The sequence below is a fragment of the Phocoena sinus genome, chromosome X (assembly GCF_008692025.1).
Source record: "Phocoena sinus isolate mPhoSin1 chromosome X, mPhoSin1.pri, whole genome shotgun sequence".
NCBI classification, from domain to species: Eukaryota; Metazoa; Chordata; class Mammalia; order Artiodactyla; family Phocoenidae; genus Phocoena; species Phocoena sinus.
In genome coordinates this window covers 88,149,502-88,293,680 of record NC_045784.1, presented here as the reverse complement: position 1 = coordinate 88,293,680, position 144,179 = coordinate 88,149,502, and the positions used below count along the sequence as shown (strand labels likewise).

The 144,179-nt window shown below is 41.1% G+C and overlaps 4 protein-coding genes, 1 long non-coding RNA gene and 1 pseudogene across 18 annotated transcripts; 2 read left to right on the top strand and 4 right to left on the bottom strand.

The window, feature by feature from the left end:
* The first annotated feature begins 8,271 nt into the window (after positions 1–8,271).
* MORF4L2 (mortality factor 4 like 2) lies at positions 8,272–20,981 on the top strand. Of its 3 annotated transcripts, none has more exons than XM_032620068.1 (4): positions 8,272–8,432; positions 11,178–11,266; positions 17,923–18,026; positions 19,428–20,981. In XM_032620068.1, exon 4 carries the CDS (start codon positions 19,452–19,454, stop codon positions 20,316–20,318), a length of 867 nt encoding a protein of 288 aa, XP_032475959.1. In that variant the 5' UTR covers positions 8,272–8,432; positions 11,178–11,266; positions 17,923–18,026; positions 19,428–19,451; the 3' UTR covers positions 20,319–20,981. The 3 variants fall into 3 exon arrangements, with proteins under 3 accessions (XP_032475959.1, XP_032475960.1, XP_032475961.1); XM_032620069.1 differs by having other exon boundaries at positions 8,347–8,432; positions 19,446–20,981; XM_032620070.1 differs by lacking the exon at positions 8,272–8,432 and adding an exon at positions 9,486–9,758.
* A 20,529-nt stretch (positions 20,982–41,510) lies between these two features.
* LOC116747599 lies at positions 41,511–42,804 on the bottom strand (annotated as a pseudogene).
* Positions 42,805–57,703: 14,899 nt separating this feature from the next.
* On the bottom strand, positions 57,704–63,616 carry TCEAL1 (transcription elongation factor A like 1). Of its 8 annotated transcripts, none has more exons than XM_032620031.1 (3): positions 63,598–63,616; positions 59,121–59,194; positions 57,704–58,745 (listed from the first exon to the last, which is right to left on the bottom strand). In XM_032620031.1, the coding sequence occupies exons 2-3, from the start codon at positions 59,157–59,159 to the stop codon at positions 58,254–58,256; spliced, it is 531 nt and encodes a 176-aa protein (XP_032475922.1). In that variant the 5' UTR covers positions 59,160–59,194; positions 63,598–63,616; the 3' UTR covers positions 57,704–58,253. The 8 variants fall into 8 exon arrangements, with proteins under 8 accessions (XP_032475922.1, XP_032475920.1, XP_032475925.1 ...); XM_032620029.1 differs by lacking the exon at positions 63,598–63,616 and adding an exon at positions 59,851–59,869; XM_032620034.1 differs by lacking the exon at positions 63,598–63,616 and adding an exon at positions 59,851–59,869 and having other exon boundaries at positions 59,127–59,194.
* Positions 59,100–93,366, top strand: LOC116747617. 3 transcript variants are annotated; one of them, XR_004348085.1, is made up of 4 exons: positions 59,100–59,217; positions 88,299–88,362; positions 89,413–89,648; positions 90,664–93,366. It is a non-coding gene; the product is annotated as an uncharacterized LOC116747617 (long non-coding RNA). The 3 variants fall into 3 exon arrangements; XR_004348084.1 differs by having other exon boundaries at positions 88,299–88,458; XR_004348086.1 differs by lacking the exon at positions 59,100–59,217 and adding an exon at positions 88,179–88,221 and having other exon boundaries at positions 88,299–88,458.
* LOC116747615 (transcription elongation factor A protein-like 3) lies at positions 89,679–100,493 on the bottom strand. The gene is given in 4 exon segments (XM_032620025.1): positions 89,679–89,708; positions 89,710–90,258; positions 90,626–90,695; positions 99,981–100,493. Coding segments are annotated over 2 exon segments (552 nt in total). The 5' UTR covers positions 90,232–90,258; positions 90,626–90,695; positions 99,981–100,493.
* Positions 100,494–100,637: 144 nt separating this feature from the next.
* LOC116747614 (transcription elongation factor A protein-like 4) lies at positions 100,638–102,760 on the bottom strand. 3 transcript variants are annotated; one of them, XM_032620022.1, is made up of 3 exons: positions 102,620–102,760; positions 101,964–102,036; positions 100,638–101,601 (listed from the first exon to the last, which is right to left on the bottom strand). In XM_032620022.1, the coding sequence occupies exon 3, from the start codon at positions 101,573–101,575 to the stop codon at positions 100,931–100,933; it is 645 nt and encodes a 214-aa protein (XP_032475913.1). In that variant the 5' UTR covers positions 101,576–101,601; positions 101,964–102,036; positions 102,620–102,760; the 3' UTR covers positions 100,638–100,930. The 3 variants fall into 3 exon arrangements, with proteins under 3 accessions (XP_032475913.1, XP_032475914.1, XP_032475915.1); XM_032620023.1 differs by having other exon boundaries at positions 100,646–101,596; XM_032620024.1 differs by lacking the exon at positions 101,964–102,036 and having other exon boundaries at positions 100,646–101,601; positions 102,620–102,734.
* Between the last annotated feature and the right edge of the window lie 41,419 nt (positions 102,761–144,179).

Genomic DNA, 144,179 nt, shown 5'->3' with positions numbered 1-144,179 from the left:
TTCAAATTTCAGGTGTATGAACCCTATTCACATAAGGCCACCTAACAGAGTACAGTAATGAGTCATGGAAATTAATCTCATTCATGTCTATCTGCTACTTATATATTCCTCTCTCTCTGATATCCTTGTGGATTCATTTTCAGGGTAAAGGATTCAAGGGAGAGAGAAAGGGTAAAAACTAATGAATATATCTTCAAAACTTCACTGGCACTATGGTTGATGTTATCCCTCAACCAAGAGATAACCAGTTAGGACTGTATCTACAAAACAGTATCCATTGCTTCCCTTTACTCTCCCTTGGGGTGGGGTCAGGGGCAGGAGTGCACTGCCTCTCTGACATCCCCATTTGTTATGTTCCTAACCACCTGGGAACCAATCCTAAGATGAAAAGGAAACATTCCCTGGCACTAACCTCTACCCAAGGGTGAAGGTGGGTGCTTTATGATGATCTTTGGAAGGTTTCTTGCAGCCACATTTTTGTTTCAGCTCACTTCAGGGGGAAGGCCAGGTCCTCAATTTTTATTGGGAAATCTAATTGCTTTTCCTGTGATTCCTTGAGCTCCTTCACTCTGTTTCACTCAAGGGGTGTACACTGGAGGTCCATTTGCCTTACTAGGTACAACCTCATAAGGTTAAAGAATGGCTACTGCCTGACTGCCCTTCCAGACATTCTTCACCCTGCTACTTAGCCTCCTCCTGGAAGGGTGAAAACCTAGTGTGGATTGGCATCCATTCTTTGTGTCTCACTGAGTCCCCAGTTTCCCAGAGGACCAACGCCTGAGATTCAGCTCCTTTGCAGGCTCTTAGTGCCCTAAAAAATCTCCCAAATTGAGCCCAGGTAAGGCAAAGTTCTTCAGTCAGCAATTTGAAGGTAGCGACTGAATGATCAGTATGAGAGGTTCACTCAACTGTGAACCCCATTAAGGTAGGAATAAGGCCTTCTTCATCTGTAGCTAAGAGCACAGTGTTTGAGACAACCGAGATGGGCAATAAATGCCAGCCCAATGAACAACCGCACCTGTGAAAGTAAGTGCATTTGGCCCTACTGCTAAATCTCTCCAGTTGGAAGGACCAATGAGTAAGTTTTCTTGTGTTTTTGGAGGAGGGAGTGGTGTAGGGGAGCAGGTAAGGAGGGAGTATGAGTCCACACGATAATTGGGAGGATAGGGTTCAGGGTAAGCTGAGGTTGGAGTTCTCTGGGTATTGTTAGTTTGAACTGGCTTTTTATTTGTTTTGTTTTCTTCAAAAGTCAGTGTTGGACTTCCCTGGTGGTCCAGTGTTAAGACTCCATGCTCCCAACGCAGGGGGCACAGGTTCAATCCCTGGTTGGGGAACTAAAACCCCGCATGCTGCATGGCGCGGCCTTAAAAAAAAAAAAGTCAGTGTTGTCCAATGATTTCTTCATCCCATAATCAAAAGCAGAGAAAGTTTTTTAAACTCTGCCCATAGATGTGAGAACAATCTCTTCAGCTGGCTTTCATCTATGAATATTGCCTCATCTCCCTCGGATTCATTCATAAATTTTTGTGGAGCACCCACCACAATATGCCAGGCACTGTACTAACTACGAAGGCAACACAGTGAAGAAGACACATAGCCCCTGCCCTCAGAGGGCTTATATTCTGGTGGAGGAGACAAACTGTAGTAAGTTAGTGGAGAATAGTAAAAGGGAAAAAGTATTATGAAAATATATAAGAGGGAGAATTGACCTGATTATGGTAGAAGCTGGGGGAAGAGGTGTCATGGAATGCTTCCCTGAGACAGAGACATTTAAGATATGACCTGAGGGGAAAGTGAGAGGGAGGGAAGCAGGAAGGACATAAAAGGAGGGAAAAGAGAACAAAGGGAGTTTTTAAAAGGAAAAAAATGAAACAGATTTGCATTTTGCCAAGAACATTCTGAGTCACAGTGTGGGAAACAAATTGTAGGGAGACAAGAGTAGGACGTTACATGAAGATGGCGATGGAAAAAGGGGAATGTGGTGGGTCCAAGGGGAACATAAAGCAAGGGCACGTCACCTGGTCCTGGAGGTCAAAGAAGGCCTCTGTGAAGAAGTGACATTTCAGGTGAGACCTGAAGGCTGGGTTAGGCATGGTGAGGAGCTGGAAGGGGTGAGGAGTTGAAGAGAATCTCCATCACAATAATCTTCTGCTTTAGCCACAGCAGTCCTCGTTTTTGCTAATGCTTTGGTCTCAACCTGTAATGCCAAGTGCCTTTTCTTTCTAGTCAAATCATGTCTATCTTTCTAGGCCCTCTCAAATCCCACCTTTTCTGATCACATCCAAATATGTCTTCTCTTGCTTCTAAACTCCTATTCCATGTTTGTCACTTAGCGTTTAAAGATACACCATTTAGTGTTGTTATTTAACTTTACACATAACCACAAACTCTATAAGCTCCTTAAACTTATGAACTGTCTTCGATTACTTTGGCATCACCCAGGGTACCTAGGTCAGTGATGGGCACATAAGGTACTCACTGAATGAATGAATGAATGAATGAGGCACTAGAGCCCCTGCAGGCCTCCTTTAGTAATTCACTATTATCTGTGAAGCTGACAAGGAAAAGGTTTTCTTTCCCTACAAGATTTCTGCTACTTGCATCCAAAGACCTAAGATTTGAAATCAATAGCTCCTTCCCACTGGTCACTGCTTCTCACCCCCCTTCCAATCCCGCCCCCTCTCCCACCACCATCTTCTATTGTTTCTTCTGTCTTCTGGTTGTCAGCCAGGATGAGAAAATGGTCTAGCTGTCCTCAGAGACTTACACCAGCCTGGACTGCTCTGCAGTGCCATGAAGGGCCAGGACTTTTGTTTACAGCTGGGACTATGGTGAGGCAGTGAGCACAGCTGACAGCCCCACGCTGGAGCAAACATCAATCTTCTTCTGTCCTCTCAGCCAAGTTTCACAGACCAGCTCTATTGAAAACTGGCTGCACCCGCCTGGGTCTCACTGACGTCCCACCCACAACTCTGGCCTGGGAGCTGCTGGGTGAATCTTGGCTTTGTACCTTTTAGGCACTGCCCTTGCTCTCTTCTCTGGCCCCAGCCTCTAATCATGCTACCTCAACTTTAGGGCTTTGAAAGAACTTGTCCTCCTAGGTCCCCACACTCCAAACAGTGCCCCATCTCTCCAACCACAACTTCTGACTCCCACCAGTGTACCAACACCTTCGTTTGCTCAGTCGAAATAAAAACACAACAACAACAACAAAGAACCAAACCACCCAGTTTTCAAAGTGTACTTTTATTGAGCCTGTCTTCCCAATCTGAGCAGACAAGGTTCCAGGCCCTTGGACACTCGCGTGCGTATATAATCTTTGCCTTCAGACGGCTTTCCCACTTGTTTTAAAACCTGCAAATCAGATGGGGCCTGTAGCCTTCAAAGCCTAGCCTTTGAGGTCCCAAGTGAGGGCCTCTTTGCCACATATTCTGCTCCCTGGTCTCCTCCTTCCCTAGCACCTTTGCCCTCTCCAGCACTCACCTGGGGTGAGAATGAAGCCCCTTCTCTTGCCCCCAGGTTCTCTTTGCCTGTGTTTCTCTGCCTACTGGCTAACAGTTTTCACCAATTAGCTAAGGCCTGTTTCCTGGTTTTCACCCTCTCCCCACTCCCAAAGGCCTGAGGGAGATGATTCACTTCTCTCACTTGCAGTAGCTCATTATAGCAACACTTCTTCAGGGATCCGGTAGAGAGGGACTGCAGACTGGAGGAGTCTCCCCTTCTAGGAGACCTTCTCAGGATTTCCAGCACAGAGACTTTTTCAATCTAAAATACCCCCCTCCACATATTTTTACATGGTACCTTCCTACTAAATGTTATCACCCAAGCCCTTCGTTAAAAGAGAATCCCATGTGTGTTCTCCTTCCCAGGACTGATGAAGCACTTTTTCCTTTTTTTTTTTTTTTGTCTTTTTTAACTGTTTTATTATGGAAACCTTCAAAAAACACAAAAAAGTAGGAAGACGAGTATAATGAACCCCCATGTGCCCATCATTAAACTTCGACAATTTAAAGACACAGCACTTTAAGTGCTACTGGTTTGTCCTCTTTAATACGACAGCTGAAATTTTCAAAAGGCATAGCTTTTATCATTCCCAGTAAAATGGGGACTGTGAGTGCAAGTTATAAGCACGAACATAGTTATCTCTGAAAAAGGGCTCAAGGCATCCTCTCGGAGGCAATGCTCAGATTGTAGGAGTCAGTATACACTGGGGGAAATCAGTCCTCATCTCTGTTGGTTGATGTGTACTGCAGATGAGTTGACATGATGATTCCAAGTGAGGTGTGCGGTTCACAAAGCCACACATTTTGGTGAACCGCATGCTAAACTACTGACTCAGGAAGGGGAAACCAAGGGATTGTGTGCAAGTCTGGCATCCCAAGGCCACTCAAGGACTACACTGATTACATTCAGGTTCTCAGTCATTTGAAGTAACCTCTTTCTGCCACATGGATGGGTCAGTTGGAGCAGGGCAGGGGTTGATTACAGAAGAGGAGACGAGCTAGAAGAGAATAGATACCCTAAAAGGATAAAACTTTCCCATGACTAGTTCCATCGTTGGCCCTGTCTGTCATGGGCTAGCAAACTAGACTGATCCAGACTAATTTGCTGAACTGGTTTTATGAAATCCCTATAGAACAAGGCAGGTACAAATAGATAGAAAAAACATCATTATTAAAGAAATACCATTTTGCTTAGCCTTGAAATATTAGGTTTTTAAAAAACTTTTAAAGTAACCAAACATTCTTTTAAAAATCATCCAATAAACTAGTCAGAACCAAATGAAAAAATATCAAATTAACCTTAGAATGGAGCAATTTCATCTACTACCCAGAAACCATGGGAAGACACTGGTGTCCCTCTCCACCCTCCAGAAGACACTGACCACTACCTTCCAGACCTAACCACGAGGTAAGACAAGCAAGGCCAGCAGATACTGTTGGGCAGAGCAGGTTGTACCCTGCACAAGGGTACCCAACTGAGAGGGAACAAGTGGGGGCTGAAATTCATTCTTCAACTGCCCTGGTAGAGCTCCAATATCCCTGAGAATAAAAATATTTTTCTCATTGTTCCACTAGAGTGGACACTTCTCTGCAATTTGTCTGCCCCCAGGTGGCACATGTTTCTAATTAGCACAAAGTCATCATATGAGCAAATGGTGGCCTTGAAAATTAACTTAGAGATCTTAAAGCCATCAGGTGTTCTGTGAAGGCTGCGACCATAGCCTGTTTGGCCTTGGGCCTTGAAACCAAACATTGACCAAAGGTATATTTCCCTTCCAGTTGACACCGATTGTGAAGACACTGATTCAGCTGTAAAATCAAAGGGAAGAAGAGTAACTCACATTTTCTGAGGATCTAATAAGAGTCAGGAATCTGCTGAAGCTTCATCCCACTAGTAAGTGGAAGGGGCAGGAGAGTATTCACATTTGAGAGGGTTCCATGGCATAATGGGAAAAAACATGGGCTCTGAAGTCACAGATAAGTCTGAATCTTTGGTCTGTTGTTTACTAGTTGGCAACTTGAGTAAACATTTAACTTCTCTGGGCTTCACTGAGGAGTCACTAAGACAATTGATGTAAAGAGCTGAGCATAGTGCTGCCTGGCACATAGGAGGCATTCAGTTCCTATGTCTTTTTCTGCTACTACCCTGACTCCAAATTTAATTCACATTATTCACACCCGTGGCCTTAGGGCCTCATGCAGTAGAGCATAAGGACAGGTCTACCAGACAGAATATTGGAGGGAGAGTCAGGAGACGTGGGTCCCAATGCCAGATATATCCCCTGTTATATAGTATATTGGGTAAGTTACTCCCCTCTCCGGACCCCATCAATAAAACAGGAGAATATACCTAGCTCTGACGCTGAAAGGCAAGAGCAGAGGAAATTACTTTTCTTGGGCACCTGCCATGAAATATACACTAAGCTAGGCCCTTTTACATACCTTATATACACTAAATCAGCACTGTCCCATAAAACTTTCTGATGGTGGGAATGTTCTATGTTTGTTGATATCTAATTTGGTACTAACACTAGCCATAAGTAGCTACGGAGCCCTTGAAATGCGGTTAGTGCAACTGAGGAACTAAATTTTTAATTTTACTTAAATTTAACTAATTCAAATTCAAATACCTATGTGTCTAGTGGTTACTGTATTGGATACTGCAGCTCTAAGATTATGAAGCAGGAATATTTGTTCCCATTTACTATATGTTGAAACTGAGGCTCAGAAAAATTAAAGAACTTGCTGAAAGTCACATAAAATAGTAAATAACTAAATCAGATTCAAAACAAGGAGTAGAAAGTTTAGCAGGGTAGTACTGTCAGATACACCAGGAATTACCTAGGCTCTACTACTTACAAGTTACATAACCAAAGAGAAATAATTATAGTCTCTAGAACTCACTTTCATCATCTATAAAATAAGGATAATTATCACCTAATTTATAGGCTTATTGTTGAGATTAATGGGTTAGGGCTGTATAGAGTGTCGCTTTCAACAACTGTCTTTCCTCACCATCCTTTTTCCTCCCCCACACATAGAAGAGGTTTGGACATAAACTAAAAAAGATAACTGTAGGGTAGAGAGCACTTGGGAAATATAAAAGCAAGAAAGGAAACACTCATGAGCTTTCATGTGATATTTTATTATAGAATGGAGATGAGGGAAGGTATGAAATCATCAAAATACTTCCATTTATTTGGTTTGCTTCCCTGCCCTCTTCTTGATGCTCTAGTCAACGTTAGCCAAGGCAGGGAACAAGGTGTCTGTGAGCATTCTGAGGCCCAGAAAGACAAGCTACTGTGGCTGAACAACATAGTACTGTCAAAGGCTTGGGCTCAAAGGACAGGTAAAGCTCCATTCTGGTTCCCAAACTTTTGTATGCACTGAGAAAATAAAAGGCACCTCTTCACAATAGTTTTTAATCTGTGAAACGGGACAGATAACACGCAGGGTGTCTCAATAAAACATATACAGCATTTATTATTTTGCTTTACATTCTGTAGTACCCTCTAGTGGAGTGTACAAAAATAAGCATTGTATTTCTGCCCTCCAAAGCAGTGCTTTTAACTTCAGTGTGCATTGGGATCACCGTAACAGTTTGTTATAACAGATAGCCAAACCCTACCTACTCCTAGAATTTCTGATTAATTAGGTTGGAGGTGAGAATCTAAATTTCTGACAACTTCCCAAAAGGTGATAATGATGCTATTGGTGTGTCTGGGAAACACTTTGAGGACTTCTGCTCTAAATCCTGCCCTTTCCGGGTGTGTGCTTGTGTGTGTGTGTTCATGAGCACACACATGCATGCATGCACACATGTGTAAGATCTATAACTGAAAGAGGTATAACTTTTGTTGTTTGATGTTCATTTATTAGTATGCATCTAATAAGGATTTTGTGAAGAATAAAAGAATATCCATGTGAATGATATGACACAGCATCTAAAATACAGAAAGCATGAAAAAAACTGAGGATCACAGAACATTAATCCCAGGTTCTCAGAACTAGTAAGTGTGGAATGGGGTTTAAAATTACGCCTCTGGGCTTCCCTGGTGGCGCAGTGGTTGAGAGTCCGCCTGCCGATGCAGGGCACACGGGCTTGTGCCCCGGTCCTGGAGGATCCCACGTGCCGCGGAGTGGCTGGGCCAGTGAGCCATGGCCGCTGAGCCTGCGCGTCCGGAGCCTGTGCTCCGCAACAGGAGAGGCCACAATGGTGAGAGGCCCACGTACCGCAAAACAAATACAAAAACAAAAACAAAAAAATAAAATTAGGCCTCTGACTCCAAAAACATAATAGTTTAACAGGACCACTACAGAAAATAGGGTGAAAACACACATATCTAATCGTAATTTCAAAAGTAAAAAGATCACTTTTCAACACCAGGGTCCAAGTCCAATAAAGAGAAACATCTTTACTGACAAAACAGCCATCTATATTTTCCCTTTGTTGGGGGGCAGCATTTGAAGAGATCTTAACCCCACAGAAAGGGTTAGAATCTCATCAGCATTAGTGCCTGGGGTCATTTATCACTTCTGATTTCCCCCCCCCACCCGCAAAAGGCAAGTAGGAAAGGAGAGAGAGATGGGGGGAGGATTTTTTTAAGGAGGAAAGAAGGAAAGAAATGAGGTGAAACGTTTGAATCAAGGGCCATAGTCCCCTGCCTTGTAGGGCTAGTAACAGAAGTTAATTTAATTTTTCCCTAGCAATGAAAGATATATACGATCTCTATAGATTGGAGAGTTCAACAAATCAGAAAAGGGGGGGAATCCCATAATTCCAGGGACCAAACAGCCAATCCTTTGCTGGAATTTGGCGGCATCTAGTGGCAAACTCAAAAGGTATAAACCTCACCCAGAGAACTTTCTGGAAAATTAAGAGTGCGTACTTGCCTGAAGAGCACTCTGCGTGGAGATCAGGACAAAAAGGTAAGAGAACCTCAGCCCCCACAGAAATTCGGAGTCCCTAGTGGAGGGGAAGTCTGTCGTATATAGATATTCTCAGCAGAAAATTGTGCCAGGAGAATTGGAAGCAACTTGAAGAGGGGAGGGCGGACGGAGCGGGGGTTGGGGGGGGAAGGCTATTAGGGAACAGCAAAGAAGCTGCTTCTTGGAATTGCTAATATGAGAATGGGAGGGTTTGGTTCTTCACCGCTGGAGGGCTACGGTTTAGAACAGGATTTTCACGTGGAGAAAGACGTGGGAAGAAAGTGTATTTTTAGGATCTAAAATTAAATCGATTGGGGACACCGAAATATTTCTAGCTAAGACCCTTTATCTCAGTTACGGTCGCCTTGCCTTAATTACTTAATTTTCCTTTTCCTGAGAATAATTTTCAAACATACACAAAAGTAGAAAACGATCCGTTGAGCGCGCGCACCTACGCGCGCACACACGCACATGCACCCGCTTCGGGACACACACCGGCCCCAACGCTAGGGGCGCACGCCTGCGCACACCAGCTACCTCCAGCGCCACGAGGCCTGGCGTTCACGCACACGCCAAGCCCAAGGCCACGTGGGCTCGCCCGCGCGCAGACGCCCTGACACTGCGCGGCCGCAGAGCCCCCCCGCACCCCAACTCGCACACACATCAAAACCCCCACTCTACCTTATTTTTTTTTCCTCCAAGAGTTGTGCAACAGGTTCGGGGGCGTGGCCCCAGATTTGACCTAGCGCTTCCCCACTCGCGGGAACCTTAGCTCATTTCCGCCCATCCTGTTTCCGCAGGCCACGTAGACACTTCCTTTCCCAGTGGAAAAAAAAACCCATAATGCCTCCCTGCAGGAAAAAAAAAACAAAAAAAACCCCTCTGGTCTGGGGAACTCTGGGTCGTGAAAGTAGGCCACGTGAACACCCTGCCCTATAGACTTATGACCCAACTCCTGTCGCGCTTTTGGAGGGCGGGCTAAGGACCTAAGAGGGCGAACGTCATTGGCCAGAGCCCGCACTAAAGGAGGAAGGTGACTGGTTTGCTTCAAGCCTTACCCGTGAAGAAGCAGGCTGCTAGCACCCGCCTTTACTGCGGCGAAGTGTCATTGTTGACGTGGTGGGCTTCGTCCAATCATTTGGTTATAGAACATTCTAAAACTTAGATAAGACGATTGTGACTGGCTGGAGGGCATAAACCCGCCTCCAGGGTGACGTGTCTGCCTATGGATATCAGTTGCCAGAGAAACCTGGCTTTACTATGGCGGTTGGAGGGTCGGCAGTGATCACACGTCGGCTGCTGGAAAGAGCTGGATTCTCGTTTCAGGTTTCGGGGTGGGGGTGGGGAGAAAGGGTTGACGCTTTCCTCTTATCGTCGCGTATATAGACAAGATTAACTAATGGCTTTACAATCTGGCAGAGCTAGATTCAAATTCCTACTCGCCAACGCCCAGCTTGGGCCGGCTGCTGTTCTTTCTGCGTCTCGGTTTCCATGTTTGTAAAGTGGTGATAATAATAGTATCTACCTCAGAGACGTGTGCCTCCGAGGCGTGTGCTGTATATTAGTGCGTGTAATATACGAAAGCGAGGTAATATAGTACGTATAATAACTTAATACGAAGCCTGGCTCCGGAAGATAGTAGCTATTATTGTGGAGAGAAAAACCCGGGTAATAGAATGAGAAAAAACATAAAATTATGTAAAGTCGTTCATTACAGTGCTTTTCCTGCCCATCACCCCCTTCCCTAGAAGAAATTCGAGATATAAGAGAGACGTATCAATCTTTACCGATGAAATAATTTATTTGGGAATTACCTCAAAATAGCGGGGATTGGAATTTTCCATATTGAAAAGTTTAAAAAAAAAAGCGGCTTGGGGGTGGGGAGAGATGGAGAATGAGAGCGAGCTGGAGGTGAACCGCATGCGAGGAGTAGGCCTTGTTTGGATCCTGATTCGGACACACCAACTATAAAAAAATAAATGTTTAACACGCATCGGGAAATTTTGAAGACGGATTCGATATTTGATGTTTTTTAAGGAATTAATGACGATGTTTTAGACGTTGTAATGGTATTGTGGTTATGTTTTCAAATTGTCTTTAGCTTGTAGAGATAATATACGAAAATATGGATTAAATAATAAAATGTCTCGGATTGGCTTCAAAATACGTTGATATCTAGGATTTGCTTCAAAATAAGATCAGCGGTAGGGGGAAGTGGGAAGGGGTATAGATGAAACAAAATTGGCCCTAAGTTAATCGTTTAAGCTGAGTGATGGCCATATGGGATTCCTTATATTATTCTGTCTACCTTGGTAAGTGTTTGAAAATTTCCATAATAAAATACAGAAAGTCAGCTCTTCAGTGAGCTTGAAAAAAACGGAGTGGGGGGGAGCAGTGGGTGGGGTTATAGATAAAACAAGATGGCCTTCAGTTGGTAATTGTTGAAGCTGGATTATACATTCGTATAGGTTTATAATATTGTTCCCCCTACATTTTTATCCATTTGAAATTATCCTTAATAAAAAGTACTTTAAAAAAGCAAAAACAAATTATCAAAAATCAGGGTAAATGTACAATAAGGTAAATTTGAAAATGTAACCACAAGAAAGGAAAAAAAACACTTGTACATTATTTATCAGCTTTGGTGTCCTTTGTGTGTGATAAAATGCATTGATGGAAAAGAAAACGTTCATCTCATATCTTTTTATTTTATGTCCTTTCCTGTCCCCTTGTTTGACCTTCTAGGCTACCATCAGAAAAACTAAGTTTGCTGAATAGTGAGGATCAGAAGATCTGATCCTGATTGCAGAACATCCCTAATTACAGAGTCTTGGGTAAGTGCCTCCCTTCTCCTGGCCTCAGTTTGCAAACAAGATAATTCCACATAACCTTCCTAACTGTCCAGGAATATTTTGAGGATTAATAAGCGCCTGTCTAGGAAAGCACTCTACATTTATAAGAAGGGAAGGATGGAGCTAAGTCCATTTGTGCTTCCAATATAGAAAGTGCCTAAACAACAGAGGGCTGTATAATTTTACATTCCTTGATAAAAGATACTGTAATTGATCCCCTCTAGTTAGCTCCATACATCTTTTTTTTTTTTTTTACTTTGTGGCATCCCATATGCAGCATAATTTAGTGGTTAAGAGCAAATACTGACTTCCTGAATATAAATCCTAGCTCTGCCACTTATTGTGTGATCCTGGGCAAGATACTTACTCACTTTGTCTCTAAATTTCCTCATATGTAAAATAAAGATAATAACAGTTCCTACTTCATCGGATTGTTGAGGGAATTACATGTAAAATTACAGGACATTGTTTGGCACATATAAGTGTTTGATTTAATAATTATGACTCTTAGTCCTTCTGCTTCATCCTGTTTTACACACACGTACACATGTGCACACACATGTTAATAAAAGCAGTGGATACCTTTTTGGAGTTGTAAAAAATAATAATACTGTTGGTTTCTCTCCTGATTTTCCAGAAGCAGCAGTTACTACTAGAACTGAATTCTGAAATTATAACTTCTGACTTACCCTAACAATCTAGAAAGATATTGAGTATGTTGATCGTATTTATTTATAAGGGAATTTCCAGGAGCTATAATTTTAACTAGCAAATCATAACCATATTCAGTCTGCTAACAACTTTTATATCATTCCTGTTTTGTCTCAGACTCAAAAAATATCTGTTAAACATAAAGGAAGTGTTCCAAGATCCAGAATTGATGTAAATGTAACTGACATGGTATATATGCATTTAAAGGTTTATTCCAACAAACTGTTGGAGATATTGTTCACACTCACTTGTGACACATTCATACACAAAAATGTCAGCATTTGGAGTCTCTATTCCTGAATGGCCCATCACTTGCATGAGGAGATGAAGGAAGGTTTTTCAGTCTCTTGACAGTTTTATTTTCCCATGGAGTCACGATATTTTCCTTTTTACTTTTTGTTCTTCTGAAAGCTAGGTTGCAGAGAAGGGCACTTTCCTGGTGGGAAAGATGCAACAGATGGGTAGGCACAGAACCCCTTTACGGGAGGCCATTTGGAGAATGATTAAAGGTGAAAAGGAGGGAGGTGTACTGTTAGGCCAGTAGCAGCTCAGAGAAGACAAGGGTCAAGGTAACCTGAAATGGAGAAAGCCTCAAGGAGGAAAAGGACCTTGACCAGGGCCTCTGAGGATGGGCAGAACCTAGAAGGGGGGAAGGAAACCAGTTCAAATGGAATGCCTACAAAGTATATGACATACAATGATAATTAACTGAAAAGTCTAGCTGTGTGTTAGAACCATGGATAAGAATACATCAGAAAATCATTATGAATTTTAAATATGTGTATTTTAATATAAATCTTTAGTCACATAATTGGTCATGTGAATCAGTCTCCTTGTAACGTAAAAAGCTAAAATATTACAGAGTAGGCCCAGGTCTCCTTTTCTCATACCTCCAATTCTGTTACTCTCCCCAGAGTTAACCACTATTATCAGTTCTATTTCCTTCGAGATCTCTAATTATGTACCTGTTTTAAAAATGTATATGGATACATATAAAGTATTGTTTTGTGTTTTCTTTTACATAAATATGGTGTCACATTATAGGTATTGTTTTGCAACTTATTTTTATTCAACAAATTGTCTTGGATGTCTTCACGTCCATTCATAGAGTTCTGATTCCACTCAGTGGCATTCCTTTAACTAGCATTATAGTCCATGTAATGGATAAACCACGTTTTGTTTTGCCAAATCACTATTGATGGTCCTCTAGGTTGACTCCAGTGTTTTGCTGTTTCAAATTATACTGCATCAAACGTCCTTGGAACCCATGTACAAGTGTTATTCCAGGGCAATATTTATGTCTTTAAACTGTAATGATTAAACCAGTGTTGATACTGGTGTGAGAACAGACATCACTGTGACAGAACAGATGACCTAGAAACAGTGATACCTTTAAAAATTGAATAATCAAAAATCATTGGGAAGAGAGTACCTTAAAAGACCCGTAGAACTCTAGGAATTTAGAATGTTATAAATAAGCAATTCAAATCAGTGGGGAAAGGATAGGCTCTAATAATTAATACTAGGAAAAATTAGCTGTATATTTGGAAGAAACTATAAAAATACTGAGAAATAATATAGGAAATCATTTAGAATACTGATTTGGGAGCATTTTCCCCCCGGCATGACATGCCAGAGTTCACAAAGGAAAAGGTTGTTGACACATTTGTGTTTCTTATACACACAGAGACCCACTTAGAAGAAAAATGACAGTTTGGAAAAAATATTTCCAACATACCAAAAAACCTTAGTGTTTAAATTAAAGTCAATAAAAGAGGCAAAACAACCTAGTAGAAATGAGGATAAATATTTACATAAGAAAAAGATACATATGAATGTCTGAAGGTATGCTCAGTATCACACAAATGCAAATAAAAACCTCTTAACTACATACTAGATTTGACCCCCCCCAATTTTTTTCCCAAAAAGATGTTTATCCAGTGTTATTGAAGGTGTGGGTGAATGAACTTTAACGTTTTTGCTGGAAGTACAAATTAAAACATCTCTTTACAAATTAATTTGCCTCTATGTCATCAGAGTTGTAAATAAGCAGATCCTTTGCGCAGTTCCACTGCTGAGAATGTCCTGAATAATTATCTAACATGCTAATATGTCTGTAAACTGATGTCTGTACACCATTTCTATAGTAATGAAGTATTGGAAACAACCTAAATGTTCATTTACATGGGGCTGGTTAAATTACATTATGTGGAGATTATAGAACGATGCAGATATTAAAAAGAATGAGCTAGATATGTGTGGATATAGATGGCCGTGATAAAGTGAGAAAAGGTGGGGAGCAATATGTATCTCACATTTGTCAAGACAAATCAAGTAAATGCATGATACATATTCACAATATGAACAGACACATTTAGTTTTAAAGGTAGGTTTTTGTGTGAATGTGTACATAAAAAGATTTGAAGGCATACACACTCATTCTGGGATTGAGGTGGGGAGGGAAGGTGGTAAGGGGAGAATGCCCACATCTTTATATATTCTGGTATTTATAATTACATAAAGGAACTATTACTCAAATACTACAACAAAATTAATTACTCAGGCAGGAGGAATATAGATTTTCAGTTCACAATTTAAATAATTTCTGGGTGGATTAAGGAATTAAAATATAAACATCCATTAAAATATCTTAATCTTTAAGCTTAATGGAAGGAAAAACCACATATTTCATCATACAAATCTTAATCTTATCAGACACTAAACTAGGGGATATATTTGCCCAATATGACAATTGATAAACAATTGTAAATGTTAAACTCATTAAGAACCAACTCAAAATGAATGGGTAGAGGACAAGTAAAATATAACTGGCCAGGGAACACATTTTTTAAATGTCAAAACCACTAATAAGAAATACAAGCTGAGTAGATACACCCATTTTCCTTATCAGATTTACAGTGCTGGATAGCTGGTGCCGACCAGAGTTGTGAGGTTGAAAATTGGTACAACTTGTGGGGAAAGTAATTTGGCAACATAATTACCTCTTAACCTACTAAATCTGCATCTGGGAATCTTAAAGGAATAATGAGGACAAAAGATATTTTACTTACAGGATAGATTGAGGGGGAGGGTCACTTTCCAGAAAGGGGGTGGTTAAGTAAATTAAAGTATGCCCATTTGGTGGATCTCCTACAGCTCTCAAGATGTATGTATATTATAACCTTACTAACATGGGGAAATGATCCGTTGTAATAGCAAGTTTTTTTAAGTGAAAATCTGATTTAATACCAGGATGAGGTTACCTCGGAGTATTTACACAGAAATTGAAGATAGAAAACTAAGGCAAACATACGGATGTGTTTTCTCAATATCTGGCATACCCTAGAGCTCACCTGTAGGGAACAAGTGGAAAAATATTTGATGACTGTCGTCCCTAATTTGTGCTTCCATTTTCCCCATGTGTTGAATCACCTCCTCACCGATTCACTAATGTATACCATACCCACCAGGGACCTAAGTGCTACTGCAAAAAGCACAAGATACATATTACACAAGGCCTATGGCAAATGGAGGTTAATGATGTAGTTCCATAAGCAAAACTAACACATGAAACATTTAAATACTAAGCTGTGGAGTACTAACGGCTTCATATGATACTGGCGATGGGAGTGAAAGGTGGGCTAGAGTAGTTAGGAAACTTAAAGAGGAAATGGGACTTTCGTGATATTTAGATGAGGGAGATGAAGGGAGGAAGCATGACTGGAGTTAAGAGTGGGTATACAAAGCCAGTAAACAATGTTAATAAAGTCAAAAACTGGCAGATTTGAAGTTTAAAACAGCTCAAAGCAATATATAGTGCTAACGTTTTTAATGAATATGCACAGCACGTCTGCCACCAAGCCATGGAATAATGTAAGCTAGGAAGGGAGGTACAAAGTACAGTGACCTAATGAAACTCCATAAATTTGTATTACAAGTAGGAGCCAGACATCAAAAGGATGGGTCTTCCCTCCGTTTGATATTTGGCTTCCTACTCCAGGTAGTAATAGTTGCTTGATCTGTAGAATACTCAGATGAAAATAAAGGTACTGAGACAATTCTCAGAAAGGCTGCTTCCCTGGCTTTATTAAGTCTGGGCAAAAATCTTGACTCGTGGGTATTTTTCTGTACCATGTCAGGTATTTCGTTCAACTTGGGACTTTATATGGAAAATAGAATTTGTAGAGAAAGATGAAACTCACCCACTTAATGAGAGCCAGGTAGAATTCCTTGTTGTAATTTTCTCGCGCATAAATATATGTAATCAATGCCAAGGATATACAGTAGGTTCAGGGATCATTCTCAAGTTCCTCACTAAGGAATTGATGATGACCAGTGTGACTTCCAAAAGAGTTCCTATGCAGCCTGGCTCTACTTCTGTGTGTTTTACAGTCTGGCTGGCACTGGGTCATCCTGCTTTCTTTAGTTGCTATTTTAACTATATACCCTTGTTTTGTGGAAGGTCTGCCCATTATTAGTCCCCAGTTAGGTTTTCTGGATTTCACCTATATAACTTAACTAAATTCTCTGATATCCTCACATACTGCGTCCCATCTGTCCCAGTCACAAATTTTTTTTTAGAAACACTTTGTAAGCTTGGTAGCTTACAATATAATGCCATGAAACTCCAGCCACTCTCTGATCCTTCACAGGATGTGTCTATATATCCCTCTCAGCCAGAAAGTTTCTGATTCCCAGAGGGTCCGTGTCTGTATTCACAGATCTTGATGCTCTCTGAGGAGCACCTTTGCTCTGATTTCTGCTGAGAGCTTTGTGTTCTGTCAGAGGATATCATTTGCTTAGAGATAGAACCCAGGCCTCTCTGCCAATAACTGACTTCCCTGACTCACAGCTCTAGTTTTCTGGCATTTCTCACCTCATTTCCTCTTCAGGGATTCCCTGACACCAGCCCACATAATCTTAGGGGCTAGCAATTGGCAAAAGGGCTTTTTTTCTGTGGGTTAAAATTGTTACCAGAGAAACCTGGTTTAAGGCTTGCCTACCATCATATCTCGTTCTCTCCCCAAGGTTACCCTGGCTTTAATGGTGTGTTTATTCATCTAGTTACTTTCCTGTGTATTTTTTTAATAGTTATTTGCTTATTTGGCTGCACTGGGTCTTAGTTGCAGCGTGCGGGATCTTTTTAGTTGCGGCATGCAGGCTCTTAGTTGGGGCTTGTGGGATCTAGTTCACTGACCAGGGATTGAACCCGGGCCCCCTGCATTGCAAGCGCGGAGTCTTAACCACTGGACCACCAGGGAATTCCCAACTATCCTATGTATTTTTATACACATCAGTGTAAAACATAGAAATTGGACCTCACTGTTCATAAAAACTTTCTAAAATATTGTTATTTCTCCACTTGTGCTATCTCTGGGATCCTCTTATACACATTATTATGCAACTTGTCTATTTACCTAATAGTGTATAATTGAACATCTTTCCATGTCAGTACATGGATCTCTGCTTAATTCATTTGAATGTTCTTCCATGGTGCATACATAATAATTTCTATTACCATTTCCCTGTTGAAGAATATTTGTTTCCAGTTCTTTAGTATTACAAACACCACTGCAGTGAACATCCTTGTATCCATGTTCACATATGCAGGTACTCCTGCAAGGTACCGTGCTAGCTTTTCAGCCGCATCGTATTTATGAAATTCTTAACAAGAACCTGTGAAGGCTAGGGGTAATTTGCTACATTCCATAGATGAAAAAACAGGCTAAGAGAGCTTACATATCTTGCCCAGAGCCTCACAACCCATAAATGGCAGAGCCTTACTGAAGTAGAAGTATGTCTAACAGCAGAACTCATGTATTTTCTTTGATATCACAATTGTAAACCACATGTTTTTAAATTAGATTTTTTCCCCCAGTATTTCAGAAAAGTTTATCTTCATTGCTGATGTCTGCTTTCCTTTCTAGGTTGTGTCTCCCACCTCATCTCTCCAGACATCCCAGAAGATCTGTAAGATTCCATCTGGGAAAACACTAGGAGTTTTTGGAAGGGAAAGAAGGAAGAGGATTACGTAAGTCAAAGGACTTGTTTAATCTGTCATACCATAAGAATCACAGAACACTGTTTTTTCATCTTTATCTCACTAACCCTCTATGCTGCATTTTACAGTGTAGATTATCTCTTTTCCTTCTTGAAACTCTCAACTACTTTGGCTTCCAAAATAACATTCTTCTAATTCTCATATGGCTGCTCTGACCTTTTTGTTTTATTTGTTCTCTCTCTCTCTCTCTCTCTCTCTCTCTCTCTCTCTCTCTCTCTCTCTCTCTCTCTCTCCCCCCTCACCCCTTAAATACCATTGTTTCTTAGGTTTTTCCAGAATTCTGTACTTGGTTCAGTTTTTCTTCTACTACCAGCTATATGATGATTACTCTCAAATCTCCATTTCTGGTTTTGACCTCTCACCTAAGCTTTAAAGTCATTTGTTTAACTCCATACCTCACACTTACTACATCTAATACTGAACTTCTTTCCTCTCTAATCCATTTCCTCCTCCTCTAGATGCAGTCTCATTTGGTGATATTACTATGACCTAACCACCCATTCTCAAAACCCTGGCAGTCATCACTGACTTTATCCCTCACCAATTTATTATCTCCTCCAACAAGCTATTGGTGAAAGTGGTGTTCGGTAGCATTTCTTGTTTGCTCCGAAAATATTCTGTGCCTATAACTATCACTTTAGTAACCTTGTTGTTTTATAATTGTCACTTTAGATATTCGAATCCCTAGCGCCTAGCATAGTACATGTCCAGAAGCAGATAAGCAGTAATGTATGATGACTAACTGAATGGATGAATTACCCTATTTCCTATTATTTTATTGCTGATTCCAAACTAACCATTAAAAATTAGTGCTTTTATTAATTCATTAATTACTCAGGCTTAAAACTGTGGAGGCACCTTTGACTCCTCCCTCTCCTTCATTTACCAAATTCTATATTCAGTTTCTCTTGACTCTGTCATCGGCTTAGTTCAGGCCTACTGGACTTACAGAAAAACCTTTGCTGTTACTCATTTTGCCTCCAGCCACCTAAGTTAATCTTTCTTGTTTCTTTCATCTTGTCATTTTCCTGTTCAGAAGTCTTGAGTTTCAGTTCCACTGCCTTTTGTAGTTTAATTCATTCTTTTGCTAAAATTATATTCCTGTCTTTTGAGTGGCATTGAAAAGCTAATTTATGGGCAGGTCTGATGAGTGATTGGGTGGGCTGAGAGTAGTGGGTGGGTGGTAGTGAGGATCAAAGAGAGAGAAGAGGTAGTAAGTCACTTACAGTTAATTCGTTGGCCCTGAAATAGGATTTGAAATCCAAATTCCAAGAGAGTAGCGTGTGTTGTGCTTTGATAGGTTTTTAGGAAGTACGGTGTGTTAAAGGTCACCATAGAAAACAACCAAGTAAAATACTTTATATATTACAGTGGTTGGAATAAAAACAGGGTTGAATGAGTTCCAGAAAGCAGGGTTCTCAAACTCGTGGACAACAATCTGCAGACGAAGACAACTTCAAAAAACCAACTAGAAGCAACATGCAGAGAAGTAAGATGAGAGGGGCCTCCTCGGGAAAGAAGACAGCTGGTCCCCAGCAGAAGAATCTGGAAGCAGCACTCCCAGGCAGATGGGGGGGTCGCTCTGCAGAGAACCCCCCTTCAGGGTCCGTGAGGAAGACAAGAAAGAACAAACAGAAGACCCCTGGGAACGGAGATGGTGGCAGCACCAGCGAAGCACCTCAGCCACCTCGGAAGAAAAGGGCCCGGGCAGACCCCACTGTTGAAAGTGAGGAGGCATTTAAGAATAGAATGGAAGTTAAAGTGAAGATTCCAGAAGAATTAAAACCATGGCTTGTTGAGGACTGGGACTTAGTTACCAGGCAGAAGCAGCTGTTTCAACTCCCTGCTAAGAAAAATGTAGATGCCATTCTGGAAGAGTATGCTAATTGCAAGAAATCGCAGGGAAATGTTGATAATAAGGAGTATGCAGTTAATGAAGTTGTGGCAGGAATAAAAGAGTATTTCAATGTGATGTTGGGCACTCAGCTGCTCTACAAATTTGAGAGGCCCCAGTATGCCGAAATCCTCTTGGCTCACCCTGATGCACCGATGTCCCAGGTTTATGGGGCGCCACACCTACTGAGATTATTTGTAAGAATTGGAGCGATGTTGGCATACACGCCCCTTGATGAGAAGAGCCTTGCATTATTGTTGGGCTATTTGCATGATTTCCTAAAATATCTGGCAAAGAATGCTGCGTCTCTCTTTACTGCCAGTGATTATAAAGTGGCTTCTGCTGAGTACCACCGCAAAGCCCTGTGAGGGTCTACTGACCACTCACTGTTATGTCTGGTATCTGTAAACACTCTTTTTGTTCTTAGTCTTTTTCTTGTATAATTGATGTTCTTTAAAATTGTTAATGTATAACAGGGCTTATGTTTCAGTTTGTTTTCTGTTTTGTTCTAAACAGAAAATAAAAGGAGTGCAAGCTCCTTTTCTCATTTCAAAGTTGCTACCAGTGTACGCAGTAATTAGACAAAGAAGAAACATTCAGTAGAACATTTTATTGCCTAGTTGACAACATTGCTTGAATGCTGGTGGTTCTATCCCTTTGACACTACACAGTTTTCTAATATGTGTTAATGCTACGTGAAAAAAATGCCCTGATTCCTAGTGCCAAAGGTTCAACTTAATGTATATACCCGAAAACCCATGCATTTGTGCTCTTTTTTTTATGGTGCTTGAAGTAAAACAGCCCATCCTCTGCAAGTCCATCTATGTTGTTCCTTAGGCATTCTATCTTTGCTCAAATTGTTGAAGGATGGTGGTTTGTTTCATGGTTTTTGTATTTGAGTCTAATGCACGTTCTAACATGATAGAGGCAATGCATTATTGTGTAGCCACGGTTTTCTGGAGAAGTTGATATTTTAGGAATTGTATTTCAGATCTTAAATAAAATTTGTTTCTAAATTTCAAAGCAAGAAATCTGCAGTGTGCCTTTAATGTTACTGAGGCTGAGAAGTCAGCAGGCTCAGGAAAGATCTAGGTGGTATTAAAGGAGAGAGTTCTGACCCCTAGTGAAAGAATTCCTTTTATTGGGTGGGGCAGCCAGGTGTGTACCCTGCCCGGCCAGTCTCCCTCATCTCCCCTCTGTGTGGCTTCTCAGGGTGGGATTGCTTCCTAGTGCTGCTTGTAAGAGCCACTTTTGCTCCCATGCTGCTTGCCTCTGTGAGTTGGGCTGCTATAATAGGATATTTAATAGGATATTTAATGGGATGTTTAATGGGTAATGGCCCCTTATACTTATGCAGACCTTTGCTCTTTCCCACCAGGGGGAGCATGGGCAGCCACCTTCAGTATTGTATCAGAAATACTTGTAGATTTGGGGCCAAGGATGGCAGCTTTCCAAGCTCCAGCATTGATGCCATGTTCCCTATGCTTTTATAATCCCTTGGACATAAAGATTGAGAATCCTAGAGTAGGGTGTCTGGAGAAGAGCGATGGTGTTGGACGCCTATGATTATAAATCCATCTTACATGAAAATTCCCTAGTCAAACCAAGTTTTGCTTCATGACTGTTTTTTTACTTCTTTAGTGAAAAAATATTCCATGGTTACTGCAGAAATTTTGGAAAATACACTAAGAACAAATATGAGCATAAGAATCACATATAATGCCACTGGATCTGTCAGGGTCCCAGCAGGAAATAAATGAGACCCAAAATGGATGATTTGAGGAGTTTAATAGAGAATTTTTTCCCAAGTTGTCAGAGGAGTCACCCACAGACTGGGTGACTTAAACAACAAAAATTTATTTTCTCATAGTTTCGGAGGCCAGAAGTCTTAAGATCAGGGTGTTGGCAGGGTTGGTTTCTTCTGAGGGCTCTCTCCTTGACTTGTAGATGGCTGCCTCCTCCCTATGACTTCACATGGTCTTTTCCTCTGTACCTATCTGTGTCCTCCTAATCTCCTCTTATAAGACCAGTCATATTGGATTAGGGCCAACCCTAATGATCTCATTTTAACTTAGTTACCTCTATAAAGACTCTATCTCCAGATACAGTCACATTCTGAGGTACTGGGGGGAAGTGGGTAGGACTTTAACATGAATTTAGAGGTGACTCAATTCAGCCTGTAACGGTGTTACTACATCTAGACAAGGAAGAGTAGGAGAGGAGAGAACAGGGTGAGGGAGGGAGCAGGAGGAGGGAGTGTGGGAGACTGTGGAGTAGGAGCTGGGGAGGAGTGGGAGCAGGGGTGAGAGAAGGAGCAGGGTGAGGGGAGAAAATAGGAGCAGTGGGAGGGGGGAGGGGAGGGGGAATTACTAGAATGGTAGACAGCTGTGTGGAAAGGGCCATCTGATAGCAGCTGGAATCTTCAGGGTGCAATTAGCTCATAGAAACCTCAAAGACGGCAGAATCCAGGAAGAGGGGCTGGGGTGGTATACCTGACCTCACTCTTCCCTGCTTTTTATCTCCTGCTGGGTATTTCCCTTTGGCCATATTGGAAACCAAAGGGCAAAGAAGACCTATGATATATCTATATTGGTAAGCTTGGGGGACACAGCAGGGAGGAAAAGTAGATTGGTGGGGGTAGAGCAAATGAGATTTCTAGCACACACATACCTGAAATAACCATTGTTCACACTTTGCCGTATATTCTTAGAATTATTATGTCCTCTTTGGGACCTAGGGCCTTGGCCAACTAGTGAGATTCTTAACAAGGCCATTTATCCATTGAACTGGAGGCCTAGTAAACAAATGGATGTTAGCTCACATGCTTGAACATGTTAGAAATATCACATTTTAAAACATCACATTTCTAAAAATCACATTGCCTCTAAATGAACATAAATATGACCCTGAGATCCAACCGTAGCATGTTGGTGGGATAGCCACTTCAGTTATTATTGAGGATCCCCCATCTTTATTACTTATACAAACATTTTATGGTCGCATCAAAGCCTGAAGAGGTTCCCACTGACATCAGATGTCTGTCCACACTGGTTAGGAATGAGGTGCTCCTTTACTGAATTGGCCTGGTATCTTTAGATCCCTTGTCCCTGCTGCTTCCGTCAACCCTCTGGGTAGGGGGATCTTTAGTAAGACTAGGTGCCCAGCTTCTCTGAGCCCACCACAGAGTCTTCCTTGGGGCCTAATATGGAAAAACATGTCTCTGCTACTGGAAGGACCCATAAACCCTGGCCTCTTTTCTCTTGCTGCCTTCAAATGCCCTCCATTCCCATCTAGGGAAACCATGCTTGATTTTGTCAAGGCATATAGTCCTTTTCAAAATATAAAAGCTGGCTTCAAGCAGCTTTCACCTCCAGCTCTGCTATAAACCTCCCTCTCATGGATCTCTGTGGAAAATGGGAGGAGAGAAAAAATATAAGAACACAATACACAAGTTAATATCTCAATGACTAATAATCCAGTATTTTCCAGTTAGGTTCGTAGGTAGTTTCTTTTTATTTTAGCTGATTTCTTGTGTCATTTTTTTAAAGCAACACCTTAGGAATATTCAGGAGAGGCCTAAAGTGCTTTATTAGGACCTAAACAGGCTATCCTACTGATTAAAAAAAAGAAGGCAGTTATAATAAGTATATCCAAATTACTACCCAAATCTCTGTTGATTTAGCAAGTTTCTCTATTCTTAAACTACACAGGTGATGTAGTTTCATCTAGCCATCTGACTAAAGGCTTCCCTTCTGAAACTGAAGGGTGGTTTTGAGAATATATTTACCGCATCAGATTCAGCACCTAGCTAACATGGTGGTTCCATAATAAATGCTGTTATAATTGTTATTTATTATTTTCAGCACTATCATTAACAAGAAAAATAAGTCGTTTTCCATTCAGGAGGATGTATGTAGATTTAACAACGGAAGCAGGTTGTGAAATAACTCTCATGACACCCATAAAACACCTAGAAAGTAAAGAAGGTAGCCATTAAATATAAGCCTTATCTTGCCTAAGAAAATTTTATGGTACAGAATAAACTTTCAAAAATGATAATTCTCTCTCCTCTTTCACTTCCCAAAAGAAAAGGGTGAATAATATATTTCTAAGATCCATGGTTCTCAACCTGAGCTCCCCAGACTTAAGAGTTTTTAAAGATATCATTAAGAATTGAAGAGCTCTTAGGGCTTCCTTGGTGGTGCAGTGGTTGAGAGTCCGCCTGCCGATGCAGGGGACACAGGTTCGTGCCCCAGTCCAGGAAGATCCCACATGCCACGGAGCGGCTGGGCCCGTGAGCCATGGCCACTGAGCCTGCGCGTCTGGAGCCTGTGCCTCGTAACGGGAGAGGCCACAACAGTGAGAGGCCCGCGTGCCGCCAAAAAAAAAAAGAAGAGCTCTTTTCTCTTCAGGTGTTTCCTCTTCTTTCTTTTCTTCCTAATTCATTATGAAGTAACATATAGCTGAGCTTTTACTAGAATCAAAGGAGATAATATATTTTAAAATACATCATGAATTGTGAACTATAATAATAATAATGGTTAACAGTTTGCTTGCTTATAGAAATGCCAGTTTTCAGAAGCTGTATATATATATTTTGAAAGACCTTTCAAAATGTAGAAGTCTAAATAAGGAGGAACATAGAAGTTGGAGACAGTTTAGATTGTTTAAAAATACAAAGTTAGAATTCCCTGGCAGTCCAGTAGTTGGGACTCTGCAGTTTCGCTGCCAAGGGCCTGGGTTCCATCCCTAGTCGGGGAAAAAAGATCCTGCAAGTCGCGCAGCACAGCCAAAATAAATAAATAAAAATTTAAAAAGTTAGATAATCAATTTAGAAAAATCTCAGGACAAGCACTAAAAGATTAAAAATAGAGGGGCTTCCCTGGTGATGCAGTGGTTAAGAATCTGCCTGCCAGTGCAGGGGACACAGGTTCGAGCCCTGGTCTGGGGAAGATCCCACATGCCGCGGAGCAACTAAGCCCATGTGCCACGACTACTGAGCCTGCGCTCTAGAGCCCATGAGCCACAACTACGGAAGCCTGTGCACCTAGAGCCCGTGCTCTGCAACAGAAGCCACCACAATGAGAAGCTCATGCACCGCAAGGAAGAGTAGCCCCAGCTCGCTGCAGCTAGAGAAAGCCCACGCACAGTGACAAAGACCCAACGCAGCCAAAAATAAATTAATTTAAAAAAACAGAATGTGTAAATACCAAAATTCCAAAGAAAACTCCATTGGTCCAGCAGAAGGCAGGAAAGGAGAGGAAGGGAAGGATGCATAGAGCAAACATTATAGGGCTTCCCTGGTGGCGCAGTGGTTGAGAGTCCGCCTGCCGATGCAGGGCACACGGGTTCGTGCCCCGGTCCGGGAAGATCCCACATGCCACGGAGCAGCTGGGCCCATGAGCCATGGCCACTGAGCCTGCGCGTCCGGAACCTGCGCGTCCGGAACCTGCGCGTCCGGAGCCTGTGCTCCGCAATGGGAGAGGCCACAACAGTGAGAGGCCTGCGTACTGCAAAACAAAAACAAAAACAAAAAAGAACAAACATTATAAACAGAAAACACAAAGTAGGAAGGTAGAAATAAGTGTAGCTACAGTATGCCAATAATCAAAATAAAGATACACGGATTAAACTCAACAGGAATAAAACCTCAGATTGGATTTATTTTCCAGGCACAGAATCCAGTTCCATGCTTTTTCTCAGAGATACTCTTAAAATTATCCAGAAAAATTCAAAATAAAAAGATGGAAAAATATATACCAGGCAAATACTAGTCAAAAGAAAGCTAGTGTAGCAAAAGTTTTTCCCAGGCCCCATGGCTTTGTAGCTCACTCCAAAGAGCTCTACAGTCACTTTAAATCACAACTTGAGCCTCATTTCAGTGATTAGAACCCATAGTCCCAAATAATAAAGGAGCCTTTGAACTCGATTCAGAGTTAAATCTCTCCTCCCTTAGCTAGCACCAACTTCTGGTGGGGCTCCCACTTTGTGGGGAAAGGATGTGCTGGGTTTCTTCTCTTTCCCTATCCTCCCCATTCTCTAGCCCATCAGATTTCTTATGCTGGAGTCAGATCCCATTTCACTGTGCCTCCAAACTCCAGGAGCTACATATCAAGCTTCAAGGGGTCCAGTTAAAGCCTTGGGGTAAAGGGCAAAGCACCGGAACTCTTCCCCCTTGGAAGCCCACTCCAAAGAAATCCTCAGAAAAATTCTTTCTCCATATCTCCTCTCTCTTAAACCTTTTAATCCTTTTAAGTTTTAGAGCTGCTTGGTTATTTCCTTTGAAAACCTGGTTTTAGAATTTCATATCTATTATATCTTGGTTGCTTATGAGAAAACTCAAATTTAAATGCTGTCATGCAAATTTAAACCAATAAATCCCCCAGTCCTGGAAGGTCACCATCTAACGTTTAAAAATTTTTAAAAGGTAGGGTATGGGCTTTGCAGTATAACAAAACCTAGGTTAGAATATAAACTCTATAATTTACTAGATTAAGGGCCTTGGAAAATACACCTAACCTCTCGGAGTTGTTTCTTCTTCATGTAAGGGAAATACTGCTACCTACCTCACAGGACTGTTATGGGGATTAAAGAGAGAATCAACCCAAAACACCAAACACTGCATCTGGCCCTTAGTGAGCACTCATGAAAATGTTAGTTCCCTTCCCACTCTGCCTCTTCCCTTCCTTGAAAAATATGCCTGTGACACACTCTACCATAAAGAGTATTTGGTATATGTAACAACAAGAAGAGGGATCACAGTTATGGTCTTCAGTGCCATTTCTGTATTCCAGAATAAGTTGTCTGATGGATACAATATAGGAAAAGGGACAATATTATCATACCATTCTCACTTTGGGAGTTACTCACCCAATGGAGTTGAAGGTAGGAGTCACAATCATCATGCCATTTAACTGGTTCATGTGTTTTCCTAAACCTTAATTTTAGCTTCTAGGTTAAAAATCAGTAAAGCATATGTACTTAGAGCTGTAGAACCTTAAGACTGAGAGTTCCAGACCCAAGCTCATCAGTAGCTACAGGACCTGGTAAGATCCTTCCCCTCTTCTGCCTTCATCTACCAAAGATGGTAAAATAGCTGATATTATTTAATATATGTGAGATACTAAGTGGTCTGTATAAAAATCATTCATATAAATCTCACAACAATCCTAACAGGAAGTAATGTGATTATCTCAGTTTTAGAAAAGGGGCACAGAGGCCAAGGACACACAGCTAAAAATAATAGACCTGGGACTTGAACCCAGTTAGTCAGGCTCTTAACTACTATACTACCCTGCCTCTCTGAAAAACAGTACAGCTATTGAGAAATGTGAAACGTGAGCTCTCATCTGTGAAAGTACCCTGAGCCTATGTACCAGTTCAGGCCTTCCTAGAAGCAAATGCCAAGACAAGATTAGGCAACATTAGAGATTTATTGGGGGAGCACTTATGAAAAATAAAAGAGGAAGGACCTGGAAGACATGGGGAAAGCCTTCAGACTGTGATGCACATCTCACACCTGTGAAAGAAGAGAGGGAAGGAAGGCAGACTAGGCAGGAAGAGCCTCAGGCTGTGGTGCAATAAGAAAGTCTGGGGACTTCCCTGGTGGCGAAATGGTTAAGAATCTGCCCACCAATGCAGGGGACACGGGTTCGAGCCCTGATCCGGGAAGATCCCACATGCCGCAGAGCAACTAAGCCCATGTGCCGCAACTACTGAGCCTGTGCTCTAGAGCCCATGAGCCACAACTACTGAGCCCACATGCCACAACTACTGAAGCCCATGAGCCTAGAGCCCGTGCTCTACAACAAGAGAAGCCACCGCAACAAGAGAAGCTACTACAATGAGAGGCCCACATGCCACAACAAATAGGCCCCGTTTGCTGCAACTAGAGAAAGCCCGTGTGCAGCAAGAAGACCCAACGCAACCATAAATAAATAAATAAATTTATTTTTAAAAAAAAGAATGTCTGTACCAGGCCAGTAGGGAGGACGGGCAAAGATTAAGGGAATCCAAAGAGTAGAAACGGCCTGGCTCTGGCTGCCCAACTGTGCTCAGTTAGGCTATGGGAGCAATCTGGGTAAAATGTGGCCTTAGTGTGAATGTCAGGGGAGATCCAAAGGCTCTTTTGAGGAAATATCTGAGCTATGTGACTCCATGGCCACCACAGACCCGGTGACTTTTTCCTGGCAGTCGTCCACATACCTTCTGGCACCTGAGTGTTTTGCAAGAACCCTGAACCTGATCCCTCTACCCTGCCTCACCAGAGGGGCTCCCACTCCCAGGCACTGTCTCCCAAGGGCTTGGGCATCCTGCTTAGCAGACAGCTCTATCCAGGGTCCTGGACCCTCAACGCTTTCTGCTCTGGAGTTGGCCAGGCAAGTAGCTTCTTGGACACGTGATGGGGATATCAGCCTTCTGTGCAGGCAGGGAAGTGGTGAGGGGGCCAGAGAACCAGGCTCTGGATGTTGCTGACCCTCCAACATCAATGCCTCCAAAACATCTTCATACCAATCCACAGTCTGACTACCCTGACCTCAAAGTCGTGGGCTAGGCCTGCAGTGCATAGGGGTGTTTACACAGGAGGTGCCACCCCTTTTCTCTTGAGCTGTGAGACCACATGCCTTTGAAGCTCCCTTTACCTGGGGGCTCCCGTGCCTCTGGGCCTGGGCTGACGCAGACATCAGAAGCGCCGCACCAGGCACACACAGACCTAAAGTCACCACAGAACCAGCCAAACAGGCCAGGGCACATCTGAGGCCCTTCTGGGAATCTGAGCAACGTGAGTGGGAGAGGGATGGGTGAGGTCGTGTCTGAGGTCTAACCCCATTTCAAGGGGGCTACTTCACTGGACTCTGACAGAAGGGCCAGCCCCTTCTGCTTCAGCCCCAAGTTACCTGGTCAGGCCCAGCCAGGTCAGACATCTGTTTGCTCAAAGACTGTTCAGACCAATGTTTCCACTTGGGAATCCTTGGGCTTTATCTCCTCCCCTATAAAAGGTTCCCCAAAAGAGACAGGGAAAAGGAAAGAGAGGCAAAGTGCTCTGACCTGCAATGGGACAGTCGTTGTCCTCCTGGTGTGTATGTCCAGGACAGCCTGGCCATCAACCTAGAAGAAGTCTGGTGCCTGCTCAGACTGGAGAAGAGAAACCAAAGTCAGACCACCCTGGAGAGTGTGCCTTGGGGGAGCCTTTCCACATCCTGCCCCAGTGTCATGCCTCAGAGCACCCAGTGGGCTAGATTCATCCCGTCCTATAGAACTGGCAAGTGAGTTGCTGGAACCCTCATCACTCCAGCCAGAATCCAGCCCAATCAGCATCCATTAGGCTACCATAACCTTAAAGAATGGTCTGAAGATTCCCCCAAAATAACACCACTGAGAAAACAAAAAGCCAAGGGTACATTCATTCTTACTTTGCTCCATAGAAACTTAATTATACTTGTCACTTTTTCTTTACAATTTTCAATTTTTTGTTTTAGTGCTTTAAAAAGGCACTCCCCCTGGAATTTCTATGAATATTTTCTTTTAGTTTATTTTTCTCACTTTATAGTATATACTGCCTCTGCACACACAAAACTATGCTTCCTAGTCCCATAGCACCCTCAGCCCCTTGCCATTAGGTGAGGCTACGCTACTAGTTTTGGCCAGTCAGCTGTGCAGAGCAGTGACTTATGTTACTTCTAGACTACAGTGACTTTAGAAGAATAAGCGATTTCTATGACACTCTCCCTTTGCCACAGTGACCAGCGATGTTCCAGGCTGTGGAGCCTCTGTCAGCTGGGGTCCCTGACAGATAGGAAGCAGAGCCCCCTCACCCCTGACCTTCACCAACACTTGTTGGGCACTTATTGCGTGCTAAAACTAAACCTTTACTATGTTAAGCCGCTGAACTTTGAGGGTTGTTACCCCAGCATAAGCTTAGCCTAACCTGACAAACAGCGATGGCTCTCAAAGTTTAGGATGCAATAGAATCACCTGTGAAACGTTAAAATACATATTTTGTGGCAAAAATATATTGGGGAACAGACATGGATTAGTGATGATAGGAGAGAACTACTCAATTATCAGCTGATTTGACAACTCCTTTTGAATTTTATACTTTTTAATTTTTTTAACCTTATAATAATATTTGTTACCCAGGTGCTTGGAAAAACAGAAGACGCAAACAAAAAGGAAAAATTAAAAATCCAGAACTCCACACAGATATTGCTAAACTTCTAGTGTGGCATGTTAGGAATTTTCTTTTGAAAAAAGTCCATGTTTTCCCTACAAGAGAGGAATGGAAAAAAGAATGCACAGCACTCCTTTCGAGAGCTCCGTCAACTCCCCTAATCACTCACACACACACACACACACACACACACACACACGCGCACACACACGTGCGCGCGCGCGCAGCAGGGCAAGAGTATGGGGAATGCAGTCCTGAAAAGGATTCGCTTCCATGTCTGCCCGCCCCCGCCCCTGAGGGCTACAGACACCAGCCACTCTCACACCCATCTGCAGGTATCCGGGGTGCTTACCTCTCTCCATCTTTCCCTCGACCCGCCCACATCCTCCGCAATAGGATGCTTGCACCCACGCAGGGTTCCCGCCCACCTCCGCAGCATTCCCATTGCCCACCATTTACTGAATCAAAATGGATAGAAGGCGTGGATGTGGGGTGAAAACTGCAATACGGGGTCCGCTTCCCACCCCACACCCCTTTCCTTTCCAGTGGTTTGCAGGTGGCTCCCACCTGCACTTCCACTTCCAGGGAACCCTGGTGTTTTCCTCCTCCTCCTCTTTTTCTGGGCCAGAGGCCAGCCTGCTTTCAATGCAATAGGGAGCTGGTACTCAAACGTGACCGCCGCCCCCTTCCCAGATCCCTCCCCCAAGCCCACCATTTTTTTTGCCCCAAAATGGACCGGAGCAGGGGCAGGAAAGGAGCATAGGCAATGCAGTCCTGGACCCGCAATGGTGTTCGCTGTCGCCTTCGGATAGCCTCTGCTCTTTCAAACCCGCTCAGATCCCCGGCAGGTGGTAGTCACTTCCTCTGGTCTAGTGTCCAGAAGAGCGCTCGCCTGCCTCCAAGGTAAGAGGGAGATGGTGCTCAGGCGGGGGAAAGAGGACTCAGACTACACAGTGACTGAAGTTCACGTCAGCCCTTTGTCCAGCGAGGCCCATGTTAACAGTGAGTTCAGGTCCCCAATTAACTCTCCCAACAGCACTGCAGCAGGAGCCGGGTTGTTCCTCCCTGCCCCACTTGACAATCTTTTCAGCCTTGGCCAGAAACTGGAAAAGTGTATCATCTCCTTGGAATTTCTATGCGCCTTTCTCAGATTATCAGAGAGGATCAGCCCCTGGCTGTTAGTCGATCTGTGTCTCCTTCCCCCGCCCCCCTGCTCCCTAGATTCTCCACCTCCCCTCCCCCAAGACCCGAAGGTCTACCATTTCCCTTGCAGTCCTGTCCAGGCACTGAAATGGGGTTCAGGAAATAAGGATGGGAGTGAGAGATTTTTACTAGTTCTTTTTAACATTTGTCAGTTCTGTGCCTTGTAGTTATTATTATCATTACCATTATTACTATCAGCCTATGTCCTGTTTACCATTAGAAAATAGAAAAGAGCTATCTATTGTCATTTGGGAAGCAAGAGGTAGATTCAAGTGTGTGGGGGAATAAGCAAACAACCCAGCCACCTGTTTTCCCTGCTCAGTGTTAATACAAATATAGATCCTTTAGGCAGCTACATTTTTGGAAGTTTGAAATGTACAGAGCAGCTGGAGGCTCCTCTTGGGAGGGGCCCCTGTGTGTGTGTTTGGGGGGCTGGTCCATGAAGTCAGCCTCTGAGGTCACATAATTTCATAATACCAACTTGGAATTTCAGATTTTAAAAGCTGGTCACATGTCATGGTCTTCAAGATTATTATTAATTTAACCTCCACAATTGCTCTGTTTCCTAGTTCTCTACCACATCCACATCCCTGTTAACCCTTTCCAATTGCAACCAAAATTTCATACTACTTCTTACCATCTCAGGGACAAATCTAGGTTGTGAGGCCTGAAACTTAAGATTCAGGGGACCCTCTTTAAGTAAAAGGACATTAAAAATTTATGTGCAATGCAGGCAATTAGGTGCCAAAGTTAATATTTATTTATAATGAGAAATCACAAGAAATTATGAAATTTGAACAGCTGGCATATACAAAACATCCCAATTTCCATACAAACAATATTTTTATTAATTACTGCCTGGCACACCTCTATGATATTTTCCCTACAATTTTTTTTATTATAAACTCTTTGATTCTCTCTTCATATGTCTGTGTAATATTTTTCCTAGAGAAAATGTAAAGATAATTCAATCTTTCCTTTGCATGGTTAATCAATTTATTATTTTTATTATTGTTGTTGATAAAAGTTTCAGCTTTACAACTTATTATTAGTGATGGGTGAATTTTTAGTATTATCAAATTTGAGTAAACTGCTGTCTAACTCTGTCAAGTTTCTTTCTTATATGGGCTTACAGATTTAAGTTTTCTTGTGCAGATTCTTATCTTAAATAGTCTTAATAATGACACTTACAAACCAGTTTGATGTCAGTGTCCTGAAGAGGAGCAGAACTTGCCACCCCAAAATATGCCTCCTGGGCATAAAGATTATTTTAGGCTGATTATTTTTAAGAAACCCAGACCTAGTGAAACAGGAGGGAAGGGGGCAGGACACAACCTTTAAAAGAATGACATAGACACGACATAAATGGTTAGAACCAGCTAGGTCCAAGATGGCAGACGAGACTTCCACTAGACCTTGAGCCTCAGTATACGCTTATTGTAGCACATCAGCATGCTAAATGACACACCCACAGGCGCCATGACAATTCCAAGGCCAACCATAAATGTTAAAAAGTGGGCAGTGGCCCAACTCCTGGAAATCCCTACCTCTTCCCCAAAATACCTGGAATACTCCTCCCACTCATTAGCCTATGAAATTACCAACCCCTATAAAAACCAACAACCCCATACTCTGGGGCCGTTTTTGCCTCTGAGATGGCCCACACTGTCTGTGGAGTGTGTTTCTCTCTAAATAAATCCATTTCTTACTTATCACTTTGTCTCTCACTGAATTCTTTCTGCGATGAGACATCAAGAACCTGAGCTTCATTAAGTCCTGAGACCAGGTGTGTGATCTCAGTTAAAAGACCGTGGGTTCAAGTTCCAATCTGGGTTTTGGCTGGGTTCAAGTCCCAATCTGGGGTTTAGCTGGGTTCAAGTCCCAGCACATGGGTTCAAGTCCCAATCTGAGATGCACAGTTTCACTAGCAGAAACTCAGAAAACTGGTAAATTACGCTTTTGTAAGAGAGATTTACATTTATAAGGGAAATCTCCATTTGTAGGGGTGTCTCCCTCTCAGTGCCTGGAAGAGAAGGATGACTAAATCTCTAGAAACTCTTATCAATGGAGAAGGCAACGACTCAAATTTGCATAACAACCTTACTCTTGTTTACTGTGCTTTTCCTGGTCACCTCCCAGAACTGGCCACCCACCCACCCCCCAGCAACATCCTTTGTCTTTAGAAGAAGATGATATTTAAAGTGGTGTCTTGGGCTATTTTGGGGAGTTACTCAGTTTTGCTGGGTCTCTCCTCTGTATACATGTTATTTTTTTTAAATATATGTATTTATTTATTTGGCTGCACCCAGTCTTAGTTGCAGCACGCAGGATCTTCATTGCCGTGTGCAAGATCTTCGTTGCAGCATGCGGGATCTTTACTTGTGGCACGCGGGCTTTTAGTTACAGCACGCAGGATCTAGATCCCTGACCAGGGATCAAACCCAGGCCCCTTGCATTGGGAGTGCAGAGTCTTAACCACTGCACCACAAGGGAAGTCCCTATATGTGTTATTAAATGTGTTTGTTTTTCTCTTATTAATCTGTTCTTTATTACAGGAGGGTCTCAGCCAAGAACCTAGAAGGGTAGAAGGAAAATTATTTGTCCTCCCCCACAGTCCTCATTGTAGTAGTGATTTTGAGTTTTAAGGTATCTTAGTCAATGTCAGTATTTCATGCCACATCACCAAGAAATTAATATGAACCTGTGTGGATGTGATTGGTCAAAACCATACATGTGGTCGGTGTAGCAAAAGACCAGGAGTGCATTTTTTTTTTTTTTTTTTTTTTTTTTTTTTGCGTTACGCGGGCCTCTCACTGTTGCGGCCTCTCCCGTTGCGGAGGACAGGCTCCGGACGCGCAGGCCCAGCGGCCATGGCTCACGGGCCCAGCCGCTCCGCGGCATGTGGGATCCTCCCAGACCGGGGCACGAACCCGTGTCCCCTGCATCGGCAGGCGGACTCTCAACCACTGCGCCACCAGGGAAGCCCAGGAGTGCATTTTTGAGAAATCATATCATACGTACTTATAGGGCAGCAATGGGAGCCAAGACTAAAAGAAGTATCTTGGAATCAGGTAATGAAGTGGGAAATAGCATCAAATGCTGGCAAGTAGCTGGTGTTAAACCACCATGGTATTAATTTGAGCTGTAAAATTTGTTCATGGTTCCCTAAACATATGAAAGGCAATAGAGTGTAGCATTAGTTCATTAGCATTAGAATCAGACAACCCTAGTTTGAATCCTAGAGCTTCTACTCACTACCCTGTGAAATCTTACTAGTAACTACTTAATCATACATGGAAGTGACTGAGAAACACATGAACAAATGATCCAATTAAACCCAAACTAAATGTAATTCCAGGTCAGCTTCCCCTTAGCTTGATCCCAGACATGCCCACCTCCATCTCACTGTTGCAGGAAGGGGGATGCCTTCCAGGGCCCAAGAGTGCGCTCTTATCTAACACTCGGAAAAGAATTGTCCGAGGAGACACACGTGCTGACAAAGCAAGAGACTTTTATTGGGAAGGGGCGCCTAGGTGGAGAACAGGAGGGTAAGGGAACCCAGGAGGACTTCTCTGCCACATGGCTCGCAGTCTCGGGTTTTATGGTGATGGGATTAGTTTTTCCCGGTTGTCTCTGGCCAATCATTCTGACTCAGGGTCCTTCCTGGTGGCGTTTGCATCGCTCAGCCAAGATGGATCCCAGTGTGAACGATTCCGGGAGGACATATGGACTGGCGTCTCCTGTCTCCTTTTGACCTTTCCCGAATTCTTCCAGTTGGTGGTGCCTTGTTAATTCCGTGCTCCTTACCAGGACCTCCTGTTTAAGATAACTCATGCAAGTGGTTACTATTGGGCCTGGCCAGAGCAGGCAGTTTCAGTCAGTGGTTCCCCTAACAACTCCCCCCTGAGAGACTTCATACTCAAGATACTTCTTGGGAATTGGGGCAGAGGTCTCTTTCTTCTGTAACTATTTCCTGCTGAGAGTGGGCATAGTCCTGCCTAGTAGAGTAGAAGTCTCTCTTTACCTGATCTAAATCGAGGTATTCTGTGCTCAAAACCAGTATTCACCCTCATGGTAACAACAATTTAGCCTGAAACTGTTGAACCCTGTCGGAGATGAAACAGACAGGGGCCAAACAGGAGGTCTAACTGGATGGTCATCACTGGACCCAGAAAAGGAAGGCAAAATCTGCAGGATGTGTGACTTTCTTCTGATTGGTTGGTGGCAAAGTAACAGGACAGTGCTCCAGGAATCTTGCACTCAGCTTGAAGTTACCATCCTCCACCTGGGTGGGGGCCTTAGTTCCTGCAGAAGAACTCAAAGGTATTGCTATGCATACTCCTTAGGAGGAGCCAGAAGCCTACCCCAAGGCTGTACCACTACTTGACTCCCCTGTTTCTGTATCCCCTCCCTTCTCTGATTAGCAACTGTTTGAATCTGCCCTTTGGAATTCAGGGATGGTGAAGGAGGCTGAATGAAGTCTAAATCCTACAAACAAGAAACAGGAGACACAGAAAGGATTTGTACTCCAGAGCCCCACAGAGTACTGCTCAGTTTCAATTCAGGGAACTGGATGATGACGGCTCTGGCCACTTCCTGCTAAAATGGGGCATAGTCCTGCCTCAATTTGGAAAATAGACACTGAATCAGAAATATTTCTGAGTTCCGAGTTCTGGATCTGAGTCTTGTATGATTAAAATCTCACTCCCTTGGTCTGCCATTTTAGTGTAACAGACCCAATTAGAAGTAGTTGGAGGAGTGACAACTGGAATTTTTTTTTTTTTTTTTTTTTTTTTTTTGCGTTACGCGGGCCTCTCACTGTTGTGGCCTCTCACGTTGTGGAGCACAGGCTCTGGACGCGCAGGCTCAGCAGCCATGGCTCCCGGGCCCAGCCACTCCGCGGCATGTGGGATCCTCCCGGACCGGGAGCACAAACCCGCGTCCCCTGCATCGGCAGGCGGACTCTCAACCACTGCGCCACCAGGGAAGCCCAGACAACTGGAATTTTAATAGAAAAAATAAATCTCATTTCATTTCAGGAAAATAATCCTGAAGTCTAATCTGGACCAGCACTTTGGGGAGACTTGTAGCCAGGTAGCCAGTTGTCTAATTTTATCTAAGCAGGTTTTAACTTTTAATGTGGTATTAACACATAGATAACAGGTGCTACTGGTCATCATACATGTCTCTTCTGTTTGTTAATGTATGATCTAAAGCAATTTCATTGTCTAAAAATGTAATAGTTACAAGATGAGACCTTTAAAAAGTAAGGTTGCAGTTACCAGCTGCCAGCTGACATTGTTTTGAGAATGGCTGGTGGCATCCAATTCTGACACAGCTCAGAAAACTCAAGTTCTTAGCAATACAGGGACTTGTCTGAAATCACACCCATAATGTTACCTAGTTATTTCATTGGGTGTCTAAACCATAGCTACTCCATTTTGACTTTTAATATTCAAAGCAGATGTCACCGTTAATGATGTTAGTGTTTCTCTAGGTATGAGAAGATGAAAGAATTTGGGCTCATAAGATCTTCTCCTGAAAACATCTAACTAGCTAAAGGCCTGTTCTGCCAGGTTTTCTCAGAGCACAGAGTGCCTCATCCTGATCTACACCCTGAATTCCTTTCAGGGGATGTTGAAGGTCAGTGGCTGCAGTGGCCATTGATTTAACCCTTGCAGAGGCAGATGGCAATTTTCAGTTGGCAGAGCCCCTTCAGGGTCATAAATTTGACCATGGTTTGGGGGGTATTTCATGACCATTTCGTCCCACGGTGCTAGGAATACCTATTCCCAGGTCTGGCGAAGATTTCACTGATAGGCCACTCAGTGTCCTGCTATTATTGGACTTAGGCTTCATTAACAGTGCCACTAGTCTCCAGACCACCCGTCTCACTAGTCTCTTATGGTCCAGGAAAATATTCCCTCTTGTTTTCCCACATCTAGAATTACACCATTAAATCATTGATCTTATATGGAACTATATATCATCATTTTATCAGAGGCTCAGTCACACATTTGGTAATGCAAGAAACAACAATTTTGTAAAACAGGCAGTATAAAAAAACAATATAGCTAGCAGATTAGTAAGGTCATAAGCAAGAACATAAGTCAAGAACTTCCATTAGGTGCAGCCCAGTATATCCTAGGTCATCTGACTTAGTCTGTTCTGTACCAATGCTTATCTTTAAGAGAAGTTATATATTGGCATTGTCCATAAGGCACCCAGCCCAGTTTCCTAGTGTTACTAGACTGATTATCCTTAGTATGATTTAATTGTTCCCAACATATAGGAGCCTTAATTACCATAGTCTGGTGTTACATAACTACATAAATCCATCCCATAATTGTGGGAGGTCTTATTCCTTGGCTGAAATTTTGCATGTTGCTCTGATTGAGCCTGAGTAATAGATGAAAACATATTTATAGCCAGCGTCAGAGCAGGCATTGTTAATTGGCCAGGTGAGGGGATTCCACCTAGTAATATCAGTAGTGACCTGAACATGACTATAATTTTGCTTTTAAAGTAAACTTCCTCAGAGCCAACCAGTTAGAGCCTTGAAGTGGAGAAATTCACCAAGGTAACCCAGAAGTACTAGATACATGTAATTGGCCACAAACCGAACAATTGGATTGATTTTTAAAACTAGCATAGGATCGTGCTCATGATAGGAAAACATTTGATTCATATGCAAGGGTCCAAGAAGTCAAAAAAACATTATAAATGATCGTATGAGTCAGGTTGAGGATCTTGAGCAAGCTGTCTACTTCTGATGTGGTCTTCTTCTCACCCTAGCATGAGTATAGTTTCTTCTCTGTTTGAGCACTGTTTCAAGGTTATTTTGAGATAAACCGTCCTCTCTACAGGCCAGTCCAGTGCGGGGGCGGGGGGCCTTTGTGAGTGGAAATTAATCCAAGAGTCAATTCCCTTCAGTTTCACTGTGCTTGAGCTAGTTAAAGAGCACCTGATAAGGGTCCTTCTGCCCAGGGTAGAGAAAGTCCTTTAAGTTATTTGTTTTCCAGCATGCATAATCCCCTAGTTGCAGGTCATGGGGCATCTGATCTTCATCCAAAGATAGATTATTGAGATAAGCTTCAGAAACAAACTTAGCGTGTCCTTCAATTAAACTTTACCTTAATATAACGTAACAGCAAGGAACTATCTGGGAGGTGAGTCTTAGTAAATACAGACCTCCATAAACAAAACTGGAATTTAATATTCACTGAAATGTAATTTTTCTCTCTAAAATTACCCTCGTTTTTACAAAATATAGCCAAATTAAGACTAGTTTGCAAAATAACTCTGGTCCTAATCAACTTGGCCTGATGACTTATATAACTATAATTGATCATATAGGCATTTTGCTTGCTGAACTTTTTTTTTTTTTTTTTTTTTTTTTTGCAGTACGCGGGCCTCTCACTCTTGTGGCCTCTCCCGTTGTGGAGCACAGGCTCTGGACGCGCAGGCTCAGCAGCCATGGCTCACGGGCCTAGCCGTTCCGCGGCATGTGGGATCTTCCCGGACCGGGGCACGAACCCGTGTCCCCTGCATCGGCAGGCGGACTCTCAACCACTGTGCCACCAGGGAAGCCCTGAAACTTTTATAAGGAGTCTCAGACTGGATTTTTAAAAGACCTCTCAGGGCTAGGAAATTCCCACCAAGAGCTTATCACAGATTTTGCCTAATAGATCTAGGTGAATTCCTCCCTTTTCAAGGTTCCCAAAATACCTTGAGATTTCTGTACCTGTTAGTGAGGTAGCCTTCCTAATTTATCTGATAAAGCTGCTGGGAACCTAAGAGTTTTCAATCTCTGGAGGAAGCAGATAGAGAGATAATATAAATGTTTCAATTCTGCTTACAAAGGTAAAATTTACCAAATTATTGTAAGTCATAATTAGTTTAAGGGGAAGGTTTTCTTTATACCTGGAAAACACAGATTTAAACCACTAATTTTTCAGATAGAAACCATAAAAATTATAACCATATTCACCAGTTCACTCAGCCCTATGTAACTAATCCTTTTTGTTGACAGCTTTATGAAGCCATCAGGTTTCCCATTAGAATTCTTCAATTTCTTACCCAGTTCAGCATTATGGTCTGAAAGTCAGAAACTTGTATTTATCCAAAAGTCCTTTCTATAAATCTTCTTGAAGAGGAAGCATTTTTGCAAAGGCATCAGAGTGAAATCATAACTGTCTATAATGACAAAAGACTTAAGAAGGCACGTTTAAATCTGATTACAATGCAATTGACAAAGTAACTTGGTTACTGCTGTGACATGCAACACTTTCAGATAATAACTAGAGTTATGACTGATAACATTTTACCAGGACATATCAGACTTTTAGGAACTCCATATAACCTCTAGAATATCTATATTAGTAACATTTACCATACAATATAACCTAAGGTTTATTACTTATTTGATAATACTTCCCATGTAACTTAACCTACCAAATGAACCAAATTAGCTTAATATCTCTCATTAGGATGTTTCAGGGGCCCTCTGAAGCATCCCAAAGTTAGCTAGAGGTCAAAAGAACTTCATTAGAATTTGATTTAGGAAGTTTTGTCAAGAAATATCAAAAGGGTTTAGAACACTCAATCAGATAGGATCATAGGTCACTGTGAAACAACAGTTATTCACTTAGCCAAAGTAACAATAAAAGATTTCAAAGGCAAATATAGAACAGATCACTTAAAAGGTAAAGAAACTCAAAATCTGTTATCAAAGGCAGTTCAACATCTTAAGAAAACTTGTCCTCTTAACAGAGAGAAAAGCCAAATTCAAGTTTTGTACCAGCTTACCTTTAAAATTCACTTACTTGGGACTTCCCTGGTGGCACAGTGGTTAAGAATCTGCCTGCCAACGCAGAGGACACAGGTTTGAGCCCTGGTCTGGGAAGATCCCACATGCTATGCAGCAACTAAGCCCGTGCACCACAGCTACTGAGCCTGTGCTTTAGGGCCTGCGAGCCACAACTACTGAGCCCACGTGCCACAACTACTGAAGCCTATGTGTCCTAGGGCCTGTGCTCCTCAACAAGAGAAGCCACCGCAATGAGAAGCCTGCGCACTGCAACAAAGAGTAGCCCCCGCTCACCGCAACTAGAGAAAGCCCGCGTGCAGCAACGAAGACCCAACGCAGCCAAAAAAGAAAAACTGTTCATTTACTCAATCAAATTTATTTTAAACTCAGTCAGTCTTGACCATGCACAAAGCTATTCTCAGGATCCACTTTCCACAAACCTTTTCATCACTTTCTGTATCCATCACTTTATTTTTCCATTCAGAAACAGCCAGCCCTAAGTCAAACCTACTTCCTTTTCCCTTAATAAAATGCAACTCCATTCCTCATACCTTCTTTACTGAAAACATACATCCTACTTTCCTATTGTATACTGAAATGTTGTCTTCTTATTTCTATTATCTTTTTTTTAGGCACCAAAATTTTTATTAACCCACCTTCTTGCTCTCTTTTAACATTATAAACCAAATTAATCTCCTTTTGACCCAGAGTTGTGATGGGAACATCAAGTTACAATGCACTTTTATGTTTCTCTGGCCCCTCTCAACCTCTGGCTGTCACTTCTCTCGTCCTTTCTTGGCTATCCCTTGACAATATATTCCAACCCCTGTAAAACAGGGACTAAAAGTACCAACCTCATTGTTCTGAGGTTTAAGAGAATGCCAAGCACTAAGCCGGGCTCTCAGGAGCATTTAAACTCCAACAGTTCCTCCACACCCTTTGACATAGCTCCTTCTCATCTGTCATGGGCTGAGGAACCAATGAACCTGTAAACCAAGAACATGGGTGTAAAGTCCATAGGCCAAGTGAGGGCCTGGATGGTAAAGTGCATGGGCTTTGTGAACACCACTGCCAACTTCCAGCCTAAGGAAGGACTGACTGACTGAGCAGTTCCAAAACCCCTGAGCTCATGGTTCCCTGTGGGTAACTCCCATGTATCTCTATCATGATCAGGGCTTGAGGAGGGACTTCTCAATTCCCCCTGCCACACTTGGAACAGTATGAGGGATGCAGCAGAGGCCAAAGACTGACTAGCCCCAGGGAGTTGATGGGGAACATTATCAAACCAATCTCAAAGGTGGTGCCATTTGCTCTTGGGGAGGAGAGGTGGGACCCAGGCAAGGACAGCAGCTGGAAGGCAAAGGGCAGGCCTGGTTCTCAATAGCGGTAGTGATCAGGTTTGAAGGGGCCATCACAGTACATGCCCAAGTACTGGCCTGCTTCTCAGTCAGCTTGGTCAGCTTCACATTCAGCTTTCCCAGGTGGGCTTCAGCCACTGCTTCATCCAGCTTCTTGGGCAGGAAGTGGACCCCAATGGGATACTTGTCTGGGTGGGTCCACAGCTCAATCTGCACCAGCACCTGGTTGGTGAAAGAGTTGCTCATCATGAAGCTGGGGTGGCCCATGGCGCAGCCCAGGTTGACCACCCGGCCCTCAGCCAGAATGATGATGCGGCACCCATTCTTCAACAAGTAGCGGTCCACCTGGGGCTTGATGTTCACCTCCACAGTGTTCTCGTTCAGCCACTTGACGTCAATCTCCATGTCAAAGTGTCCGATGTTACACACAATGGCGTCATCTTTCATCTGTTCAAAGTGCCGGCCGAGGATGATGTCAATACAGTCTGTGGTGGTGACAAAGATGTTGCCCTCCTGACAGGCCTCATCCATGATGGTCACCTCATAGCCCTCCATGGCAGCCTGAAGCGCGTTGATGGGGTCAGTCTCCGTGATGATGACGCAGGCCCCGAAGCCCCTCAGGGCCTGGGCACAGCCCTTGCCCACGTCGCCATAGCCCACTACCACTGCCACCTTGCCCGCAATCATCATGTCTGTGGCCCGCTGGATGCCATCTATGAGGGACTCCCGTCAGCCATAGAGGTTGTCAGACTTGCTCTTGGTGACGAGTCATTGACGTTGATGGCAGGCACCTTCAGGATCCCATTGGCCATCATCTTGTACAGGTTGTGGACCCCCGTTCTGGTCTCTTCGGAGATGCCTCGGATGCCTGACAGGAGCTGTGGGTACTTGGTGTGGATGAGGTTGGTGAGGTCACCGCCATCGTCCAGAATCATGTTGAGGGGCCCGTCCTTGAAGTACAGCGTCTGCTCAGTGCACCACAGATACTCCTCGTCCGCTTCACCCTTCCAGGCGTACACTGGAATGCCAGCCTTGACAATGGCAGCTGCTGCATGGTCCTGGGTGGAGAAGATACTGCAGCTGGACCATCGCACCTCAGCACCCAGGGCAGTGAGGGTCTCAGTGAGGACAGCTGTCTCCACGGTCATGTGCAGGCAGCCGACAGTGAGGGCGCCCTTCAGTGGTTTGGAGGCCGAGTACATCTCCCTCATGCGCATCAGGCCCGGCATCTCATTCTCTGCGAGGTCCAGGGCCTTGTGTCCCCAGGCGGCCAGGCTGATGTCAGCGACTTTGTAAGGCAGCTTGTCCGACATGCCGGCGGCGGTTCCGCACGGAGTGATGGACACAGGCATAGGGTCCCGAGCCGTGGGCTGGGGACAGGCGCGGGGCTGGCAGCGCCGGGGAGGGCTATTTCTATTATCTTTAATTACATGTTTAAATTAGAATCCTCTGCTCTTAAAACCTTAATTTCTTGTGAAAACTAAGAAGTAAGCAATTATGAACTGTCTTTTACATTAGCATTCTGTAGATTGGTGAACATAAATACCAGTGATAATTTCTTTTTTTTTTTTTTTTTGGCTGTGTTGGGTCTTCATTGCTGACCAGTGATAATTTCTAAAAACATTTGCTTTCTTATAGAGAACATCTCAGGGTTGCACCAAACATATTCATTAATAGTCCTAAATACATTTAGTTTCTCTGTTTAGTAACTGATGTCTCAGTATCTTACTTTATTTGGGAAATACCCAGCTATTCAACAAACTCCCATCATTTAGCTTAATTTAACTCAACTCTAAAATTTCACATTACCAAATATCTGGAGAGATCATCCTCAAGTAGACATTCCTAAAAGTTCACCCAAAACTCTTTGCTCATTTGCATTTTCTTTCCTTAAAAGTTTCTTCACATCGAGTTACTTTCCTTGCTGACAAATTTGTAACAGATATAAAAAGATTTTATTTAGCTTATATTAAACCTAGGCACAGTAAAGGTATTACACTTAATGTTGGTGACTCTAAAGACATGTTTATATTAATTAGATCAACAAACTTAAACATTAATACCAGGTATTAATTTAATACTGAATATTTCCCTGTTCACGTGAACCTGAAATTCATTTAGCTTAATCTCTCTTGTATTTAGAATTGTTTGATTTGTAAGTGCTTACTTTTCTTTAAGCCAATTAAATAGAGCTCATTTACAAATTAACCTCAGCAATATTATCCAAAGACAAAGACACATACTGAGACATATATATATATATATATAGACAGACACAACGAGACATGTAGCTTCATTTTCTAAACTTAGTCATGAATCAGATATCACAATATAAAATTCACTAGTTTATAAATAACAGTTGGAATAAGTAAAATTTTTAAAGGCTTCTTCCCATTTGTCCCTCAGTCTCAGGAATTAGAGGTAGTCTAGAGAAGTGTTCCTGCGATCCCTGGTCTTGAAGGCACAGGGAGAGAAAATCAAGTTCTCCTAGTAGGACTTGCTCCCGCAGGGTCAGAATTCTGAAAAGACGTTTGATCAAGCTTGCTTTTACTAACTGTATATGCAAAGAGAACCAGTTTTGGAACCAGTTCTCAAGAGTTTTACCTAAACCAGCTTTCTCTGGAGTCTAAACGTGGCCACACAATGTTATCCCATTTCACAAGGCAGAATGGCCATCACAAATCATAACACAGAACACAAAGTATAAAACACAGGCCTGGCTGTACTAATCAGACACTCCCTTAAATACAAGATTGCAGTCTCTCAGAAAAGCTCCTACAGAGACACAGAACTTCAGATCCGAGTACTAACAGAGTAAGGGGAAATATCTCAGGTCTTCAAAGATTTCAATGGTAGGAAAGGAGGCCAGGAAAGGGGGAACAAAAGGGGTGGCCTTACGGACGTCTCCTGCCAACTGCAGGCACCCAGGCATTATGGGACTTTTCCCTGTGCTTCCAGGATGGGAGGACAGGAACTCAGCCCTAGCAGAAACCAGAGACCAGAACCAGAATTTGAGTTCTCTGCCCACCGTAGGTGATCAGGCTCCGACCCGCAGATCAGGCTGAGGCCCTTAAGCCAGACTCCTGCGTCCAGGACGGGGACAGAAGAAAAAAGAGTAGGATAGGAGGGGTTGAAAAGAGGAAAGAGAGAGGAAAGGGGAAAGAGGTCAATAACATCTCTTGTTCCTTATCCAGTCAGGGCACTCTGGCCAGTCATCCGCATCAGGAGGAGACCAGGAACAAAAGGGTCCCAGTTGCAGCTGCTGGGTCTGGTTCATCACCGGGCGAGCCAGTTCCCGAGTACCCCGAGTGGTGAGAATGTCAGTCGTAGTGAAGAAGAGGCCCCACCAGAGTCGCCATTTGTTGCAGGAGGGGGGACCCCTTCCAGGGCCGAGAGTGGGCTCTTGTCTAACGCTCGGAAATGAATTGCCCAAGGAGACACACGTGCTGACAAAGCAAGAGAATTTATTGGGAAGGGGCAGCTGTGTGGAGAGCAGCAGGGTAAGGGAACCCAGGAGGACTGCTGTGCCACATGTCTCGCAGTGTCGAGTTTTATGATGATGGGGTTAGTTTCCAGGTTGTCTCTGGCCAATCACTCTGACCTGGTGACCTTCCTGAATTCAGACCAGACTGAAAATTTATAAATCTATATTATAAATACTATATGGACACAATTTTATAAATCTGCTTTTAATCTCATTTACAGATGAAAAAATAGAGACAGAGAAAGATTAAATATATTGCTAAGTTCATCTAGCAAGCCAAGAAAGAGACTGGCCCTGGAACACACATCTGTGGACTTCTGGTTATTCTTACTAGATTCCTTGACTGGCTTATATGATTCAGGAAGGACTTGCTCCCCACATCTCACCTTCTAGAGGTTTTCAGAATATGTTACAGGGATCTTCCCTTAGTGAAAGCTGCTTACAGAGAAATAGGCTCCAGCAACGTTTACATGCAGCCAGGATGGGAGCCGAACAGGGAACAGGAGCCGAAGGTCCCAGAAGGCAGGCAGGGCAGCCATACAGGAAAAGGGGAAGGCAGTCAGCCCTGGCAGCTGCTGCCATGACAACAGTCTTCAGGGGTGTGGCCTTTCTCTGGGGGATCTGAGGAAGCCCAGGGTGGGTTTCTGGTTCAGGGATTCCTGCTCCCTGGTGAGGCTGTACTTCTGTGGCAGATACAGAGTCCCCCTGCCCTCTGAGCGCCTCTCCAGCGCCGCCCCCCAGACCCCATGGAGGTCTGGTTTCCCTTTGCAGGGCCCCTCTGTCTGGACTTGGAGTTGCGGAGTTCTGCCCTCTCCAGCCCAGAGGTTGCCCCTGCTGCTACTGCCTCTGCATTCTTTCCTAATGACACCCATGGCAGTACTTTGGTCTCAAGACTTGCTGCCTGGGATTGCAGCAGGCTCTGTCCAGCCTGGGCTCTCAGGCTCACCTCCCCCAACCCCACCCTGGGGGAAATAGCCAAGTGGGAAATGCAATGACAAGAGCCCCTCTTTTCTGCTTCTAGCCTCATCCTAACTGAGCCTAGACAGACAGACAGACACACACACACACACATACATACACACACACCCTGCATATGCCCAGAGAAACAAGCAAGGGACTCTGAACAAAGGTGGGGTGGCAACTCAGGCTTCTGGGAAGCACTCAGGGACAGGGAAGGCTGGTCCAGACCTGGGCTGAAGGGAGGCAGTACCTGGCTCTGGGCTGGGCAGGACTCAGGCTGTCACTGGCTGGAGGGCTCTGGAGGCTGGGAGCCTTCTACCCCTCTCCATGCCTCTCTTTGTGTCCTCCTCCTTCTCCCTAAAAGGTGGGGTCAGGGGCTGTGGTGAACGAGGTCCCTTGCAGCTCTAGGATGCTCTGACTCCACACTGCCCACCGCGGTGAGGTGAGAAGGGGCTTCTCTTAGGAACACCATTTGGCCTGAGTGGGGGCCTCTCCAGACTGGCTGCTGCTGCCTTTCCCAGAATCCAGATGAGTTCAGAGCACAGAACTCTTCCCTCCTGGGCCCCAGCATACTCAGAGCCTTACTCACTCTTGGCCTCAGGGACTCTCAAAAGGGTCCAAAACGACCCTAGTTGTTGAAGTTGGGGTGATAGAGGTTGGAATAGAGGACACAGAGTCACAATCTTGTATATATGGTCCACCGAACTGTTATTTAATGAGTGTTTGTTCTATCCTGTGTCCTATATAGGCCGACAAATAAGACACGAATGTCCCGAAGTAGATCACTGATTTATATGGGAGACAGACATCTAAACATAGTTTTAACACATGACGATAATAAAGTCTCATCACCTGGTGATTTAGGGACACCGGGAAAGAACACCTAACTCAGCATGCTCTGATGAATGTCAGGGAAGTCTTCCAGGATTAAGTGATACTTCAGTTGAATTTTAATGATTGAATAGGATTTTGCTTAACAGAGAAGGGGAGGGCAGTCTAGACAGAAGGGGCAGCAGGAGAAAGCTTGAGGCAAAGGCCTGGAGGTTTGGCCTCAAAGATCTGACTGGACCAGACCAGTCAAAGTCTAGCAAGAATTCAGATGACAGATGTCCATTACAGAGGCCAGTTTAACAGTATACCCCATGACTCCACAATTCCACTTCTAGTCACCAATCCTAGAGAAATATTTACACACATGCACAAGGAAGCAGGCACAAAAAAGGTAATTGCAGCATGTTTGTAATAGCAAAGCATTGGAAACCACCTAAATCTCTATCATCAAGGAATAAACTATGATGTATTCACACTGCAATATATGCAGCAGTTACATATGAACTAGATATAGATCTAATGTGTGCTTTTTTCAACACACCAAGCAATTAACAACTCTGACACTGAGGGAGTGTCAGATCCCATGGGTTAAGGGCTCAGTCCCATAAAACTGTGCCCTCCCGCTCTTCAGATGCCAACCTTAAGTCCAGGTTGTCACCTGTGCTTCCGACCGACCAGTTATAGATCAGAGGGTCCCATGACCCCCCTCCTCCTCGGGTTCAATGCACTTGCTAGACTGGCTCACAGAACTCAGAGAAACATTTACTTAATGTTTTCCAGTCTATTTTAAAGAAATGAGATGAATAGCCAGATGAAGAGGTACAAAGGGCGAAGTCCCGAAGGGTCCTGAATGCATGAGCTTCTGTTCCCAAGGAAGTGGGGTGTGCCACCCTCCCAGCATGTGGATGCATTCACCAGCCTGGAAGCTCATCAAATCTTGTTCCCCTTCCCAGAGGTCCTTGGGGCTGAAAGTTCCAATTTCTGGTGACTAGCCCCATCTTGAGGCTATCTAGGGGCCCCACCCCCTTAAGCATAAGCTCAAAAGTGTCTGTCTCCTTATGAATGACAAAAGACACTCCTATCATTAAGGAAATTCCAAAGCTTTGAAGACCTCTGTGCAAGGAGCTGGGGACAAAGATCAAACATATTGCTTATTATACCACAGAAGGTAATAACCTAGATAGATTTCCAAGACATGCTGGAATGAAAAAAAAGAATCTTTTGTTGAATGAAATGTAGGGTATAATGCCATTTGTGTAATGTCATTCAAATTCTATGAATATGTGTGTTTATATGTGTGTGAATTGTTCCTTCTCGTGTGAATTATTTCTCCATATACTTTGCTCATTTTCTATTGGTGAGTGGAGATTTATATTTTTCAAAGATATCTCAAATCTGTAATATATGTTTTAAATATTTCATCCCCGTTTCTCATGTGCCCGTTAATATTCTTTGAGATTTTTCTAACTTTAAAGATTTTAAAAGAGATAATTCTTTATTAATTTTTCTGACTGCAAAAGCATTCTTGTGGTTAAAAAAAAATTTCAAACTTAACAAGAGTGGGGCATGAGAGTGGGGTAGTGTTCACAACTTTTCTGAATTCCAAAAGGTGAATGCCCCTAGACTCAGCGGTAAGACAGAAGGTGTGAAATTCTGGAGCAAGCAAGGCATATGGTTAGGAGGCCTGATTTAAGAGTCAGACAAATTTAAGTTCAAATACAGGTTTCTCCACTTATTGGTTGTGTGACCCTATATAAGTCACCCAAACTTTCTGAGTTTCAGTTTCCTCATCTATAATAAGGATGAATGCCTTCCTCAAAAAGTTGTAAGGATTAAAGATCCCACAGTTAAAGTATCTGGCCCAAAGTAGGTTCTTGCTCGTTTTGAATTATTTCCCCAACTCCAAACAAAGCTAGCGCTCTTATGCTTTTTGGGGGGACCTGTCCATTCAAGTGGCCTTCAGACATAAGCCTCTGAAATCAGAGAACAATTTTATCTTCATTATAGACATTACTGTCAAGGGGTGTGGTTGATGGAATGCCCATGTGGATGAATGTCAAGGCACATGTGCAAAGAAAAATAAAGGAATAAATAAAATATATGCTATATAAGATATAACGACACACAGGGACTTCTCTGGTGGTGCAGTGGTTAAGAATCTGCGTGCCAATGCAGGGGACACGGGTTCGAGCCCTGGTCGGGGAAGATCCCACATGCTGTGGAGCAACTAAGCCCGTGCACCACAACTACTGAGCCTGTGCTCTAGAGCCTGCAAGCCAAAACTACTGAGCCCATGTGCCACAACTACTGAAGCCTGCACGCCTAGAGCCCATGCTCCTCAACAAGAGAAGCCACTGCAATGAGAAGCCCGTGCAGCAACGAAGACCCAATGCAGCCATAAATAAATAAATTTAGATATTAAAAAAGATATAACAACAAACATATAAATGAATACATAAAGGCATCTGAATGTATAAAGTAATATACATATACACTATATAAAAAAGTAAATTGACAAATTATATAAAAGGAGATATATGTACACATACAATGTAAGTACATGCATGTTGTAGGGGAGGAGAAATAATTTTCCCTCTACCCTTCTAGGGCCTTGGCTGAGACACCCCTCTGTCATAAAAGATTAACAGGAGAAAAGCAAACAGAAGTTTGATACCATGTATACCTCCTGTATACATAAGAGATACCCAGGAAAACTGAGTAACTCCCTGAAATGGCCCAAACCACCGCCTTAAATACCATCTTCAGCTAAAGACAAAAGAAAGTGTTTGGGGGGAGGGGCAGTTATGGGAGGCTATCAAGTAGAATACAAAACCTGAAAGACATTTAACAGGACTAGAATCTGAAATCCATACAGGTGCATTATAGTTTCCACTGAAAACATAATTTTACTCTCTACAGACACCCCCATTTCTATCAGAGATAATCAACATAAGACTAATTTGTTTGCAAAATAAGTCTAGTAAGGGAAATCTTTGTAAGAGTGTCTCCCTCTTGGTACCAGGAAGAGGAGGATGACAAAATCTCTAGAAATTCATGGAGAAGGAGCAAACAAAGCTACATAACAACCACGCTCTTGGTTACTGTGCTTTGCCTGATAACGCAACCATGCCCCATAGGGTTAACAGAAGCTGGCGCCTTAACAGAAATCCTTGAGTGTGTCTTACAGAACAGCAGATAAGGGAACAGCTTGTTAAAAAACCCTCTGCTTGTAATCTGCCTGTACTGATTAAGCTTGCTTTAGATATTTTTTTCTCTTTTTTTCCCCCTTCTTTAATTGCATACCCACCAAGCTTAGGTAATATATCATAAGACTTAACCACCCCTACAGATAAAGCCTCTGACGTATGGGTCACTATAGTAACGAGACTTAAGTTGTTTTCCAGGAACTTGGAGTAGGTCCTGTCCAGTTCAAGCTGGCTAAAACTGGTTGGGACCACCAATCCTAAAACTAGGCCTGCGCCAGTATCTGATGAAGGACCTTTTAACATCAGAGGGCTGAAAACTCCACCCTTAGATCATGCTAAACACCTCCATTTTTTTTTTCTCATGAGGCATTCCACCAAGCTTTATTAAAGGAAAAGCAAGGATGAACATCTCTCTCCAGGTACATTTTATTGGTGTTTGATACCCCTGATGCCATGGTCAACTTTCCACTTTAACCCTTCCTTGACCTAGATTTTCTACTCAGTTCATCTATTTTCAGATTTTTGCCTAAAAGGAAAACATTTCTAGTACATACCATCCTCAGTAAGAAGGTAGAATTCGATATACACTGTTTTCCTTTACAAAATCTTTCAGAAACCCACTGACTTTCTAAGTTTTGGGATATTGCTTTAAAAGTACTTAGGCATTTTGTTTTGGTCTTATTCATCACAGTCATATAAAGCTATAGAATCATGCTTGTTAGTGTCATCTGATAATATGAAGATTGATAGAAGTCAGGAGGGAAGCTACCTGTCATTTTGTACAGGCTTAGATGGACCATGGCCTGTCCTATTCTGACATAAAACATTCCCAGAGGACTGTCTTTCAGGACCCAGAAGAAAAACTATTTACTATTTATTATTACCCACCAAACTGGGAAAAGCCTTGACTTTTATTTTTTACTTATTTATTTATTTTTAACATCTTTATTGGAGTATTGCTTTACAATTGTGTGTTAGTTTCTGCTTTATAACAAAGTGAATCAGCTATACATATACATATATCCCCATATCTCCTCCCTCTTGCATCTCCCTCCCTCCCACCCTCCCTATCCCACCCCTCTAGGTGGTAACAAAGCACCAAGCTGATCTCCCTAGCACCTCCATTTTTTAACATACATCCCATGAAGAAGCACGTAACTCAGATATGCCTGCGCAGAACACTAATTAACTAACCTTTTCCCTACCTCCAATCACCGTTCCCCATGCCTAAGATCACCCTGCTTCTTTATCCCATAAATATCTCAAGCCCCTCGACATTGGGAAGGTAGATCTGAGACTTGTTCTCCTGTCTCCTCACATGGCCGCCTTGTGAATAATCCTGTCCTCTGCTATAAAACCTCAGCATCTCATCATTTGGCTTGCTGAACATCAGGCAGACGAACCCGGTTCAGCCCGAGACTGCCCCACCCCCACCAACATCTTTTGTCTTTAGCTGAAGATAGTATTTAAGGTGATGGCTTGGGCCATTTTGGGGAGCTACTCAATTTTCCTGGGTATCTCCTATTTATACAGGAGGTATACATGGTATTAAACTTCTGCTTGTTTTTCTCCTGTTAATCTGTCTTTTATTAACAGCAGATCTCAGCCGAGGCCTTAGAAGGGTAGAGTGAATTATTTTTCTTCCCCTACACAGTTAAAGCCTTGTTAATATAACCAATGTTTCTAACTGTGTCCTGTTACAAGAACGGATTCTTATTGAACCAATGCGAACAACTACATTGCCATGAAAACTACCCAGTAAAAAAACAAATAAACAAACAAACAAAAAACTACCCAGTAAGTTTCCGGACTCTGGAGGAATCAGACAGGGAGAAAAAGTAACTGTTTCACCTTTGTTCATAAGGGTATACTTTACCAACTAGCTGTAAATCATAGATAGCTCAAGAGAAAATAAAAAGAGGTTTCCTTAACTCTGGCAAACAAAACGTTAGAGAACCAAGATGTTTCAAAGTCATAAAAAATTATAATCATCCTCGTTAGTTGATTCAATCCCACGTAAATTAACTCTTGTTGATCTTGATCTTTTGTTAGCAGTCTTATGAATCCAGTTGTTTTTTTTTCACACACACACACTGTATTTTATTTTTACAAGAGATAAATAAACTGACACCAAGCATTGTAAATGGATGACCACAACAAAAGCAACAATGATTGCAATTACCAGACACAAAACACACTCATACTAGGTCATAATGTTGACAATGAATCCAGTTTTTTCATTAGAGTTCTATAGATTCTTACCCAGTTCAGTGGTAATGATGTGAAAGTTATCAGAAATCTGTACTTCTCAGAGTCCTTTTCATGAATCTCCTTGAAGTTGAAGCACTTTTGCAAAATCATCAGAATAAAACAGTAACTATCTATAAATGACAAGAGGCTTAAAAATGGCCATCGTTGGGCTTCCCTGGTGGCGCAGTGGTTGAGAGTCCGCCTGCCGATGCAGGGGACACGGGTTCGTGCCCCAGTCCGGGAGGATCCCACATGCCGCGGAGCGGCTGGGCCCGTTAGCCACAGCCGCTGAGCCTGCGCGTCCGGAGCCTGTGCTCCGCAACGAGAGAGTCCACAACTGTGAGAGGCCCGCGTACCACACACACACACACACACACACACAAAAATGGCCATCGTTAAAGATCTGATGAGAGTACATTATAATTCAATTGATAAGGAAATTCGGTTATTTCTGTGGCACAATATTTTAAGACAATAACTAGCATTATGACTTATAACATTATACCTAGACATATCAGAAGTCTAGAATTTTCATGCAATTTCTGGAACAGTTATATTAATAACGTATACAAATACAACCCAAAGAAAGTTTAAAATATCAAATAAGCCTAATTAGTTTAATATCTCATTTTTTTTAAAGGAGAGAGAACAAATCTTTTGAGATTTTCCAGGGCCCCTTTAGAAAATTCCAAAATTAGTTTGAGGTCAAAAAGACTTCATTTAGAATTTGATTTGGGGAAGTTAGTCAAAAATAAGAACGTGGACGCTTGACTAAAAAGGATCACAGATCATTATGAAGCTATTTAATTTCCATCTAACCAAAGTGAAAAAAGATTTTAAAGGAAATATTGAGAAGACTTGGTTTTAAGTAATCAAAGACCTGATGATAAAGACAATATGAAGCATAGGAAACTACCTTGGTAAGACACAAAATCTTTGCTTTCCAGGCAGATTATTTAAAAGGTAAAGAAAAACCTTTCACAATCTCTTATCATGAGCAGACTAATAGTCCATAAAACTTTTTCCTTATACCAGAGAAAAAGAAAATTAAGTTTCAGTTTTACATAAGTACACTATTGATACTAAAGCTTATTTTTTTAAAACCCTTATAAGAAATTCATTCAATTTTAGCCAGCTTAACTACACAAGGTAAGATTATCTTCTTCACCAAGCAGTGTGGTTGATAGAATGAATACCCATATGAATGTCATGGCACGTGTACAAGGAAAAATAAAGGACTAAAAAAATATATGCTATATAAGATATAAGTACAAATATACATATGAATACATAAAAGTATTTAAATGTATAATATATAAAGTAATATACATATATACTATATAAAAAGTAAATTGATGAGTATATAAAAGGAGATATATATACACACAGTGTAAGTACATGCATGTTAATATTAATTATTTTCTCTGGGTAGAGAAACTATAAGTAATTCATATCTTCTTTTATACTTGTCTACATTTGCAGATATTTTCTAGTAGAAACATGTAACTTCCACAATCAGAGAAAAAGTGAAAATAGTGTAAGATCACTCAGTTTAAACACACACACTTGCACAAACACACTTATCTTGACCTGAGACAGAGAAAAACCATCTAACTATAGGTTGCTTCTTGTGCCACCTCACTCCCAGGAAGAGGCTGATACTGTGTCAGTCCAGTGTGAGTCAGGATTGAGGTCTTCTCCCCTATCACCCAATAGTTTCTCTCCTTCCGTCTCTCGTTAGCTGTTTTCTGCTCGCAGTCCGGCTAAGGCCACCAGATGGCGCGCTTACCTCTAGTTTCTAAATACTCTTCAAAATGTATTATCCTGGCAGAGGTCTAAAGAAAAAGTTCATTTTCTACACACAGACTATGATTCAGTGAATTCAGTAGAATCGCACTTCTGTTTGAAAAATATATATTTATAGGAAAGGACAGAAGGATATACAATTGGATTCTTGCTTACGATGCACCAGGTAGCACCAACCAAAATCCGTATTTCCATGCCAATCTCTTTTCCGAATTCTAGACACATATCTAACTGCCTACTGGACGGTTCTACCTGGAAAAGATAATAGTGTGGAAGCTCACCCAAATGCACAAACCAACAAGGATACCATACTTAGCAAGTCTAAATCAATTATTCCCTAAGCCCCAGAAAGCTACAATCTAAATTGGAGGCAGTGTGGCACAGTGGGCAGAACACAGAACTTGATTCAGACAAATCTGAGTTAGAACACAGGGTCTACTTCTTATTTATCTGTATAATCTTCCTCATTTGTAAAAATAATTGAGTTTATATTTCTGAATGGGAGAGGGAGGAGTCTCTGGGCATTTTGCAAGGACCCTGGACCCAATCCCTCTACCCTGCCTCACCAGAGGGGCTCCCACTCCCAGGCACTGTCTCCCAAGGGCTTGGGCATCCTGCTTAGCAGACAGCTCTATCCAGGGTCCTGGACCCTCAACGCTTTCTGCTCTGGAGTTGGCCAGGCAAGTAGCTTCTTGGACACGTGATGGGGATATCAGCCTTCTGTGCAGGCAGGGAAGTGGTGAGGGGGCCAGAGAACCAGGCTCTGGATGTTGCTGACCCTCCAACATCAATGCCTCCAAAACATCTTCATACCAATCCACAGTCTGACTACCCTGACCTCAAAGTCGTGGGCTAGGCCTGCAGTGCATAGGGGTGTTCACACAGGAGGTGCCACCCCTTTTCTCCTGAGCTGTGAGACCACATGCCTTTGAAGCTCCCTTTACCTGGGGGCTCCCGTGCCTCTGGGCCTGGGCTGACGCAGACATCAGAAGCGTTGCACCAGGCACACACAGACCTAAAGTCACCACAGAACCAGCCAAACAGGCCAGGGCACATCTGAGGCCCTTCTGGGAATCTGAGCAACGTGAGTGGGAGAGGGATGGGTGAGGTCGTGTCTGAGGTCTAACCCCATTTCAAGGGGGCTACTTCACTGGACTCTGACAGAAGGGCCAGCCCCTTCTGCTTCAGCCCCAAGTTACCTGGTCAGGCCCAGCCAGGTCAGACATCTGTTTGCTCAAAGACTGTTCAGACCAATGTTTCCACTTGGGAATCCTTGGGCTTTATCTCCTCCCCTATAAAAGGTTCCCCAAAAGAGACAGGGAAAAGGAAAGAGAAGCAAAGTGCTCTGACCTGCAATGGGACAGTTGTTGTCCTCCTGGTGTGTATGTCCAGGACAGCCTGGCCTTTAGCCTAGAAGAGTCTGGTGCCTGCTGCAAGCTGGTGCAGAGAAACCAATGTCAGACGACCCTGGAGAGGAGTATGGCTTGGAGGAGCCTTTCCACATCCTGCCCCAGCACTACCCCTCAGTGTCAGGGGGCTGGATTCATTCCATCCTATAAAGCTGGCAAGTGAGTTGCTGGACCCTCAACTCACTCCAGCCAGAATCCAACCCAGTCAGCATCCATCAGGCTACCATAACCTTGAGGAATGGTCTGGAGACATGAAGATCCCCCCTAATGGCATCACACAGTGAAAAAATTAAAGCAAAAGTAAAATTAAGGGCACAGGACTGGCTTACCATGAGATCTGATTACCAAAGGAGAACTTTGAATTTATTTCTGATGTACCTTACTCATATTGTAAGGAAGCAATGCAAGGCATTACATAATGTCAACCACAGAAAATACATCTTGCTGTTTTGTCATCTCTCTTAGGTTTTTATTCTGTGTATGGTCTTGCTTTGTTGCAAAAAAAATCTAAATTTTATGTAGTAAAGTTGATGAGGTTGTTTCTAATTCCTTATTTAAATATATGGTTGGACAAGCCTTTCACCTCTCTAATTCTGATATAATCATCTGTACTTTCTTCTATTTATGTCATAGTTTATTCTTACTAAAACCAGGAGTATATTGTATATAGATAGCAGTGTCTCTCCACCTTGTGTGCTCATATACAGAAAAGCAGATTTAGTGGGTCTGGGGTAGAGCCCAGGTCTCTGCTTACTTTATAGGAGAAACACTGATAACTGAAATATTTGAATAATTTTAATGTTGAATTTGGGGAAATTCACCCCTAACGTGATCCCTTTGGAATTGCAATTCATGCTTTCTAGAGATGTGAACACACTGAAGCTAACATAGTCCATCAGACAGACTGGGTTCAGAACTGGGTCATAATTCAAAAATTATTAGCCACTATCTGTGTTTCTAGAATTAACATGATCAATAAAACAAAATCTTAGAAATCATAATATCTGATAGACACATATATATGCATATATATTAGTACTTTAATTACTTACAAATCTTAGATTTTTAAAAAGGAGTTTAACAGAAATCATAACACCTGATACACACATACACACACACACACACACACACACACACACATAGCGCTTTAATGACTTTTGCATGTTTCTTGTTGATGTGGGGTGGGGCAGAAGGGAAATGTCCTAGTTTGAGCTTGTCTTTTTTAAAAATATTTGTTTATTTTGGCTGCGCCAAAATAAACACCTGTGTTAGGTGCCGCACGCGGGATCTTTAGTTTTGGCATGTGTGCGGGATCTAGTTCCCCAACCACAGTTCAAACCCAGGCCCCCTGCATTGGGAGCAAGGGGTCTTACCCAGCGGACCACCAGGGAAGTCCCTGAGCTTAGGTCTTAATTTCCTCTTTAACTTATACATATTGAGTAAGTCAGATGAATTGGTAAGGCAAGCCTGCCAAAAGCCCCTGGGAGAGAACTCACCCTAAGCAAATGTTGGGCAATTAAAACCATAGTTATCCTTGGAGATTATTTGGGAGGGGGTTCTAATTCTGAGCACAAAGCATTGTGTCTGGCTCACATATTCATCTCCGAGCCCAGGTCCCAGTGAACTCATGTTTGCGCTCAATGGAGAAAAGGGGAGGCTTTTGGGAAAAAAATAAATAGGAAAGACTATTCTGCTAAGAATTCTTTAAGACATAGAGGTCTAAGCAGCACTGGGATGGTATCCACCTGGACAGGTGTAATATTAAAGCTAGAGGAGGGGCATCCTTCATATATCTGTTAAGAGACACAGTTCAGCTTTGGCCCAGCAGGGACTCCAGAGCAATCAGTAAAGCTTTGTACCTTGAGGACTCTGGCACCTCAGCTGTGATGGGGGCCATGAAAGGAGCAGGACCCAGGAGAAGGGGCAGCGGTACCCAGCAGACATGGTGGTATCTAAGGGAAGAGAATAGCAGGACAGGAATAGCATGTGTCACTCATCTGGAATTGCACAGGATTTGTGAGTGCAAACGAGACCTCCTTTGGGTACTATCCCCAGTATCTGAAGGGAATCTATAGGGGATGGGGTCCAGCATGTGCAAGTAGGGGGAAAAAGTACAGCTCACATGACCTTTACCTCATTTGGTTCCGCAGCAGCCCTGTAAATTCTCCTATTCCTATTTAAATGGGAAAAGAATGACCCTTAAACAAATATGAGTACAGTACCTGGTTTACATCTCTGCCTAAGAGATTCAGAAAAAAACATGGGATTTAAGTTCTGTCAAGTATTTATTAAGTGCCACATTATCTTTATAAGCTGATTGACATTATTTTTAAATTGCTTTACAATTTTTCTATTATATTGGGTTTTTTTGCAACACATGTAAAATGTGTTCATCTTGAAAAAATGAGAAATTCAGATGCAGCAAAAATGAAAAACAAACAAGTCACCTGTTATTTTACCACAGATAGCCACTGTTAAGCCTTTAAAGTATATACTTTCAGTTTTTTCTTTTCATATTAATATATAAATATACATTTTTTACAAAAAGGGGATACTACATATACTTTCTGAAAATTGCTTTTTTCACTTCACAATATATAATGTACATCTTTTCCATGCAAATGGAGAAGACTTATGATTGAAAGAGGGGGACTTGCAGATGGGGGGCAATTTTATGCCAGTTACAAGCGAAACACCTCAAATAAAGCCACGCAAAGTTAAGATTAGGAAGACGGGGTAAGGTATATGAGAAAAAGCAAACAAAGGTCAGGTGATAATACTCATACCAGGCAAAACAGAATTAAAGGCCGAACACATTAAATAGGATAAGGGCGGTTCCGCCTTGCCTTCCAATGCATGATCATCAATTTGTTTCGTACTCGCTTCATCTCTTCCATCTCCTCTGCCACCTTTATCATCTCCTCATTGCTTAAATTTCTGCCGTGTATGTCCCCTCTAAATTGCGGGCGGGAGCGAGCCAGCCTTTCTTTAAAGCTTCCCTCTTCTAGCTTATGTTTGCCCACTCCGCAAGGAGGCTGCTCCATGGGAGGGCGCTCCTCAAAAAGGTCCTTCCTAGACAGGCGTTCCTGAGGAGGGCGCTCCTCGGACACGAGCATCTCAGGAAGGAGCTCAGGAAGGAGTTCCTCAGGAAAGAACTCCTCCTCCGAGGATTGCTCCTCCGAAGACGGTTCCTCCGGAGACGACTTTTCGGGAGAGTGTTCCACAGGAGGCCGCTCCTCCTCCGCCTTGGGCGAGCTCTGTGGCTGCTCCTCAGGCTCTTGGCAGGCTTTTTCCATGTTCAGGATGGTCTTTTTTAAGCACGGTTATTCACAGGAGACAGGAAAGGCAAAGGCGAGTCAGAATACTCGCTGTCTGGACCAAAACCCCGCCCATGGGTTCCAATACCTGCCTCTTCCCGAGTCTGGGCCCGGGTACTCCAACGTACGCTGGCCGAGGGTCTCTTCGGCCCCCGGGACCCCGCCGCGTCTGATCGTTCCCCCCCCCCCCCGGCCTCCCCACACCTTGTCACCCTCTCCTTCCGAAAGCCCACCATTTTCCCGGCAGGCCTTGCCACAGAGGCCTCTCCCGCTGGGGCCGGGGCGGGGCGGGCTGGCAGTGCCGCGGACCCGGCTCCCTCAAGCGCCCTCCCTCTCACCCCATCCCGGCCCGCTGCCCAACCCTACCCCGACCTGGACCTCTCCCGGCGGCTGGCTCCTAGGCATCCTCTCCTCCAGGTGCCCCGCTGTGACCTGCGGAGCTGCAGACAGACGACAAGACAGGGTAGGGGGCGGGGAGCGTGGATGAGGGAGGGACTGACTCACACGTCCCTTTTACAGGCACCAGCTGCCTCACCCCGTGTTCCCCTCCCCCTCGCCCCATCTCAAAGCTTCGTTCTCCCCCTGACCCCCGCAATGCTCGCCATTTGTTTCCAGGCGGGAAGTGAAAGCGAAGGACTACTTAGAAGCTGTTTCTAAGTGTCCGTGTTTCCTTCCCGTGGCGGGGAGGCCCACTCACCTCCCCACCCCACCCCCAGACCACCATTTTCTGCACCGAAATATGGGCGCGGGGGCGGGGCGGGGCGGGGCGGGGCACAGGGGAAGGCCTGAACTCTGTGCCATCCCAATCCCAGGGGTTACTGGGCAGCACCGACACTTACACCGATTTAAGAGGGCGGAGGGGACTTACTTCCTTCTGTTTTTCCCCTCGACCAAAGGGCAATAGGAAGATGGTGTCTGGACAGGGAAAAAGGACCACGACGAGAGGGACTTGGGCAGACACAGGCTCTGGTCACGTGATGGCCGCGCGTCACCGCCAAGCTCAGATCCCCAGTTACCACTTTGACCGGCGGCGGTGCTGCCGCAACCAGCCGATATTTCCTGACCCCCTAACACACCATACATCGTCGTCACTCACCTCTCTGTTTGTATTTGCCTTTTCCTGGTTACTAGAGGCGGTCAGCATCCAGTCTTGAGGGTTATTGCCTCTTCCTCTCTGCCTCTTCCCCTGATAACACCTCTCTCCCTCATTCTCCTGTCATCAGCTACCAAGGCCCATTATTTCCCCTACAGTTCAGATCCTGTACTGAAATTTGACTGTTTCTCCTTAATGAGTCACTATCATATGCCACCTCTTCCAGGTTTAATCCACATCCATAACTCCATCATGTCCGTTTAGGCTCTATCAACATGGTTTTCATCTCTTGTCACTTTCATGGGAGATAAACTTTCACTTTTCCATGACTTAAGGATTTTTTCTTGAGTCTCCAGACCTAAATCACAAGTAGAAGCTCCAGCCTAAATTGGTAATCATTCAGTTCTAGAGCTCTAGAAAGAGTAAAGTTTGTGAAGTATCAATACATAAATCTAAAAAGACTGAGTACTTTGATTTTCATAAATCAAAATACACATTTGTGCATCTATTACAAATAGTTTAAAAACTTATTTACTATCTGAAATGGGAGCACTTTTGGTGGAGAGCATGGCATTATTATATATATATATGTATGTATGTATTTATATTACATATGTACCATATATACTATTGAGTAATTATTATTTATAATAGAAGAAATAGATTTTGCTGGGGTCTAAATCTTTAACCAGCAACCTACTGGTGTTGCTGGTTGACAAAATTTATATCAATTCATTAAATGTGCAAATATTTGGGTCCTGGGACTGCTATACCCAAAAAGATAGATTCAGCACAGAGGACATTCATATTAAACTATGTAATAATTCTTTGGAGCACACACAAAGTAGCAGGATTAAAATCATGCTAACACAGTTGTTATTACAAGCATGTACTTTTGGATCTAATGGTGTTTTATGATCTTCGACTTCATGCCTGCATCTCACATCAGCCTGGATGCTACTTTATCATGCAGATGGCCTTTCTTCCAGAGAGCAGACTATACCTCTCCTTATAATTTACACTTTCATGGTAGGTGACCATCAGATCTGTGAGGATCCTGGGCTGTCTAGTAAGTTTCCAAACAGAAATTCATACGTGGAGTTTCCCATTTTAAGAGCTTTTTGTCACTTTTCTCCAACATCTAGTTTACTTTGTGTTGAGATAGCAGCAAGACAGAGAGATATTGGTTCACCTTTATATATTTTCCATAACTGTTTTACCTTTCAATTTTTCAATGACATGTGTCTTTTTTTTTTTTTTTTTTTTTTTATGCGTTACGCGGGCCTCTCACTGTTGTGGCCTCTCCCGTTGCGGAGGACAGGCTCCGGACACGCAGGCTCAGCGGCCATGGCTCACGGGCCCAGCCGCTCCGCGGCATGTGGGATCCTCCCAGACCGGGGCACGAACCCGCGTCCCCTGCATCGGCAGGCGGACTCTCAACCACTGCGCCACCAGGGAAGCCCGACATGTGTCTTTTAAACCAAGTTTCACTCTACCTTCTTTATTCTTTTCACCAAGGGTTGGCTTCATCATTTGTATGGTTTCTTTCCGAGAGGAGCCCCATTTATTCATTCTTCATTTTTATCCTTTTTTTCCTCACATCCTGTGATGGAGGACTCACTACCTTAAGAGATACTCCAGTGAAATTTCAGACAGTTCTAATCATTCAGTGTTTTTTTTTTCCCCCTTTGAGCTGAAATCTGCCTCCTTGTAGTTTATGCACATTGGTCCTGGTTGTGCCCTCTGGAGTGTTACAAAACAAGTGTAAAATAACAAAAGTGCCTTTTACCCTTGACAACCTGACACTGCCGAAGTTAATGTTCTTGTTCTTTCCCCTGCCCACCTGTGAGATACACTGGGCAATATACTTGACCTTTCTGTGACTCTACTTCCCATCTGCAAAATTGGAGACAAAATAGTACCTACCTCATAGGATTGGTAAGAAGAATAAATGAGTCAGTATGTGTAAAGGACCTGGAGTAGTGCTAGTAACAATAATAATAGTATGACTACTGATAATACTACTAATTATCATTCTTTTATTATTAACATTAATTGAGCCCGTGTGCCAGGCATTGCACTAAGTACTATCTCATATACTATCTCATTTAATCCTTCAACAGTTATGTTCTCACCAAGAATGTTTTTTTTAGGTTTAACCTCCCCAGTTGTTTCAGCTCCTTCTGACGTGATATATTTGTTCAAAGTCACTCACCATCCTACATGCTCCTGAATTTGTAAATGTCTGAAAATACTGGATATTCTTCCTGGTGTAGCATGGAGTGATCTTACCACACCCTTCATTCTAGAATAGCCACGATTCATCTACAGATGCATCCTAAGATCTTAGTAGATTTTGTGGATGCCATATAACACAGTTGAATCCACTTTAAGTTGCAGTCAACTGAGATCCCCAAACCCCTGTTAATGCACTTCTGTAAATCAGTTTACTTTTAACCCAAGTGCAGAAGCTTGTATTTTTCTGGGTTAAATGTTGTCAGTTAGATTCACTCCCTCATTCTTTGTATTCAGATTCTGTCATTCAGTACATTAGCTACAAAATATTAATTTACATCACACCATTAGTACTAAATGGGATGATAAATTCAGCAAGCTCAGGAAAGATCTAGAGGAGATCTTCAGCAAAGAGCTCTGACTCCAAATGAAAAAATTCCTTTTCCCTTTGGGTGTGGCAGCCAGGAGTACGCTCTGCCAGGCCAGCTCCCCTCCTTTCCTTTCTCAGGGTGGAATTACCTTCTGCTGCTGCTGATAGAAGACATAGTTGCCTCTGAAAGCTCCCAAACCAGTATAAATTAACCCTTGATGAGCACTTGGTAAACATGGGGGTCAGACAAGGGAGGTATGAGGAACTAGAACCTGAAAGAAGGAATGAAGACAATATCTTCTTATTGGCTCTAAGTCTCTGCCTGACAATAGCTGATTTGAGATTCCCTTGAGAGAAAGGGCTCTCAAGAGATAATAAGGTGAAGGGGGTTCTGCCACGGTGACAACCATTTGGTACAAAGGGAATGTCAGGGAACAGGAGCCGAAGGTCCCAGAAGGCAGGCAGGGCAGCCATACAGGAAAAGGGGAAGGCAGTCAGCCCTGGCAGCTGCTGCCATGACAACAGTCTTCAGGGGTGTGGCCTTTCTCTGGGGGATCTGAGGAAGCCCAGGGTGGGTTTCTGGTTCAGGGATTCCTGCTCCCTGGTGAGGCTGTACTTCTGTGGCAGATACAGAGTCCCCCTGCCCTCTGAGCGCCTCTCCAGCACCGCCCCCCAGACCCCATGGAGGTCTGGTTTCCCTTTGCAGGGCCCCTCTGTCTGGACTTGGAGTTGCGGAGTTCTGCCCTCTCCAGCCCAGAGGTTGCCCCTGCTGCTACTGCCTCTGCATTCTTTCCTAATGACACCCATGGCAGTACTTTGGTCTCAAGACTTGCTGCCTGGGACTGCAGCAGGCTCTGTCCAGCCTGGGCTCTCAGGCTCACCTCCCCCAACCCCACCCTGGGGGAAATAGCCAAGTGGGAAATGCAATGACAAGAGCCCCTCTTTTCTGCTTCTAGCCTCATCCTAACTGAGCCTAGACAGACAGACAGACACACACACACACACATACATACACACACACCCTGCATATGCCCAGAGAAACAAGCAAGGGACTCTGAACAAAGGTGGGGTGGCAACTCAGGCTTCTGGGAAGCACTCAGGGACAGGGAAGGCTGGTCCAGACCTGGGCTGAAGGGAGGCAGTACCTGGCTCTGGGCTGGGCAGGACTCAGGCTGTCACTGGCTGGAGGGCTCTGGAGGCTGGGAGCCTTCTACCCCTCTCCATGCCTCTCTTTGTGTCCTCCTCCTTCTCCCTAAAAGGTGGGGTCAGGGGCTGTGGTGAACGAGGTCCCTTGCAGCTCTAGGATGCTCTGACTCCACACTGCCCACCGCGGTGAGGTGAGAAGGGGCTTCTCTTAGGAACACCATTTGGCCTGAGTGGGGGCCTCTCCAGACTGGCTGCTGCTGCCTTTCCCAGAATCCAGATGAGTTCAGAGCACAGAACTCTTCCCTCCTGGGCCCCAGCATACTCAGAGCCTTACTCACTCTTGGCCTCAGGGACTCTCAAAAGGGTCCAAAACAACACTAGTCTGAAGTCTGGGTGACAGAGGTAGGGACAGAGGCAGGGTAGGCTACATAATTTGCGGGGCCCAGTGTAAAATGACAATGCAAAGCCCTTTGTTCAAAAAGCAAGGAAAAAAGTGCTATTAAAGGTACTAACATATAAAGCTTTTCTTTTTTCTGTGTTCTCCCTTTTGACTTTTTTTTAGTAGACTTCATTTTTTAGAACAGTTTTTTATTTACAAAGAAACTGAGAAGGTATTATAGAGGATTCCCATATACTCCGTACCCCGGAGCATCTTATTAGTATGGTACATTTGTTGTAGTTAATGAACCAGCATTGACACATTGTCATTAACTAAAGTCTACTTTATTCAAATTTCCTTTTTTTTACGTAATGCCCTTTTTCTACTCCTGGATCCTATCCAGAATACCACATATTATTAGTTGTAATTTCTCCTTAGGCTCTTCTTGGCTGTGACAGTTTCTCAGACTTTTACTGATTTTGATGATCTTTATAATTATGAGTACTAGGCAGGTATTTGTAGAGTGCCTGTCCACTGAGATTTGTCTGGTGTTTTTCTCTTTGTTAAACTGGGGTTATGGGTGTGGGGGAGGAAGATCACAGGATAAAGTGCAATTTCATCACATCATATCACAGCTGCATGCTATCAATGTGATTTATGACCACTGATGTTGACCTTGACATGGTGCTTTCTATTTATTATTTAATGTTGTTCTAAGTAAAGGACAGTTGAAAATTTTAACTATTAGCATAAATGATATTGTCCGTCTTTATATTGTACAATGTCAGTTTTAAATGCAAATATAAGAGCATTTGACTCATGTGCAGAAGCACCAAAGTTGCAAAATTCATATTTTGTATATGTATTCACTTCTTACCGGAACAGTGGAATGCTGCACAAAACTGACTCAACTGTTTTTATTTTACTTCTTGGTACGTGCACACATGCACATTCTGCACACATAGAATGGAACTGGAACTGTCTTTCTTCTTTGTCATCATTTTCAACAGTAAGTGGTTGGCAAATTCAAGGAAGTAATACATGTCAATAAGGATATGATTGGGTTTCTTGGTCATTTGGGGTTCTTGGAATGTGACTATGTGTTGGAAGTAAGTTTTTTTTTAATATTTATTTTTGATGTGTCGGGTCTCAGTTGCGGCACGCGGGATCTTCGTTGCAGCGCACGGGCTTCTCTCTAGTTGTGGCATGCGGGCTCAGTTGTTGTGGCGTGCAGGCTCCAGAGCATGTGGGCTCTGTAGCTGTGGCATGTGGGTTCTCCACTTGTGGCCTGCGTGCTCAGTAGTTGTGGTGCACAGGCTTAGTTGCCCTGTGGCATGTGGGATCTTAGTTCCCCAACCAGGGATTGAATTTGTGTCCCCTTCATTGGAAGGCAGATTCTCAACCACTGGACCGCCAGGGAAGTCCCTGGAAGTAAGTTCTGAGTGGAACCAAAAAGGTGGCCTCTCCTGGCTATCAGCAATCATAGAAGTAAGGACATTGCCATTTTCTTGCTTTGAGTCTTGCTAAGCACCCATTCATCAAGGGTCCACTTGAATTTGGTGCTCATGGGGCACGGGAAATGCAACATGCAAACCGGACAGCAAAAATGGCAGGCACACATACTGTGTATCTTCACTCCCATCCTTTTGCCAATTCTGTGCTGTCTTGGTTACTACAGCTTTCTAGGAAGGCTCAAAGTCAGTTATTGTCAGTCCTCTGATACTCTTTTTAAAGATTATTTTGACTGCTACAGATTCTGTACATTTCCTTACAGATTTTAGGATCAGCCTGTAGATTTTCACACACAAATAAAAGCCAGCTGGGATCTTAATTGGAATTATACTGAGTATTCAGATCTGGGGAGAATTGCCACTTTGACAGTATTGAGTCCTCTGATACATGAACATGGTATACTTTGTCATTTTTCAGGTCTTCCATGATTACTCACAGCAAAATACTGTTAGTTTTCAGTGTATAAAAGTCTTCAGGTATTTCCTATAATTTACCCCTATTTACTTCACTCATTTTGATGCCATTGCAAATGGCATTTAAAATTTTCATTTTCTAATTGTTTATTTCCAGTACATAAGATATATACTTGATTTTTGGTTTTTGTGTTTTTTTTTTGTTGTTGTTTTTTAACATCTTTCTTGGAGTATAATTGCTTTACAATGGTGTGTTAGTTTCTGCTTTATAACAAAGTGAATCAGCTATACATATATAGCTGATTACATATATCCCCATATCTCTTCCCTCTTGCATCTCCCTCCCTCCCAGCTCCCTATCCCACCCCTCTAAGTGGTCACAAAGCACCCAGCTGATCTCCCTGTGCTATGCAGCTGCTTCCCACTAGCTATTGATTTTACATTTGGTAGTCCATGCCACTCTCTCACTTTTTCCCAGATTACCCTTCCCCCTCCCCGTGTCCTCAAGTCCATTCTCTATGTTTGCATCTTTATTCCTGTCCTGCCCCTAGGTTCTTCAGAACCTTTTTTTTTTTAGATTCCATATATATGTGTTAGTATACGGTATTTGTTTTTCTCTTTCTGACTTACTTCACTCTGTATGACAGTCTCTAGGTCCATCCACCTCACTACAAATAACTCAATTTTGTTTCTTTTTATGGCTGAGTAATATTCCATTGTACATATGTGCCACATCTTCTTTTTTTTTTTGGTACGTGGGCCTCTTACCACTGTGGCCCCTCCCGTTGCAGAGCACAGGCTCCAGACACACAGGCCCAGCAGCCATGGCCCACGGAACCAGCCGCTTCGAGGCATGTGGAATCCTCCTGGACCAGGGCATGAACCCATGTCCCCTGCATCGGCAGGCAGACTCTCAACCACTGCGCCACCAGGGAAGCCCCCACATCTTCTTTATCCACTCATCTGTCGATGGACACTTAGGTTGCTTCCATGTCCTGGCTATTGTAAATAGAGCAGCAATGAACATTGTGGTACATGACTTTTTGAATTATGGTTTTCTCAGGGTATATGCCCAGTAGTAGGATTGCTGTGTTTTATGGTAGTTCTATTTTTAGTTTTTTAAGGAACCTCCATAATGTTCTCCATAGTGGCTGTATCATATACTTGATTTTTTAAATAAATTTATTTATTTTATTTTTGGCTGCATTGTGTCTTCACAGCTGCACACGGGCTTTCTCTAGTTGCGGCGAGCAGGGGCTACTCTTCGTTACGGCGAGTAGGGGCTACTCTTCGTTGCGGCGAGTAGGGGCTACTTTTCGTTGTGGTGCGCAGGTTTCTCACTGCGGTGGCCTCTCCTGTTGTGGAGCACAGGCTTCAGGCACGCGGGCCTCAGTAGTTGTGGCACGTGGACTCAGCATTTGTGGCTCGCGGGCTCCAGAGCGCAGCCCCCAGCAGCCGTGGCGCACGGGCTCAGCCGCTCCGTGGCACGTGGGATCCCCCTGGACCAGGGCCCGAACCCGTGTCCCCCGCACTGGCCTGTGGACTCCCAACCACTGCACCACTAGGGAAGCCCCTATATACTTGATTTTTGTATAGTGACATTTTATCCTGAGATCATGCTAAATTCACTTATCAGTTCTAATAACTTTGTATAGATTCTTAGGGCATTCTATGTACATGCTTGTAATATTCCTGCAAATAAAGATAGTTTTACTTCTTTTCCCATCTGCACACTTTTTTTCCCCTTGCCTTACTGCACTAATTAAGATTTCCAGTACATTGTTGGATAGCAGTGGTGACATCCTTGAATTGTTCCTTTCATAGGAGGAAAGTGTTCAGTCTTTCACTATTAAGTATGATGTCAGCTGTAGTTTTTTCATAGATGCCTTATTTCAGGCTGAGGAACTTCCTTTCTATTCATAATTTCCTAAGAAATTTTATCATAAGTAGGTATTGTCTTTTATCAAATGCCTTTTATGTATCTATTAAAATGGTTATAATTTTTCTCCTTTATCATGTTAGTATGAATTACATTGACTTTTTTAAAACATTTTTATTGGAGTATAATTTGCTTTACAATTGTGTGTTAGTTTCTGCTTTATAACAAAGTGAATCAGTTATACATATACATATGTTGCCATATCTCTTCCCTCTTGCGTTTCCCTCCCTCCCACCCCTCTAGGTGGTCACAAGCCACCGAGCTGATCTCCCTGTGCTGTGCGGCTGCTTCCCACTAGCTATCTATTACATTGACTTTTGAGTGCTCAACCAACTTTTCATTCCTAGGATAAACCTCACTTGGTCATGATATATTTATTATACTTCTTACATGTAGATGGATTCAATTTCCCAAAATTTTTAAGAGAATTTTTGCTTTTATGTTCATGAAGTATATTGGTCTTAGATTTCTTGTAATGTTTTTGTTTAGTATCAGAGTAATTCTGGCCTCATTATATAAGAGGAGACCTGTTCCTCTACTTTCTGAAAGAGTCTATTTAAAATTGGTATTATTTCATCCTTGAATGTTCGATAGAATTTACTAGTGAAGACATCTGGGCCTGGGGTTTTCCTGGAAGGTTTTTAATAACAAATTAATTTTCTTTTATAGATAACAGACAGTGTCATGCTGGAGCTGGCTTGTACCAGCTAATGAGAGCTGATTGTTTTCATCTCTTAACAAATCTTCATTCAGTGATGTCGCTTCGATAGCTTGAAATTGGCCATGGTTTACACCATGGAAGTTAGATATGCTTACGAATTAGGGTCCTTATTTTCTTCTAGAGACATGATGGTTAAAAACCATTCTTCTGTTCAGGTTTTCAATTTATTTTTTGAGTGAGTTTGGCAATTTGTATCTTTCAGAGAATTTGACAATTTTATCTATGTTACTGAGTTTATTGATATAACGTTACTCATAATATTCCCATTACTATCCTTTAAATGTTTGGAGTATCTATAATGATGGCTTCTTTCATTCTCTTTTTAAACAGTTTTATTGAGATATTGTTCACATATCATACAGTTTACCCATTGAAAGTGTACATTTCAGTGATTCATAGTATATCCTCAAATATGTGCAACCATCACCACAGTCAATATTAGAACTTTTTCATCATCTCAGAACAAAAGCCCATACCCTTTAGCTATCACTCATCATCCCCCCTCATTCTCCCCAACCCAGGGAAACCACTCTTCTACTTCCTGTTTCTATGGATTTGCCTATTGTAGACTTTTCATATAAATAGAATCATGTAATATGTGTCTTTTGTGATTGACTTCTTTCACTCAGCAAAATGTTTTCAAGGTCCATAAATGTTGTAACATGTATCAGTACTTTATTTTTTTATAGCCAAATAATATTCCATCATCTAGATATACCATATTTTAAAATCCATTCATCAGTTAATGGACATTTAGATTGTTTCACCTTTTAGCTATTATGAATAATTCTGCTATAAACATTCATATTCAAGTTTTTGTGTGGACATATGTTTTTGTTTCTCTTGGGTATATAACCAGGCGTGGAATTACTATGTCCTATGGTAGCTCTATTTCGAATATTTAGTGTGATCCTGTCAATTTCTACAGAGATGTTCAAATGGATTCTGATAGGGATTGCATTTAATCTGTAGATCAGTTTGGGATTATTGCCATTTTAACAATATTAAGTCTTCTGATCCATGGACATAAGCTGTTTTTCCTTTTTTAGATCTTTAATTTCTTTCAACAACATTCTTAATTTTTTAATGTACAATTCTTACACTTCTTTTGTTAAATTGATCACCAAGTATTTTATTTTGTTGATGCTATTGTAAATGGAATTTCTTTCTTAATTTCATTTTTTGGATTGTTCATTGCAAGTATATAGAAATACAATTGATTTTTGTATATTGAAATTTTATCCTGCCACCTTGCTGGACACATGTATTAGTTGTAATAGTTTTTTAGTGGATCCTTCAGGATTTTCCATATAAAATCATGTCATCTGTGAATAAACATAATTTTACTTCTATCCTTTCCAATCTGGATGCCTTTTCTTTCTTTTTCTTGCCTAACTGCCGTGGCTAGAACCTCTAGCACAATGATGAATAGAAATGGAAAGAGCAAACATCCTTGTATTGTTCCTAATCTTAAGGGGAAAACATCCAGTCTTTCACCATTAAATATGTTAGCTGTGCATTTTTCCTAGATGTCATTTGCCAGGTTGAGGAAGTTGTCTTCTATTTATAGTGTGTTGTGTGTTTTTATCATGAAAAGGTGTTCGATTTTTTAAAATGCTTTTTCTGCACCTTTTCAGATTGTCATGTGGTTTTTGTGTTTTATTCTATTGATATGGTGTTTTACATTGATTGAATTTTGGATGTTAAACCAACCTCACACTCCTGGAATAAATCCCACTTGCTCCTGGTGTATAATTCTTTTTATATGTTGCTGGATTCAGTTTTTAGTATTTTTGTGATGGGTTTTTGCATCCATATTTATACAAGATATTAATCTGTAGTTTTCTTTTCATATGATGTCTTTGTATGGTTTTGGTAACAGGATAATACTGACCTTATAGGATGAGTGAGGAAGTATTCTCTCCTCTTGTATTTTTTAGAAAAATTTGTGAAGAAGTAGTATTAATTCTTCTTTATATGTTTGGCAGAATTCACCAGTGAAGCCATCTGCACCTGGACTTTTCCTTCTTGGTAGCTTTTTGTTTACTAATTAATTCTCTTATTATAGGTATGTTCATATTTGCCATTTTGTCTGGAGTCAGTTTTGGTAGTTTGTGTCTTTCTAGGAATTTGTTCATTTCATCTAAGTTATCTAATGTATTGGCATACAATTATTCTTAGTATTCCTTCATAATTCTTTTATTTCTGTGAAGTCAGTTGTAATGTCCTCTGTTTCATTTCTGGCTCTAGTAGTTTAAGTTTTCTTTCTTTTCAGTCTATAGGTTTGTCAATTTTATTGATATTTACAGAGAATCAGCTTTTAGCTTTATTTTCTCTGTTGTTTTTCTATTCTTTGTTTCATTAGCTTCTGTCTAGTCTTTATTACTTCCTTCCTTCTGTTTGCTTTAGGTTTAGTTTGCTCTGTTTTCTGAGGTCTTATGTTAAAAGGTTAGGTTATTGATTTGAGATCTTTCTTCTTTATTAATATAGGTATTTACAGCAATACATGTCCTTCTAAGCCTTGTTTTAGCTGCCTCTCATAAGTTTTTGTATGTTGTATCTTCAATTTCATTCATCTCAATATAGTTTAATTTCCCTTTTGATTTCTTCTTTGATCTATTGGTTATTTAGGAGCATGTTGTTTAATTTCCATGTATTTGTGATTTTCCCAAATTTCTTTCTGTTTTTGTTCTCTACTTTCATTCCATATTATCGGAAAACATAATATTATTTCTAATCTTTCAAATTTATCATGGTTTGTTTTATTACCTAGCATATGGTCTATCCTGGAGAATGTTCCATGTGTACTTGAGAATAATCCTGTTATTATTGGGTGGAGTATTCTATAGATGTCTATTAGGTCTAGTTGGTTTATAGTGTTGTTCAAGTCTTCTATTTTCTTTTATTCTTTCTTTTTTTGCGGTACGTGGGCCTCTCACTGTTGTGGCCTCTCCTGTTGCAGAGCACAGGCTCCAGACGCGCAGACTCAGCAGCCATGGCTCACGGGCCTAGCCACTTCGCGGCATGTGGGATCTTCCCAGACCAGGGTACAAACCCGTGTCCCCTGCATCGGCAGGCAGACTGTCAACCACTGTGCCACCAGGGAAGCCCCAAGTCTTCTATTTTCTTGTTGATCTTCTGCTTAGTTGTTCTATCCATTATTAAATATTGAAAATCTCCAACTATTGTTGTTGAATTGTCTACTTTTCCCTTTATTTTTGTCAATTTTTCTTCATGTATTTTGATGCTTTCTTAGTAGGTGCATATATGTTTATAACTGTTATATCTTCCTGATAGATTGACCCTTTTATCATTATAAAATGTCTATCTTTGTCTTTACTAACATTTTTGTTTTAAAGTCTATTTTGTCTGATATTACTATAGCCACTTCAACTTTCTTGTGGTTGCTGTTTGTATATCTTTTTTATCCTCTTACTTTAAATATATTTGTATCTTTGAATTTGAAGTGTGTCTCTTGTAGATAGCATGTTACTAGACTTTACAACTCTGCCTTTTATTGGATAGTTTAATCTATTCACACTTTCTGTTAATACTGATACAGTTGGATTTACTTCTGCCATTTTACTTTTTGTTTTCTATGTCTCGTATATTTTTTGTTCCTCTTTTCTTTTGCATTAAATGAATATTTTCTAATGTTGCATTCTAATTTCATTAATGTTTTTGCTATATTTTTAGTTACCATATACATATTAACTTACCAGAGTCAGCTTCAGATTTATAACTAACTTAATTCTAATGAGATACAGAAAAATTACTCCTGTGTAACTCTATTCCTTTTCCCCCTTTCTGTGATCTTATTGTTATAGTGGGTTGGCCAAAAAGTTTGTTTGGGTTTTTCCATAAGATGTTATGGAAAGACCCGAACAAAATTTTTGGCCAACCCAATATATATATATACATATATATATATGTATATATATATACATATATATATATATATATATATATATGACACCCATACATCTTCAAACCCAACAATACACTGTTATAATTATTACTTTATGTAACTTTGGAGGGAAGAAAGGAAAGCTAGTATATGTTCATAGCTTTTGTTATATTAACCTTCTAATGTATCATTTTGTTCCCAGTGAATTTAAGGTTCTTTCTTCATCACGAAGAATTCAGAGATGAAGCAGAGAGGTTAAGAAAGTAAAGTGAGGGCTTCCCTGATGGCGCAGTGGTTGAGAGTCCGCCTGCCGATGCGGGGGACGCGGGTTCATGCCCCGGTCCGGGGGCATCCCACATGCCGCGGAGTGGCTGGGCCTGTGAGCCATGGCCACTGAGCCCGTACGGAGCCTGTGCTCCGCAGCGGGAGAGGCCACAGCAGTGAGGGGCCCGTGTACCGCAAGAAAAAAAAAAAAAGAAAGTAAAGTGAGAGTTTATTTAAGCAAGGATAGGCCCTCAGAGGGAGAGTGGGCAGACAGGTGAGGAGCTGCTGCCCTGGATTTCTTTGGCAAGCCAGTTATGAGGGGCATACAAATGAAGGGGTGGAATATTCACTGGAGAAGGAGGAGTTTGGAGGTTGTATTCCCTGATTTTTCATCCCAGCTCCATCTTCCCGAGGGGAGGAGGGATTATTGTACTTATTTAGCTTAGATCAGGAGCGTCATGGCGTCGGTGCATGATGGGTACTTCTTAACTGTAAGGCTAATTTTATTGTAATGAGAGCATAATGAGCAACGGGTTACATTCTGATGTAGGAGATTCCCTTCTTTCCTCACCTTTCTTTGTCTGCTACCCGGACACTTATCACCTGAAATGTGTGGTTTCCTGTCAGTCTGGAGGTTCCTGGTTTCCTTTGTCTGCCTATGGACCCCCACTGTTTACAAGGTGCATGATTTCCTGCCACCTGGCCCCTGCCCCCATTTCTCTGCTCATACCTAGCTACTTGCCTGCTGTAATAATTTCTGGATCTCTTCACTTGGCTCCTCTGGATTCGAATTACCATTGGGAGTCATTTCCTTAACCAATACAGCACTTAATAGTGTCGCACATTTCTCTGAGGCTCTGTACATTTTTCTTCAGCCTTCTTTCTCTCTGTTGTTCAGATTGATTAATAGCTATCAGTTTATTTTCAAGTTCACTAATTAGTCTGCCAGTTTAAATCCACTGTTGAATTTCTCATTTCAGTCACTGTACTTTTCAATTCCTGAATTTCCATTTGTTCTTTTTTTTTTTTTTTTTCATTATGCGGGCCTCTCACTGTTGTGGCCTCTCCCATTGTGGAGCACAGGCTCCGGACGTGCAGGCTCAGTGGCCATGGCTCACGGGCCCAGCCGCTCCGCAGCATGCGGGATCTTCCCGGACCGGGGCACGAACCCGTGTCCCCTGCATCGGCAGGTGGACTCTCAACCACTGCGCCACCAGGGAAGCCCTCCATTTGTTCTTTTTTTAAAAAATAATTTCTCTTTATTGGTTTCACATGTCATCATATCTTCCTTTACCTCTTTAATCATGGTTCCTTTTAGTTCTGTGATTACATGTATAGCAGCTACTTTGAAGTCTTTGTTAAATCTGACATCTGTTCATTCTCATAGGCAATTTCTGTTGCCTGCTTTTACTCTGATATATGTCATACTTTCCTGTTTCTTTGCATGTCTCATAATTTTTTGTTGGAAACTGGACATTTTAGGTAATATATTGTAGCAACTCCCCCTCCCCATCTGGGGCTTGTTATTGTTATTTTCATGTTTATTTGTTTAGTGACTAGCTAGATAATTTTAGAGAATTTAGATTATTTTTGATGATCCAGCTGGTTTCTAAATAAATAATGCCTGGGCCCACATGCATGAGGTGTGAAACCTCTTGTGTTACTCCTCAGTGGGCACAGCTTTAGGTATGCCCACAGTCACCTTGGGATGACAGTGGTTTTGACAGGGCTCTCTACGGCCCTGACCATACACAGCTGTAAAACGCCACTAATTGCCTGCTGACTGCTCTCTTGTTTTCAACAAGGCCCTGAGGCATAAATTGTTCTGCAGACTGAGATTAATTCTGCCCCCAGGTCTCCTGCTAGCTCTCTCTTTCCCAGTTTCTCTCTGTTAAATGAGCTGACCTACAATTTAGTCTGTACCTCCAATGAATCTACCAATGTCCTCTCAATTGCTTTTCACCATGTGTGGTGTTGTCTGACACCATTTCTGTTACCAAAGGCAGTGTGTTTTTCAACACCAACCAATTTTCTGATTCTTCAACTGGGTGTCCTGCAATTCAATTCAATTCTGACACTAACTCATCACAGGTTAAAGGCTCAGTCCTACAAGAATATCCCCACTTCATACACCAGCCACAAATGGGGCGCCCTGGCTACCTACACTTCTGCCTAGCTGACTACAAATTTGGGGGTTCCCGTGACCTCCTCCTCAGTTTCAATAATTTACCGGAACAACTCACAAAACTCAGGAGAATGCTTTAGTTACTAGTATTGGTTTATTTTAAATAATACAACTCAGGAACAGCTAAATGGAAGAGAGGCATAGGGCAAGGTATTGGGGGGAAGTAGAAATGCAGGGTTTCCTTGTCCTCTTTAGGCACACCACTTTCCCAGCACATTCATGTGTTCTCCAACCCAGAAGCTCCCCAAACCCTGTCATTTAGGGTGGTTTATGGATGTTTTATTACATAGGAATGATTGATTAAATCATTGACCAACTGTGATTGAACTCAATCTCCAGCCCTTCTTCCCTCTCCAGAGGTCAGGGAAGAGGGGCAGGGTGTTAGGACTGAACGTTTTAGCTGTTGATTGAAAAACAATGCACAACCTAAAAGCTGAGAATTGTGTTTTATTCAGTGGCCTTACGGAGGTCTATAGCCCGGGATACAGCCTCTCAGATAGCTCTGAGGAACTGTTCCAAAGAGGTAAGGGAGGAGGCAGGATATCTAGGAGTTTTTGCTGAAAAAACCCAAAAATAAACCCATGTACTCCAGCGTCAAAAAGTTATTGCTAATCACAAAAACAGACATCTCAAGTTAATGATTTTAGTGCTTTTCTATATATGGGAAGATGCAAGAGTCTTGGCTCATTGAAATTTTTCCTTTGATATGAATCTTGACTACCTAGGGCCAATGTCCTGTTTTTCTTCATCCTGAATTCCCCTCAGGGTGCACTGTTGGGGGTGGCTGCAGTGGCTGATGGCTTGATAGTGGGCAACATCTTGTTTACCAGAATGGCAAGAAATTTGTTTTCTGTCCACACACCCCTCTAATAATTTATTTGGTCTTTGTGGTGGCCAGCCCCCATCCTGAAACTATTTGGGGCCCCACCATGAGTCACCTAATTAGTATAAACTCAGATGTAATTAAAAGGGGCTCATTATGAATAAAAAAAGACACTCCTATAAGTTAGGGAATCCCAAGAGTTTTAGGAGCTCTATGCCAGGAACTGGAGACAAAGACCCAATGTATATTTTTATTATACCATACAATACAACCTCCACTGTTTTCAGGAGCTCCTTTAGGCTTGATCTTCTTCACACTGTTAAACGAAGTCATTTCCTTTGGGATGAGATTTAGAGCTCTCTGTTTTACAGTCTGCTTCTCCCTCCAGGTAAAATATCTGAGCCATGCCTCTGGAGTTTGCAGTATTTATTTTATATTATTGTAACAGGGAAGAACAAAATCTGACGCCATGTTGGATCTGTTTCTTTTACTTTGACCTTAGCTTTCCATTGCTTTTGTTCTGTCTATAGCTATAGGCATACATGATGGCCTGCCTCGGGGAACCCTGCCCCTCTGCCTGAATGTTAAACTAAAGTACCTTTGTTCAGCTTACAGGGAAACAGCCTAACCCTGCCCACCTGTGAATGGCTGCAGAAAAGAACAAACTAACACATCCCCTCCCTGAGACTGGCCAAAACCAGGAAATATTTTGCAAGACTTATGGCCTTTTTACTTTACTTCCTCACCTCCTCCCCATCTCTGTTCTATAAAAGAAACTAGCATCCAAACCCCGATAAGGACACCAGTCCACCGTCTTCTTGGATACCTAGCTTTCCAAATAAAGTCATATTCGTTGCCTCAACACCTAGTCTCCCGATTTATTGGCCTGTCATGTGGCGAGCAAACCGAGCTTGGACTCAGTAACATTATCACATGGTATCTTCAAATAATATTATATGACTTTGTGGATAATGGAAGAACTTTACACCTGTGTATCCCCCTTCTGATCCTTTTTTCTATTGTTGTCTTACATTTTACTTCTACATGTGTTATAAACCCACAGTGCATTACTATATTTATTATATAATAATTTCTCTTCAACAGTGTTATTGAGTTATAATTTATATTCCATAAAATTCACCCATGTACAGTGTACAAATCAATGGTTTTTAGTATATCCATAGGGTTGGGCAACCATCACACAATCTAATTTTAGAACATTTTTCATAATCCCGAAAAGAAACCTGGTATCCATTACCAATCATACCCACCCTGCTGCCAGCCCCAAGCAACCACTAATCAAATTTCTGTCTCTATAGCTTTCCTGATATGACAATATCTTATAAATTAAGTAATAAAATATGGAGTCTTTTGTGACTTCTTTCACTTAGCATATTGCTTTCAAGGTTCATCCATGTTCTAGCATATATCAGTACTTCTTCCTTTTTATTGCCAAATATATTCTATTATGTGATATACCACATATTATTTATTTGGTTGATAGATATTTGGGGTTTTCTTCCACTTCTTTATTGGCTATTATAAACAATGCTGCTATGACATTTTCCCTCAGGTATATACCAAGGAATGGAATTGCTGGGTCATATGAGAAGTCTATGTTTAACATTTTGAAGTACTGCCAATCTATTTTCCAAGTTGGGTTCAACATTTTAGATTCCCACCAGTAATGTTTGAGGGCTCCAGTTTCTCATTATCCTCACCAAAACGTGTTATTTTCCATTCTTTTCATTTTAACCATCATACTGTATATGAAAAGTTTTCTCCTTTTGGTTCTGATTTGCATTTCCCCAACAACTAATGATGTTGAGCTTCTTTTCATGTGTCTATTGGTTATCTATATGTCTTTCATAAATACCTATTTAAATCATTTGCCCATTTTTAATTGGGCTATTTGTCTTTTTATAGTTGAATTTCCAGAGTTGTTTATATATTCTGGAAATTAGTTCCTTATTGAATAAACGATTCACAAGTATTTTTTCCCACTCTGTGGGTTGTCTTTTCACTTTCTTTTCTTTCTTTCTTTCTTTATTTTGGCTGTGTTGGGTCTTTATTGCTGCGGGCGGGCTTTCTCTAGTTGCAGCAAGTGGGGGCTACTCTTCATTGCAGTGTGCGGGCTTCTCATTGCGGTGGCTTCTCTTGTTGTGGAGCACAGGTTCTAGGCACATGGGCTTCAGTAGTTGCAGCACACAGGCTCAGTAGTTGTGGCGCACAGGCTTAGTTGCTCTGCGGCATGTGGGATCTTCCTGGACAAAGAATTGAACCCATGTCTCCTGCACTGGCAGGCAGATTCCTAACCACTGTGCCACCAGTGGTATCATTTGATGCACAAAATTTTTTATTTTGATAACTTCTAATATATCTTACCTTTTGTCACACATGCTTTTGTTGTCATATCTAAGAAAACATTGTGAAACCTAAGGTCAGGAAGATTTACTCCTATGTTTTCTTCTAAGAGTTTTTATAATTTTAGCTCTTGCATTAATACTTATAATCCATGTTGAGCTAATTTTGGTGTATGGTATGATGTAGTGGTCTAAATGAAATCTTTGGCATCTGGATATCCAATTGTTCTGTCACTATTAGTTTTAAAACAACTCTTTCCCCCTTTGAATTGTCTTGTTACATTTGTCAAAAATTCATTGACCCTAAATGTGAGGGTTTACTTTTGGACTCTTAATTCTTTTCCATTGATCTATATATCTATCCTTATGGCAGTACCACCCTGTCTTTTTTAATTTATTTTTTATTGAAGTATAGTTGAATTACAATGTTGTGTTAATTACTGCTGTACAGCACAGTGACTGAGTTATACATATATAAATATATTCTTTTTCATATTCTTTTCCGTTATGGTTTATCACAGGATACTGAATATAGTTCCCTCTGCTATACAGTAAGACCTTGTTGTTTATCCATTCTATATATACCAGTTTACATCTGCTAATCCCAAACTCCCAATCCAACCCTCTCCCACCCCCCTCCCCATTGGCAACCACCAGTCTATTCTCTATGTCCCTGATTCTATTTCTTTTTCACAGGTAGGTTCATTTGTGTCATATTTTAGATTCCACATATAAGTGGTATCATATGGTATTTGTCTTTCTCTTTCTGACTTACTTTGCTTAGTATGATAATCTCTAGTTGTATCCATGTTGCTGCAAATGGCATTATTTCATTCCTTTTTATGGTCGAGTAGTATTCCATTGTATATATGTGCCACATCTTCTTTATCCATTCATCTGTCAGTGGACATTTAGGTTGTTTCCATGTCTTGGCTATTGTGATTAGTGCTGCTATGAACATAGGGGTGCATGTATCTTTTTGAATTATAGTTTTGTTTCCAATGTCTTGATCTTTTACCATATCTGTAAGCATTTTTGAGATGAATAGAGCAGGTTTAGGATTTGGTAAAAAGGATAGGTGAACTTTAAATTGCTTCTAGAGTCACATTTCTGTTCTCTGAAAGACTCAATCTGTAAGACAAGTACAGTTGTTATTAATTCGTCAGAGAATTGGGTTGAAACCTGAGTGATATCAAGAGGCTAACCCACCAATCCAACTACAATACAATTTGCTTCTTTATATCAGGGAGAAGATATCCAACTAAGACGGAAATCAAAAGAGTCCTATGTCCTAGATTTAGAGCTGTGTATCTTTGGAATGTTTTTTTTTTAATAAATAAATTTATTTATTTATTTATATTTTGTTTTTGGCTGCACTGGGTCTTTGCTGCTGTGCATGGGCTTTCTCTAGTTGTGGCGAGCGGGGGCTACTCTTCGTTGCAGTACGTGGGCTTCTCATTGCAGTGGCTTCTCTTGTTGTGGAGCACAGGCTCTAGGTGCATGGGCTTCAGTAGTTGTGGCACATGGGCTTAGTTGCTGCACTGCATGTGGGATCTTCCTGGACAACCAGGGCTCGAACCCACATGTCCCCTGCATTGGCAGGAGGATTCTTTTATTTATTTATTTATTTTTGGCTGCATTGTGTCTTCGGTGCTGCACACAGGCTTTCTGTAGTTGCGGCGAGCAGGGGCTACTCTTTGTTGCAGTACGCAGGCTTCTCATTGTGGTGGCTTCTCTTGTTGCGAAGCATGGGCTCTAGGCATGCGGGCTTCAGTAGTTGCAGCACTCAGGCTCATTAGTTGTTGTTTGCAGGCTCTAGAGCGCAGGCTCAGCCGTTGTGGCGCATGGGCTTAGTTGCTCTGCAGAATGGGGGATCTTCCCAGACCAGGGCTCGAACCCGTGTCCCCTACATTGGTGGGTGGAAGGGAAGTCCTGGTGTTTTAATAAATCTTTTACTAAATCTGTCTGTTTTAGTAAATCTTTCCACAAAGACTTCAGAATGTTTCATTTTGTTTTTTCCACTCTGGGTACATAGTTCCATTTTAGCTTAGGGGAGAAGGCCTAAAAATGTTCCTGTCAGGCTGTGAATATCAGCTTCCAATTTGGCAAACTTCTGACCAGAGTTCCTTTTAAAGAAAAATTTTCTCAAATATCTTGTAAGGTTTTTAGAAACAGTAAATATTCCTGGCAGTATTGAACTCTTTTTAAATTTATTTTTTCCTTATACCTTTAAGCCAAGTGTATTCCTATCTAGTTACTTCCAACCAAAATCAGTAAGCCTTTTATGGCTTAACTGTGAACACATGAAGCTTCCCCAAAGATGGTGAAAAGATATAGTTCTCCCATGGTCCAGGCCCACTTGCAAAGATAACCAAAAGAAAGAAAGACTTGGACAAGTCCCCTGAGAGCTGGCAACAGTCAGTAGGACACTAGCCATAAATAGAGTGCAACCCACATTTCTGTCTGGTCATATTCTTTGGGGCCCAAACCTGACGGTTGAGCTGCCTGTACATGTAAGCAATGACTTGTGTACTCTAACAGGAAGAAAGCCAAGCCAAGTCCTCAGTACACAAAATGAGAGACAGACAGGAAAGTAATAGTTGTTCCTGGGATGGAAAGGATTGATAACAAATGGGTACCCCAAAACCAAACTCACAGGAGTCCAAATTTAGAAAAAAAGGGACACCATGAAATTTTACCTTCCTCTCTTACCTGGACACTACAGACTGAGATCCAGGAGAGCTGACTTTGGTCAGAATTCTTACCTTTCACTGGCTTCTGTCAGTTTTCCTGCGGTCCCATCTATAGGCTCCAGAGCAAGTGAGGTGTCCCAGAGGGTCCCATCTATGTTATCAGAAATTGTAGGGGAGGAAAAATAATTTTCTCTCTACTCTTCTGAGTACTTGGCTGAGAATCCTTTTTCTTTAGGGCACCTTGTAAATGGATGAGCTCATCTAGGTTAAAAGTTTCTCACTGTGGCCACTGTAATTAAAGATTATCTTTGGTAATGTTAAACCATTTTTTCAGACAAACACAGGTTCTCGGCCCATAATTTTTATACATATAGTTAGCTGGAATCCCAGATGGAGTAGTCCTTTACTCCTTGGACTCGAATGAACCAATTTTTTCTTTTTTCCTCTTAAAACAAAATTTATTTACCTGAGGCCTCACACTGGTGCAGTCTAGTTTAAGTCAGACCAGTCCAACTGCAGACCCAGTCTGGAAAAATAAATGCTCAAGTAAAGTCAGATCCTCATGATGCAAAAGCTGTAGAGCTTGGATATCCATGAGGGACTTCTTCACGACCTCCAGACACAGAAAGAAAGCAATGAGCACAATGGGATCAGCAGGTATCTACTCTTGCTCATTTCTCCTTAGGGCCATTGGCGATCTATTTTGGATCCCACTTCTGACACCAGGACAATTAAAAGATCTGAAGAATATTAAAAATTTTAAGAGTTTATCTGAGCAAACATTGATTCAAATTGGGCTATAAACAACCAGAAGTTGTTAAAAGCACTCCACCAACAGGACCTAGGGGCAAGGATTTTATAGAGAAGACACAGAAGCAAAGCAAAAAAGTTACCTGATTTGCTATAGCTTAAGTGGTTTCATTACTTGGGAAAGCCTAGTTGGCTGCTTGTGATTAGTTCTTATTTTATTTTAATTTTTGAATTTTATTTTATTTATTTTTTTACACAGCAGGTTCTTATTAGTCATCAGTTTTATACACATCAGTGTATACATGTCAATCCCAATCGCCTAATTCATCACACCACCACCACCACCACCCCGCCGCTTCCCGCTTGGTGTCCATATGTTTGTTCTCTACATCTGTGTTCTTCTTAACCTTGAGAAACTTATAGAAACTGACTCTGCCTTAGGTTTTTATTTGCTTACATAGACTACCAAATCATTAGAGCCACCTCAGCTTAATGGTCTTGTTTCATTACCATAACAGTATAGATGAGGAAAACTTCCCAATTGATTCTATGAAAGCAGTATCACTCTGATATCATAACAAGACTAGGTACAACAACAACAAAAATACAGACCAATATTTTTTCATGAATATAAATGCAATCCTCAATAAATTACCATCAAGTTGAATCCAGCAATATATAAAAAGGATTATACACAATGACCAAGTAGAATTTATCCCATGAATGCAAGTTTGGTATAACACAAAATCAGTCAATATAAACAACCATGTTAACATAATGAAGGCCCCAAACCACATGAGCATCTCAACAGATACAGAAAAAACATTTGACAAGAATCAGCACTTTTTCATGATAAAAATATTCAACAAACTAGGAATACAAGGAACTTCCTCAACTTGATAGAGGAAACCTACAAAAACATGCAACTGACATCATACATAAGGGTGAAACACTAAAAAATTTCCTTCTAGGGCTTCCCTGGTGGCACAGTGGTTGAGAGTCCGCCTGCCGATGCAGGGGACACGGGTTCGTGCCCCAGTCTGGGAGGATCCCACATGCCGCGGAGCGGCTGGGCCCGTGAGCCGTGGCCGCTGAGCCTGTGCGTCTGGAGCCTGTGCTCCGCAACGGGAGAGGCCACACAGTGAGAGGCCCACATACCTCAAAAAAAATTTCCTTCTAAGAACTGAAACAAGACAAGGATGTCTTCTATTGCCATTTCTAGAGGTTGTACTAGAGGTTCTGGCCAAGGTAATTAGGCAAAAATAAATAAATAAATAGGCATCCAGATAACGAAGAAGTAAAATGATCTCAATTTGAAGATAACATAACCTTGTACATAGCAAATCCTAAGGAATCCATTATAAAACTATGAGAACTAATACATGAGTGGAATATTGTGGCAGGATACAGTATCAATATACAAAAATCAATTGTATTTCTTTATAATAGAAATTAACAATCTGAAAATGAACTGAAGAAAATGATTCCATTTATGATGACATCAAAAAGAAAAATATTTTTAGGGATATGTTTAACAAAAGAAAGTCCAGGCTTATAAATTGAAAATACAGAATGTTGTTGAAAAAAAATTAAAGAAGACCTAAATAAATGGAAATAAATCCCATGTTCATGGATTGAAAGACAGTATTGTTCTAATGGTAATATTACCTAATTGATGTACAGATTCAACGCAATCCCTATTAAAATCACATCTGGCTTTTATGTAGAAAATGACAAGGTGATTTCAAAATCAAAGGATCCAGAATAGAGAAAACAATCTTAGTATAGAAAGAATAAAATAGGATATCCTGTACTTCTTAATTTCAAAACTTACTACAAAACGACAGTAATCAAGGCAGGGTGGTACAGCAACTAGAGATTATCATACTAAGTGAAGTAAGTCAGAAAGAGAAAGACAAATACCATGTGATATCACTTATATGTGGAATCTAAAATATGACACAAATGAACCTATCTATGAAAAAGAAACAGAATCAAGGACATAGAGAATAGACTGGTGGTTGCCAAGGGGGAGGGGGGTGGGAGAGGGTTGGATTGGGAATTTGGGATTAGCAGATACAAACTGGTATATATAGAATGGATAAACAACAAGGTCTTACTGTATAGCAGAGGGAACTATATTCAGTATCCTGTGATAAACCATAATGGAAAAGAATATGAAAAAGAATGTATATATATGTATAACTGAGTCACTGCTGTACAGCAGTCATTAACACATTGTAACTCAACTATACTTCAATACAAAATAAATTTTAAAAATTTAGTTATAGAATTTCTATTTCATGTTTTTTATAATTTCTAGTTACCTGCTGAAATTTTCAATCATGTCTTTTATCTCCTATTTAGTAAGAAAAATCATTATTATTATTATTATTATTTAATTTTTTTGTTTGGCTGTTCCGCAGAGCATGTGGGATCTTAGTTCCCCAACCAGGGATGGAAACTGCACCCCCTGCAGTGGAAGTGTTGAGTGTTAACCTCTGGACTGCCAGGGAAGTCCCAGAAAATTTATTTTTAAATTGAGTCTTATAATTCCAGTGTCTGGAACTCCTATAGATCTGTATTTGTTGTGTGTTGTTTCTGCTGAGTTTTTTTTTTTTCATGTTGTTTGGGCTCATTTTGTACCTGTCTACCTTTTACTGTGTAGACAGACTGTTGATCAAATTGACTGTAGACTTAGGATGATGTAAACTTGTTGCAGAGAAAATTTACTCTTGTTTATGCCAGGTGCCTGTAATCATGGAATTCAGAATCCCCTGAATCTTAATATAAGAATTTGGATAATTAAAAGTTGAGCTGTTGAGCTGTTGATCCAGTTTAAAAAAAAAAAAAGGATTCTCTCAGAAATATAGAAACTAGCCCAAAAGTTTTTCAAGTTCATGTGGTCTAGGATAATCTTTGGTAAATAAAAGCTAGTTTAACTTTGTTGGTTTAATTAAAACAGGCATGTCTTCAGAGTTATCAGCCTTAAATATAATGCAGACATACAGCTTTTATTCTAGCCAGGTTTACTAAAAGTCATGTTATTTCTGTTACAGGATTTGTTAGCAAGAAAAATAACTTAAGTTGATGGTTAGCTGTTTAATGCCTCATGAAATTTTCATGAGTAACCTAAACAGATGAATTACATAGCTGTAATTAAAAGTTTATATGTGAATTTTTCAACAGTAATTATATTTTATGGTATGTCTACTTAAAAATAGTTTCAAAAATCTTTTTGATAACTTGAAACCTTTAAGTTACACTAACTAATGATGGATATGCATTGAATATCTAGATCATTTTCAAATAAAATAAAATACTGAAACTACTGAGCATAGGTTTATCTACTTTGGCATCTTTTTATAAAGAAACTGAAGATATTTCTATCTATCAGCAAACATGTGTTGTGCCATACTGGAAATTTTACTATCAGGAAGGATATACTTTTAGAAATTATGAAGTATATTTTTAACTTTACCGATCTGTAGAATGGTTGTGTAACAGGCAGTCCACAATTGCTTACTTTTTAGTTTCACTAGAAATTAAGGTTTCTAAGGGTTAAGAAAGCTAATCAATATATGTAATTAAAAATACTAGAAATAATAAGGGTGAAAGGAAACAACTGTGTATGAAAAGTAGGTAAGGAAAATAGGATGTGTGTTTTGGATAAGAAGAGGTATGAAAGACATGTTTTTGTTAAGGGAAAAAGAGTAATTTTGTTCTAAAGTAGAATTACTGGGTGTTCCAGAAAGAGAAAGAGGAAAATACAGGGAAGAAAACCTGAGTGGGTAGAACGTTTGAGGAAAAGGAATCTTGGGAAAGGAATTTTATGTGTGGTCAAGCTGTCTAAGATTAGAATGAATTTATTTGTAAATTTTTAAAGAATGAGCCTTAATATCAAAAGTACACTTGTGCAGGGACTTCCCTGGAGGTCCAGTGGTTAAGACTCCGCACTTCCACTGCAGGGGGCACAGGTTCGATCCCTGGTTGGAGAATTAAGATCGCACATGCCACGCAGCACAGCCAAAAAAGAAAAAAAAAGGACACTGGTGCAAAATTAGAGTTTGGTTTTTTCTCTGTTAAAAAGAAAAAAGTGTTTGGACTATTGGTCTTCTCTTGATAAGAGATTGTGAAATGCTTCTCTTTACCTTTTGGGTAATCTGCCTGGAAAGCAACGATTTTGTCTTACCAAAATAATTTTTTGTGTTTCATATTATCTTTATCAGGTCTTTGATTACATGGGAGAATTGAGTCTTCTCAATGTGAAAAGAGCTATATTTTTTCACAGTTTTGTAACCTTCTGTATTTACCTTAAAAATATTTTATTGTCACTTTGGTTAAATGGTTAAATAGATAATTAAGTATTGTTTTATATTGATCTGTGATACTGTTTAATCAAATGTTCAAACTTTTGGAATTTTTGACAACTTCCCAAAATCAGATTCTAAATGGAGTCTTTTTGACCTCAAACTATTTTTGAGATTTCCCAGTGGGTACTTAGAAAATCTAAAAAACATAGTCTCTCACCTTATAAAAGAGATATTAAAACAATTAGGTTTATTTGGTATGTTAAATTACATGGAAAACATTGTCAAATAAGTATTAAGCCATCTTAGATTATATATGTATGGTTATATGTTATTAGTATAGATATTCCAGACTTGTTTGAAGTTCACAGAAATTTGTCAATACCCTCATTGTCCCGTTATTATCTTAAATTGTCATATGGCACAGATTCATGTCATATGCTAATCCAGGATTACCCTTTTTTCCCTAATTTTTTAATGATATCTTAAATTTTATTGTCCACATGTAAATGTTTTATCATTAGCATTTGCCTTTTCCCCTTTCTTAGTAGGAGAAACCTCTAGAGCCTATTAAGTAGATAGTGGCAGAAAGTTAATTTCAAAAATCTTTAAACCACTTCAGAATTAATAAGCAATAATATTTTACTCTGAACCTACCAACTATTCCATATTTTTCCTTTTTTTTTTTTTTTTTTTTTGCAGTACGCGGGCCTCTCACGGTTGCGGCCTGTCCTGCTGCAGAGCACAGGCTCCGGACGCGCAGGCCCAGCGGCCGTGGCTCACGGGCCCAGCCGATCCGCGGCATGCGGGATCCTCCCAGACTGGGGCATGAACCCACGTCCCCTGCATCGACAGGCGGACTCCCAACCACTGCGCCACCAGGGAAGCCCTATTTTTCCTATTTTTAAATGAAGTTTTTATTTTTTATTTTTCTGGCCACACCACATGGCTTATGGGATTTTAGTTCCCCTGACCAGGGATCAAACCTGGGCCCTTGGCAGTGAGAACGCAGAGTTCTAACCACTAGACCGCCAGGGAATTCGCTAAATGAAGTTTTTATAATTTTGGGTTTCACATTTTGTTCTGTAAGCCATTTTGAATTCATGTTTTGTATTTGGTGTGAGGTAAGGGTACTTTTTTTGTATATTGATGTCTGCTGTAGACTGAATGTTTGTGTAACCCTGAAATTCATCCAATTGGATGGTATTTGGAATTACCAAATAATTGGATGGTAATTGGCAATTAGGCCATGAAGGTGGAGCCCTCATGAATGGGATTAGTTTCATTATAAAAGAGGCCCAGAGAGCCTCCTTGCCCCTTCTGCCATGTGAAGACATCTGGTTATGAACCAGGAATCTGACCCTCACTAGACACCAGATCTGTCAGCATCCTGATCGTGGGCTTCCCAGACTCCAGAACTATGAGAAATTCCAGTCTGTGGTATTTTTGTTATAGCAGCCCAAACTGGCCAAGACAACATTCAATTGTTCCAGCATCATCTCTTGAAAAGTCTCCACTGAATTCCTTTGGGTCCTTTTTAAAAAATGAATTGACCATATATATGTGGGTCTACTTTTGGACTGTGTTTTATTCCATCAATCTATATGTTTGTCCTTACGCAAATACTACATAGTCTTGATTAATGTAGATTTATAGTTAGCCCTGAAATCAGGTAGTGAGTCCTCTAACTTTGTTCCTTTGCTTTTCCATAGAACCTTTAGAATCGCAGTTTGCTGAGATTTCTATTGGGATGGCATTGAATTTATAGATCACTTTTGGAGAGAATTACCATATTAACACATTGAGTCTTCTGATCCATGAACAGTGTATCTTTTTTAACTCAGGGCTCCTGATTCAATCATAATTTATTAAGTATATGTGTCAAGTACAGTGTAAGGGATGTTAGGATGAATAAAAAAGTCTTTGGGGGCTTCCCTGGTGGCGCAGTGGTTGAGAGTCTGCCTGCCGATGCAGGGGACATGGGTTCGTGCCCCAGTCCGGGAGGATCCCACATGCCACGGAGCGGCTGGGCCCGTGGGCCGTGGCTGCTGAGCCTGCGCGTCCGGAGCCTGTGCTCCGCAAACGGGAGAGGCCACAACAGTGAGAGGCCCACATACCGCAAAAAAAAAAAAAAAAAGTCTTTGGAAAAAGCAACATAGTAGTGGGTTAAATAAAAATGCCTAACACTGAGAGTTTTTAATATTTTTAAGAGCACTGTTACACTTCTCAGTTGGAATTGGTTTGGAATGGGAAGGGATATTTTCAGCTTGAAACTCACTTGTGTAACCCTCTCTGATTACAAGTCCTTTGATTTTGTGTAGGAAGCCAACCAGGAGACTTTTTAGAGCGAAAACTCACACTACGGTATGTAAATTTACATGTGGCTTCCCTGAGGTACTGTGGTGTGTAGTTCAAATAATCATCCACTGTCTCGTCCACAGATCTGTCTCAGGATACAACCCCTGGTGGACCCAAAATATATGAGTCAAGAGATAAGAAACTACTGTAAGCAAATATAAAATGAACTAAAAATATTAATGACTACTTTAAGAACTATGCAATATAGTGGAGCCCAAACAGCCCTGGGGCACTACCACCAGGGTAGGTACAACTCTGAAGTTGGAAGAGGGGGTTAACCTACATTCCTATAGGAGTCAAATAGGGGCTTTGGCCCTTTGGGAACTATAGGGAATCAGAGGGGCTTTGTCACCATGAGGACTCCATCATATCAGTAGCTATCAGCAGAGGGTACAGGGCACAACAGGAGTGCCCAACAGATATGGTAGTATCCAGAGAAGAGTGGCAGTCTCTTCTCAGCTACTTGGACTTGTTCCTGGGCATAGATGAGACCTACTCTCAGCCCTCCCCTGAGTGTCTGACAAGGTCCAGGGTCCTACTGCTACAAAGGAGCCCACCCAACACAGGCAAGTTTTACTCCCATTTCACAGATGACAAGACTGACCTTTAGAGCACTGGATCTGTTACAACTGTCAGGTTGATTCCTCTAGCTGAGTCCCAGAGGCAATGTTTTACTTATCATTTTACATTCTGACAACAGGAATTTTAAGTGTCTTCATTGCTCTCATAAGCTCACTGAACATTTCAATTATCATGTGTTGTTTTCTAGATTTTTATTATTATTATATTATTATTATGACAAACATAATCCATATCATTTAAGAAAAAGTGGAGATGAGTGAGCAAAGAAAAAAAGAATCATACATGTTGGGAGCCAAAGGACGGTAGAGGACCCAGGAGAAGGTGTAGCAGTGCCCACTGACATGGTTACAACTAGGCAAAGACAGGGGATGGGCACACCTTCAGGCGAATGGCATGGAGGTACCATCAGGCGATTGGATTCATTTTTGAGTGCAGGTGAGACCTATTTTCTGGCTACCATGCAGGAAAAAACCATTGCCTCCTTTTTAGTGCAAACATTTTCAGAGTTTTCTCTGTGCACAAATGTATTGTGCAAATGTTTATATTTTTACAAAATTGGGCTGATACTATATATTCGGTTCTGAAAACTGTTTTTTCTTTATTGTTGTTTTACAGTGTACCATGAACATCTCCTCCATGCACGTGGGTGAAAATCCCCTACTGAAACACAGAGAGCACTGTAGTTGGATCAAAAGGCTGCTGGTAATGAGAGTGACACCTAAAGCAAAGAATCAGCTTAAGGTTAAAGCACATAGCCTGGCAAATGCCTGCCAGGGAAAGCAGGGTCAGCGATATTCTCATCAGAGGAGTCAGAATTGAAGGCCAAAGGCATTAAAGATATGGGATATCATGTAAGCGCCTCTGGCCCCTACCTCCGCCCCTCATTCCCCTGACACCCCGTTGGCCCCTTGGGGTGAATGGATCCTGTACATCTCTTTGCATCCAATGAAAGTCACCCATTTTCTGTCTTTTCCTTAGCTCTTCTTGAGCCCTTGACATATCTGCACATTCTGTCATCATCTCCTCACTGCCCAGATGCCTTTCCTGTAAGTTGTTCTGATAGTCCTTGGGGGAATCGTCCGTCCCCCTGTCCGTTTTTCTTTTTGCTTTCCGGGGCACATAGTCTTCAGCAGTGCACTTTTCGGCAGCCCGCGGCTGACTCTCTGGCTTTGCCTGGGATTCCAGCTTGCCCTCACCGTGTGGTTTTCCCTCAGCTTCGGACTTGTCCTGCTTTTCTCTCTTCCTCTCATCTTCTGGTTGTCCCTGGTCTTCTGGCCGTCCCTCATTCTGGAGCTCTCCCTCGTGTTCTGACTTCCCCTCCACTTCTGGCTTTTCTTCCTCATATGACTTTCCTTGATTTTCAGGCTTTACTTCATTTTCTGGCTTTCCTTCGCTTTCCAGCTTTCCTTCATTTTCATTGCAGAGTTTTTCCATGTTGAGATGTCCCCTCGTTTTCCTGTCCTGGGGGATGGGATACGGTGGGGTGGGGGGAGAGAGACAAGAGGAAACAAGGGAGACTGAGGCCTTGGGGATGGAATGCAGGTCCGGATAGTACTGGCATCTCACCCTTGTCAGCGTTCCCCTGACCTGGCCCAGCCTAGTGTGCCTTCTGGCCACCCTTTACCCCACCATTCCTCCTGAACTGAGAGCCAACCATTTCCCTGGCAGGCCCTGCCACCTTGTACCATCCTTCAGCGTGGCAGAAATTGTGTATATTATATATGGGGGGGGATGGGCAGTGGGGCCCTCAAATTCTGCCCAAGCTGTGCCCTCCACACCCGGCCCCCAGCTCTGTGCCTGTCCAGTGCCTCTCCCTCCTTCCGCTGACCTGCAGGGATTCTGGAAAGGTTCCTCCTCCTTTTCTAGCCTTGCAGAGTGCTGAGAACAGACACGCAGACCTGCAGACAGGAGACAAAGAGGGGCTGCACGGTCAGTGGACTGAAGTCCCTTTCCTGAATTTGGGCCCTCCTCATCCAACGTTGCCTCCCCCACCTCCCCTGCATCCAAGCCGCCATTACTTTTCAGGCCTCAGGCACCAGACCAGGATGCTTTCCAAACTATTTTGGATCTCTGGGTCTTCCTCCCGTGCAAGCAACCTGCCCCACCCCCAACCCTTTACGCTGAGGTCAATATTTCCTCCTGGGTGGAGAGTGTGAAAGGGAGTTATTTTCAGAATTTGTCTACGTTTCACTGTCGCACTGCGGGGGCGGACTCCCCCCCCAATTTCAGGCTAGAAAATGGATGGAGGGCACAGAGGAGGGGCGTCGAAGAGGCGGCAGGGCCAGTTGCAGGGTCCTTCCTCCCCACCTGCCACGCCACGCCCCGTGCCCCTCCCCACCCATCTCGGGATCCCTTCCCCTCTCCCCGCTGCTCCCGGATCCTAGTCCCATCCGCTTCCATCCCGACCCCGGGCCGCCAGCAGCACCCACCTTCACACTGACCTGCAGCGCCCGGGTCGGGCCTGCGCCTCCTCTGGCTCGCCTAAGCCCGCTTGCCCCTCGCTCGCCACCCGGGCAGCTCCGGGAGCTGGTTCCGCGCGGGCGACAGGACCAGACCTCGGGGCTGTGGGGGTGGGACGCGGGGGCTGCTGCCCACGTTGGCGCCCTGCCGGTCACGTGAGCGCCGCGTCACCCGAGCCCGGTTTCCCCCCGCCCCGCCCCCTCACCTACATCCCGCAGGGACCGGACAGCTGCGGACGGGCTGCGGGGTGGTGTTTGTGGAAAAGGGGGAGTTACCAACAGAGCAGGTGAGGGGAGGCTTCCTGACTGCAGGTGCTTTACCTGGTGCCTCTCAGGTCCTCGCTCAGCATCCCTCTGAGATGCCCTTTATCCCCAGTTATGACAGCTGATCGCAGAGAAGGTACCCGACTTCTCCAGGAGCGCTCCACACGGAGCCCCACAACCCGTTTTCAAGACCAGCTCCGTCTGACTCCAGAGCCCTGGTAGTGGTGCCCGCCAGGTAGCTGCGCTGCCTCCTTGAGTAGCAGCTATGTCCAGAGCCTCTGCTCTCCTCAGCCCATGTGTCCTCGCTTCCCGGCTGATCTCTGTTAATTTCCCTCTAAACACAGATGATTTCCTAATCTACATATCCAGGTTATTCCCTCCCTTGAGTCTCAGACCCATTTTGCTTTCCCACCAGCAATATAGGAGAGTGCTTATTTCCCCACACCCTTTTCAACATAGTGTGTGACATACTTTTCACTAATATGATAGGTGAGAAGTATTATATCAATGGCATTTCTGTTTAACAACAGTTTAAATATCATTGTGAATTGTCTGTTCATGTCTTTTCCACATTTTTCTATTGGGTTGTTGGTCCTTCACACTTTTCAAGTGTTCTTTACACATTAACTATATTAGGCCTTTATCTGTTATATAAGTTGCAAATATTTACTTCCAGTTTGTTAGTTGCCTTTTGACTTTATGATGTATTTCTGCCATGCATTAAAAAAGTAGTCACATTTATTAGACTTTTCTTTTATTGCATCTAGATTTTGATTCATAGTTAAGAACTTTTCTCCTATATGAGGTGAAAGAAGAATTCACCATGTCTTCTTTTAATACTCATAAGGTTAGCTGTATTTGTCTTGAGGTCATCTGTGGTTAAGGAATAAAGGTTAAGGAATAAACCAGTGTCAAAGTGTGTTGAATATTCAGCAGACTCAAAGCACTAGAGTAACAAAAATCAAAGCCCAAGGCTTATTAAAAGGGGAGGGGTTTTTTAGGAACTTCAAATGTTTCACTTTAAGGGTAACTGTAAACTGAAAATAAACTAGCCCTTACAAAGTTTTTTCGCTTGGCTTTGCAACATCTAGGTGGACTAGTAAAGTTTAAGTTTTGAGTATAGATTGTGGTTTTAGACAGGAAGCATCCTTACAGACCTGACCAATGCAAACAAAATCTCTGGAGGAAGATTGCATCATCCTAGGCCTCAAATTATTTCAACAAACAGTTGTTTAAATACAATGCCCATACACAAAGATAAGCAGCAACACGAAGATAAAACCCATCATAGGTAAAAAGCACCAGAGAGAATAGACAACACAAACAGATCCATTAGCTTTGAATTATTTGAGTTATCAGGTACAGACTACTAAACCACAATGCTTACTGTATTCAGATAAATAAAATCCAATCTTGAAAATTTCAACAGGGAACAAGAAATCAGAAAAAGTAGGAAAAAAAACCCCTCCAAAACTAAAAAGTAACTAAGCTGAAATTAGAAACTCAGTGGATGCCCTTAACAGCATATTAGATGCAGCCCAAGAGAGAATTAAAGAACTAGAAATTCTATTCAGATGAAATTATCCATAAGGCTGCATGGGTAGTCAAAAAGACGGAAAATACAGACAGGAGGGTATGATAAGGTCTGATGCATGTTTAATTGGAGTTCCAGAAGGAAAAGAGAAATGGAATTGTTCAGAGGCAATCTAAAGAATTAATGGCTGAGGATTATTCAAAATTGATGAAAGACATTGATCCATAGGATCCAAGGAGTCCAACAAATCCCAAACAGCATAAATAAAAAGAAACCCACATATAGAATGCATAATAGTGAACTTACAGAGAATTCAAGACAAAGAATCAAAAAGGTAGCCAAAAAAAAATAGAGTATGCCTCAAAAGGAACAAAAGTTAGGCTAATTACTAGCTTTGCAACAGCAATGATGAAAGCATGAATATGGTGAAATGACATCTTTAGTATCTTGAAAGAAAATCAATGCCAACCAAGAAATTAATAACCAGCAAAAATACCCTTCAAAAATGAAGGTGAAATAAAAGCTTTACAAATAAACACAGAGAGAGTTTCCAGCAGCAGGCATAAACCAAAGTTAAGTACTGAATTCTACAGGGCATTTTTCAGATAACAGGAAAATGATCTCAGATGGAAGACTGGGGATGAAGAAAGGAATAAAAAGCAATTAAAAGGCTAAATATCTATATAAATTTAAATCAATATTATATAAAATAATATTATCTTGTTAATTTATATTGACAACATAAAAGTCAAGAGAGCTAGAGTAAAAGTATTTAAAGTTCGGGCATTATCTAGGGAGTGTGTAGAAGTATAAATTAATATTGGTCAAGACTTTAATAAGTCAAGACTGTATGCTATAATTGCCAGATAACTATTAAGGAAGAGTAAGAGTGTAAAACTAAGCTAATAGAGGGGTAAAAATAAGAAAATAACCAATCCTAAAGAAGAAAAAACTAACATAAATCAGGTGGGACATAGAGACAGAACTTGGTACAATGGTTATATCCAGTATTAATATCAGTAAGTATATTAAATGTAAATGGTGTACTTGAAACAATTAGAAAACAAGATTTTCAGACTGGAAAAAACCCAACTATGTACTATTTACAAAAGACTATCTGAAATATAAAGATACATAAGGACTGAAAGTAAAAGTACAGAAAAAAAAAACCCATGAAAACACTAACCAAAAGAAAGACATTATAGTTAAATTAATAACAAAATAGACTTTAAAGCAAAAAGCATTACAAGACATAAAGAGTGTCACCTCATGATATTTAAAATTTGTATGCATTTATTAAATTGACCTCAAAATAAATAAAAGTTGACAGAAATACAGGAGAATAAATAAATCCTCCATTTCAGTGTTAACACTCCTATCTCTCTGTGTAAATAAAGTGTTGAAAGAGAAAAACACTAACTTAAAATTCTATACCCAGTGAAACAATCCTTCAAATGTGGAGGAGAGGGCTTCCCTGGTGGCGCAGTGGTTGAGAGTCCACCTGCCGATGCAGGGGACACGGGTTCGTGCCCTGGTCCGGGAAGATCCCACATGCCGCGGAGCGGCTGGGCCCGTGAGCCATGGCCGCTGAGCCTGCGCGTCCGGAGCCTGTGCTCCTCAATGGGAGAGGCCACAACAGTGAGAGGCCCGCGTACCACAAAAAAAAAAAAAAAAAATGTGGAGGAGAAATAAAATACTTTCTCAGACAACAAAAAGTGATGGGATTCAGCATCAGCAAACCTTTCCTTCAGGAAATGTTAAAAGATTTTCTTCAGGCAGCAGAAAAATGATACAGGCCAACAACTCAGATCTACATAAAGGAAGAGCAATGGAAACGCAATAAATGAAAGTAAAATGATTTTTTTTCTCTCTCTTTTTTTTTTTTTTGTGGCACGCGGGCCTCTCACTGTTGTGGCCTCTCCCGTTGCGGAGCACAGGCTCCAGACGTGCAGGTTCAGCGGCCACGGCCCACGGGCCCAGCCGCTCCGCAGCATGTGGGATCTTCCCGGACCAGGGCACGAACCCGTGTCCCCTGCATCGGCAGGCGGACTCTCAACCACTGCGCCACCAGGGAAGCCCTTGTCTTATTCTTAATTGATATAAAAATAACTCTTTATCTAAAGTAATAATGTACTAAGTGACTGTAGCAAATGGATGAATGAAATGAATGAACATTCTGTAATAAGGTATCTGTACTACATATAAGTGAAGCAAAAGAGTGTTATTTGAAAGTGATCTTAGTTAAAAATGTAAACTCGAGGAAAATCATTGAAAATTCTTTTAAAGACATATAACTGATACACTAATAAGACAAGTGGAATCATGTAAAATACTCAATTAAAACTAGAGAAGGCAGGGGGGCTTCACTGGTGGTGTAATGGTTGAGAATCCGCCTACCAATTCAGGGGACACGGGTTTGAGCCCTGGTCCGGAAGATCCCACATGCCGCAGAGCAACTAAGCCCATGCGCCACAACTACTGTGCCTGACCTCTAGAGCCTGCAAGCCACAGCTATTGAAGCCCATGCACCTAGAGCTCGTGCTCCTCAACAAGAGAAGCCACCGCAATGAGAAGCCCATGCACTGCAATGAAGAGTAGCCCCGACTCACCGCAACTAGAGAAAGCCCACGTGCAGCAATGAAGACTCAATGCAGTCAAAGATAAAAATTTTAAAAAATGTATTAAAAAAAAAACTAGAGAAGGCAGAAGAAGCCTCTGGCAACAAATAGAAAACAGTTATAAACATGGTTGATATTAAATCCAAATATATCAAGAATCATTTTAAATGTGAATGGTCTAAATATACCAATTAAAGATAGAAATTATCAGCGTGTATTAAAAAAACCCAACTATATATTGTGTACAAGAAGCCCACTTTAAATTTAAAGAGTGAGAGGTTAAAAGTAAAGCAACAGAGAAAGATCTTCACTAATCAGAAGAAACCTGGACAAAAAAAGAAAGCTGGAGTAGTTACATACATTCAGACAAAGCAGAACAAGGAAAATTATCAGAAATCAGAAGAGGCACTACATAATGATAAAGGGATAAATTCTGAGAAAAACACATAATAATCCTAAACATGTATATGCACCTAACAAAAGTGTCGTAATATATGAGGCAAAAACTGATAGAACTGAAAGAAGAAACTGACAAATCCATTATTAGAGTTGAAGACTTCAATGCCGCCATCCAGTAATTGACAGATTAAGCAGGCAGAATATCAATAAGGATATAGTCGAACAGTATTATCAATCAACTTGATTTAATTGACATTTATAGAACATTCCATCCAACATCAGAACATATTTATTTTCAAGCTCATATAGAACATTCACCAAGAGAGTCCTATTCTAGGTCATAAAACACACCTTAACAAATTTAAAAGAATAGAAATCATAAAAGTATGCTCTCAGTAGAATTAAACTAGAAATCAATAGCAGGATAGATGGAAAACCCAAATATTTGGAAATTAAACAACACACTTCTAAATAACACATGAATCCAAGAAGAATTCTCAAGAAAAATGTAAAAATGCTTTGAACTAAATGAAAATACAACGTATCAAAATCTTTGGGATGAAGCAACAGTAGTGCTTAAAGGAAAATTTCTAGCTTAAATGCATATATGGAAAAGAAGAAGGTTCTAACATCAATAACCTACACTTTCTCTTCAGGAGGCTAAAGAAAGAAGAGTAATTTAAGCCTAGAGCAAACAGGAGAAAAGAAATATTAGAGACAAAATCAAGGAAAGTGAAAACAGGAAAACAACAGAGGAAATCAACAAAACCAAAAGCTGGTTCTTTGAAAAAATAAATAAAACTGTTAAATCTCTTACCAGGGTAACCAAGAAAAAAAGAAAGAAGGCTCATATTAAAATATCAGAAGTGAAAGTGGGGTTATCACTCCTAATTCCATGGACATTATCTTCTTAATGAAGGATACTATTAACAACTCTATGCCTACAAATTTGATAACTTAGATGAAATGGACTAATTACTCAAAAGGTACAAACTACTAAAACTCACACAAGGGGAAAAAGATAACCTGAATAGTTCTGTACCTACTAAAGAAATTGAATCAATAATTAATAACCTTCCAAAGATAGAAATCACTAGGACCAAATTCTACCAAACATTTAAGGATCACCAGTAAACATTTAGAAATTACCAGTGAATTTTACCAAACATTTAAGTTAGAAATAATACCAATTCTCCACAATCCCTTCCATAAAACTGAAGTAGAGAACACTTGACTCATTCTGTGAAACCAATTATTACCCTAATTCCAAAACCAGATAAAATATACTACAAGAAAGCAAAACTAAAGACCAATATTTCTAATGAACGCAGACAGAAAATCCTCAACAAAATATTATGAAATTGAATCCAATAATGTATAAAAAGTTAGGCACCAAACAAGTGAAATTTATTCTAGGTATTCAAGGCTGACTCAACATTTGAAAATCAATCAATATAATCCACCACATGTTAACAGACTAAAGAAGAAAAATCATATGAGCTTTATTATTTGATGCAGAAAAAGCATTGACAGAATCCAACACCAAATCATGATAAAAGCTCTCAAACTAGGATTAGAGGGGAACTTCCTCAACTTGATAAAGAATACAAGAAACTAACATTATACTTAGTGGTGAGAAAGTAGACACTTAACCCTAAGGTCAGGAACAGGCCAAGGGTGTCCTTTCTCATTGCTCCTATTAAACATCATACTGGAAGTCCTAGCTAGTGCAGTAAGACAAAAAAGGAAATAAAAAGTATATAGATTGGAATGGAGGAAATAAAACTATATTTGCAGATGACATGATGGTCTATGTAGAAAATGCCAAGGCATTGACAAACTCCTGGCCACAAGATCGCAGGATGTAAGTTAATATATAAAAGTTACTTGCTGGGACTTCCCTGGTGGCGCAGTGGTTGAGAGTCCACCTGCCGATGCAGGGGACACGGGTTCGTGCCCCGGCCCGGGAAGATCCCACATGCCGCGGAGCGGCTGGGCCCGTGAGCCATGGCCGCTGAGCCTGCGTGTCCGGAGCCTGTGCTCCGCAACGGGAGAGGCCACAACAGTGAAAGGCCCGTGTACAGCAAAAAAAAAAAAAAAGTTACTTGCTTTCCTATATACCAGTAATGAACAATTGGAATTTGATTATTTAAAAGTGCCATTTATAATAGCATTCCCACAACACAGGATGTGACAAAAGACTCTAAGTGTATCACAAATGCATGAAACAACTTCACTGAAAGGGATGGAAAAATTAGGCACTGGCATAGGTAACTTTGGAAATGAGTGGAGTCTGTAAGACTAAAGACAAAATTTTCTCTCTATATATTTTAAAATATATAAAGACACATATATATACACATACATACATATATATGGAGAGAGAGAGATGCATATATATGCATGGGTTATTATATACCCATATATCTTCTTTCTCTGTCTACCGAGAGGGCCTATAAACAATGATATCCCAATAGTAACGAGTACACCTAACACCCAAATCTTGGTTTTTAATACCATTCTCCAACCAAAGGTACCAGGGCTCCTTGGAGAAATGGCTGATTCTAGGACTTGGGCAGGAAATATGCAAGGTAAGACTAGAGCATCTTGTAGTGCCAGAAAGAGTTTTTTTAAAAAAGCACACACATACACAATGATGGAAGTATGTCAAATAGATCCAAGAGCCAACTGAAAGAGCTTCCAATGGCCAAAAGTGGAACAATTTGAGCAATGAAAGTATACAAAATAGTATTAGATTATAGTCCAAAGAATAAAATTAATGAGCCCATACTTATATAAATAAATTGAATACATTAATAAACGGGGGAGAAATCAAATATCCTATGCAGAATTCCAAATAAATGTTGGAGATACTCCATCCTCAAGGCGGTAACTTTGGAAATGAGGTAACTTTGAAATAACACCGCATTCTTTAAGTGTGGACTGTGCAGAGTGACTTTCTTCCAGAGTACAGTCTGGAAAGGGAGAAATAAAAGGGTAACTTTACCATGGAGAATCCTGACAAACACTACCTCAGCCAGGTGATCAACGTTAACATCAACAGGAATAATGTTGATAGCATATACCCTTTATATGATGCCACTTTACCTGTGTGATCTTCTTCCCAAAAGCACTTAACACTTGTCTAACCACAAGAAAAAAAATCAAGCAAACTGATATTGTGGTACATTATACAAAGTACCTGACCAGTACTTCTCAAGAATGTCAAGGCATAAGAAACAGGGCAAAAAAAAAAAAAAAAAGAAACAGGGCAAGTGTGAGAAACTGTCACAGCCAAGAGGAGCCTAAGGAGACATAATGACTAAATGTAAGGTGGTAACCTGGATAGGATCTTGGAACAGTAAAAGGACATTAGGGAAAAACTGAGGAAATATGAATAAAGTATGTACTTTGGTAAATAATAATGTATCAACATTGGTTCATCGTGACAAACACTTCAAACTAAAGTAAGCTGTTAATAATAGGCGATATTAGGTATGGGGTAAACGGAATCTATATATCTTTGCAATAATTCTGTAAATTTACAACTGTCCTAAAATAAAAGTTTATTTAAAGAAACACTATAAGCAAATAAAAGGCTAATGAAGAGCCAGAGGAAAAAAATCACATAGGTAGATGGGTCTGCTGAAATGATAAGCCAGGGCTTAACAGGAATTTCCTAGGGGACAGCTCCTTCTAAGAAAATGTCAGCAGACAAGAGATTAACAGGTGAGAATAGCACAGCATCTGGTCACTCAGATTTTTCTCCTGGCTCAATCTCCTGTATCTAAATCCAGTGGAGAGGGCTGTATGCAAAAACACACACAAACCAACAAAAAACTTGGAAAGGTGTGTTTTATAAGAACTTCATAAATATCAAGGCCCAAGCGACAATTGGGTGCTACCCACCGGAGTTAGGGAAACTCTACTGTAGGTAGAGAATTCTCCACCCTTCTGTTGTGACACTGTGTTGCTTTAGTCCATCATGATCTCCAGCACATCAGCAGCAGCGGGGCCTTAGGAGGGTACAGGACAAACTAGAAGAGGCACAGCACCCAAGAGTCATGGCATTACACAGGGGAGAGTGACACCCACCTCTCAGCTGTCTGGATTTATTTATGGACACATGTGAGAGCTCCCTCAGCCCTCTCCCAAACATTTCATGGGGTTCTGGTCCTGCTAGTGCAGGAGAGAGGGTAGGAGCCAGCCTAACACAGTTCACACACTCAACATCTCATCGGATATTCTCCACAGGCCAGGAAGGCAAGTTTTATCCCCAATTCACTGATGCTAAGACTCTCCCTTACAATAATGGAACTATAATAATTGCCAGGTTGATTCTTCCAGCTTTGAGTCCCAGAGGTAATGTGACTTTTACTTACCATTTCATGTCCTGACAACAGAAATTTTATGTGTCTCCACTGCCTTCGTAAGCCGAACAGTACTTTTGATTGCTTGGTATTGCTTTCCTATATTTTTTTATCTTTCATTATTGTTATGATAAAAGTAATGTGTTTTTTAAAAAGAATATAAACAGATGAACAAAAAACAGAAAAAAATCACCCATAGATAACCACTGTTAATCTTTTAGTAGACACAGCTTTCCGAGTTTTTTCTGTACATGAATCACTAGGTATCTTTGTAGTTTTACAAAAATGGACTGATGCTGTATATATGGTTCTGAAAACTGGTTTTTTAAACATTTTACAATGCACCATAAACATTTTTCCATGCAATGGATGAAAATCTGCTACTGAAACACACAGGGCTGCAGTTGGATAAAGAGAGTGACACCTAAAGCATAGTATTAGCATAAGGTTAAATAAAGCATAGGGCCTTGCAAATGCCTGCCAGGGGCACTACACAAAAGGAATGTCTTCAAAGCCCCTTTGTGGGGCCCTGCAGCCACCCCTGAGTTCCCTTGGGCCCCTCGGGTGGAAGGGGTCCTGTAAACTTTTTTGCATCCACATAAATCCCCCCAATTTCTGTCTGGTTTTCTTCACCTCATCCTCCACCCTGGCCATCTCGTCAAATTCTCTTATCATCTCTTCATTGCTCAAATGCATATCGTGTATGGCCTCCTTGTATTCCTTGAGACACTGAGCCAGCCCCTTGTTGGTTTTTCTTTTGGCCTTCCTGGGTACATCATCCCCAGCTGGGCGCTTTCCTGCAGCCCTTGGTTCGCTGGCTGGCTTTTCTTCTTTTGGCTTTCCCTCGCTCACTGGCTTTCCCTCACTCTCTGGTTTTCCTTCTTTTGGTTTTCCCTCACTCACTGGCCTTCCTTCTTTTGGCTTTGCCTCACTGTCTGGCTTTTCTTTATCCTTTAGGACTTCCTCATCTTCTGTCTTTCCCTTGAGATCTATCCTTCCCTTGTTTTCTAACTTTTCCTTGTCTTCCACAGTACAAGCTACTCCCAGCTTTCCCGCATCCGGTGGCTGTCCTTTGTTTTCCATCTTGCCTTGGTTCTCAGGCTTTCCTTCATTTTCACTGCAGAGTTTTTCCATGTTGAGTGTCCCTTCCTTTTCCTGTCCTGGGGATGGGGCAGGGGGAAGAGAAGACAAAGAGGAAACAAGGGAGACTGAGGGCTTGGGGATGGAATGCAGGTCCGGATAGTAGCAGTCGCTTCTCGCCCCTTGTCAGGGGTCCCCTGCCCTGGCCCGGCCTTCCTAGTGTGCCTTCTGCCCACCCTTTACCCCACCATTCCTCGTGCACACGTGAGCCAACCATTTCCCAGACAGACCCTGCCATTTTTCCCTACGCTTGCTCAGCATGGCAGAGTGTGTGTAAATGTGTTGGGAAGTGGGCAGTGGGGCCCCCAATTCTGCCCGAGCCGTGCCCTCCACACTCCCCACCCCTCTGGGTCCCTGTCCAGTGCCCTCCTCCTTCACTGACCTGCGGGTATTCTGGACAGGTTCCTCCTCCTTCTCTAGTCCAGTAGAGCACTGGGAACAACAGACACGTACACCTGAAGACAGACAGGAGACCGGGAATGAGGCATCGGTGGATGCATAGGGACTCGGGTCCTTTTTCCGAATCCTGGTCCTCCTCAGCCAACGTTTCCCTCCCCCACCTCCTCCGCCCCCACAGCACCCCAGCCGCCATTTCTGTTCACTCCTCCGGCGCCAGACCAGGATGTTTTCCAAACTAATTTTGGATCTCTGCGTCCTTCTCCCCCAGAGGAAACTCAACCCCCCCACCCTTGAGGTCAACTTTTACTCTGCGCACAGAGTGCCAGAAGGGGTTTATTTCCACTGTCTCACTGCTGGGGCACCCCCCAACTCATCATCTCCGGCTCCAAAATGGACGGAGGGTAGAGAAGAAGTGTGCAGAAAGGCGAATGGGTACTTGGGGTGTCCGCCTTCCCCACCCTCTGCCCAATGGCCGCTTGCTCCCCCTTAGCCGTTTTTCCCACCGCCATCTCTATCTACACTCTGGCCAGCTCCCCTCGACCCGGAGCCCATCCCCAACCTTTTTCCTTTCCGCGCCCGCCCGCTCCTCCTCCCCCATTCCGATGTCCTGCAGGCAGCGACGAGAGCTCTCACACTGACCTGAAAGAACCTGGAGCAACAATTAGGGGCGCCCAGATGGCTCCGGGTCCGACAGCAGGGAGAGAGAGCTGGCACCCGGACCGGTGCCCACTTCGGAGCCCGGCGGTCACGTGAGCGTTGCGTCACCCGAGCTCCGCCCTCGCACCCCGCCCACCAGCTGGAGTCTGCAAGCCGCCCACCGCCTCCCTCCGGCAGCTCCCCCAGCCAACCTCTCCCGGCCCTTTTGTCCTTTTCCTCTTCTTGAGAAGTTGGTCACAGAAAGAATTTTAATAAAAAACACAGAAGCTTTTATTAATGGGCTGGGCGGTCCGGGGAGGAGTCTATAACGTTGCTCTTAAATTCCGTTGAGAGAACGTAGACTCACCAATGAAATCTTACGCATGTGAACTTTAATATTGTACAAAGGGTAGAATATTGCACTTTAGAAAAAAATTAAGAAAAATGTTCCCGTCAAAATGAAGCTGTCCCTTTTTCCTGGTATGCTCAAACATAAATTTTCTAATGAATTAAATATTTAGATCTGAAAATGAAATTATATTTGAAGCAGAATGAAAGAATGAGTTTTTTAAGTGAGAGACTGAATACACAACGGGCGATGACCAGACCATATATAACAATAGAATTGTGACCCACAACCTCTGTAGCAAGCAGCCCCGCAAGCCAAACCACAGCCTCTACAGCAATCTTCGGGACTTGATCAATGACTGCCAGCCTCCCTATTTTTGCCTTGCCCCAATTAGAGAACCTAAATATGCTCCCCAAACCAGTAACAAAATGCCGCTGCTTCTAGTTACCTGGCTTCCAGCTTTTCCCTGACAACAACTTCCAATTAGAGAAAACCTGGTCTTCCTTTTTTTCACTCTAAAGCTTTCCCATTCCCTTGCCTGTCTTTAAGTCTCTGCCAAACACAAGTTAGGGGAGCTAACTCCCTTGTTATAACACGCTGTGAATAACTAGCCTCTGCTTTTACATAAGCTTTCTGTGTAGAAGGTCTTTAAAAATATAATAACTGAAAGTTAAACAAGAACAGCGTTGATGGATTTGATTACATTAAAATGTGTAACAGATTTGTTAAGGCATTGGGGACACATGCATTTCTCCCTGCTCTTGTTTTTTTTTAAATTTATTTTTTATTGAAATATACTTGAATTACAATGTTGTGTTAATTACTGCTGTACAGCAAAGTGACTCAGTTATACATATATATATATATATATATACATTCTTTTTCATATTCTTTTCCATTATGGTTTATCAAAACATATTGAATATAGTTCCCTGTGCTCTACAGTAGGACATTGTTGTTTATCCATTCTATAAATACCAGTTTGCATCTGCTAATCCCAAACTCCTGCTCCTACCCTCTCCCACCCCCCTACCCTGCCTGCTCTTGTTGAGTGTACTGGGAAAATTTTCTGAAGGGCAACTTTGTAAATTGTTTAAAAATAAAAATATTTTATATTTTGGCCCAGCAATTCCACCTCTAATATTTATCCATGGAGATAATTAGTAAGTTGCTAAAATAGAATCTTATGTTTTAAAACGTTTTATGGTTTTAAATTCACATAACAATTATTTGTTATGCATTTATCCTTTGCTGGAACTGGGGCTCCAGTAGTGATTCTGTAGGCTTTGTTTATAAAGGGAAAAAAATGGAGCATCACAATTGTCCATCGGTACAGATTTAGTTACATAATCTTCTTAGTATATTTGTTTACCCTAGTTATCTTTGGACATTTGGTTAGAAAAATAATCCTTTTATGTTGGGTGCTCAATATGCAGTAAAATTAATTATTAACTATCCATAACCCCAAATTACTGTGGATGGTGGGACACAAAGGATAACCAGAGGATGTGGTTTTGACCTCTAGAGAATACCACCTATCTGCCAGGCATTATGCTAGCTACCTTATCTGGTGTAGATTTCATTTATATCTGATTGAAGAACTCTTACTTCAATGAAGCGGAATGATTTATAAAGCTACAGTCTTAACTCACTGTAGTACTGGAATAAAGATAGAAAGAGGAATAAAACAGAGAGCCCACTAACATCTCCAGGTATAAAAGTTTTTAGTATATGATAAGGAAGCATTTCTGATCAGTAGTAAGATATAGGTTATTATGGAAATTAAACTTGTATAATTACTTTAATAGTTAAAGGAAAATGAAGAGCCATATTTTCTGACATACACTTAAATGCTTTTCAGAGTAGGCAAGAAAAATGAAACAAAAAGTATCCAGAATGGAAGGAAAGAAGTAAAACTATCTCTGTTTGCAAATGACATGATCATGCATATAGAAAATCCCAAGGAATCCACTAAAGAACTATGAGAAAGAAAGAGTTCAGCAATGTGGTAGAATACAAGATCAACATACGAAAATCAACTGTGTTTCTATATGCTAGCAAAAAACAATTCAAACAGGAAAGTAAGGAAACATTTCCATTCAAAATATCATCAAAAAGAGGGGACTTCCCTGGTGTCCAGTGGTTAAGACTCCACACTCCCAATGCAGGGGGCCTGGGCTCAATCCCTGCTCAGGGAACTAGATCCCACATGCATGCCACAACTAAGAGTCCACATGCTGCAACTAAGAGTCTGCATACTACAACTAAAAGATCCTGCACACAACAATGAAGATCCCACGTGCCGCAACTAAGACCCAGGACAGCCAAATAAATAAATAAAAATTTAAAAACTTGCTTAGATTTCAAAAAAAATCATCAAAAAGGATAAACCATTTAGAAATAAATTTATTTTGAAAATCCAAGACTTGTATACTGAAAACTATAAAGTATTGTTGAACAAAATTAAAGAATACCTAAATAAATGGAAAGATAGCTGATGTTCATAGATTGGAAGACTTCATATTGTTAAGATGGGCAATACTTCCGAAGCTGATCTACAGACTCGACACAACCTCTATCAAAATATCAGATGGTTTCTTTGCAGATTTTGATAAGCTGATCCCAAAATTCAAATGGAAATGCAAGGAACTCAGAATAGACAAAAACAATCTTGAAAGGGAAGGATAAAGTTTGAGATCTCATACTTCCGTATTTCAAAACTTATTATATAGCTACAAGAATAAAGACAATGTGGTACTGGCATGAGGACATATAGACCAATGGAATAGAATTGAGAGTACAGAAGTAAACCCTCAGATTTACAGTCAGTTGATTTTCAACCAGAGTGCCAAGAAAATTTAGTGGTGAAAGAAGAGTCTTTTCAACAAATGATGGTGAGACAACTAGATATCCACATGCAAAAAATGAATTTGGACTCCCACGTCACACCACATACAGAACTTAACTCAAAAAAAATAAAGTCCTAAATAAAAGAGCTAAAACCATTAAACTCTTAGAAGAAAATAAAGGTGTAATTCTTCATGATCTTGGATTAGGCAATGGTTTCTTAGATATGACACTAAAAGCTTAAGCAATAAAAGAAATATAGAAAAATGGGACTTCACCAAAATGTAAAACTTTTCATTTAAACAACACAATTAAGAAAGTGAAAAGACAACTCACAGAAAGGGAGAAAATTTTTGAAAGTAATATGTCTGATAAGGGACTTATATCTAGAATATACAAAGAGCACTTACAACTCAATAAAAAAAAATAAACAATTTAAAAATGGGCAGGGAATTCCCTGGCAGTCCAGTGGTTAGGACTCTGCCCATCACGGCCAAGGGTGTGGGTTCAAACCCTGGTCGGGGAACTCAGATCCTGCAAGCCAAGCAGCGTGGCCAATAAATAAATAAAATAAAAATGGGCAAAGGATCTGAATAGATATTTCAGCAAAGGAAATATACAAATGACCTATAAGCACGATGTTCAACATCATTAGCTGTCAGGGAAATGCAAATTAAAACCACATTGAGATACCACTTCATACCCACTAGAATGGATATAATAAAAAAAGGCAGATAATAACAAGTGTTTGCAAATATGTAGAGAAATTAGAACCATCACACAGTGATGGTGGGAATGGGAAATGATGCAGCCACTGTGGAAAACAGGCTGTCTGGCAGTTTCTCAACATGTTAAACCTTAAGTTATCATGTGACTTGACAATTTCACTTCTAAGTAAAGATCCAAGAGAAATGAAAAACTACGTTCACATAAAAACTTGTATGCAAAAGTCCTTGGCATCATTATTCATAATAATTAAAAAGTGGAAATATCCCTAATGTCCATTATCTGATGAATGGATAAATAAAGTGTGGTATAATAATGGAATACTATTTTTCAATAAAAATGGAATGAAGAGCTGATACATGCCAACAGGTACATGAAAAAATGCTCAACATCGCTAATCATCAGAGAAATGCAAATCAAAACCACAATGAGATATCACCTCACACCTGTCAGAATGGCTATTATTGAAAAGACAACAAATAACAAGTGTTGACGAGGATGTGGAGAAAAGGGAGCCCTCATGCACTGTTGGTGGGAATGTAAATTGGTGCAGCCACTATGGAAAACAGTATGGAGTTTCCTTAAAAAACTAAAAATAGAACTACCATATGATTCAGCAGTTCCACTCCTGGGTATTTATCTGAAGAAAACAAAAGCACTAATTACAAAAGATGTGTACCCTTATGTTCACTGCAGCATTATTTACAATAGCCCAGATATGGAAGCAACCCAAGTGCCCATCAATAGATGAATGGATAAAGAAGATGTGATATATAATGGAATATTACTCAGCCATAAAAAAGAATGAAATATTGCCATTTATGACAACATGAATGAACCTAGATGGTATTATGCTAAATTAAATGTCAGACAAAGACAAATACTGTATGATTTCACTTATATGTGGATTCTAAAAATCAAAACAAATATAACAAAACAGAAACAGTTATAGATACAGAGGACAAACAGGTGGTTGCCAGAGAGGAGGATGTTGGGGGGAGGAAAGAAATAGATGAGAGAGATTAAGAGGTACAAACTTCCTGTTGCAAAATAAATGAGTCACAGGTATGAAATGTGCAGTGCAGAATATAGTCAATAGCGATGTAATATATTGGTATGGTGACATATTGTGACTTGACTTATTGTAGTGATCATTTTGAAATGTATAGAAATTCCAAATCACTATGTTGTGTAACAGGAGCTAACCTAGTGTTGTAGGTCAATTATACTTCAAAAACAAATAAGCAAACTGATAGAAAAAGAGATCAGATTTGTAGTTGCTAGAGTGGGGGGAGGGGGGAATTGGATGAAGGCAGACAAAAGTACAAAGTTCCAAACATAAGACAAATAATTAAAAAAAAAGATAAATAATTACTAGGGATGTAATGTACAACATAAATATAATTAACACTGCTGTATGTTATATATGAAAAAGAGAGTAAATCCTGAATTCTCATCACAAAAAATTTTTTTTTTCTATTTCTTTAATTTTGTATGTACATAAGATGATGGATGTCCACTAAACTTATTGTGATAATCATTTCATGATGTATGTAAATCATCAAATCATTATGCTGTACACCTTAAATTTATACAGTGCTGTATGTCAATTATATCTCAAGAAAACTGGAAGAAAATAGTGGTAATAATAATAATAATAAAGAACCTAGCAGCTGAATACTTCCTGAATATAAGTGATCATTTTAAGCTGCTAATTTTTGGAGTAATTTGTTATGCAGGAATAGTAACCAGAACAACCTAAAGAAAGGATATGATAATACCAAATATGATAATAGATAGTGCACATAGCATAAAATATTTACTATCTGGTCCTTTACAGAAAATTTTATCAGTCCATGTCTTAGACCAAAGGGAACAACTAAACCTCCACCACCACCACAACCATCATCATTAAGATATGATGCTGAGTAAGTACTAATATAGATGCATATCAGGGTACAGGTAACATTTCATTCTTTTAAGGGGAGTAACTTTATTTAATACAATTTTAAACTTACAAAAAATTATTCTGTGTATTTTTGAAACAACTAATTCTTGAGTACTGGAAACCCATAAAGTAAAAGTTGATGGCCTAATGGAAAGAGTCTAGAATTCAGACTTTGCACTTTAAAAAAAATATTTAACCTCTTTTAGGCCCAGTTGGTTTGCCCATCTATGAAATGGGAGAATGGATAACTATCAAAAGACTGACAGTATTGAGTGTTGGCAAGGATATAGAGTAACTGGAACCCACATACCTACTCTAGGAAGTGTAAATTGATAGCCACTTTGGAAAACTGTCAATATCTACTAAGGCTAAACACTCAAATACATTTTGACTCAGCAGTTGCACTCTTGGTATATTTCAAAGGAAATATGCCCTTGTGTACACCAAAAGACATGAACAAGACTGATTATTAAGCTCAAAACTTAAAGCAATGCAAATGTCCATTAACAGAAAAAGAGTGTTATAGTCCTATAATGCATTACAATACAGACATGAAAATGAACAAACTACAACCACAAACAACAACATGGGATAAATATCACAAATATAACACTGATACTTCCATTGTAATCCCTCCATCTCTCTCCTCCCTACAAAAACACATACCTGTGGAGTCACAAATGGGGGCAGATTTGAGGCCACAAGAAAGAATTTAGGGAGAGGGAAAAGCAGAACAGCCCCTAGAACTCAAACTGATGTCTGACATCCCCAGCTGTTGGAGTTTAAGGGAAAAACATTATGCATTTTATGCTTATGAATTTTAATTTGAATTAATTCTCCAAATGGAGATTAAGATGGGTCAAACAAATTAACACTGTATTAGCTTTTATTTTAAAGTATTTCCTGTCAAGCAGATTGATGCAGAGAAGCACAGTTTCTATACACTTCTAATAGGTTCAAACACTCAAAGGCTAATACCATGTCTGATAGACCAGACAGTAAAGTGAGATTCAGGAGATCACCTGGGTCCTGGTGTCAGTTCTGACCCAATAGCTGTGTGACCTCTCTGTGAAGATCCCATCTGGGAAAAGACACTGTGTTCCTAGAAGGGACAGAATTCACTATGCCAGTCCAATTATTTTAACAAGAACAATAACTATGAACCTTACACTTTCTTAAAACAAAATTCCCAGTGGTGTACGACAAAATACCTGGTCAAACATCATGTCCACCCAAAGTCATATGGTCACCACCTAGCTTTAACTCCCAAGAGCTGACATTGTTCACACGTACCTCTGTATAAGGAACCTTTTGAAGGAATACTTAGTGACATCATGGTCAGGTTTCAGGATTTCACAAGAATTTTAGGGCAACAGCAGATCAGTGAGGGGCAGGACTGAGCATGTCACAACCCCCAGATGGACGCTAGGAAACATGGCAAGGACTGGATTGACAACCTGCTAGAGGGGAGTACAGAGCTCCCACGCTCCACTCATGCCCACAAGTAATCCTAGATTTGCTTTTAAACTCCCTCATATTAAGGAGAAAGCATAAATGGCCACTTTTTCAAACTTCCTCCTCCCCAACACCACACTCATTCCATTCTCTTCTTATCCAGGAGTAACCAGTCATAATCAAAGAGAAGGAGGGCACTGATGGGTTAGGAATCACGACCAACACCATTTTGTTGGCCCCTGTCCTGGAGAAAAATTTAGTGAGATTTTCATCCTGCCAAGTTAATGTGGTGGGTTTTATTTTGTCAGGCATATATGCTGGAAGGTGAAAAAATAAAATCAACTTAATATTCAGATAGCTTGAGGAAAAATATAATGGGGGAGAGTCAATTTTCTCTTGATCTATTACTATAGTTCATTTTTTTACATCTTTATTGGAGTATAATTGCTTTACAATGGTGTGTTAGTTTCTGCTTTATAACAAAGTGAACCAGCTATACATATATATATATGTTCCCATATCTCCTCCCTCTTGCATCTCCCTCCGTCCCACCCTCCCTATCCCACCCATCCAGGTGGTCACAAAGCACCGAGCTGATCTCCCTGTGCTATGCGGCTGCTTCCCACTAGCTATCTATTTTATGTTTGGTAGTGTATATATGTCCATGCCACTCTTTAACTTTGTCACAGCTTACCCTTCCTCCTCTCCATATCCTCAAGTCCATTCTCTAGTAGGTCTGTGTCTATATTCCTGTCTTACTCCTAAGTTCTTCATGACATTTTTTTTCTTAGATTCCATATATATATGTGTTACCATATGGTATTTGTCTTTCTCTTTCTGACTTACTTCACTCTGTATGACAGACTCTAGGTCTATCCACCTCACTACAAATAACTCAATTTCGTTTCTTTTTATGACTGTGTAATATTCCATTGTATATATGTGCCACATCTTCTTTACCCATTCATCTGATGATGGACACTTAGGTTGTTTCCATCTCTGGGCTATTGTAAATAGAGCTGCAGTGAACATTTTGGTACATGACCCTTTTTGAATTATGGTTTTCTCAGGGTATATGCCCAGTAGTGGGATTGCTGGGTCATATGGTAGTTCTATCTGTAGTTTTTTAAGGAACCTCCATACTGTTCTCCATAGTGGCTGTACCAATTCACATTCCCACCAGCAGTGCAAGAGTGTTCCCTTTTCTCCACACCCTCTCCAGCATTTATTGTTTCTAGATTTTTTGATGATGGTCATTCTGACTGGTGTGAGATGATATCTCATTGTAGTTTTGATTTGCATTTCTCTAATGATTAATGATGTTGAGCGTTCTTTCATGTGTTTGTTGGCAGTCTGTATATCTTCTTTGGAGAAATATCTATTTAGGTCTTCTGCAAATTTGGGGATTGGGTTGTTTGTTTTTCTGATAATGAGCTGCATGAGCTGATTTTAAATTTTGGAGATTAATCCTTTGTCAGTTGCTTCATTTGCAAATACTTTCTCCCATTCTGAGGGTTGTCTTTTGGTCTTGTTTATGGTTTCCTTTGCTGTGCAAACGCTTTGGAGTTTCATTAGGTCCCATTTGTTCAGTTTTGTTTTTATGTCCATTTCTCTAGGAGGTGGGTCAAAAAGGATCTTGCTGTGATTTATGTCATAGAGTGTTCTTCCTATGTTTTCCTCTAAGAGTTTGATAGTTTCTGGCCTTACATTTAGGTCTTTAATCCATTTTGAGCTTATTTTTGTGTATGTTGTTAGGGAGTGTTCTAGTCTCATACTTTTACATGTACCTGTCCAGTTTTCCCAGCACCACTTATTGAAGAGGCTGTCCTTTCTCCACTGTACATTCCTGCCTCCTTTATCAAAGATAAGGTGACCATATGTGTGTGGGTTTATCTCTGGGCTTTCTATCCTGTTCCATTGATCTATCTTTCTGTTTTTGTGCCAGTACCATACTGTCTTGATTACTGTAGCTTTGTAGTATAGTCTGAAGTCAGGGAGCCTGATTCTTCCAGCTCCGTTTTTCGTTCTCAAGATTTCTCTGGCTATTCGGGGTCTTTTGAGTTTCCATAGACATTGTGAAATTTTTTGTTCTAGTTCTGTGAAAAATGCCAGTGGTAGTTTGATAGGGATTGCATTGAATCTGTAGATTGCTTTAGGTAGTAGAGTCATTTTCACAATGTTGATTCTTCCAATCCAAGAACATGGTATATCTCTCCATCTATTTGTATCATCTTTAATTTCTTTCATCAGTGTCTTATAATTTTCTGCATACAGGTCTTTTGTCTCCTTAGGTAGGTTTATTCCTAGATATTTTATTCTTTTTGTTGCAGTGGTAAATGGGAGTGTTCTCTTGATTTCACTTTCAGATTTTTCATCATTACTGTATAGGAATGCCAGAGATTTCTGTGCATTCATTTTGTATCCTGCAACTTTACCAAATTCACTGATTAGCTCTAGTAGTTTTCTGGTATCATCTTTAGGATCCTCTATGTATAATATCATGTCACCTGCAAACAGTGACAGCTTTACTTCTTCTTTTCCGATTTGGATTCCTTTTATTTCCTTTTCTTCTCTGATGGCTGTGGCTAAAACTTCCAAAACTACGTTGAATAAGAGTGGTGAGAGTGGGCAACCTTGTCTTGTTCCTGATCTTAGTGGAAATGCTTTCAGTTTTTCACCATTGAGGATGATGTTGGCTGTGGGTTTGTCATATATACCATGGTTCATTTAATATGATTAAGAGGCAGGTCCTTCATTGGCTGAGCCAGTGGAGAATGGGGCATGAACTGCTCTCATTGGACTCTTCCATCATCAGAATGATGCATAACTGCAGGTCATTAACTTTAGGTTTTTTAAAATGAAAGATTACAGTTCAGAAAGGAATAAAACCAAATAAATCTGAATGTAATAGAATAGTAATTTCAGAGTCTTGGAAGCCGGACAAAGATACTGTTTTTTTGAAAATTTTGATTTATCTACTTCTGGGCTTTTAGTTTGTTTCTTTTATTTATTAAAATCAATTCAAAAGAAGTTTGTGGTATTTTTATTCTATTAACTCTCTTTCTCCCTGATTCATGCTTACAATATGTTATTTACTGTACTTAAAGCCATTTCCCTTATTTAGCCTTTTTCAAAAAACAGAGCATTAGAGCATGATTGCTCCTCATTCGCCTACCAGGTAAAAAATCAGATGTATTTTTCTACAACTTAGGTGCTGTAGATGGCGCCTGTAAAGCGGTTTCTCAGTGGAGGCTACAGGAAGCTTTTAGATAGTCGGGTTATTCGATGCCTTCTAATTGGCTTTTGCCAGGTAGAACTACCCAATCACATTTAACCACGTGGGGGCTCATTGATAGGGTTTCCTGCATTACATTTCATCTAGTCAGATGTTGCCGGTACTCAATACCTCATCTGCATACACGGTATATAAATAGCTCGCGGTCACTACCACATTTCTCTTTCATTCTAAGGTATTGGAAAACTATGTCCATCATGGCTGAGCATTCTTCTAAATCTATCTTTGCCAAGAAGGGCTTCAATAAAGCCACTTCCAAAACAGAGAAGGGGGAGATGGATAGAGATACTCTAGTAGCTATTACTCCACCCCTGTCTACAAGGCTCTGAAGCAGGTCCACTCTAACATTGGTATTTCATTAAAAGTCATGCACAGCATGAATTATTTTCTTAACAATATCACTGGGAGTATTTCAGACTATGCCTCCCTCCTGGCCCGCTCCACCAAGTGCTCCATCATCACCTTCAGAGAGATCCTCATCTCCTTGTGCCTGCTGCTGCCTGGGAATATCGGAAAGCATGTCATGTCTGAGGCCACCAAGGTAGTCATCAGAAACACCATCCGCAAATGAGCTGCCTCCAGACCAGCTGAGCATCGCAAACCAAAGGCTCTTTTCAGGGCCATCTCAGTTTTCTTAATAAGAACTGTATTCTAATAAAGTTTGATCTACTTTTTTTTTTTTTTTTTTTTTTTTTTTTTTTACTTTATTTTTTAAAGTGTGGCATCGTGCTAATTTTTAAACATCTTTCTTACAAAGAACTAAATATTATCAGCTACATTTTAATATACCTATGGTCTAATTTGCTCAAAATGAAATAGTGAGTTTTGTTCAATAATGTTGCATTATACCACTTTACTAAAGAGTCAGTTCTTTTATTTTTCTAGGTCAACCTCTCACAGGGTCTGTAAGGTAAAGTTATTTACCTTTTTCACTCTCATTTTCTCATGAATGTATGGCAACATTTTCCAGAGATTCATTATGTACCATAATGACAACAAATTAAATGCAGGAACATGTATAAGAATTCAACGGACATACTAGAACTGATATTAAGGAGATTTTCTTTTTCTTTTTTTAAATTGAAGTATAGTTGATTTACAATGTTGTATTGGTTTCTGGTGTACAGCAAAATGATTCAGTCATACATATATATAATCTTTTTCATATTCTTTTTCATTACAGTTATTACAAGATATTGAATATAGTTCCCTGTGCTATATGGTAGGACCTTGTTGTTTATCTGTTTTATACATAGTAGTTTGTGTCTGCTAATCCCAAACTCTTAATTTACTCCTTCCCCCTCCTTTCCCCTTTGGTAACCATAAGTGTGTTTTCTATGTTTGTGAGTCTGTTTGTTTTGTAAATAAGTACATTTGTATCATATTTTAGATTCCACATATAAGTGATATCATATGGTATTCATCTTTCTTTGACTTACTTCACTTAGTATGATGATCTCTAGGTCCATCCAAGTTGCTGTAAATGGCATTATTTTATTCTTTTTCATGGCTGAGTAGTATTCCATTGTATATATTCCACATCTTTATCTATTCATGTCAATGGACATTTAGGTTGCTTCCATGTCTTGGCTATTGTAAGTAGTGCTGCTATGAACATTGGGGTGCATGTATCTTTTCACATTAGAGTTCTCTCCAGTTATATGCTGAGGAGTGGGATTGCTGGATCACATGGTAACTTTATTTTTATTTATTTATTTATTTGCGGTACGTGGGGCTCTCACTGCTTTGGCTTCTCCCATTGCAGAGCAGAGGCTCCGGATGCGCAGGCTCAGTGGCCATGGCTCACGGGCCCAGCCGCTCTGCAGCACGTGGGATCTTCCCAGACCGGGGCTTGAACCCGTGTCGCCTGCATCGGCAGGCAGACTCTCAACCACTGCATCACCAGGGAAGCCCTATTTTTATTGTTTTAAAGAACTTCCATACTGTTTTCCATAGTGGGTGCACCAATTTACATTCCCACCAACTGTGTAGGAGGGTTCCCTTTTCTCCACACCCTCTCCAGCATTTATTATTTGTAGACTTTTTGATGATGGCCATTCTGACTGTAGTGAGGTGATACCTCATTGTAGTTTTGATTTGCATTTCTTTGATAATTAGTGATGTTGAGCATCTTTTTATGTGCCTATTGGCCATCTGTATGTCTTCTCTGGAGGAATGTCTACTTAGGTCTTCTGCCCATTTTTTTGGTTGGGTTTTATTGTTATTGAGTTGTATTCAGATATTTTTTTTAAATTCCTATCTCCTCATGACTCTTTTAGGAAATACATTTTGTGTGAGAATTTATAATTTAAGTTTATATGAAGTAATAGTTACTTTATTGTAAGCTTTAAATGAATTAAAAATAAATCTATTAAAATTCTCCATGTTAATATTTAATACAGTAGATGTTGACAGATATAACCCACATAAAAATTTTTAAACTGCATAATTTTTAAATCTGTAAAATGCTCTGAGACCAAAACTGTTCCAGGTATTGTTTGCAGGTAATCAGATCAACTGAAAATTCCTGGCCTCTTTTTCAGCGGTTTTTCTCCAGGAGAGGATGGCCTTTCCTTCCCAGTCTTGCCAAAGTCTATTTGCATATTTCTAGACAAGAGTTATTTCCATTGCTCTAAGTTGCCTAAAGCTCTCAGTTATAAATAGCTCCCATAGAATGAGAATCAAATAAACCAGAAGGTTTTATACATAATTTTCCTCTGAAGAAAAAATTTTCCCTGTAGTTCTCCCATTTTTGATAAACAATAATCTCAAAGAAAGAGTTTTTACTGAGGTATAATTAACATACTTTATATTTTAGTTTCAAGTGTACAACATAATGACTCGATATTTGTATATATTTTGAAATGATCACCACAGTAAGTCTAGTTAACATCTGTCAACATACATAGTTACAGAATTTTTTTTTGTAACTGGAAGTTTGTACCTTTTGACTCCCTTCACACATTTCACCCACCTCCTACCCACCACCTGTGGCAACCACCAATCTGTTCCTTATAACTGTGAGCTTGGTTTTTTGAGATTCCATATAAAAGTGCGATCATACAGTGTTTCTCTTTCTCTGACCTATTTTACTTAGCATAATGCCCTCAAGGCCCATCCATGTTGTTGCAAAAGACAATATTTCTTTTTTTGTGTGGCTGAATAATATTCTATTGTAAACTTTTTTTTTTTTAGGCCACGCTGCATGGCTTGTGGGATCTTAGTTCCCGGACCAGAGATTGAACCCACACCCTTGGCAGTGAAAGCATGGAGTCCTAACCACTGGACTGCCAGGGAATTTCCCACACTGTTTTGATTATTGTAGTTTTGTAGTAAGCTTTGAAATCAGGGAGTTTGAGACCTCCAACTTTGTTATTCCTTTCCTAGATTGTTTTGGTTCTTCAGGGTCCCTTGGTATTCCATAATGAATTTTAGGATGGATTTTTCTATTTCTGCAAAAAATATCATTGGGATTTTGATAGGAATTACTTTGAATCTATAGATCACTTCAGGCAGTATTGCCATCTTAACAATATTAAGTCTTCCAATTCATGAACACAGGATGTCTTTCCACTTCTTTCTGTCTTTAATTTCTTTCAGCAACATTTTGCAGGTTTTTAAAAATTGAAGTATAGTTTATTTACAATATTGTGTTGGTTTTAGCTGTACAGCGAAGTGATTAAGTTATATATATGTATATATTTTCAGATTCTTTTCCATTATAGGTTATTACAAGATACTAAATATAGTTCCCTGTGCTATACAGTAAATCCTTGCTGTTTATCTATTTTATATATAGTAGTGTGTATCTGTTAATCCCATACTCCTAATTTATCCCTCTCTTCCTTTCCCCTTTGGTAACCATAAGTTTGTTTTCTGTGTTTGTGAGTCTGTTTCTGTTTGGTCAATAAATTTATCTGTATTATTTTTTACATTCCACATATAAGTGATATATAATATTTGTCTTTCTCTGTCTGACTTCATTTAGTATGATATTCTCTAGGTCCATCCATGTTGCTGCAAATGGCAATATTTCATTATTTTTTATGGCTGAGTAATATTCCATTATAAATATGTACTACATCTTCTTAAGCCAGTCATCTGTTGATGGGCACTTGGTTTGTTTCCATGTCTTGGCTATTGTAAATAGTACTGCTATGAACATTGGGGTGCATGTATCTTTTTTAATTAAAATTTTTGTCTTTTCCAGATATATGCCCAGGAGTGGGATTGCTGGATCTTATGATATCTCCATTTTTATTTTAGTTTTTTTTTCTTTTGTGGTATGTGAGACTCTCACTGTTGTGGCTTCTCCCATTGTGGAGCACAGGTTCCGGACGCGCAGGCTCAGTGGCCATGGCTCACGGGCCCAGCCGCTCCGCGGTATGTGGGATCTTTCTGGACTGGGGCACGAATCCATGTCCCCTAGCATCGGCAGGCAGACTCTCAACCACTGCGCCACGAGGGAAGTCCCATTTTTAGTTTTTTACGGAACCTGCATACTGTTTTCCATAGTGGCTGCGCCAATTTACATTCCCACCAACAGCGTAGGAGGGTTCCCTTTTCTCTACACACTTTCCTGCATTTATTATTTGTAGACTTTTTGATAATAGCCATTCTGACTAGTGTGAGGTGATACCTCATTGTAGTTTTTGAAACCATGTACCTCAGATTGGGACTTGAACCCAATCTTACCTCAGATGAGACTTGAACCCACCTGACTTGCACCTCAGATGGGACTTGAACCCACAATCTCTGGCTTAGGAAGGTACTCAAATCCACAGTCTCCCAGCTAAAACTGTACACCTGGTCTCAGGACTTAATGAAGTTCAGGTTCTTTATGTCTCACTGCAGAAGGAATTCAGTGAGAGGAAAAGTGATAGGTAAGAAGTAGATTTATTGAGAGAGATACGCACTCCACAGACAGAGTGGGGGCCATCTCAGATGGTGAGAACGGGCCCCCAAATATGGAGTGGTTAGTTTTTTATGTGCTGGGTAATTTCACAGGCTAATAAGTGGGAGGATTATTCCAACTATTTTGGAGAAGGGGTGGGGATTCCAGGACTTGGGCCACTGCCCACTTTTTGGCCTTTTATGGCCTGGGATCTGTCATGGCGCAGGTGGCTGTGTCATTTGGCATATGCTAATATATTACAATGAGCATATAATGAGGCTCAAGGTCTACTGGAAGTCAAACCTTCCACCATCTTGGGCCTAGCCTAGTAGGTTCTAACTGAGACAGGAAGGAAGGAGGCAGGGCACAACCATTAAAAGAATGAAAGCCATTGGGAAGAACAGGATACCAAAAAAACTGGTTAGAACCTACCTGGAAATTGTTCATGACAAGAGGCCCATATTCCCCTATAACATTTTCCCTATTATAATCATACCCAGTCACAGTTCCTGATCATTTGATGTTCTTAAAAGATACCGTTATTATTCACCAAGGGCATAACATCTTCCCTTAATGAACTATAATTCTGAAGGAACATAGTTCACATTTATTTAAATTTTTAGCTGTATCCACTGAACTTGATTTTATTTTTTGCATTTTTAGATCATAAACCATATGGAGCTAATTATCGTTCCTGCATTAATTTTAGTGAAAGGAAGAGTTAGACAAATGTGTTTTAAGTGTATAATGAATATTATTTTTATTCTTCTCAGTACCCTCACCGTCTATCAGAATATCTCCCATATATATTGTTTCATAATGGATTATAAATATAAATAATTTATGTGTGGTTTAAAATGCCTCACAGCTGGACAAAGTGAAAGTCTCTTTTCTAATCAATATTCCTGCATCCCACTCCCTAAAGGTAACCACTGTTATTGTTTGATTTGTATTTGGCATGCATTTTTCTGTGCATATTTAAATGCACATACATAAATAGATACAGTGGTTTACACATCAACTGATTTATTTGTTAGATATGAAATTAGAATCACAGAATAACACTGATCTGCTACTTATGTTCTTCATTTAACAAGATGTGTGCTTTTTAAATTGTTTTCATTAAGGTATGATTTAGAGAAAATAAAATTCACTCCTTTCAGTGTCCAGTTCTATGTCTTGAAAAGTACACACACTTGTATATGTACACTTGTATACAGTTGTATAACCACACCACAATCAGGATATACGAGTTCCATTATGCCAAAAAATTCTCCTGTGCCTTTTTGTAGTCAGCCCATTCTCCCCACCTCAACCCTGACAACCACCTATTTGTTTTCTGACTCTCAAATTTTGATAGCTGTAGGTTTTCACTTTTATTTTCATTTTAATTCTGTTCTATGTATTTTTAATTGAAGTATAGTTGATTTCTGTTCTACATATTTTTGATTTCCCTTGAGACTTCCTCTTTATGCATGAATTAATTTCATATGTTTTGCTGAGTTTCCAAGTTCTTAGAGATTTTCCTGTTATCTTTCTATTATTAATTTCTAGAATTTTATTCCATTATTGTCAGATAACACATTCTGTTTGGTTTCAATTTTTTTAATTTGTTAAGGTTTGTTTTATGGCTCAGAATATAGTCTATCTTGCTGAATGTTCCATGTGCATTTGAAAAGAGTGTGTATTCTGCTGTTTTTGGGTGGACTGTTCTATAAATGTCAGTTAGATCTATTTGGTTGATGGTGGTGTTCAGTTCATCTATAACCTTGCTGATTTTTTGTCTACTAATTCTATCTATTACTGAGAGAGGTGTATTGAAGACCCCAATTATAATTGTGGATTTGTCTATTCCCCATTCAGTTCTGTCAGTTTTGCCTCTTGTATTTTAAGACTCCATTGTTAGATATAATACATATTTTAAATTGTTGTATCTTCCGGGTGAATTGACTGACTCTCTTTATCCCTGGTAACTGTGTTTGCTTTCAAGTCGACATTGTCTGATAATGTAAAGAATCTATAGATTCTCCTGCTTTCTTCTGATCAGTGTTTGTATAGTGTATTTTTATTCATTGTTTTACTCTTAAGCTACCTGTATCATTATATTTGAAGGGAGTTTCTTGTAGACAACATATAGCTGGGCCACTTTTTGTTTTTTGTTGTTTTATAAATCCATTCTGATGATCTAAGTCATTTAGTTATGTATTTAGACCATTGACAATTAATTATTGATATGTTTCTATTTAGATCTACCACTTTATTTTTCATGTTTTGTTTGTCCTCTCTGTTTTTCATTACCCTGTTTCCCATTTCTTTGGCTTATCTGAATGTCTTTTAGTATTTCATTTTAATTTTCTATTCTGAATTTGAATATATCTCTTTGTATAATATTTTTGTGGTTGCTCTGTGGATTACAAACTACCTACTTAACTTTTCACAGTCTATTCAGAATCAATACTCAGAATCATTATGTTACCACTTCAATTGATATGTAGAAACCTCACCTTAATAGATCCCCTTACCCTCTCCCCTTTACATTACATTTGCCTTATGCATTATATCTATACTGAAATCTACATAGATAACTACTACAGCTACTTTATTGAAAACTCCATCTGTCAATGTTATATTTTGCTGTGATTTTCCACTATTTACCATGCTTTTGGAAACCCATTCAGCTACATCTTCATATTCACTTTCTCCCTAGATCTCCATGAATCCTAAATTGGTGGAAATGTAAATTGGTACAACCACTATGAAAAACAGTATGGAGGTTCCTTAAAAAACTAAAAATAGAGTTGCCATATGATCTAGCAATCCCACTCTCTGGGCATATATCCAGAGAAAACTCTAATTCAAGATACATGCACTCCACTGTTCGTAACAACATTCTTTACAACAGCCAAGACATGGAAACAATCTAAATGTCCATCGACAGATGAGTGGATAAAGAAGATGTGGTACATATATACAATGGAATACTACTCAGCCACAAAAAAAGAATGAAATAATGCCATTTGCAGCAACATGGATGGACCTAGAGATTATCATACTACGTGAACACAGAAGGAGAAAGACAAATACCATATGATATCACTTATATGTGGAATCTAAAATATGAAACAAATGAACTTATTTACAAAACAGAAACAGACTCACAGACATAGAAAACAAACTTATGGTAACCAAAGGGGAAGGGGTGGGGAGGGAGTGATAAATTAGGAGTTTGGGATTAACATATACACACTACTATATGTAAAACAAACAACAAGAACCTACTGTATAGCACAGGGAACTATATTCAATATCCTGTAATAAACTATAATGGAAAAGAACATGAAAAAGAATATATGTATATATATATATCTATAACTGAATCACTTTTCTGTACACCAGAAATTAATACAACATTGGAAATCAACTATACTTCAGTAAAAAAAAAAGTAATATAGGTCCTTATTAATAAATTAAGCAATACCTTGGACAGCATTGAATGCCAATGTCCAGAGAAATTAGAGCATTTAGAGCCCTGGTGGCTTCAGGATAAAATGGGAAAAGCTTTAGAGTAATTTCAAGCTCACGTACTGAGCAGGTGTCCAAAGCAGTTCCCCTGATTTACTTCACCTCTCCTAACTTCTTACCCTTATCTAAATTATAGGATTAAATAAGGACTTCCCTGGTGGTGCAGTGGTTAGGAATCTGCCTGCTAGTGCAGGGGACATGGGTTCGAGCCCTGGCCCAGGAAGATCCCACATGCCTTGGAACAGCTAAGCCCGTTAGCCTCAGCTACTGAGCCTGCATGCCACAACTACTGAAGCCCACGTGCCTAGAGCCAGTGCTCCACAGCAAGAGAAGCCATTGCAATGAGAAGCCCACACACCAGAACGAAGAGTAGCCCCCACTCACCGCAACTAGAGAAAGCCTGCGCACAGCAATGAAGACCCAATACAGCCAAAAATTAAATAAATAAATAAATAAATAAATTAAAAGAAATGTTTAAATTATAGGATTAAATAGGTAACTGAATAAGTGTTAAGAGTAAAGGAGATACAATTTAGAGTACCACTTGTTTACATTAATTTCCTACCCTCTATATCATCTTTCTCAGAGGAAACATCTGTTCTGACTGATCTCTTTTTACCCACCATCTTAGAAAGCAGTCATTCACATAAACCCCATACTTAATTCTCATCATCATCAATCATCATCACCAACACCAACATCTACATAAGAGATCACTGTGTATATGAAGAGTTTGTCAGTCTTCTTTCATTATCACCCTCCAGGAGCCCTTTCAGACATTTTTTGCCTAATTACCCCCAACCCCACTCCCCAGTGGAATGTGAAATTTTTAATACTCCAGATGTAGTTTATCTGTTTATGTACTGTGGTCCTTTGGAAGCTCACAGACCGTTGTAATATCTATGAAAACCCTAACCTCAAGAACCAATCTCTGACCTCTTGGGGATGATGTCATCTGTTGAGAATGCATGGTATATTGTGATTAGGGCAAAATCTGGAATCCCATTCCTGCTCCGTACATCCCTAGATCCACACTAGAAAATCTGTCATGATTAGATGCCCAGGCTTGATAGACTATCCATGGAACCACCCTCATCCCTCTCTGGGAGAAATCTCACTTCCCTCTCTGTGTCCTCAGATGCCCTTTCCTCCCTACCAGGTACAAGCAGCCTAATCATTTCCATAAGTTTTCACAAAGGACAGAAGAAACACTGGCTTCAGACAGCTTCTGCTTCCAGCCTGGTCACAAACCTCCCATGCAGCAGGGGGAAGGAACACCAGGCTTGGCTTCCTGCTGCAGGGAGGGTTAACACAGGGAGAACAGAGATTAACCACCTCAGCAGTACATGTCCTGATACCTTTTCTAAAGCTCTGCCACCAGCAACTAAAGGTGACCAGGCTGCCAGGTCCCACCCATGGCTCTGGCAGTTGGCGTGGGGAACAACCTCTTTGCCATTTGTCTCTGTGCTTAAGAGCACTTGCTTTGGAGTCACACACATCCATGAAGAGAGGATAGTGATACATCACTAGTGGGGCTGTTGCGAGATTAAATCCAGTCACTAACATGAAGAACCTAGATCTGGGCCCCTCTAAACAACCTGCTTCATAAATAGTAGCTCTTTCCTCCATCAATCAGAGAGCTCATGTGGTCCTCACCCACCCCTTCAGTTGGGGCCCCTTAACCAGATTGCAGGTCAGAATCACCTTGGGGATCTTTTTCTAAACCCTCATATGAATTTCCCTTGTTGGTGGAAAGAGGGTTTCTGTATCAAAAGCCATTCAAGTTATTCAGCCATGATACTATGGGCCTTAAAAAACAGATATGCCCATTTGGCACCAATAGTGTGTGGCAGTGTCCATTTCTCCTTCATTCCACCAGCATCAGTTATTAACAGCTTTTGTCTTTATTGCCATATACGAACTCTTCATTTTCCAGACCAGTCCCAGTGGAAGGGTCACCTCAGAAGGTCTGTCCTTAATGTTATAGATTCACAGGCTCCTCCCCTAAGGTTGCCAGATTTAGCAAATAAGCATAAGCATACTGGATGCCCAGCTGAATTTAAATTTCAGATGAAGAAAGTAATATTACATGTGACAAATTTACACAAAAAAGGATTTTTTTGTTTATTTTAAATTCAAATTTAAATGGTTTAAATATAATCTGGTAACCCCACACATGGAGGGATCTGGAGGGGAACCAAGGTGCTCCAGTCAACAACCGCAGCTGAGCCCCTAGCAGAAGCCAGAACCAATGCTCATCCATGTGAGTGAGCTCTCTCAGATGTACCAGCCTAATGGAGCCTCCAGCTGATGGCAGCCCCAGGTGAGACTCCACATGGAGCAGAAAACCATCCAGCTGAACCCAGTCAACCCACATTATCCTGAGAAATTTAAAAATTGCTATTGTTTTGGTGGTGTTTGTTAAACAGAAATGGATATCTGAACCATGTAGCTTTGGTGAACTCTCTCTTTTTTTTTTTTTTTTTTTTGCGGTACACGGGCCTCTCACTGTTGTGGCCTCTCCCTCAGCGGCCATGGCTCATGGGCCCAGCCACTCCGCAGCATGTGGGATCTTCCTGGACTGGGGCACGAACCCATGTCCCCTGCATCGACAGGTGGACTCTCAACAACTGCACCACCAGGGAAGCCCGAACCCTCTTTTTCTATAGTCTGTAATCTTTGGATAGGATAGGGATTTGCTGATCTTTGAAGGTTTGATAGGATGTCATTATAATTTTGGCTATAGTCTGTGTTTATATGTGGGTATAGTTTTTGAAATTTCCTCAATTCCTTCTTGGATTCCCAAGATAAATTTTCATGATGTATGATTTTCATCATACTCTTGGAATTTTAGAAATCTATTCCTAAATTCCTTTCCACAGATGAGGCTCCACTGCAGTCATGCTTGTGAAGGGATGGAGAGGTATTGCTACAAACTGCTCCCTGAGACACGTGGAAAACTGTATCCTCAGAAGGTGCCTTGGTGAGTACACTGTCAGAACAAGGGGTGTTTACTCAGCTGTCCTGAAACACTTTCTCCTGCTACAAGGATAGACTTGCAAGGAAGCCACTCTTCTTGAGTACACATAGGATGCCTTCACCAGACTGCAGAGACATATGCATTGCAGTCCTGGTCCTTTCTGACTGTCCCAATGCAGCAGTGCTGGGTGGATAAGTCTGTGCAGTTCTGGGGTTCATTAACACAAAAACCACTTCCCTTGTGGAAATCTGAGCCACATTCTACAATATCACCTTTAGAAGGAATATAGTTGATGTATTTTCACCTTATTTTTCATATTTCTTAGTTGGTTTAGAGTCAAGATATGGAGAACGGGTGTATTTTCAAGGCCCCTTAAAGACTCAATCATTCTAGAGCAAGACCATAGGAATAGTTTGGGACCCAGCAAGACACAGAAAAGGGAAAGGAGCTGTGGATCTATTTGTAGACCCACTCCTGAGGGCAGAGTAAACATGTGCTCCATAAGGGCAGGTTGGTTCAAGAACTTTGAAGGGAGAGGGCCTGGGCTGTGCAACCTGTTTGTTCATCCAACCTCACTAATCAGGTAAGTGATTCTCTAGATAGAGGAATGAGTGTATAGAGAGGTTACATGTGTTTGGTCATGGCTGCTCCTCCACATGGAAGAAAATATTGGGAATGGAGGATAAGAATTCCCCAGGAAAAAAAACATGTATCATTCAATTGACTTAGGTTTCTGCCTTCTAAATGACTGATGCTTTAGGTTTGCCTCCATGAAATCACTCTGAGATTTCTTCAATGACATTTTTGTACATGTATCTAAATCATTCAGTCACATGACTATAGACAGTCTTTTATTTCTCTGCAGATGGCTAACTGCTTAGCATAGACTGTGATAATACACATTCACCCTTAGAGGGAGGGCTAACTCATCTCCAAGAGCCCTACCATACTTCCCTGGGTTTCTGTGTTCTGATAATACACCCCTACTGTCTCTTTAAAGCAAACACAATTCCTGACGGCAAGCACATGTTTTGTCCGACGAAACTGGACAGAGATTTTTGCCAGTTGCCGGGGCCCCAGTCTAGTGCTTCTAATTAGTATGTTTTCCAAGTGGCAGCCTGAAGAGCTAAGGTGTTTTGCTTTCAGCTAAGGACAAGGGGGTGGAGGAGGGTGGGGAGGTACTTAAGGTGGTGGAAGATCTGCCTGCACCTGGCGGTTACTATAGAAACGTGACGTCAATAAGGCGACCTTGACGACTTTTTAATGGAGACAGAAGCGGCCTGGCAAGGAGAGTAGGTTTCTCCTTCAGGTGTTTGGAACTGAGTTGGGAGAGTGGGTAGCCGCGGTGGGGGCTGGACCATGCTGCAGTGTGGGGAGACAAAGGGATCCACATCCAGGTCACTTCTTTCCCGCTTTGGGGGCTCGGTGCCCGGGCTGTCTCGTAGGCAAAGCCATTGGGGTCCTGCCCGGCCCCAGTGGGTGCGGTGTCCTGCTCCAGGGGTGTCCTCTTGCCACTTTCCTTCTAAAGGTAGGAGCGCGATAGGTGAGACAGGTAACGACTCTCTCTGAGCTTCAGCTTCCCTCTCTGTAAAATGGGAATAAGGATGCTTTCCCTAAAGGGTCTCTGTGAACATTTAGTGATTACACGTGAATAAGCTGATGGTCCTGTGGTTATCACAGGATCATGGATGTTTGTATGAATTCAGGACACTTCTTATTCCTTTTCCACTTTGTTCTCAGGGGACATATGAGGAAAGGAGAAGTAAAAGGCCCTGGTGGGAAGTTCATTGTACCTTCTGGTGGTTAGGATCACTACCCAGTTGTTTCAGTGTCCTTGTCTCTAATGCAGTGCCTAGCACAGTGTAGGGCACACAGTTACACCAGTAAAGCATGCTGATTGCTGGATCTGTCTCTCACTGTGCAGCTCCTCATGCTGGTGGCCGAGCTCATATCAGGTGTCTGAAGGAGGCAGGTTCTGAGCATCTGTGTCCTGATGGCTGCTGGAGCTTCTACTCCAGGTTCAAGGGCGGGAGAGCCCAACACTTGACATCTTTCTTTGGATATGCCGCCTGGCTCAAGTGAGTTCATAGATATGATAAAAGCATGTTGTGGAATAGCTCCTGTGAGGTTCACAAAATGTACAGAAGCTATTTTGATTTAATCATGGGAAAGAGGTTTGGCACGTGGGATTTCCATCAGCAGCTACATGCTTTGTAGTAGCCCTTGTTTCCCTAACAGAATGATACTCAGCTCCATTCCCTGAAATAACCAGTTCCTCTTTAATATCATTATGATTTTCCTGAGATATAATATTTTTATTTCTGTACTTCAGAAGGAAATGAACATCAACTCTCCCTAAATATTTGGGTATACTTTATTGCATATGATTATTTTGGTTATTTGATGACATAGTATGGATCTGTTAATGTACAAGAGCATAACTGTAAGAATTTTTCACCTGATTAATTTAATTGCATCAGAGAATTATGAATATATACATATATTTCAAATACTATATTGTGGTATGGTTAACATACAAGGTACTGAGCATATTTAAAGTATATGCTCTAAGGACTTCCCCGGTGGTCCAGTGGCTAAGACTCTGAACTCCCAATGCAGGGGACCGGGGTTTGATCCCTGGTTGGGGAACTAGATCCCACATGCCGTAACTAAGAGTTCGCATGCCACAACTAAAGATCTCACACACTGAAACTAAAGATCCCACATGCCACAGCGAAGATTCCACACACTGCAGCGAAGATTCTGCATGCAGCAACGAAAATCCTGTGTGCTGCAACTAAGACCCGGCACAGCCAAATAAATAAAATAAAATAAAAAAGTATATGCTCTAAGTTTTGATATATGTATGCACCTGTGAATCTAATACTACACTCAAGATAATGAACATATCCATCACTTCAAAAAGCTTCCTTGTGCTCCTTGGTAATCTGCCCACCTAGCTCTCTCCTGCCTCTGTCTCTACTTCAACCTACCTCATTCGCATATAACTACTGACTTTTGTCACTTTAGATTAGTTTTCCTTTCCTATAATGTGGAAACATTCCATTATATGGATATACCACAATTTGTTCTATCCATTCACCTGTTAATGGATATTTGGGTTGTTTCCAGCTTGGGGCTCTTGTAAATAAACTTTCTATGAATATTTGTATATAATTCTTTGCTGGGACATATGTTTTCTCTTTCTAAGTAAATACTTAGAAGAGCAACACCTGGGTCATATGGTAGTTATAAAATTAACTTTGTTAGAAACTGCTAAATTTTTCTCCTAAGTAGTCAAATCATTTTTCATTGTCACTAGCAGTGTATGAGATATGAGAGTTTCATCCTCCACAGCCTTGCCAATACTTGGTATAGTCAGTCTTTTTAATTTTGGACTTTCTCAGAGGGGTGTAGTGTTTTCTCATCGTTTTCATTTTCGTAATGACTAATGATGGTGAACATCTTTTCATGTGCTTATTTGACATTTGTATATCTTAGTTGAAGTATCTGTTCAAATCTTTTGTCCACTTATTTATTGGAGTATCTGTTTTCTTCTTATTGACCTTTGTGAGATTTTTAATTCTGAATAGCAGATCTGTGAACTGCAAACATTTTCTCTCATTCATTCAATGGCTTGTCTTTTTATTCTCTCAACAGTGTTTTTGGAAGAACAGAAGTTTTAATTTTGTGGAAATTTAGTGCATCGATTTGTTCATTTATGGTTTAGATTTTGCTTTTGATTTCATATCTAAGAAATCTTCACCAAACCTAAGGTCACAAGAATTTTCTACTGTAATTTTTCTAGAATTTTAAATAGTTTTAGCTTTTATGTTTACGTCAGTGATTCTTTTTGAGTTAACTTTTATATGTGGTGCATTATATGGATCACAGTTTATGTTTGTGCATATGGCTATCCACTTGTTACAGTACTATTTGTTGAAAAGACTCCTTTTTCCACTGAATTGCCTTTGTGGCTTTGTTGAAAATCAGTTGTCCATATATGTGTGGGTCTATTTCTGGACTTTTTAATTTTGATATACATTTCTACCTTCATCCCAATACCACATTGCCTTGATTACTGTAAATTTATGAGTTTCGAAAAAGTGCTTAACCTCCAACTTTTTTCTTTTCAAAATTGTTTTTTGTAGACTAGACCCTTTACATTTTCACGAGTTTTTGAATAATTCTGTCAATTTTTAAAAAAAATATGCACACTAGGTTTTTTTTTTTTTTTTTTTTTTGCCTGCATTGGGTCTTCGTTGCTGCATGCAGGCTTTCTGTAGTTGCGGCGAGTAGGGGGCTACTCTTCGTTGCGGTGCGTGGGCTTCTCATTGCATGGCTTCTCTTGTTGCGGAGCACGGGCTCTAGGTGCATGAGCTTCAGTAGTTGCAGCACGCAGGCTCAGTAGTTGCGGTATGCGGGCCCTAGAGCATGTGGGCTCAGTAGTTGTGGCTCGTGGGCTCTAGAGCGCAGGCTCAGTAGTTGTAGCACACAGGCTTAGTTGCTCTGCAGCACATGGGATCTTCCCGGACCAGGGATCGAACCCATGTCCGCTGCATTGGCAGGTGGATTCTTAACCATTGCACCACCAGGGAAGTCCCACACTAGGATTTTTTTTTTTTTTTTTTGCAGTACGCGGGCCTCTCACTGTTGTGGCCTCTCCCGTTGTGGAGCACAGGCTCCGGACACGCAGGCTCAGCGGCCATAGCTCACAGGCCTAGCTGCTCCGCGGCATGTGGGATCTTCCCGGACCGGGGCGTGAACCCGTGTCCCCTGCATCGGCAGGCGGACTCTCAACCACTGTGCCACCAGGGAAGCCCCCACAATAGGATTTTTATTGGGATTGCAAGGAATCTATAGATCAGTTTGGGGAAAATAGACATCTTAACAATACTGAGTCTTCTGACCTAGGAGGATGGTATATCTCTTCATTTATTTAGTCCTGATTTAATTTTTCTCAGCAATGTTTTGCAGCGTTCAGAGTTTAGGCCTTGCACATTTGTGGACATGGATGTGCAACATAGGTTATCTGTAGGTAGTTCGTACTTTTTGATGTTATTGTCATGGGAATATTTTTATTACAGTTTCTAGGTATTATATTTTCACTGAACTGTCAGTAGCCAAATGTTGCTGGGGAATCTTTTTGGTTGAAAGCACAGGTTACTCTAAGATGGAAAAGATACTTGATTCTTAATACCTGTATTAGTCAGGGTTCTCAAAGAGAACCAGTAGGATGTTTAGGAATTGACTCATTAATTTGTGGAGGCTTTGTGGAGTCTGATGGGGAAAGCCGGCAGGCTGGAGACTCAGGAAAGAATATTAGTTGTAGTCTGAAGGTAGTGTGCTGGTGAGTCACGAGGAGCTGATGTTGTAGATAAAGTCCAAAGGAGGGAATTCCCTGGCGGTTCAGTGGTTAGGACTCTGCACTTTCATTGCCGAGGGCCTGGGTTCAATCCCTGGTCGGGGGAACTAAGATCCCACAAGCCACATGGCATGGCCAAAAAAAATCCAAAGGAGCTTAATTGTGATCCCCTGTGGGAAAGCAATGTGTGGTTGTAGGTGGGAGGGGAGGACCAGTGCACTTTTGAGTAAATTACATTAACAGAGACACACCAGCTATCACAGAACTTTGTATGGTAGACATTAAATTAATAGTACACCAACGTCAGATGTGTAGGTCAGGATTTTTCCAAGTGTGGTCGATGGACAACTTCATCAAAATTGTCCAGGGCTGCTTGTTGAAACAGCAGATTCCTGGGCTCATCCTAGGTCTGCTGTATCTAAAATAGGGAGGTGGTTTGGGAGGTGTGTATGTGTTGAATAATTTCTCTTGTTGGTTGTGCTATCATCCAAGTTTGAAAAGCACTGCTGTGGATTTGCAAGAAGGTGGTGTTAAAATTTTGAATCCTTTAATGCGTCATTTCGGTGTCAACTTCTCCTGCAACTCAGCTTTAAGTACCTGCATTTGATCCAGTAGGTAAAAAAGGGAACAATTCTTTCTTTTCAGTAATACTTATTCAGTGTTTTATATGGGAGGGACTACAGTGGTTTCCTAAGGCTGCCATGGCAAAGTACCACAAGCTGGGTGGCTTAAACAATAGAAATGTATTGTCTCACAGTTTTGGAGGCAAGGAGCCGGAAATCAAGGTATCACCAGGGCCATGCTCCCTCTGAAACCAGTTGGGGAATCTATCTGTGCTTCTAGCTCTGGTGGTTTGCTGGCAATCTTTGCATTTCTTGGCTTGGCCCTGCGTAACTCCAACCTCTGCCTGTACCATCACATGGTGTTATCCCTGTTCTTCTGTCTTCATGTGGCTGTCTTCTTATCAGGACACCAGTCACATTGGTTTAGGGGCCACTCTACTCCAGTATGACCTCATCTTAACTAACTACATCTGCAACACCCATAGTTCCAAGTAAGGTTATGTTCTGAGGTACTGGGGGTTAAGACTTCAACATATCTTTTTTGGGGTGACATATTTCAACCCATAACACTCACTGAGCTAGTCCCTGGGGATGCAACACAGTGAACAAGACAGGACAGTATCCCTGGAGCTTTTATTCTAGTTTAGGGAAACTGTCAATAAGCAGGGAAACAAATCAGTAAGCAGGACCATTTTATATGGGAGTAAATGCTTGCAACAAAATAAAATCCATTCAGTAGAAAATGACGAGGACAGGGATTATTGTAGACAGGGTTGTCAGTGAAGCTCTTTCTCAGGAAGTTTTATTTGAGCTGAGTCCCAAATGACAAGCTTTATTAAAGACACATGAAAACTTTTTATAAAACTATCAAAACTTGCATGTACTTATGAAAATTCTAGCATTTATTGAACTGATATTGTGTGCCTCACACAGTTCAAAGAGTTTGCATGTATTAACTCAATTAATTCTCAAAACAACAACCCATGAGGTAAGGACAGTTGTTTTCCTCATCTTACAGAAGATGAAACTGAGGCACATAGAAGTTCTTTCATTCTCCCAGGGTTCAGAGAGAGCCAGCTATCCCAGTGTCTCTGCAGTAGAATTTTAAAAATTGTGTGATTCCTGATCATTTATCCTTGTAGAAACCAAAACACAAGGCAATATTTTTGCTTTGAACTTCTTTCTTCTATGGTCAGTACTGTATAATTGCTGTTTTGCAGATGAGGCAATTGAGTGACTATGAGGTGAAGTAAAAGTGCTCAAATTCATACCATTTATAAATGGTAGAACAATGGTTTGGACCTGGTCTGTCTTCATAGCCCACATTCCTAGCTAATATACTTAGGAAGAAGAAAGAGACATTTGTTGAACTATGTCAGCCTATGTTGGGTGATGTTAGGTGGAAACTATGCTTTAGTAGGCATTTTTGCATATACAGACCATATTTATTTAACAAAAATGTGAAGATAGTAATTATAAAAATTAAAAGATAATCATCACAGTTACTATGCATTAGACAATTTGATATTTTTCATCTTTCTCATTTTTGTTCTTATATGCATGTGGTAGTATCTCATTGCGGTTTTAAGTTTAATTTCTCTGAAATCTTAGTCTCTTTTCATCCAAATGTCCTCTTTTTTTAATCTCCATTTATTTACTTAACAAACTGGATCTTTTTCCTGTGAAGTTTGCATTCTGGCTTATGCTGATTGTATCTCTATTGTGCTGTTTGTTCTATTCCTCTGACCCATCCTATTTCCTTTAAATTGGTAATTACTGTATATATAGAGGCTTGCTCAGATTCAGATTTGTGGAAAGAGTACCTGAGATGTGGAGTTGTACTTCCTGTAGCCCTACATCAGGAGCCTCATCATAGCTGGTTGTCTCTCCTACTGTGTCTTTGAGACTGACCACTGGGTCCAGGTGTTGTCAGTCTGATCCACCCCATTATGAAATTTCCCATAGACCTTTTAACTCATGTGTTTTTAGCCTCTTAAAGATTATGGCCTAGATCTATATTTCATTAATGGCTGCAAATGGTAATGTTTTAATTCTTTTTTTTTTTTTTTTGGCCGCACCACACGGCTTATGGGATCTTAGTTCCCTGACCGGGGATCGAACCCATGCCCTCAGTAGTGAAAGTGTGGAGTTCTAACCACTGGACTGCCAGGGAATTCCCAGTAATGCTTTAATTCTATAATTTCTTTTGCGTTTATTAGTTGGAATTCTTCTATAAAACAAACTTCTGGGGGCTTCCCTGGTGGCGCAGTGGTTGAGAGTCCGCCTGCCGATGCAGGGGACATGGGTTTGTGCCCCGGTCCGGGAAGATCCCACATGCCGCGGAGTGGCTAGGCCTGTGAGCCATGGCCGCTGAGCCTGCGTGTCCGGAGTGAGAGGCCTGTGTACCACAAAACAAACAAACAAACAAAAAAAACTTCCCCTTATCAGCTATGAGGTTACACTGAGGTCTGGTTGACACAGAAGATAAGGATTAATGCTTAATTCTTTTGCAGTATTTCTACTTTTCAAAATAGTGAGTTGTTGGGAGTTCCCTGGTGGCCTAGTGATTAGGATTCTGGGCTTTCACTGCCATGGCCCAGGTTCAATCCCTGGTAAGGGAACTGAGATCCTGTAAGCTGCACAGTGCAGCCAAAAAAAAAAAAAGTTGTTTCCCTGGGATCCTCCAAAGGTGGAGGTTTTGTTTGTTTGGTTTTTCTTTTAGAGGGTCATCATAGACTCTAGACGTTTATATACTTGATGTTTTAATCTGTTGCAGTCATTGATATTTTCGATGTTCAAATTGTTCTATTATTGGACCATGTGAGAGCCTTTGGGTTGGCCTCTGAGTCTTTGGGTTGGCTGTTGTGTCTTTGACATGTGTGCTGGTATGAGAGTTTGGTAGACTCATCTGCTACAATCCCTGCTTAGTCCCAGAATCAGCCTTTTCTCCAAGGAAGCCTGGTTCCTTTTAGTGGGAAATGTGTTTAATTCAATCTGAGCAACTAGAGTTGCTCATTGCTACTGGATTGGTCACTGTTTCTTGTCCTTTTCAGTACCTGGAGTCAGTAATTATGTATTTTATATATATATATTTTTTTTAACATCTTTATTGGAGTATAATTGCTTTACATTGGTGTGTTAGTTTCTGCTTTCTAACAAAGTGAATCAGTTATACATATACATATATCCCCATATCTCTTCCCTCTTGCATCTCCCTCTCTCCCACCCTCCCTATCCCACCCCTCTAGGTGGTCACAAAGCACCGAGCTGATCTCCCTGTGCTATGCGGCTGCTTCCCACTAGCTATCTATTTTACGTTTGGTAGTGTATATATGTCCATACCACTCTCTCACTTCGTCCCAGCTTACCCTTCCCCCTCCCTGTATCCTCAAGTCCATTCTCTAGTAGGTCTGTGTCTTTATTCCCATCTTGCCCTTAGGTTATTCATGACCATTTTTTCTAAAAATAGAACTACCATATGACCCAGCAATCCCACTACTGGGCATAAACCCTGAGAAAAACATAATTCAAAAAGAGTCATGTACCAAAATATTCATTGCAGCTCTATTTACAATAGCCAGGACATGGAAGCAACCTAAGTGTCCATCAACAGATGAATGGATAAAGAAGATGTGGCACATATATACAATGGAATATTACTCAGCCATAAAAAGAAACGAAACTGAGTTATTTGTAGTGAGGTGGATGGACCTAGAGTCTGTCATACAGAGTGAAGTAAGTCAGAAAGAGAAAAACAAATACCGTATGCTAACACATATATATGGAATCAAAAGAAAAAAGAAAAAATGTATTATATTTTTAATGAGAATATCTATCATCTTCCATCCTGAGCTGCTCCTCTGTCATCTTATAGGTAATCATTTTTGTTAGTTTGAGTTTTAACCTTCCATTTAAAAAAATATAATCAATTACAATACATATATTAGTTTTCTCCCCTGTTCATAGATAAAAGGTGTCATATTCTACACCAGTGCTGTGCAATAGAAGTTTCTGCAGAAACAAAAATGCTCTGTATCTGTCTGTTCAGCATGGTAGCCACAGGTTACCTGCGGGTGTTGAGCACCTAAATTGTGGCTGTTGTGACTAAGGAACCGAATTTTTAATTTCATTAATATAACTAATATAAATTCAAATAGCCATGTGTGTCTACTGTATTGGACAGAAGCTCTACACATTTCTCTGCACCGGGCTTTTTTAACTGAACAATATATCCTGGAGATGACTCCACAGAGTCACATCACAGAGAGGGAGTCCTCATTGCTTCCATAGCTGCATAGTCTGCTAGGATGTAGATGGACCATTGGTGATCATCCAGCTCCCTGCTGGTGGACTCTGTCTTGTTTCTAATTTTTTCCTGTTACAAATTTTTCTGAAAGGAATGACCTTGTGCTTATGCCCTTTTATCTTTTGCATTGTTTCTTTGGGATAGTTACTTAGAAGAGTGATTACTGGTTCCAAGGGGAAACACATTTTACTAATAATTTTACTAGATAGCATTAAACCCTATCCATGGGAGTTGGATCATTTCACATAAGCTCCAGTAATGCCTGGGAAGCCTGTTTCCTCACAGACTATATATTTAGTGAGAAGAGGTAGTTATTTTTTTCCTTGTGTCTCTTATCATGAGTTAGATTGAACAATTTTTACATGTTTAAGGACTTTTTTTTGGTGACATACCTGTTAGTATCTATTGCCCCTTTTTCTTTCTTGGTGTTTTTCATGTTTTTTGGTCCCCCCCCCCTCACTTTTTCATGAGTTCTCTACGTATTACGGATATAACCCTTTGTTGTATGCAAGTTCTAGATATTTTTCCCAATTTGTAATTTTTCATTTTGCTTTGCTTGTGTGTTTTTCTTTTGCAATGTATTTTTTTTAATGAATATATAATCATTTCCCTAATTCCTCCTGGATATTTAGTCATAGTTGGAAATGGTTTCTCACCAGCAAGTTTATAGAGGAACTTCACTGTGGGTGTACTTCTGTGGACAGGAGAGGGAAGAGAGAACGATGGATCATAAGGGGTGTTGGGCATTACAGGAACGCTGAGGGGAGGTCTCATCTTGGGAGAGATCTGTGAAAACTATCCACTAAATCAGGAGACTTAGATGTGCAGATCAGGGTCCCGGTCTGGGCTTGTCTTTGAGAACTTGGTCTCTATGCTTTCTGTCTCCTGTGGATCTGGGTCCAGGCCCCCACCACTGGGAGACAAGGTCCTAAATGAAGCAGAAACTCCATGTCACCTCTGATGGGCCCCTCAGATAACTAAATGGGAGGGACCACCCTCCTAGAGATAAGACAGCCACAAAATCACTCTCGAAATCTATCATGCAACCTGGCCAAGAGCTAAGAGAAAATAACCCTCTAGCTTGCACCCATGACAGAACCAAGACTGAAACCACACAGTGTTATTACCTTGACATTCACTGTCCTTCTGGGAGGGAAGTCTCGTCAGGAGAAAGTAGTAGCCTCTTAGGGCTCTTCAAGAGAACAAAGGTGTGGGTTATGAGTTGCCTCGGTTTCCCAAGTACAACCTCTCCCCTCTCAACAGCATTATTTCCTGTTTAGATGCCAGGTTTCCTGGACTCAGGGTGAAGCTTGGACTAAACTTGTTTGGAATGGAGTCCCTTTGAGGTCATACCTCACCACCCCATGGTGTGCGCACTAGCATCCACCTTGCTGCCTGTGGATGTCTCCAGTTACCCAGGTCTACTGATCAGGAGGGGGAGGGTATGGGATGCAGATGTGGAATTGGACTGACCATGCCTGGTACACAGTAGACACCTAATTCACATTTAATAAAGAAATGAGATGCAGATGCAGGAGTAAGCCGGAAGTGAAAGCTACCTATATGTCCTTTCATTCTTTTTATACACATGAATTCTTTAACGGGCATTGGGATCATACAACAGTTAATTTTCGTAATCTGCTTTAAAGGAAACTTTTTGTTTCTATTCCTAAAAATTATATCTTTTCATTGGGAAAAGAATAACCCATGGAAAATGAAGAAAGATGCCTCTAAGTAGATGTGTGTGACGGTATAGTGGGTCATCTATGAAATGGCATGTTGATACCTACCTCAGATCTGTTGTGAGGAAAAATGAACAAACCGATAGAAGATATCTGATCTATAATATCATAAAACTTCAATAAATATATGTATGGTTTCTCCTCTGTTCTCCCCTAAGAAAACAGATGACTTAAATAAAAAGAGCTCATAGAGATCATTTGGATTTGAAGGAGCAGAAAGGAAATGTATATGTTATGAATGTTATGCCATATATATTCTCTTTCAGAGCTTCTAAAATGGACACACCTGTTTTCTCAGTTTCTTTGCTAACGGAATCAGCAGACACTATTTTTAGTCGCTTTTTATCTGCTGTGTTCAAAGTCTTAGAGTTGCCATGTCTCAGCTAGCTCTAAACAGTGTCTCAGTGCCTCCTGAATATGACACTTCTTCCCTTTGTCCAGGCCTAATTTTTCTGTCTTTCATTCACACTGTTGCTCAGTTAGGTCTGTACATCCGAAACCTAATCTGGGTCATCCTGGTGAAAGAAGATGTGATTGCAGTCAGTTAGTTTTCCTGTGTTCAGACTAACACCCAAATCCTTCAGTTGGTTTGGGCATGTATCCCATTTTGAGCTTGAGCTGATATTGTATTGCAACTGATGGGCATGTGTATATTTTCCTTTTCTTATTTTTAGTTGCATAAGGAAGGTACTTTAAAGTTGATTTCATTCTCACATGTTGATTGTTCCTGGGGACTTTGTCTGATTTATCCTGTGACTAAACTTTTCCTCTGAATCCTGCTGTTTAAGCATTCTCCCCTCTGGATGCTGTAGGGCTGGGTGCTAGGTGATCTCATGCAGACCCTCACCCTTTCCCTTCCCTGTGGAGTTCACTGCTTGGCTAACTGGTGGTTAAATACATGGCTTGCTCTTAGCTCAAGGGGCTTTATTTGGGAGAGAACAGAAAGAAGCATGTTGTGAAACTACTTTCATCTCATGACCTTCACTAAAATCCTGGGAAGTGGAGATGTCGTCTGACTGCTGAATGTAAGGTTTATTAGAGAGAAATGCTTGCTGGCATCTCTGATTTTCTCCTAGCCCAACTAGGAATGTCATGTGGTAGATTCATGAATTAGTTCTGAGACCACCCATTACTTAATTCCCGTGGCTTAAGGATTCCCCATGTTGATGCTGACCTACTTTCCTATGGGAAGGGCTAGGGATATTTATTCTTATTATATTTTACACTTCCAAAACCAAGACACTTTTGTTGTAGATAAAAATGGATAGACAATGCATGAAAGGAAAAAAAATCATTAAAAGTCTATTTCCCATAGATAAGAACTGTCCACATTTGACTACATATTTTTTTCAGAAATTGTATTATGCAAGTATAATTATGCATTTTGAAGAATAGCAATGAGGTGAAATCCTACTTACAGTTTTATAAACTACTTTTTATGATAAACACCATATTTTGAAAGTCAAGCCAGTCAATATAAGCTCACATACTAATAAAAATGATCCTATAATTTCTAATGATCCATTTAGGTATGATAATAATAAGAATCATTAATATTTGCTCCTGATCTCTTCACTGCCCAGCACTGATGTAGGTGTTAACCCTATGCTTACTCATTTTATCCTCCTCACAGCCTATGAGGAGGAGCTACTGTTGCCCCACTTTAACCATCAGTCACCGTGAGGGCAGGGCTAGCCAGTCACAAGACTAAGATGTGAACAGATTCTGTGTGGCTGCTGAGCCCCACAGCTATTCCTGTGTATGCTAACTAGTGCTTCTCATCTGATAAGACCCTCAGCCTCACTGTTTATTAGGGCACAATAAAACAAACCAAACCGAGGTACAACATTTTCCCCCAGTTTAATAACAGTGAATTTAAAATATTGATAGTAAGCAATATGGTTTGGAATTGGGGGAATTGTGTCCTGTTACACTGTGGAATGGGCTCCCCAACATCTTGTTCTCCCTTCCAGTGCCTCAGGCATGTTCCTCTTCTAAATTTATGGCTCTCCTGTAGGTGAGCAGAGATTGCTTATGTTTCCCAGTGATTTTATTATTTTGTGTATTTACAAGAGTAATACATATTTGTTATAGGTAAACATACAACACATAGAAAAGGAAATAATACAATAATACCCTAAACACAGCACTCAAAGGTAATCCCTGCTAATGTTTTCATCTGGGTTATGTTTTCCCCAAAGTTTTCTTATATGGGAATTTGGGTATTTATGCATGTACTGATGCATTCATATGCTTCTGTACAAAAGGTAAGATCTCATTTTAGTTTTTTAACCTGCTTATATCACTGTAGTGGGTTGAATTATATCCCCCAACCAGGTATGTCCAAGCCTTAACCCATACCTGTGAATGCGACCTTATTCAGAAGTATGGTCTGAGCACATGTAATTAATCGTGAGATGAGTTCATATTGAATTTAAGGTGGCCCCTAAGCCCAACGACTGGTGTCCTTATAAGAGAAAGGAAAGGGGGATCTCACACACACAAGGAAGGAGGCCACGTAAAGATGGGAGGCAGACACTGGAGTTTGCTGCTCTAGTATGGCCCTGCCAACACGCTGCTTTTGGACTTTGGTCTCCAGAAGTGAGAGAGAGAAAAAAAAATTCTGTTGTTTTAAGCCATGAATTTCATGTTTTTTTTGTTTTTTGTTTTTTATGGCAACCTTAAGAAACTGATACACTCAGTAAAAACATCCCCCAAACGTCACTGACTGTGAATAAGCATCAGTCTAAGTCCTATTTTTTCATAACAGCTGGGATAGTAATATCAATAAATATATAGAGAAAACGAAATAAAAAATTGGCTAAAATGTATTATGTACCAAGTGCTTTTGATGTATGAGTTTATCAGTGCTTCCAGCACCTCTATGAGGTAGATACTGTTGCTAATCCTCATTTGATAGATGAAAAACTGAGGAACAGGGAGAACAAGGACTTGGCCCAGGACTGCACAGTTAGGGAGCAGGACGGCTTGGATTTGTACCCAGCACCTCCTGCTCCAGAGCTTGGGAAACTGTCAAAGATTTGATATTAAGTGACAGGAGCAGTCTGCACAAAGATGCATATTTTAAGTGGTTATTAAAAGTAACACTCAGTATGTTAACATATTTATACAAAGTATCTGAACCTAGTGACAAAAAGGAAGCTTGTGACCTTGGTGGGAGCACGTTCATTGCAATTATGGGGACAGAAGCTACAGTGCAGTGAGATAAGGAGACAGTGGGAAGTGAAGAGTGTTAAAAGGGAATGCAGAAAATGCTTTCTGGAACTTTGATTTTGAAGGGTGGGAGAGAAAGGGAAAAAGAGAGACAGAGGCCTGTGACTGTATGAGGATGAGAGGTACAAAGAGGGATTAAAACAAAATCTTCAGTTCCTTGAAAGTATAAAAGTTAATGTGCAGGAGCCATGTCATCTCAGATTTAACCATTGACTTTTCGCATATTTTCCTCTTCCCTCCACATTAGAGGCAAAGAGACAACTCTAATGGAATACTATGGGTTTTGAGCTCAATATATATTTAGTTATTAGTGAATGAAAGAGTGAAACAAAGAAATGTTAGTAACCCTCGGAATTTTGCCTCTCAGGGAGACAGCAGATGGCTGGAGTCCTGGTGTGACGTGGCTGGATGACGCATGATCTGAGGACCCCTGCACAGTTGAATGGGAGACAGGTCTAGAATGTTCCTATAAACGTATTAGCAGGCGGAGCAGTCCAGGAGCAGCAGTTAGGCAAACACCACAGCTTGCTGCCCTGGTGCCATCGCTCACTGAGCTCACCAGGTGAATCAAAGGCAAGCCTGTCTTCCCAGCGTGGGGAACTGGGTTAGGATCAGCACACAGGAATGATATGGAGCAACTCTTAGGAGATTCTGTAGCACCAGAGAATGAAGAGAACCTACTATCTCAAACCCTTCAAGTCAACACATGTCAGAGAGATATTTGCTCCCTTCCTCTAGATGTATGTAATCTCTGTAGGAGAAACAGTGAGAAATGACTTTTCATAATTCCTGCCTTAGTCCCGAGGCTCAGGCAGCCCTTACTGTTGGATCCCAACATTTAAAAGGCACTGAAGTCCCACCACGTGCCATATACTCTGGGCAGGTTTCCTCGTTCACACCTCAGGACAGCTCTGTGACACAGATATCGTGAGTCCCACATCACAGATGCCCAAGCTCAGGCTGACAGAGCCTAGGTCACCTCTCCAGGTAAGTGGTAGGATAGGATGAGTTTCCATCCCTCACCTTCTCTAGAGGACACAGAGCAGTCTCCCTTTCAGAAGATGGGCTTCCAGGGCGGGAGAAATGGTCGATCACACTCCCTGCTATTGTGCCCTGTGGGTACTCACTCACCAACCCTTCTGGGTGAGGAAAGTGACAGAGGAGATGAAATCCCGCACCTTGTGTCAAGAGACCTGGGTGTTGGCCATATCCATTGGCTCATCCCTGAAGTGCTGAATTGGACTGGTGCAGGAGCATAGATGGGACAGGTAACCCAGAAGGGAGGAAAGTGGTATGTACAGAGCTACTTTAAGCAGATGCATTTTATATTTCATCTCCTTTGATCATAACCAGCTATTCTCTCCCTCCCTTTCTCTCTCTCTCTCTCTCTCTCTCTCTCTCTCTCTCTCTCTCTCTCTCTCTCTCTCTATATATATATATATATATATATATATATATATATACAGGGCAACGACTTCATTTTCTCAGGATCAACAGCTAACTGTGGGATTATTCTAAAGTTTTTCATTTTTCGTCTTGACTCTTCTTGGGCTCTGAATAATTTAAACTCTAGGGGCTGCCTTATTTGTTCTTGGAGTGTTGTTCACTGTATTTTTAGAATTGTGAACTACATAATTTTTAAGTTGCAATATTATTGAGATTTAAAACACATTCTAAATGGAGAATATACTAAGAATTGTTTGAAAACAGGGGAGAAAGCATATGCAAACTACTACTCAGCTACTGGGTTAGTATCCCTGGTTTGTGATACATGCTTAATAACAAACAAAGAGATTGGCTCATAATTTAAACAGCAAATTCGTGCAAAATTATAAATGAACAATAAACATGGCAAAATCTGCCCAAACCACAAGCATTAATAAGATGCAGATATAAATCCTAAGAATTCACATTGAGTGGAAAAGACAAGATGCAAAAGATGAGTAAGGTGACTCTTTTTTCTTTTTTTTTTTTTAACACCTTTATTGGAGTATAATTGCTTTAAAATGGTGTGTTAGTTTCTGCTTTATGACAAAGAGAATCAGTTATACATATACATATCTTCCCATATCTCTTCCCTCTTGTGTCTCCCTCCCTCCCACCCTCCCTATCCCACCTATCTAGGTGGTCACAAAGCACCCAGCTGATGTCCCTGTGCTATGTGGCTGCTTCCCACTAGCTATCTATTTTACGTTTGGTAGTGTATATATGTCCATACCACTCTCTCACTTCGTCCCAGCTTACCCTTCCCCCTCCCTGTATCCTCAAGTCCATTCTCTAGTAGGTCTGTGTCTTTATTCCTGTCTTACTCCTAGGTTCTTCATGTCATTTTTTTCCCTTAGATTCCATATATATGTGTTATCATACGGTATTTGTCTTTCTCTTTCTGACTTACTTCACTCTGTATGACAGACTCTAGGTTCATCCACCTCATTACAAATAGCTCAATTTCGTTTCTTTTTATGGCTGAGTAATATTCCATTGTACATATGTGCCACATCTTCTTTATCGATACATCCGATGATGGACACTTAGGTTGTTTCCATCTCCTGGCGATTGTAAACAGAGCTGCAATGAACATTTTGGTACATGACTCTTTTTGAATTATGGTTTTCTCAGGGTATATGCCAAGTAGTGGGATTGCTGGGTCATATGGTAGTTCTATTTGTAGTTTTTTAAGGAACCTCCATACTGTTCTGCATAGTGGCTGCACCAATTCACAATCCGACCAGCAGTGCAAGAGTGTTCGCTATTCTCCACACCATCTCCAGCATTTATTTACTTAAAAAATTTTTTTACATCGTTATTGGAGTATAATTGCTTTACAATGGTGCGTTAGTTTCTGCTTTATAACAAAGTGAATCAGTTATACATATACATATGTTCCCATATCTCTTCCCTCTTGCGTCTCCCTCCCTCCCACACTCCCTATCCCACCCATCCAGGTGGTCACAAAGCACCGAGCTGATCTCCCTGTGCTATGCGGCTGCTTCCCACTAGCTATCTATTTTACGTTTGGTAGTGTATATATTGTCCATGCCACTCTCTCACTTTGTCACAGCATACCCTGCCCCCTCCCCATATCCTCAAGTCCATTCTCTAGTGGGTCTGTGTCTTTATTCCTGTCTTACCCCTAGGTTCTTCATGACATTTTTTTCTTAAATTCCATATATATATGTTACCATATGGTATTTGTCTTTCTCTTTCTGACTTACTTCACTCTGTATGACAGACTCTAGGTCCATCCACCTCATTAGAAATAGCTCAATTTCGTTTCTTTTTATGGCTCAGTAATATTCCATTGTATATATGTGCCACATCTTCTTTATCCATTCATCTGATGATGGACGCTTAAGCTGTTTCCATCTCCTGGCTATTGTAAATAGAGCTGCAGTGAACATTTTGGTACATGACTCTTTTTGAATTATGGTTTTCTCAGGGTATGTGCCCAGTAGTGGGATTGCTGGGTCATATGGTAGTTCTATCTGTAGTTTTTTAAGGAACCTCCATACTGTTCTCCATAGTGGCTGTACCAATTCACATTCCCACCAGCAGTGCAAGAGTGTTCCCTTTTCTCCACACCTTCTCCAGCATTTATTGTTTCTAGATTTTTTGATGATGGCCATTCTGACTGGTGTGAGATGATATCTCATTGTAGTTTTGATTTGCATTTCTTTGATAATTAGTGATGTTGAGCATCTTTTTATGTGCCTATTGGCCATCTGTATGTCTTCTCTGCAGGAATGTCTATTTAGGTCTTCTGCCCATTTTTGGATTGGGTTGTTTGTTTTTTTGTTATTGAGCTGCATGAGCTGCTTTTAAATTTTGGAGATTAATCCTTTGTCAGTTGCTTCATTTGGAAATATTTTCTCCCATTCCGAGGGTTGTCTTTTGGTCTTGTTTATGGTTTCCTTTGCTGTGCAAAAGCTTTGAAGTTTCATTAGGTCCCATTTGTTTATTTTTGTTTTTATTTCCATTACTCTAGGAGGTGGGTCAGAAAGGATCTTGCTGTGATTTATGTCATAGAGTGTTCTGCCTATGTTTTCCTCTAAGAGTTTGATAGTTTCTGGCCTTACATTTAGGTCTTTAATCCATTTTGAGCTTATTTTTGTGTATGGTGTTAGGGAGTGATCTAATCTCATACTTTTACATGTACCTGTCCAGTTTTCCCAGCACCATTTATTGAAGAGGCTGTCCTTTCTCCACTGTACTTTCCTGCCACCTTTATCAAAGATAAGGTGTCCATATGTGCATGGGTTTATCTCTGGGCTTTCTATCCTGTTCCATTGATCTATCTTTCTGTTTTTGTGCCAGTACCATACTGTCTTGATTACTGT

Excerpts from the sequence above, each read along its gene's own strand:
- MORF4L2 (XM_032620068.1), top strand. The coding sequence starts at position 19,452 with ATGAGTTCCAGAAAGCAGGGTTCTCAAACTCGTGGACAACAATCTGCA.
- TCEAL1 (XM_032620031.1), bottom strand. The coding sequence starts at position 59,159 with ATGCCTAGGAGCCAGCCGCCGGGAGAGGTCCAGGTCGGG. Across the intron at positions 58,746-59,120 it reads CGGGAGAGGTCCAGGTCGGG|ACCATCCTGAACATGGAAAA; the intron begins GTAGGGTTGGGC and ends TGCTTAAAAAAG.
- LOC116747614 (XM_032620022.1), bottom strand. The coding sequence starts at position 101,575 with ATGGAAAAACTCTGCAGTGAAAATGAAGGAAAGCCTGAGAACCAAGGC.